Source organism: Onthophagus taurus, chromosome 7 (assembly GCF_036711975.1).
Source record: "Onthophagus taurus isolate NC chromosome 7, IU_Otau_3.0, whole genome shotgun sequence".
NCBI lineage: Eukaryota > Metazoa > Arthropoda > Insecta > Coleoptera > Scarabaeidae > Onthophagus > Onthophagus taurus.
The window spans coordinates 39748656-39892834 of record NC_091972.1 but is presented as its reverse complement, the minus strand read 5'-3'; the positions used below and the strand labels follow the sequence as shown (position 1 = coordinate 39892834).

At 33.4% G+C, this 144179-nt stretch overlaps 9 protein-coding genes and 1 pseudogene across 12 annotated transcripts in view; 4 read left to right on the top strand and 6 right to left on the bottom strand.

The window, feature by feature from the left end:
- The window catches only part of LOC111418534 (uncharacterized), a 46376-nt gene extending 45376 nt beyond the window's left edge, over nt 1–1000 (bottom strand). Inside the window, exon 1 of the mRNA XM_023051078.2 lies at nt 450–1000. Coding sequence (XP_022906846.1) covers nt 450–468 — 19 coding nt within the window. The 5' untranslated portion in view covers nt 469–1000. The remainder of the gene's footprint in view (nt 1–449) is intronic.
- Nucleotides 1001–17756: 16756 nt separating this feature from the next.
- On the bottom strand, nt 17757–19212 carry LOC139430504 (general transcription factor II-I repeat domain-containing protein 2A-like). Its single transcript, XM_071197573.1, has 2 exons — nt 18637–19212; nt 17757–18578 (listed from the first exon to the last, which is right to left on the bottom strand). The coding sequence occupies exons 1-2, from the start codon at nt 19210–19212 to the stop codon at nt 17757–17759; spliced, it is 1398 nt and encodes a 465-aa protein (XP_071053674.1).
- A 21355-nt stretch (nt 19213–40567) lies between these two features.
- Nucleotides 40568–64575, bottom strand: LOC111419718 (adenylosuccinate synthetase). Of its 2 annotated transcripts, XM_023052579.2 has the most exons (9): nt 64487–64572; nt 63968–64371; nt 55526–55628; nt 50207–50492; nt 49809–50014; nt 49601–49755; nt 49297–49548; nt 41714–41834; nt 40568–41651 (listed from the first exon to the last, which is right to left on the bottom strand). In XM_023052579.2, exons 2-9 carry the CDS (start codon nt 64148–64150, stop codon nt 41599–41601), a joined length of 1359 nt encoding a protein of 452 aa, XP_022908347.1. In that variant the 5' UTR covers nt 64151–64371; nt 64487–64572; the 3' UTR covers nt 40568–41598. The 2 variants fall into 2 exon arrangements, with proteins under 2 accessions (XP_022908347.1, XP_071053364.1); XM_071197263.1 differs by lacking the exons at nt 40568–41651; nt 41714–41834 and adding an exon at nt 48742–49159 and having other exon boundaries at nt 64487–64575.
- Nucleotides 64576–65108: 533 nt separating this feature from the next.
- On the top strand, nt 65109–65929 carry LOC139430837 (BLOC-1 related complex subunit 7). Its single transcript, XM_071198221.1, has 2 exons — nt 65109–65325; nt 65393–65929. The coding sequence occupies exons 1-2, from the start codon at nt 65188–65190 to the stop codon at nt 65570–65572; spliced, it is 318 nt and encodes a 105-aa protein (XP_071054322.1). The 5' UTR covers nt 65109–65187; the 3' UTR covers nt 65573–65929.
- Nucleotides 65614–83214, top strand: LOC111419717 (Acyl-CoA synthetase family member 3). The gene is made up of 4 exons (XM_023052578.2): nt 65614–65801; nt 70674–71031; nt 71082–71366; nt 79186–83214. The coding sequence occupies exons 1-4, from the start codon at nt 65796–65798 to the stop codon at nt 80316–80318; spliced, it is 1782 nt and encodes a 593-aa protein (XP_022908346.2). The 5' UTR covers nt 65614–65795; the 3' UTR covers nt 80319–83214.
- On the bottom strand, nt 76996–78451 carry LOC139430866 (putative nuclease HARBI1; annotated as a pseudogene).
- A 254-nt stretch (nt 83215–83468) lies between the features above and the next one.
- Nucleotides 83469–122169, top strand: LOC111419716 (terminal nucleotidyltransferase 4B-like). 2 transcript variants are annotated; one of them, XR_011640991.1, is made up of 6 exons: nt 83469–84004; nt 95721–95914; nt 103668–104254; nt 114598–114876; nt 114934–118869; nt 118929–122169. XR_011640991.1 is itself a non-coding variant. In XM_071197773.1 (5 exons), exons 1-5 carry the CDS (start codon nt 83670–83672, stop codon nt 115093–115095), a joined length of 1557 nt encoding a protein of 518 aa, XP_071053874.1. In that variant the 5' UTR covers nt 83469–83669; the 3' UTR covers nt 115096–122169. The 2 variants fall into 2 exon arrangements, 1 of the variants encoding a protein (XP_071053874.1); XM_071197773.1 differs by having other exon boundaries at nt 114934–122169.
- Nucleotides 122170–131583: 9414 nt separating this feature from the next.
- On the bottom strand, nt 131584–132292 carry LOC139430791 (RNA-binding protein pno1-like). The gene is made up of 2 exons (XM_071198085.1): nt 131919–132292; nt 131584–131863 (listed from the first exon to the last, which is right to left on the bottom strand). The coding sequence occupies exons 1-2, from the start codon at nt 132225–132227 to the stop codon at nt 131687–131689; spliced, it is 486 nt and encodes a 161-aa protein (XP_071054186.1). The 5' UTR covers nt 132228–132292; the 3' UTR covers nt 131584–131686.
- A 7951-nt stretch (nt 132293–140243) lies between these two features.
- On the bottom strand, nt 140244–141130 carry LOC111421931 (lethal (1) G0004). Its single transcript, XM_023055126.2, has 2 exons — nt 140677–141130; nt 140244–140624 (listed from the first exon to the last, which is right to left on the bottom strand). The coding sequence occupies exons 1-2, from the start codon at nt 141049–141051 to the stop codon at nt 140280–140282; spliced, it is 720 nt and encodes a 239-aa protein (XP_022910894.2). The 5' UTR covers nt 141052–141130; the 3' UTR covers nt 140244–140279.
- A 191-nt stretch (nt 141131–141321) lies between these two features.
- LOC111421932 (minor histocompatibility antigen H13) lies at nt 141322–143129 on the top strand. Of its 2 annotated transcripts, none has more exons than XM_023055128.2 (5): nt 141322–141577; nt 141789–141958; nt 142021–142379; nt 142435–142744; nt 142806–143129. In XM_023055128.2, the coding sequence occupies exons 1-5, from the start codon at nt 141389–141391 to the stop codon at nt 142879–142881; spliced, it is 1104 nt and encodes a 367-aa protein (XP_022910896.1). In that variant the 5' UTR covers nt 141322–141388; the 3' UTR covers nt 142882–143129. The 2 variants fall into 2 exon arrangements, with proteins under 2 accessions (XP_022910896.1, XP_022910895.1); XM_023055127.2 differs by having other exon boundaries at nt 141333–141592.
- The last annotated feature ends 1050 nt before the right edge of the window (nt 143130–144179 follow it).

Genomic DNA, 144179 nt, shown 5'->3' with positions numbered 1-144179 from the left:
ATCAAGGTTATTGAGGAAAGATATCAAGCCATTGGGATCGCTATATGATGGCAGACTACTACTGGAAGTTGTAAGGAGACCAAAAAAAACCATAGAAAATCCCATACAAAACTTTTTTCTGAACTCTTATTGACATGTTTTTGTTTTTTATGATTAACTTTATTATTTTTAGTATCATTTATAACACTTTGTTCATTTGAAACTAAAATTGACTAAAATTAATAGTAATGTTTCTAGAATAAAACGAAATGTTTCTTAAAATAAATTAATTCTTAAAGAACCAAAATAGTTAAATGTAAAATCTTTACTCGAAATAATATTGAAAATATCATTGATGTCTTAAATTCGAAGAATTTTGAAAAGACCTATTTTCACCTGACGACCCAGTTACATCGTCCAAATTTAAAACTAAAAACAATGCCAGATAACATCTAAAATATACTACTCACTTATCCTCGGCTTGTCCATTTTTCTCGTAACGCGCGGATCCAAAATCAGCTCCCTACTTCCCCTTTTTACAGCGAAATCGCCCCTCTCCGTTTCCACCACTATTTCGAAAATTCGCTCACCCTCTTCTCTTCTTAGTTCGACGATCCTCCGCCTCTTCGTCGACGACCACGGTTACCTCCGTACGAAAAATAAACGCTTCTCCACATAACCCCGCGGCATCGGCCCAAACGCGTTTGACGTTTTCTCTATTTAAAACTGTTTTAAGTTTAAGTACAACTTTAACTTAATACCCTCTTCATCGTTACTATCTTTGTTTCTTCGATTTCCGTCGATGAACAATTTTTTAACACTACTAATATCATATTTTTGATTCGTATAGTTTCACCGGACGATTAGATTAATGTATACAGATGAAGGAATTTTTTTTGGTGGTAATTTGGAGGTTGTTGGGATCTCCAGGTTTTTGATCGATTTTCGCGTTTACGGGGTAAGCTTCTTCTTCGTGAACGGTAGTCGACGCGACGACGCCGGATAATGCACTGCGACGGTCGTCGACGAAACGTCGCGGAAAACCGACTGCGAGCACGCGGTCCTCTATGACGTCATTGTGGAAGCTTTTACGTCGACTCCGAGTAAACCTCTTTTCACCTATTCTTTCTCCGTCTTCTACTGGTCTTGGATAATCTAAACAATGGGATCTCAAGGAGTACTACAGTGTTCTACAAAGTCTAAAAAAAGAATCTTTACAAAAAAAAAATTCTACAAGAAAGCTAAAAAAAGTTACTATGTATTTTATAAGAAGGAAATGTTTCAGAGTTATATATTAGAAATCTTTTCGTGGTACATAAATTTTGTGATTTTATGCTTTTACTTTATGAAAATGTAAAGATATAAAAATAAACTTTGGCGTATTGCGGTCGGTGCCAAATTATCACTATCTTTAAATGACAATAAAATGGGATAACAACCGTATCAGTCTAACTAAGTAAATAATATCGGAGCAAAAAATAAACGAGAACTTTTTTAGTGACTCATTTATTGACTTGTACATATTTAAAACGGCTTATTTTATTATCTGTAATAATGTTTTGATGGCGTGTTATTGGAATATAGTCGATAAAGAGCTAAAAGTAACTTATTTTATGATAGCAAATTTACAAAATAAAAGAATTAAAAATAATTAATCTGGAATTACGTAACATTGATAAATGAAAATATTCCAAAACGTTTTAGTCCCAAATTTTTGTTGGAATGAATTATTTATGAAAAAAATGTAATATAATAGAGAGAATATAAGTACGAAGGCTTTCACGGCCGGTGTGAATTAAACTAAAATTACTCATTCCGGAGGGTTTACCAGAATACGTGCCAGATCTGGTGGAGTATTGTTTATCGTCGACGTATTTCAGCTGGAAAGGAGAATTTTACGAGCAGTTCGAAGGGGCAGCCATGGGATCTCCACTATCGCCAGTTATAGCTAATTTCTACATGGAATTATTCGAAGAAGACGCTTTGGAGAAGAACCAGTGGAAACCAAAACTATGGCTCCGATATGTGGATGACACATTTGTGATATGGCAACATGGTCACAAACGGCTCCAAGAGTTCTTGGATCACTTGAACTCTCAACATCTTATGATTAAGTTCACCATGGAAACAGAAACTGCCAAAAAACTACCTTTCCTAGATGTGTTGGTCACCAGAACGACAAATGGAGATATACAACTTGGTGTATATCGAAAGGAGACCCATACCAACAGGTATTTACAGGCATGTTCACATCATCATCCCCAACAAAAGAGGTCCGTGATCAGTACATTATTTCAGCGAGCAGGGAGACTATGTGAAAGAGAAAACTTGAAGAAGGAGCAGCACTTTCTACGAGGCGTGCTGCAGAAGAATGGATACACTTCGAGGGACATCAACCAGGCCATCAAGCAGCGAAAGCAGAAAGAGGACACGGCAAGTACAAAACCACTTGGATTTATCTGTCTCCCTATGTTTCAGGTGTAACGGAACGAATTGCTAGGCACCTCAAGAAGAACGACATCGTAGTGCGGTACGGCACGGTCAGCAAAATTCGGAACAAACTCCCGATAGCCAAGGACAAATTAACTCCATTAAAAGGAGCGGGGGTCTACCGACTATTGTGTAGCTGTGGGAAGGTTTATGTTGGCCAAACTGGACGCAACGTCGAGTGCCGCATCAAGGAGCATGAGAGGGATGTAAGGCTGAAAAAGATCCAACAGTCGGCGATTGCGGAACATTGCCATGCAGAGGGGCACCGAATAGACTTCGAACAAACAAAAGTGCTGGCTAGGGACAACAGATACTACCAAAGACTGACAAGAGAAACCATAGAGATCCACCGACATAAAAATAACGCCAACAGAGAGGATGGGTAGGAGCTTAGCAGAACATGGAAGATGGTGGTGAACACGAAGACCTCTTCCCGCCTCACGCCGGACACGACGCAATTAGTTACTAATTAGCTTGTAATTAGCACTAACTAATTATTAATTCGCTTTTTCCGACTTATATACAGTTACCGATTTTTGATCTCGTCATTTCGAACCAGTTTCTGAAGAAGGTTGCAACATGGTATCCGAAACGTCAAACCTTTTATTAAAAGACTCACGGCAAAACCGGAAAGTTTCTAGTGTTAGTTCTAATTTTAGTTTAATAATAGAGAGAAATTAGAAACACCTAATTTACTTCCAAATAACTAGAAATAATCGTAAAAATTTTGGATTTATTTTGGGATAAAGATTTATTGTTTTTCTAATGTTGTGAGAGAACGCCGAACTGAACAAATACACGATTAAACCATTCTTTAATCGTGCGTATATTACATAAGAATTAATTTAAACCATACAAACTTGAAAATAATTGTTTATCTCAAAAACGAAAAACATTTTGAAATCGATTTCTTCCCTTGGAAAGCTTATAATCTGTTGTATAATCACATAATGATTTAGTGAAATCTTTATTTATTATGATAAAAAAAGAATATCTCAAAAACGGACCGATTTTTTGAAAATCCGTTTCCTTCATTGGAAAACTAATAAGTTGTATTGCAAATGCTAATAATTTCATAAAAATTTATTAAAGCTGTGATTTATTAAGATTTTTTGAATATGATTGTTTATCTCGAATAATGAGAAATTAAATTACCTATGTTTAAAAATTAATATTTCAAAAACTAAAAGATATTTTGATTTTGCCACTCCTATTACTACAAGGGTTTTCACTAGTCATGGAACGGATAGTGATTTTACGAAAAGCCGGATCCGGATATTCGGCATCCCCTTCCGCCTTCCGCCGACATATCTATCCGGCCATTATGGTTATAATTTCTGGTGCATTTCTGAAGTGATACTCTATATTGCCACATTATTGCGATATTTTAATAAAATTGAAATTAATAAGAAAGCTGATAAGATATGTCAACTTATTTGGATCCAAGATACAAAATGACTTGTTTTGATACTGATTTAACTAACGAAGCAATTCTAAAAAGAGGATACTTTAATCAATAATTGGCGATATTTCCACAAGGATCCTTCAAGAAATTAATTTTATAGCGAATTTTGAAAGTTATCGATGAAAATTGCAACATAGAAAATGTTATCAAAACTACAAATATTGTTTTCTCAAAAACTAACAATTGTTTTTTAAAACGGGTTGGTTCGTTGAAAAGAGGACACTTTTATTAACACTTCGGGAAATGTTCATACTCATATTCCAAGAAATGGATTTTATACGAATTTTTAAAACTTAAACGGCGAAAATTACAATATTCGAAAAAAATTTCGATTATTTCAAAAATTTATTTCTCAAGAATTGAAAGTGATTTTTCAAAACGGCTTTTTGCATTAAAAAGAGGATATTTTAATTAATAATCGAAAGTGATAACGGCGACAGTTCTGTTAGTAATGAATGTGATGATGAATTACAAGCGAAGAGAAGAAAAGTAGACGAAACGATATAATGTTGTATTCAATGAAAAAAGTCCTACTTATTGGGGTTGAACTTGATTATTATCTGCAGTGTCCAACACCTAAAAGAGATACTAATTCCTGTGAATGGTGGAGTACTAAGTAATAGGTTTTTAATATCCGGCCAAAGCGTGATATTTGGTAACTATCCAGTATCCGACCGGATTTAAAAAAATTGGCGTATAGGCCGGATACCGGATAGTTGCCGGATATCCGTTCCACCACTAGTTGTCACTCTTTCTGTGTAATTCCTGTTGCGTAGGTACTGTACTGCAGCTCGTTGCTGTACTGTAGTAATGGCTCTTAAGCGAAAACGGGTAGTTTTAAAAGTGGGAAAAAGATTGGAAATTATTAAAAGACGTTAACATGGTGATAGTGTCACTTTGCTGCTTAACGGATTGGAGTTGGACAACAAACCGTATGCGATTTAGTGAAACAGCAGCCCAAATTGTAACATTCGTTTCTTCCCTTCACATAGGAAAACAATGAAGGAACAAACGAAGAGTAAACAGCAAAGAGCTCTAGGAGAGCCGATGTTCGGGCCGTATGTGTTAGCTAAAGCACAATACTTTGCAGCAAAGTTACAAATCACCGAAAGACTTACACTTTCAACAGATTGCTTGCGACGTTTTAAAGAAAGGCATAGAATTAGCTGACGAAGTTGAGATTAGATTTTTTTGTAACACGTTATAAAATGTTATTAAAGAGAGGGGTGTAGTATCTGCCCAAATATCCAATGCTGATGAGACCGATCTATATTGGCATGCAATGCCTACTCGTACATCAACATCTGCTAAAGAAAAACTGCTCCTGGCTATAAAATTAGTTAGACCGCATTACAGTGTTATGTTGCTCAAATGCTACTAGAGAAGCCCAGTAATTCAACCCATGGATCAGAAAGTAATAGAAATAATGAAGACGTTGTACAGAAAAAATTTGATGATGGATCTGGTCGCAACAGACAACAATGCTCCTTTACAGTTTTGGAAATCAATTACGCTTCGAGAGCCGAGTGTATACAACATAATATCGTATGCCTTGGAAAATGTGAAAGCTACCAGAATTAAAAAATGTTTTAACAATATTTTAGACATTTTAAGATATATACAATATTTTAGACTATATAGACATTTTAAAAGTTCATACTTTTATAACAAATATTAAACAAAATATAATTAAGCAAAAAAGAAAACAAGTAAAAATTACCGACCTTTTTTAAAAATAATTAATTGTTTTGTTATTAATTTTTATTATTATTTTATTGTTTGTTATAAACATTCGTATTTCAATAATTTTAAAAGCGTCAGATAGTATCCGTGGTTGTCGAATTTATTAAAGCTACGAGAGAGAAAGAATAAATTTTATTTTCGGACGTAACAAAAATACATAAATACAATAGAACAGTAATACGTCCAATAATAGGGCTATGGACCTTGGTCTTTCTGCCCGAGACTAATGATATTGTAGGATCTGTTTTCTCTATTTAAAAAACATTCTCTGGTAGAGTAGAATGGTTACTGTGGAAGTGATTGTGCGATTCAGAAATGATAAACAGATGTTTTAAGGAGTTTAATGGGAAATTTTTTGCGCCTTTAGTGGATAAAACTTGTAGACGGGAGCAAATAGAAGTAATTTTAATAAGGCTATAAAGGAGCTTGTCAGACAAAAATTCAAGATTTTTCTGATGTAATAGTGGATATCTAGACCTAGAGTCCTTAAGATTTTTCTTGAAAATTTTTGTATACGGATACTATATTCGTCTTTTTTTTATAAAAGTGTGCTTTGTAGTTTTGGACCTGCTCGAAAAAGCAGATTAATACCAATTGACTATTGTCCTCTGACTGATGGTGCAGAATGAACCATACTCACATCAGTGAAGGAATATTATATATTTTCAAGGTGGTTAGCATTCAAAAAATCCCGATTTGTTATGATTTGTATAATTTGAATAACAAATATTGAGAATTTTATAATGATTTAGTGATGTCTGGTTTTTTATGATAATTGAAAACAGTTATTTATATATCCTTATACAGAGTGTCTCACGTAACTGGTTCGTTAGAACTTTTTTAGGTTCCAGTATTCGTACAGTTTTGAAATTTTGGTAGTATGAGTTGTTCAGTCGGAACTTTCGATCTAAAATATTTTCAAGATGGCTGCCACTTCCGGTCTACCGGAAGTAGACCATAACTTCGTTATTTTAAATGGAATGCTATAGTTTTTATTGCACCTTTTAATTGTACGTAAAAAAATATGTTGACTTTCATAAAAGTTATTGGTATTTAGCGTTTTTCGTTTTCGAGTTATTTTGATTTTAAGGTTTTTTTGGCAAATTTCACCATGCCCTTTACCTTTAAACCTTATATCCCAGCCAACGTTCATTCAAAAAAGCTCTAAATTGGCTCGATTACTCTTCAGATGCTCTCAAATAGATTGTCATATATTGTATCAGAGTATCTTATACAGGCTGGTCAAAAATTGAATTACCGTTTCTCCATATTCAATGGGGAGAAAGTCGAAAATTTTAAATGGAACGCCCCATATTTTATTGGCCTACACGAAAGGGAATTTAATTCTCTACAATTTATCTATAAACATTCTTATATTTATTTATTGTAGTTTCTCTCATATTCGTAAATTTATCAAAACATGCAGAAAATGTAGGAAACCGTTAGTATTTTTATTAGAAGGCCATGACATTTTGACAGTTTTTTGTTTAATTTATTTCTATTATTATTTGTGCTATTAACTGCGATTGATAAGCTTTTAGTTTACTAGCTTTTACTTACCAAAAATAACAAACAGAAGATCAAATAAATGAAACTATTAGAACAAAAAGTTAATGACAAAAATTAGATTTGAATAAAAACATAAATTTATAATATAAATTTGTTATTAAATTGAATTTGGAAATGCAATAAAATACATTAAATTATTTATTTCGTTGTCTTCATCACTGGTGACCGGAAATATGCGATTTCTTTTGGTCTCGATATATCCAGAACTAAGAAATTCTTTATCAATTTTTTGAAATTTTTCCTTGTGATGGGCGTTAGGTTTGTTAGGCATCTCTCATTAAGTGATCGACACGTCTTGTGCGAAAGTTTATTACATTCGCCATCAATACAAAATAAATTTCAAATATCGGCGGTGGAATAATTTACCATGATGTTCAATAACTTACACCCGTCGTCAAATACAACTAATGGCAACAATATTACAAACATGGGCCAAAAACTGTCAAAATTCCATAGCTTTCTAATAAAAAAAACCTGTATTTCGTGCATGTTTTAATAAATTTCGCAATATAAGGCAAACTACAATAAATAGGTATGGGAATGTTTATAGATAATTTGTAGAGAATTAAGTTCTCTTTCTGATAGGCTAAAAAAATATGGGGCGTTCCATTTAAAATTTTCGACTTTCCCGCCATTGAATATGAAGAAACGGTAAATCAATTTTTGACCATCCTGTATAAGATACTCCGATACAACAAATGGCAATCTGTTTGACAACATCTGAAAAGTAATCGTGCCAAAGTAGATCTTTTTTGAATGAACTTTGGCTGAGATATGGAGTTTTAAAGAGCATGTTGAAATTTACCAAAATAAGTTTAAAACCAAAATAACTCGAAAACGAAAAACGCTAGATCCCAATAACATTTATCAAAGTCAACCTATTTTTTTACGTACAATTAAATTGTGTAATAAAAACTATAACATTCCATTTAAAATAGCGAAGTTATGGTCTACTTCCGGTAGACCGGAAGTGGCGGCCATCTTGAAAATATTTTAGATCGAAAGTTCCGAATGAACAACCCATGCTACCAAAATTTCAAATCTCTACGAATAGTGGAACCTGAAAAAGTTTTAACGAACCAGTTACGTGAGACACCCTGTATAATATAATATTCTATATATTCTCTATATTAATTCCCGTTATTTCTGTAACCTTTATTAGGTCCTTAAAAACCTACAAGCTGTATTGCCATCGTTTATGTAAACTTAATTCGCGTTTAAAAAATTTTTTTCTAAATAGATTTTTCCAAATTACGTTAATCGTTTACAGAACAGCAAATCTGTAAAGGGATTATAGAAATGCCGAATAGACATTATAAGTAGCAATCTAAGCCAAAAACATATTCTGGTTGCTTTCTTCAATTTGATACACACAGTCATTAAATAGTGTTATCTATGAGAAATTATAGAGATATTTCCGCAATTATTTGCAGAACATTAATATTTTGTTTGTAACATAATTTAGCTTATTCCTTGGTATTGCCAAATAGATAAATAGTTATCGACGATTACTGCATTTGCCTATTTAGGTGTTACTTCAGTAGTCTTTTGATGTGTTATTTGAGGATGCTTTGTAATAATCATTGCTGCATCTCTTCCATCGTCCTTCCTCAATTTAATTTCCGCACCCCTACTTAATGTCTCACTCATAGATTGTAGAAGATGTTGAGCTCTTAATATTTTTGCTTTAGGACTATATGAACTAAATGATTTCTTAAATCGACTTGTAATTTTAAACATGTTTTCAAGAAAGACAATGTTTTAATTAAGCTAAGCGAAATTGGCACGGAAAAAATGTTGTCGGTGTCTACCAACTTTTCTCCAGTTGGTATTAATTTGTTGAGATCATTTTTTTGACTTTTTTTAGGCAATTCAAAGCCTCATCTAAACTCAGGTTTCCTAATTGTTGTAGAGCACAAACCAGTTACGTTTTGACTTACGAAAATGATCAAAAATATCTCCGCAAAGTTTTGCTAAATGTTGAATGGTTATTTGGAGGTGTTATATAATAATAATAATAATAATGTTTATTAATCGGATAAGATATAATATATGTACAAATAGAAAAAATTATAAAAAGGCAGTTCCGATTAAAGAGGGTCATGTCAGGTCGACCAAGTGACCAAGGCCCCTTTGTCGCACTGTTTTTCAATGACCCTCAGCAAAATAATAAGACAAAAATTGAAAAATAAAATTTAAATGAAATCAAGTCGATTATAAGCGCAACAAAAAAATTAACAAACTTAAAATACACAATAAGAAGCATACTTACATATTACAAGCATACATATATAAATCTCAATCTCTGTCAGCCCCCAATCCTCCCCCCGGCTATGAAACCATTTCAAAATAAACAAAGAAGAAGAGTGCTCAGTCAACTTGCCGCTCACTTAAATAAGCCCTAACCCTTGCCTTAAAGGAAATCAGAGAAAGACTCTTGAAGGAATCAGGTAGCCAATTGTATGAGTTAGGCATACAATACGTAAAGCTGCGTTTGAAAATTTCTAAGCGGTGGTGAGGTATCGTTAGCGTATGTTTATGCCTAATATTAATATTATGGATATCTGTGCGAAATCTAATTTTATCATAAAGGTAAGGCGGATTTTTGTGTAAGATAATTTTGTGGTAGAGACATAAGCAGTGAAGAGTCCTTCGCCGTGTCATGCTCAACCAACCAGCCCATGCCAGCGTATGTGATATGCGCTCCCTTCTGCGGATACCATATATAAATCGCAGACAAGAGTAAACTTTTGAATTTTAGCAGTGTGAACACTGTCAAGGCAGGAGTGATATATTACGTCACCGTAATTCAAGATGGACAACACCAAGGCATCACACAGATGCGTTTTAAGGTTCTGGTTCAAAATGTATCTGTTGTTGTAAAGCAAGTTGTAGAAGTAAGCTCGCCGTAGAAGGGACCGAACATGTCCATCAAAGCGAAGGCGCTCATCGAAACATATACCCAATTTTTTTACATTTTCCCCAAAGCAAAGACGACTTCCACCCATCACCAATTGCAAGTTAGTTTTTACAAACTCGGATGAAGCTCTATCCCCAAAAACCATAACCGATGACTTCCTAGAATTAATCCGTAGACAAAGTTTGCCAGCAAGTTCTTCGACCTTAACTAAGTCATGATTAATTTTGCTTTCAGCGTCTTCGATATCACACAGTTTAAAGGAGTAGAGCAGTTGAGTATCATCAGCATAAAAGTATGGCATACAGTGATCCAAAACATTAGCGAACCCAATTGTAGATATCAGATATAACAGAGGACCCAAAATAGAGCCCTGTGGGACACCCGATATAACATCTGCGGTATTGGATGTACCACCATTAAGTTTAACCAACTGCTTTCGTCCAGACAAATAACTTTGTACTAAATGAATCGAACCTAAAGATAAACCTATATAATGCAGCGCAGCCACTAAAGTATCATGATGTATTCTATCAAAAGCCTTAGAAAAATCCAAAAGTGTTAAGATAGTAACCCGTTTGTCGTCAATTGCTTTGAAGATTTCATCCGTCACACCCAGTAGCGCAGTAGCGCTACTAAATCCTGGACGAAAGCCAGACTGGCAACTGGGCAACACATTATAATCATCAAGATGACAGCGAAGTCTGACCGCCATGACCCTCTCACAAACCTTGGATATAGGCAATATACTAATTGGCCTTAAGTCCCCCAATTCATGAGGATTTTGGGTTTTCGGAATTGGAGTTACCAGGGCGATCTTCCAAATATCAGGGAACACAGAACATTCAATGGAATAGTTAATTATATGGCACAAGAAGGGCAAAATTGTAGGACAACACATTAAAAGCATTTTAACGCTTATGCCATCCATACCAACAGAGTTTGATTTGATACCACATAGAATATTGAAAATTTCAGTTTCATTTGTAAGAGAAAATGTTAGTTTTTCTGTAACTTGTGGAAGTATGTTATTCCAATAAAAGTTAATCAACTCAGCACTTCCCGTTGAATTAGTTTGAGTGCTGAGAAGGAAATTATTAATAGTATCAGCATCAAAACCAGTATCAGTCAATACTTGAGTCTTATTTTTGACAACACCCAATTTCCTAAAACTCATCCAAAGATCACGAGATGATCGCTCCTGAAACAATGTGTTTAAAAACGCCCGTTTTTCTCTTAGAATGTCCGAGTTAGTGTAATTACGTAGTTGTTTATAATACTGGAAGTGATTGGGACACCTGCTCTGGCGGAATGAATGAATCAACAAAAAAGGCCACCTTATCATTAATGTCCTGAAATTGGAGTATCCGGCACCAGGGTACTGACAGCAAATCCGCAGAAAACATGTCAGAATTAAGGTGTTTGAAATCACGAAATGTAAGTTTCGGGTATACATTTTTTAATGTATCCCGAGATCAACGAACACCAAATTATGATCTGCAATATCATGAATAGGTTGAACACCACTATTTTCAACAACTGCATCCTCAAAAACTATAACATGATCTATTAATGTAGCGGAACTATGGGTTATTCTTGTCGGGTCGGTTATAATTTGACGAAGATTAAATTGCTCAATCAATGAAATAAATCGCGATGATTGGACACCATCCAGAGTTAGTAAATTAACATTAAAATCTCCAAGACAAACAAAAGAATCCGATTGAACAGCAAACGAAGAAAGGGCAGATTCAAACTGAAAGAAACGACGAAAAAGAGCAATCAGGCGGTCTATAGGCCACCCCCACGACCGCAGACAATCCATTCGCTCGCACCTCCACCCACAAACTCTCCAAATTAGGTGTAATTTCACTAAGCAAAAAATCGCAACTTAAATCATTTTTAACATACATATTGTTAGGTGAAGAGAAAGGTGTTTTGATGAACTCTACATTAAAATACGAGCATTCCAGAAATACGTTTAACTCAGTTATTAGAGAGATTGAGGTTGGGGTGTTATTCGGATACTATACAATGCTTGTCAGAAAGAAGATATTCAACACTTAATACACTTAATTATTGGAATTTGAGTCTTTTATACACCTAAATTGCACAACAATTCCATTATTACTCAAAATAAAATATATCTAAATGCTAGAATTAGTATAAATCATCATATATTAAGGTAAAGTTATAAAAGTGGTGAAAATGTAGATTCATAACCATCTAGAGAGGTGTACGGAACGAAATACACGGGGGCAATGAAAGTTTTGTGGGTAAAGTGTAGAGGAGGAGTTTCAATAGTTCGTGGTGGCAAAATGTGTGGCCCTGTGAAAGCTGTTGCGTGCAGAAATGGGTCACGGACCGGCCGTTTTGGGCCGCGGGATCGCGCCCCGGGTTAGGAGCTGCACTGCGGGTGGGTCAAGGACGTCCAGGTCAAGGTCAACCTCGTGCATGTATTTTAGAAAATATCAATAACTAAGAGGTCAATAATAGCTTCTATTTTTAAATCAAATCATACGGTTTATATTTCTTTAAAAATAATGGTGGATGCGCCGGTTAAAATTCTTCCCATTTTAAACTGTCACAATAAAATTATTACGTAATCGAGGAATATCATTAACATAAAACACATTAAAATTAAAAATAAAATGTATTCATTTAAAAAATTAAAAATAAACGTATCAATCATCGTGGTTAAAATCTTTTTTGAAGATATTTTCGATTCCATTGTATTAGGAAAGGTGTGTGTTAACGAGTATTGAGAATATAGGTCAAACAAACTAGTAACATGCCAAACTAGAATTCAGAACTGACGTTGACGCCTCTGGGATCAAACCGAAACGTTGTGATAATAATAGAAATACACGGTCTCCCTCGCTGAGAAAATAATTAATCGTCCCGGGAAACTAATGTTATTTTTCTGCACCGCCCTCTTTTTGTTCGCGAGCTCGAATTTGTTATTTTTATCGAGTTAATTACGCCAGTAGGTGAACGCGATTGTTAACGTATACACCAAGTAATTTATTCGTTATTTTATGAGCCCACATGGCGCTTTGTATAAAGGATCCGCTTCAATAAAGGCGCAACCGAACAAAAAAAAAACACTGTAATTTTTTTTTGTTTGGTGAAAAACTTTGAGCGGTTATTCTTGCGAAAAAATGTAAATTGTTTATTCTTTGTTTATATCTGGTTATATTTTAGTTAATGGTTAAGGTTAAATTTAAAATATAAAAGATTTAGAATTTTAAAATAGACAACCTATTTGTTTTCGTCGGTATTTTTTCAAATATTATTAATAGCGGGGTGTGGTTGATTTATTTCAATTATTTTCACACCTAATTTAACAAAACTAAAACCAAAAAGTGTTGACAAAAAAAGGATTACAACCTTAATTCCTCTAAAAGATTACGTAATAAAGACACGAGCCCTCATTCAATTTTATTATAACAAGAGGAGGACAAATTTCACAAAAACCCGCCCAAACCAAAAAGGAAAGCAAAAGGCGCCGCCTTAAAAAGGGGGTTTCGAATTACCTGTTTTTAATAGAACCCCTGTGTGTATCGTTTGCAAACATTAACCACGGTTGGAGTGGTCTTCTAATAACTCCGTGGGGTGGCTCGGATTAGATTCGTCTTTTAACCGAACGGAAGGAGGGGCTTCATTGGCACGGTGGTTTATAATATGCGTTTAATAGTTGGTTTTTGTGGGGCGTTATGGCTTTTGAATACAGAAGGGAGATGGATAAATGGCGATTCACGCAATTCGATACTTGCATCCCTAAATATATTTCGTGAATGCGATGTATCATGTATTGTAACAGTTTGTGGTCGGATTTGCGTTAATAATTCTTCTATGGGGAAATCTGTTAACAATAAAATCGTATTTGTAATAGATATCTTGTCTGTGTATAAATTATTATAATGGGATGAGATTTTGATTAATTTTTATGAATGGAAATAAATATGTTTTTAATAACTTAAAATTAGAAGAAAATAAAAAAATTAATATGAATATGAGCAAAAATTTGAATATAGTAGAAACCACGAGAGCTGGCAGTGACTTGACGTTTAAAAATGGTATGAATCCTTTGATTATATATAATATGGATTGAGCCAACGAGAAAGATAGCTTGCGCAAGGTGATCGAACCGAGATTGACATAGAAGCGTACTGCCATATAATGGGTGTACTGATAGAAGTGAGATAGATATAGAAGCGTACTGACATATAATATATCTATCTTTGTTACACTTTCACATTATCGCTTTCCATCTGCGTCTATTCACCTTGAGCAACATTTTTGTTAGTAGATATATTCAGTTAGCTCAATCCATATTATATATAATCAAAGTATGAATCAAGATATGGACGTACGACTTAGATTATTTCACCACATACATTTAAATGTATGTTAGGTTAGTAATGGAGGTTATACATATGTCAAACATTGTCAAATTTAGGAGAGGTTAAGCAAGGAAAAATCTTTAATATTAATTTATAATAAAATTTATGTAATTATTAATTTATTTAACAAATAGTTTAAAAGGTTATTTACAGGTCGCAAGGGATTAAGTAAATTTTATTTAAACAGTGATTCATAATTTATTTCATTTTCGGCTTGTGAAAACACAGATTCGTGACAACGCTCACATGACGTTTCGATTTGAGGTTATAATTATAGAGTTAGATACCTTAGAAGAACAGACGTACTCTTTCGACGTGGCTATTTGAATTGTACAGGGTGTCCAAATTTCGATGGGTTTGCAGGGTATCTCAGTTATTATGAAAGATAGAAAGTTGCGGTTTTCGCAAACCTGAGCTACTTTTTTGTGAAACTTACAATGCCGCAAACCAAATTTTCATAGACCTCTTCGTTTTTGATATACAGGGAGTTTTTCAAAATTTACGATTTTCAGATACCCCCCGTATCTCGGCTATCCGGAAACTTAGTAAAAAAGTAAAAACGGGTTCTAATAATCATATCCCGGTTGGATGGATGATAGATACCAATTATTATGGTGCTAAGTTTTGGTAGTTCTACAGAACAGACCTCAAAACATTTTTCTTTGTTGTAAGTAGAAATATTAATATTTTGAAAAGTAATCATATTGTGTTGTCGATACCGTGTTGATATCCACTTCCCGTTTGACCTCCTTGAGTGCCATGTTCAAGAGTATGCATGATAGTCATCACCCTGGCTCAAGGTCAACCCTGTATTTATTCTGAATCTTGGTGTCATAGGTCTCTCTCAACGTCTTCGTTTCTTAGAATGTGTCTCAGTTTGTTAAAAGCTATCCACACCAGTCGTATGCGCCTTATGATTTCTACGTGTGGTAGTATGGCAGTATGGCCGAAGTATGTATATTCGTTTGTAACTCAGTATTTTTGTTTTGTTGTAGTTCATGTTCTATTCTTCCAAATACCAGATTTAATTCATTTAGTATTTCGTCTAGTTCTGTAACTTTGTTACCTATTAAGAGTTTATCATCAGCAAATCTGAGATGGTTTAATTCTACACCTTCTATGTTAATACCTTTAGTGTTCCATTCCAATCTCTTAAATACTTGCTCTAGAGCTAGTGTGAACAGATTTGGTGAAATGAAGTCTTCCTGTCTTACACCTTTCTTCAATGCTATTCTATTGGTCGTTGTTGCTTCAGCTATTTTGATATGCATTGTTGCTTCCTTGTAAATATTTTCAATGATTTGAGTATACCTTGAGCCTATTCTTGGGTTTTATAGAGCCATTAGGATTGAGAATGTTTCAGCGGTATCAAAAGCCTTTTGGAAGTCAACGAAGGCTAAATGTATAGGTACATCTCTCATAGCGGTATTATCTCGAAATTGCATAATTTAGTTGGAATTTTAAAAGCATAGAGGCACTAAGTCAGCAATATTCTTATTACGTGGAGTTGCACTGCCCAGTTTTAACATTTCTTTAGTATCTTGGGCTTCTCCTAGGCATCTGTTATTTCATCTTCATTTGTTCTAATGTTACGTTTATTTCTTCCTCTATGTCTATTGTATCCCGTGATTTGGACGAGTACAAACTGGTGTAGAAAGCTTCAATAACTTTAATGACGTCATTTCTGTTTTGTACTATAATATTTTTTCCTTCTCGTATTTTCGTTATCTGTGTTGTGCCCTTCGAGAGTTTTCTGTTTAACACTTACGACATATTTTTATTTATTATTTTTGACCTCTGCCTACAGAACCATTCCTTCTTTTATTAGGTTCTGGAATGCGCCCAGGCTGTATGGAGTGGCACCCAGAATCCTTAAAATTCAAATCGCAATCAATAAAGCATACATATTTCGTACGAAATCATCGTCTTCTGAGCACTCTTGCTGTCTGCCTTTGAACTTTGGTAGTTTTTTGGTATTTGTGGTATTTATGGTATTTTTTTCTGGGGTGAGTAGTTGGATTTGTGCACCGAATCACCTATTCGTCGAGGGAATATTGCTTTCATCAGCGGAAGCAAATATTGTAGGAACACGAGTTAGAAAACTGGTAACCAAGTAGCAATTAAGTAATTATGAAGTAACAATAATTAATGCTATAAAAAATTGTGACCAAATGTTACCCTTAAAAGATATACAGGGTGCCCGGAAATTGCGTTCATATATTTAAAGGTGTGATTCTACATAAAAAATCATGAAGAAAAGTTCATATAAAGGTGTGTCCTAAAATGCTTCCTAAGGGAGGTAGAGTGCTTTGAAGAAGACGTCCACTATGTGGTTATTTCTCATTATTTCAAAAACTACTAGGGTTAGAAACACGAAATTTTGCATATTTAGCTATTTTTACGGGGCGAATACGATAATCGAATGAAAAATTAGAAGGAATGTGCAGTTGCGGAAATAAGAAATAGGGGGCGCAATTTATTTCCCATATTTCTTTTTGCTTTGATCTTTTCACTATTTTAACCTCAAAATTAGAATCTACGGAAAAAAATACATAAAAAATGTTCTGCTTCTTTCATTGGTTTGATTTCAGCTGTCAAATGGGTGATAAAAAATTACTTCGTACATTGTCTACAAAAATTTCTGCGAATCATGATTAATTTTATCAAAATGATTCAAAAGATGATCATTACTAATTTTTCATAATAACTTAAAATTTTACCAAAACCTTAATAAAAACAATCTAAACAAAACGTATTAACAATTTAACAAAAATAAAAAGTTTAACTTAAAACATTAACAAAAAGCACTTAAAATTTTAATATAACACCAAAAAAAGTTATAAGAATTGTTCAAAAATTCTACCATCCAACATCTCACTCGTTTAATTAATGAACGTCTTACTTTCCAAAAAATACCTTGTTTGTTTCGAATAGTGTTACAACCATCCCTTACACGTTGTTCTAGGTCAGCCATGTCCAACCCAAATTACTCTTCGGGCCAAAATTTAGGAATGTACAAGGCACTGGGCCGCCACCCACCTGAACAAGAAAATTTCAATTCTAGCGCACACTCGCGCTCAAATGAGATACGTATACACAAACTAGCATGTACACAGATATACACAATAATATATAGGTATTTCAGTAAATTACAACAGATATTTAATGTGAAACTTGTTTATTTATTTTATTTGAAATTTTTTTTAATATCCACTTCTAATTTTGTTGTGGCACAACGTAACTGATTCGTCAAATTTGCGTCGGTGAGCCTGTTACGGTCTTTGGTTTTGACTAATTTTAATCTAGAAAAAAATGACTCACAGAGATATGTTGTGCCGTTTGCTGCCACAATACACATAGCTAATTTTTTCAAATTAGGAAATTTATCTTCCTGGATATATTTTCCATAAAAGTCGACTATATTGATGTCCTCAAACCTTAATTTCATTTCTGAGTTGGACTGCAGATCGATAAATTCCAGTTGTAAATAACCTGGAGCTGAATTCACATCAATATTAAATGGACAATTAAAAATATTGAACATTTGTTCAAATCTTTCTAGGTAGGCAAATCTTTTTTCAAATTCCTCAAGCAAATCTTTAATATTATGCGAATATTCGGAAATGGGTTTATTTTCCATTTCGAAATCATTTAAGTGAGGGAAATATGTGGCATTATTCGATTTCAGTTGATTTTGAAAATATTTTAATTTAGCAATGAATATCTTTATGTCTTGATAGCAATTCGTAATTAATTTATTTTCTCCTTGAAGATTCTGATTTAGTTCATTTAATTTAGTTGTGATATCTATTAAGAAACACAAATCCAACAACCATTTTTCATCGTATAATTGTGGAACGTCTTCGCCGTTCTCATTCATGAAAATTCTAATTTCTTCCCTGAGGTTCCAAAATCTTAATAAACATTTTCCACGACTCAACCATCGTATTTTGGCGTAATATATTAGGTCACAGTACTCGGACTCCAGTTCGCGAAGGTATTCTTGAAACTGGCGGTGTTTTAATGAATTATTTTTTATTTTGTTAATAATATTAATGACAACTGACATCACGTGAGACATATTTAATGACTGAGCACATAGATTTTCTATACATATGTAAAAAACAATGACAAATAAATAAATCGAAAAATGATGTATTTTGTCCCAAGCTTTCAATATGTTTGCAAATTAAAGTAACTGCTCCTATGTTTTTTCCTATCATTGATGGTGCTCCATCGGTTGTAATACCAATAAGTTTTTTTAAATCTAATTGTCGATCTTCCGCGCATTTTAGAACAGCATCTTTAATATCTTTGCCCGTTGTTGTATCCTTCAGACTCACAAGATCAAGGAGTTCTTCTGTTACTTTCAGCTTATTATCAACTCCGCGAATAAATATAGCAAGTTGTGGTGTATCCTTGATATCGGTTGTTTCATCCAAAGCTAACGAGTAGTACACAAATTGTTTGGTATGTTCATTGAGGTTTAGGGAAATTTCATTGGAAATATCATCAACTCTACGTGCAACAGTTTGATGAGACAGACTTATTTGTTTATAAATATGAACTTTTTCCGGGCTAATATCTTCAGCTGCAGCAATTAAACATTCTTTGATGTATTCTCCATCCGAGAAAGGTTTCATTTTTTTAGCAATAATTTGAGAAATTTTTAAACTTGTACTGACAATGTCGTTTGATTGTTGATTTTGTTTTTGAAACACATTTTGTTGAGACTTTAAGTTAGCTTTAAGTAAGTGTAATTTGGCCTTGCATTCACCACCAGAAAGTACAGAAAATTCCGTATGTTTTTCATAATGTCTTCGTATGTTATAAGTTTTAGCAGTAATCGTTTCACGACAAACTAAGCACACAGCATTATTTTTTACTTGCAAGAAAAAGTAGTCATCTTCCCAATTATTTTTAAATTGTCTGTTTTCATCTTCTAGTTTTCTTTTCTTCCTACCCGACATCGCACGTCAATATTATGGACAATTTTATTTATTCTGGTATAATTAAAGAAACGAATAAATTTTTGTAGGACTGCAAATTAAAATAAAATATTACATACTTTTATTTTCACAACCTTTTTAAAACAATAAGTTTATCAACTCTGTGATTAATCAACTCTCTACGAAGAACTCGCATAAACTGAAGGGACTAGAAAATTTTATGATTCAATCCACTTTTGAGCGAAACAGGGGAATACCCGACAAAACGGACAAATTCGCAGTTACGTATCTCCGAATCTACGTAAGTCGGGTTTACGTAGGTCGGGGTATTTACTGTATTCGTAAACGCCATACATCGGGATTCGCTATTGTGCAAATTATTTTTTTAACATCGTCATTGCCGACACCTCGGCGGCGGTGTCAAAAAAATTAAGATGAAAGGTTCTTCCCAATATATTAAGCTATGTGTTTACCAAATTTGGTGAAATTCGGCCAAGGAATAACTGAGTAAAATCGGTATATAGGTACCCACATACATACAAGATTCCATTTTTATATATTAAGATATAGGAGTTTTATAAAACGTCATTCGACCAAGTAATAAAAATTATTTGTATTATCGATTATTAAAATTTAAATATTAATTTGTGCGATTTCCTTTTTTTGTTATCGGGCCGCACAAAAATCGCAATCGGGCCGCAGGCGGCCCGTGCGCCGCCAGTTGGACATGGCTGTTCTAGCTCTTCGACATTGTTAGCTGGTGTTGCATACACTAAATATTTAAGGTAACCCCAGAAAAAGAAGTCTATGGGATTCAAGTCCGGCGAACGTGCGGGCCATGCTACGGGCGCTCCTCGACCTATCCATCTTTCACGGTAGGTTTCATTTAAATATTACCGTACTTGAACGCTGAAATGAGGAGAAGCCCCATCATCCATAAACCACATTTCCCTTCGTGTTTGATACGGCACTTCTGCCATCAGTTCAAACAAGGTATTTTGCAAAAAGTTAAGATAAGTTGTACCGTTGAGGCGGTTATCAAGTACATGCGGACCAATTAAATGATCCCCAGTAATACCAACCCATACATGAATAGAAAATCTTTCTTGATGTTTCGTGGCTAAAACATTGTATGGGTTTTCATCGGCCCAAACATGGATATTATGGAAGTTAACGACGCCATCTCGGGTAAATCCAGCTTCATCGGTAAACAACACTTTTTCCGGAAAATTTCTGTCATGGCGCCATTGTTCCATAATCCAACGACTGAACTGTAGTCTTGGGATGCTATCGGTGGGTTTTAAGGCCTGCACCTTTTGGAAATGATATGGATGCTGTAGCTGATCTTTAAATACCTCCCAAACGGTGGTTTTCGGCACATTTTCTTGTACCGATAATCTCCTACCGTTTTCTTACCGTAGGATTGATAGCTACTGCATCGAGCACCCTTTCTTCCACTTCTACAGTCCTCGTAGTGCATGATCTTCCACAGTCGTAACGATTTTCCTTAAAGCGCCCAGTTTCACACAATCTTCTATGAATAGAAGCGAACGTTTGTTCACAGGGAAGTTGTAGATATCGTTCTGCGTACAATCTTCGTGCTTCTCTGGCATTTCCATCAGCTCTACCGTACGTAAAGTGAATGTTTGCCATCTCTTCGTTTGAGTATTGAACCATTTTGATTTAATTAAACGTAAATTATAATGGTTGTTGCACTAAAATAATTTTTTATCGACCGCTTGACAGCAAAGATCAACAAATGAAAGGAGCCTACTAAGATTTTTAGTGATAGCTTAATACACATGTTTGTGTGCAGTATTTTACTTACAAGGGAAGTGTCACAACTGTGTCTCACCGATTTCGATGCAATTTGGTACAGTCATAGAATGGGCCAAAATAAGGTTCGCACATTTTTTTATACGTGCGGTAAAAGCCCCTGGGGCGAGTTATAGGGGTTGAAAGTTTGGAGAAAAAGTACGTTTTCACTTATATTTTGAAAACGAAAAGTGCTATCAAAATTTGGTAAATTGTAACTGATATTCATTTTAAAAGAGCTTTCTTTTGATGTGTCACACATATAGCAGAGGGTTAAAAAGGGCGAACTACCCCTATTTTTTTGGAATTATTTAAAAACCACCCTATCGATTTTGGCGGCATTAAGTATACTTCTAGTGCGTTCAAAAATATTAGTTAAGGGTTTTTTCCCATTCGCCCTAGATCAACCCCAGCGAAGTTACGGGGGTTAACATGTAAGCACTTTTCGTAAGAATGATGTGATAAAATTGTCAGGTATTTTGAAAATACTTTAAACAAAACCGTAAATTAGTCGCACAATAAAATGTTTAGTGTAAAATAAGGCATAATACACCATATAGGGGTTGTTGGGGTTATCCACCCCCTTAAAAATTAATTCTATCCCGGGCGTTATTTGTCGATTACGGCGAAATTTGGTACTGTGTTTGTTTTATATTTGAAGTAAAAATTTTTGAAAATGGTTATAAGGGTTACAAATTAGGGGTAGTTTTTTGTTTATACCTCGAAGATGAAAACTGCCATCGTAACTGTGGTATTGTTTTTTAAAAATCTATCTATCGATGTTCCACGAGGTAAACTACCCTCATTTTCTTTAAATAATAAATATAAAACTACTAGATAAATAAGATATTTTATTTATTTATGAGTTAAAAAGCAACTGACAAAAAAAATAGTTCAATATACCAAAGAAGTTTATTCTACATTACTAATTGACGTTTTTTATGTATTATATTAATTTTCAATATTAAATTTATTTTTATTCTACGTAGTGTTGGCAAAAATGAAAGTCGTGGAAAAAATGTTTTAAACATAAGGATTTTTTACACCATGCACATGTTATGACCGCTATATCCCCACAGATATCACACGTTGGCTTCTCACTCGAAAAGCAAACTTCCACGGGATTTTCAAAATGGTCTGGTCTCTCCTCTATATAGCCACTTGCAAACCATGCGTATTTAAAAACATTTATAAACCGAGGGGAAGCCAACTGGTTATGCGTCAACGATTGCAATTTTAATATGTTATCCCTCTGATGTAAATTGACATCATACTGGTAAAGAATAATCTGATCAGAGAATCTTCTAATAAAATTTTTCCATATTCTGAAACCAAATACATCTAGGGGCTGTATTTGACCTGTTGTCCCTGCAGGTATAGATAAATGTTTAAAATTAGTACCTGATGGAGTTATTTCACTAATAACTTCAGGACAATGGCCACTCCAAGAATCTAATAATAATAATGATTTAGAACCAGTATTTGGAAAATATACATTTTGGAGCCAATTTTTCATGTGTTCTGAAGTTAACTTTCCAGATTTTGATGCCAAAACGTATATATTGTCTGCTTTAAACATTGTATTTGCTACCCTCGGTCCAAAGCTGCCAGAGGGTTCTTTTAAAACAATAAAAAGTGGAGAAAGAAGTTTCCCATCAGCAGATATTACGGGTTGAATTGTGTAACTGTGCGTTGTAGATGACACCGACTGGACCACACTTTCTACGGTTTTAACTCCTAAATCGCTTAATGTTCTTCCCGAATGGAATTCCAAGTTAAAACCGCTCTGATCCGAATTGTAGGTGTTTTCAGGTCCATATATTTGGATTTGTAGCTTTGCCTCTTTAACGAAATCTTTTGCTAAAGTTTTTACTCGATCAACATTTCCAATTTGTTTTTGGGATAGAAATTTTGTTATTTTTCGGCTTACTAACCGATTTGCTTTCTTAAAACGTTGCACCCAGCTATGAGATGCTTTGAACAGTTGAGGAGATAAATTCTTTTCATTTCTAGCTTGTATAGCCCATCTGCGTATATCAATATCATGTAGTGGCAATTTATTATCTACGGCGGCTCTCGCTTGATTAATTACAAATTCGGTAATTTCTGCTAATTTTTCTTTGTATGTCCCTCTTTCTTCAATATATTTAGACCATCTGTGCAATTGGGTCTTTGACGTTACTTTTCGGTATTTGTTTTTTACGGTTTCTAGTTTCAAATAACCTTTCTTCCCACTTGTCCAGTAATTTACCGCCTCTAATTTGTACTCGTAGTCGATGTCATCCTTCAATGGACAATGAGCATCAGTATCTTCTACAAACCTGTCAGTTGTATCCTGGTCTTCAATAATTTGCTGACCGTCATTGATGCCATTGGATGAATCGAAAATTAATACAGTTTCGTCTTCAATTTGCATATTGTAGTCTTCCATACTTTCCATTAAAATACGCTGTATATTTTCTTTTAAACTAACTTCTGCTTCATTTACAGGAGTCTGGGGAATATTCATAACAGTAAAAACTGTCATTAGCAAATTTAAAACGTTTATTGGGTTTATTGTAACCATTGCTTCTGTCAGTTGCTCTGAAACTAAAATCTACCCACTGGGCACACGTTCTTTTATACTAGAAAAAACTATTTTGAGAAATGACCTTTAGCAAGCGGCACTAAAAAAACAAATATTGTGCCAAAATTTTTTTGGTAGGTGTATTTTTGGCAACATTATGTAGAATAAAAATAAACTAATAAACTATATAAAACAAACACAGTACCAAATTTCGCCGTAATCAACAAGTAATGCCCGGGATAGAATTAATTTTTAAGGGGGTGGTTAACCCCAACCACCCCTAAATGGTGTATTATGCCTTATTTTACATTAAACATTTTATTGTGCGACTAATTTACGGTTTTGTTAAAGTATTTTCAAAATACCTGACAATTTTATCACATCATTCTTACGAAAAGTGGTTACATGTTAACCCCCGTAACTTCGCTGGGGATGATCTAGAGCGAATGGGAAAAAACCCTTAACTAATATTTTTGAACGTGCTGGAAGTATACTTAATGCCGCCAAAATCGATAGGGTGGTTTTTAAATAATTCCAAAAAAATAGGGGTAGTTCGCCCTTCTTAACCCTCTGGTATATGTGTGATACATCAAAAGAAAGCTCTTTTAAAATGAATATCAGTTACAATTTACCAAATTTTGATAGCACTTTTCATTTTTAAAATATAAGTGAAAACGTACTTTTTCTCCAAACTTTCAACCCCTATAACTCGCCCCAGGGGCTTTTACCGCACGTATAAAAAAATGTACGAACCTTATTTTGGCCCATTCTATGACTGTACCAAATTGCATCGAAATCGGTGAGACACAGTTGTGACACTTCCCTTGTTAGTATTATTTATCTTGAAAACGAATGGTCGTAGACCATTTTATAAGCAGAACATATTTTATGTATTTTTTTCCGTAGATTCTAATTTTGAGGTTAAAATAGTGAAAATAGCAAAATTTCGTGTTTCTAACCCTAGTAGTTTTTGAAATAATGAGAAATAACCACATATTGAACGTCTTCTTCAAAGCGCTCTACCTCCCTTAGGAAGCATTTTAGGACACACCGTTATATGAAGTTTTCTTCATGATTTTTTATGTAGAATCACACCTTTAACTATATGAACGCAATTTCCGGGCACCCTGTATACTTATAGATACAATTACAATTAGGTGGGGAAGATCTAACAATTGTAATGTGAGAGATATTACAAAACTGGTGGTTGATAAAGAATTTAGTGATGATGGTTTAATTAACAATTTTTATGCACAAAGTTTCATAATTTTCAAGTATGATGAAAATAGAACTGAAACTGCTTATGGATTAAGATTCTTCAAATGCTATAATTTGAGTTATAATTCATTTTAGCAGATTATCACTGTTAAACATGGACTGATCGAACATTACGCATTTTTCGTTCATTATGAACAATTTTAATGCACAAAGTTTCATTCCATCGATGTCAGTTTTTAAGTTGTAATCAATTTTAATAATAAACAGTGAAAATCTTTATGGATTAATGTTTTGCAAATCACAATTAACAAATTTTTGTTCCTATGTATAATCTTCATATATATATATATAAATATATATATTTGTTATATATTATATATATTTGTTTATATATTATATATATATAATTTTAGAGGTATAATCCATTTCAAAAGTATAACGAATAAAGATAAAGCAATGAGAGCGAATAAAAATGTAAATTAATTATTTGATTTACCTTAAATTCTAAGTTATTGAAGCTAAAATAATTAGAAAACTTGAAAAATTTATTGAACCACTTAAAAATCACTTTAAAAGTTTTAAAACATAACACAATAACCTATTGTTAATATTATTCGGTTGAATAGAAAACAAGCAAAAAGTCAAAACTATTATCCCATCCCATTTTTGAACCATAATAACCCTTTTCAACTCGCATTAGAAGTGGCAACTTGGTCTAGAATAAAAGACCTAACAACCGCTTTACCGACGAACAAGATTCTGAAGATATTATCTCGAAAACCTAACGATGTACCAAAAATTTTAGGATCCCTACGAATCGAGAGGGACCTTATTAAGTTCTCGGTTTGCACCGTTCGTTGGGTTTTTAAACTCGTCGGGATTGGCGCATCCGAAAACTTACGCATAATTTACCACTTTGAAAAGGGATTCAAAAACCAAACCAATGGGAGGGGATGTATAAAGATATAGGGATGATCTGTTTGTTGTTACAGTTTACGAAAAGATTTTGTTGTGGTTATAGTATAAGAGTGACTTCTAAAATGACATCTTCGTCGCCGATAAATAACGAAGGAATTAAACGGCCACTTAATTTTAGTATAGATCATATTTTAAATAACGCGGGACAATCTAAACAAAGTTCCGAAAATAATTTATCGACTAATATCTCTATGTTATCTTTACCTTGGTTACAATGTACGAGATATTGTCCACCGAAAGTTCCAAGTAAGTTCTTATTCATTTCATATTTTGATCCCTAAAGGTTTATCGTTCAATTTCGTGCCTCGAAAACGGTAAAGCTGAAATTGAAAATCGATTTTATAACATATTTCGTAACTATTTTTAAATTAGATTTTTCCTTACGTTTTTAGGACGTAAAGATCCTCCACAAAGAAGACAATTGGGTCGCCACCCGAGGATACCTTTTACAACACATCAATTGGCCGTTCTTGAGGAACATTTTAAACGGAGCCCTTATCTAAGCAGTCAAGAAGTAAAGGAATTGTCTCGAGACCTGGACCTAGCGGACATTCGGGTACGAAACTTTCCGATCGATTTTATTAAAACTTTCAAGATGAGTTTCTGAACTTTTATAAATAAGGCCCACTTTTACCACCTCTTGATAAATTTATCGGATAGATAAATTGGCGCTCTTAGCCAATGAGAGCACTTAAAACCGTGGTAATTAACTATCGGTTAAATTTATCATGAGGTGGTAAAAGTTAAGTGAATCAAAGAAGAAGTTACTGAAATTAAATTTAATTCTTTGTTATTTTTGATAGGTTAAAATATGGTTTCAAAATAGAAGGGCGAGAGAACGCCGGGAAGGATCGACCAAACAAGATGAAATTGAAAAGGGTTTTTTAGAAAATCAAAAATTAAATTTTCCCTCTAGAACAATAGCGGCAACTCCATCTATTGGTGATATAAATAATCAATTAGAGATTCCATCAAATTATAATTTTTCTATGAAAGTGCATCAAAGGAACATGAATCAGAATAATTTAAATTTTGTACCAAATAAATTTCAAAGTCAATTATAACAAAATCTTAATATTTATATATTTTTTTCTATAATTTGTAAAATAATGTAAATAATGATTTTTATTTTTTTAATAAAATTATTTAATCCTTACGCTTTTTCATAAATAGTTCCTTCTTAATAGTTAAATTTGACACCAACCACTCTTCATGACGATAAAGTGTTAAACTTTATTCCTACAATGAATGCCAAACATTAAATATGCAAAATATCTTAACATTTCCTTGAAAAAATAGCGCAGTATTTTATATTGCAGTACACGAGAAAAATGAACCCAAAACGACATCGTCCGTCGAAATCTAATCGTACAGAAAAGACTTGTACCCTTCTTGTACAATTAAATAGAAATGTAGTAGATGGCAAAAAGATTCCTGTTTGCAAAGATAGAGTGCAAAGTATGTTAAAACGTTCTTTCGAATCAGGAGGTAGCAGTCCAAAAGAGAGGAGAACAGGTGATGATAGAAGTGAAAAGATTACTCCAAAAGATATGGAACCTCATTATTGTCGGTCGAAAACAAAGTAGATTATATTTATCGGAAGAACTAAGCATACGCTCCTTGTGGAAAATGTATAACAAAGCTGTAAGCTCAGTAGAATCTCACTAAAAAAGAGAATTTTAAATATTGCCAATGACAAATACTAAAGACTATTCATCAAAAGGGTTCACACGCTAAATTTAAACGCGAGATGAAACGCGACCGTCGAGTTTTGAATGCCAAAAAAATATGACACTTCCAAAAGTTCCAATCAAAAAAGCTGATGGTAGTTCTAGACCAAGAGATAATTAAATTTCTATAATTTTATCATCATGCAGAGTAGTTCACATGAAATAAAAGGTTCCAATAAGATTGTTTGCCAGTGGCTGCGGTGGCCAAAATATTAATACCACTCTGGGAATGTTATCAAAATGGCTTTTACACGATAATGTAAAATTTGTAGAAGTCATATTTCTCATAGTACATCACATAAAGAAAAAAGTAAGGAAGTTAGAAACTATAATAACACCCGCAGATTATGCAAATATTTTAAAAGAGAAGAAAACTGTATACCATCTGGGAACTGAGTGTAATAGCAATAATTGGAGGAGTTCTGGCAAAGATGTCCTAAAGCTACTAGGACATGGCATTTTAAATTCAATCCGGCTATAAGATCTATAAGGCAACCTATAAGATCTGTTGTAATTTTAGCCCTCCAAAAGTTTAGGGCAAATGTAGGCCCTTAACAAACCTTAGTATTGCTCCAAAATCTTATTCCTTTATGTCGGTAGATGTCAAAAGAGTATTACCGAAAATTGTGTGTCTTAGGCGACCTCAGGCGACGCAATTACACTGTATATGTTCAGCAGTTCGTCGTTGCATAGTCGACAAGTTTGATCCTTAGCTTGTCCAATGTGGAGGAGGTGGTATTTTAGGGGCGCATGGCCGATCAGGAAACCTGAGAGCGTCCTTAGATCCCCTTTGCCGAGGCATAAAACCTTATTGGTTTTGTTTTGCGACAGAGTTAAGGAGTTAAGGGTGTTTTCGCTGCCTCTTTGGTCAGCTTGTAAGCCTCTTCATTGCCCTAAATGTCTCTGTGGCCTGGAACCCACCATAGAGTAACATCATTGCCCCTAGTGAGTTCTCTCAGATTGTTGGTACACTCTCTGATCAGTACGGAGTCACACGTGTAGGCCTGAATTGCTTTTAGGGCGGCCCGACTGTCTGTAAAAATGTTTATGGAAGGCACCTTTCTGTAGCTTTTGTAAGTTCAAAGCGGTGCAGAAGTTTATAGCAAGTAATTTAATGCAGCTATTTGGTCCACTAATGCCCATACCTACTCCAGATCCAACTGTCTTTGAAGCATCGGTGTACCAGCCAAGGTCTCCTCTTTTCAGTAGAGGCCCACCCTTCGTCCAATCATCCCTGCTTCTAAATATGACTTTATACGGCTGGTCGAAATTGAATTCTGTCTGTATAAGGTCCGTATTAATTCAATCAAGTGATTTAGATATGGGTGCCTGAGGATTTCGAGCTGTCCTCTGACGTTACCCTGCATCAGTTTGAGTGAAGAGCCTGTTTTCAGTGATAAGGCACTTAAAGCTACCTCCTGTTGTATATATTTATAAATGAAGTGATGTAAGACAAGATCTCATTGCACCCGTTAATTAAGGCATGCTAACCACTGGATTTGTACCAGCTATTGTTGTGCTGTCTTATGATTTGTTTTAAGCCACCAAACCAGTGAGGCATAAGCGACCATGGGTCTGATTATTACGTAGGCCCAATGAGTTATTCGTGGTTTAAGACCCCAGTTCCGAGGAACCTAGGGCAGATCTGGTTAGCCACAATGGCCTTTCTCTTCACTTTGTCTATGTGGGAGTTCCAGTTTAATTTGCCGTCTAGTATTACCCCTAGGTATTTAACTTCTGTTTTGAGGTTAATAGTTCTATTTTCAAAAGAGGGTGCTCTCAATTCCTGAAGATTCAGCTTCCTTCTCCGAGTGAAAGGGACTACTACGATTTTGTTTGAATTGATGCTAAGTACATTACTTCTGCACCAAGTGCTTTTAAGTACTAGGGCATTACTTTCTGCATTAGTTGAGTTATGATTGTGTCATAATTAATAATCATTTGATTGTGATTAATGTAGCTTACGTATGTTCTTAATATGTTCGCTACCAAGCGTCACACATATGTGATGCATGAATTTCCTTACAGGACCGGCGCACAGTGATCCGAGCGGTAAGAAAACCCGATCGAAAATATTATTTTTGTGTTAGCAATTAGCTAGCTTTATGAAACTTGGCATATGATTATAAGACCAAAAGGGTAATGTTGTGTCAAAATTTGAATTAAATTCGTCAACCGGAAGTAGTACTACGCAAGCAGTACTTTATTTAAATTCATACTCATTTTCTTTTCATATAAATTAGGACTTTAAAGAAGAATATTACTATAAAATTTTGTGCAAAACATTAGACGTATATTACTTCACATTTTTTTGTGTAATTACGTGATCCCAAATTCCTATCGAAACTGTTTTATAGAGGACCTATACCGGATGTCTCACGCAACTGGTTCGTTAGAACTTTTTTAGGTACCACTATTCGTAGCGGTTTGAAATTTTGACAACATAGATTGTTCATTCGAAGCTTTCGATCTAAAATACTTTCAAGATGGCTGCCACTTCCGGTCTACCGGATGTAGACCACAACTTCGTTATTTTAAATGGAATGCTATAGTTTTTAATGCACCTTTTAATTATATTCGACAAAATAAGTTGACTTTGATAAAAGTTATTGGTACCTACCATTTTTCGTTTTCGAGTTATTTTGTTTTTAAGTTTTTCTTTGGCAAATTACTTTATGCTCTTTAAAACCTTATATCTCAGCCAACGTTCATTCAAAAAAGCTCTAAATTGGCACGATTACTCTTGAGATGTTGTCAAATAGATTGTCATTTGTTGTATTAAAGTATCTTATACAGGGAAGTCACAAATTGAATTATCGTTTCTCCATATTCAATGGTAAGATAAGAAAGTCGAAAATTTTAAATGGAACGCCCCATATTTGTTTACCCTATCAGAAATGGAATTTGATAAAAATGTGGCAAAATTAATTGGCAGAATTAGTTGGTTAGATAGCTCAATTTTACTTAGCTTTTACTAAAAATGTTTTAAGAACTATTCGAGAATAAACTCATCGCTCTTAATTTGAAGTGATATTGGAGACCATAATACGTAAGTTTGCAGCCTACTTATAGTAGAATTTTCCCATGATACTGAGATAGTCCACATACATTTCAAATTATTCGAGATAATATAAAATATTTTGTTATATTCACCAACATAACAAAATTTATCTCAATTTGTGTGAGTCTTCTTCATTTTCTAGATCTTGTTCCTCTATATTTACTTTTCATCATTATTGTCTTCTTCTTCACTTTCTTCATCATCATCATCTTCTTCTTTACCTTCCTTTTCTTCTAGAGATTTGTCCAGTATAAGTAAATTTTTCATGTCTTCATTCATATTTTTATATCTTTCTGAACATTCTTTATAAAAGTTACTAATAAATGGATCGGAGCTCAGTAATAGTCTTTTAAATAAATCTTCATTTGTTTGAAGTCTACCACATTTTCTTGTGTGACACTCTCTAAATCTGCGTACTTGTTTGTTTTTTGCTTCTTGATAAATAAGATCCACAATTATGTGTTAAGTAATCTTTGACTGCCAATTTTTGGTTAAGGCGCACGTTGGCGCAAGATTTCTTTCTTATGCTATGTACACCATACCTTCAGCAATAAAAAAATGTTAGCTACAATTGTTCGATTTTGTTCGCTCGCAAGATATTTAATTTAAAAGATTGAATGGTGAAAAAATATAAGTATTTATTGACGTCAATAGAAATGGTTGTAATTTTTTTCAACAAACATCTTTTGAAATTTGGAAAGGCGTAAAATGAAGACCTTTCTGTACTTTATAAGAAACCAACGACATAATATTTTCAAGTAGTGATATACCATCTTTTTTGTTTTCTAAAAAATTTCCTTATACAAAATAAGGTAATTGTAATAGCAATTTATTTCGCGCAGTAGCTATTATAAAACATCAAAGACTTCATAAACTTCACTAAGAGTCTATTAATAGTTAAAATATATGTAACATTTAAAAAAACAACACTATAAAATTTTTTTTTAATTGATTTTCGATCGGGTTTTGAGTGTTTTCGGACCACTGTGCGTCGCCGTTTGAATGCCAAAAAAATATGACACTTCCAAAAGTTCCAGTCAAAAAAGCTGATGGTAGTTCTAGACCAAGAGATAATTAAATTTCTATAATTTTATCATCATGCAGAGTAGTTCACATGAAATAAAAGGTTCCAATAAGATTGTTTGCCAGTGGCTGCGGTGGCCAAAATATTAATACTACTCTGGGAATGTTATCAAAATGGCTTTTACACAGTGTTGTTAAATACCCGGGTATTTATTTTCAAGGGTAAATTTCCTGGATATATACCTGGGAGTATTTACCCAAGATGGGTATTTAGAGGTATTTATAAAATTTAATTTAAATTGAGTTGATGGCAGTTTGGCAAGCACTTCAACAATGCAGAGTCGATTATCGATATACCAAACTTATTTATAACATCTACAAGAATACTACAATGACGGTAAACTGAAGAGAGTAAAAGTAGTAAAATATTGATTGTGAGTAAAACAAGGCGAGACACTGTTGAACCCAAATTGTTCATCACAGTCGTCAGAGTGCATTTAAACAACTGGATTGTACTCAAAAAGACATAAACATTGATTGCAAATGCTTAAGTAATTTGCGCTACGGAGACGATATAGTTCTTATATCGGATATCCTTGGAGAGATTAAACTAATTCTGAACGACTTAAAGGAGGTGTGCGCAAGAGTCGGGTTAAATATCAACGAGGAGAAATCAAAATTTATGATAAATCTTGTTTCCAACTCTAACATCAGCAAATAATGAGATTGAGAGGGTTGACAGTTATGTATATTTTGGCTATGAGGTTCGTTTATCGAGAGAAAATCAAACAAGCGAACTAAACAGAAGGATCACACTCGTATGGACAGCCTACAGGAAACTTAGAAATATCTTCAAGAGAAAAGGCTTTCAATCAATGCTTCCGGTTATGACATAAGGCTCCGAAACTTTAACATTAACGGTAGCCACTGCCAGGAGGGTCCAAGGTAGCGCAAAGATAAATGGAGAGGTCGATCCTGGGTCTAACTCTGAGGGACTACATACGAAATGAAGACCTATGAAGAAGAAGTGGCGTAAATGATGTGGTCAACATTATGACAAAGCTTAAGTGGAACTGGGCGGGTCATGTCGCGCGAATGAAGAATGAGCAGTTGACAAAAAGGTTGCTTGAGTGGAGACCGCACATAGAGAAAAATGTAAGGAAGTTAGAAACTATAATAACACCCGAAGAATATGCAAATATTTTAAAAGAGAAGAAAACTGTATGCCATCTGGGAATTGACCGTAATGGCAATGATTGGAGGAGTTCTGGCAAAGATGTCCTAAAGCTACTAGGACATGGCATTTTAAATTTAATCCAGCTATAAGATCTATAAGGCGACCTATAAGATCTATTGTAACTTTAACCCTCCAAAAGTTTAGGGTAAATGTAGGTCCTTAACAAACCTTAGTATTGCTCCAAGATCTTATTCTTTTATGTCGGTAGATGTCAAAACAGTATTACCGAAAATGTTTTGTCTTAGGCGATCTCAGGCGACGCAATTACACAGTATATGTTCAGCAGTTTCTGACTCGTCGTTGCAAAGTCGACATGTTTGATCCTCAGCTTGTCCAATGTGGAAGAGGTGGTATTTTAGGGGCGTATCCCCTTTGCCGAAGCATAAAACCTCTTTTATTAAACTTCTACATAATGATGAAATATTTTTTATTTATTAAATCAGTGCTACATAATGTTTCAACCAACCGGGTCAACCAACCAAATTTGTGGAACTTTGGAGTTATTTGGCTCGTTTTATACTAAGTTCACACAGAAGAATTTTACTATTCGTCCCACGCCTTTCCTCCCTTCCAATTTTATAATGGTGAGTTTCCTAATCGCTACAAATCACGAACTATTTTTTGTATTTTTTAATTTATTTTGTTGTTTACAGATTTTCTGATTCAGTTCACATATTTATTGATTTTTTGTGAGTGTTACTTAAATGTAATTTTTTTTAGAAAAATTTGACATTTTCAAAACTTGTTTAGAGAGACCTCCTTTTTCATACTTTTGTATGTTTATAATAGAGAATACATCCGATACTCTCCTCATTTTTCTCCTCTCCTCTCTGACGGTAATTATATAGAATAGATAATTTTTATACAATAGTTTTTGATATAACTGTATCTCACAATGACCGTTTTTTTCTCATTTTTAATCGTGCTTGATAAAGACCACCCGGTTGGTTGAGACATTAATGTAGCACTGATTTAATAAATAAAAAATATTTCATCGTTATTTGGAATTTTAATAATATTATAAATGATGAATCTGGAAGTTCTTTTCAGTGTAAGGCTACCTTTGAGGCCTACCAACTGTCAATTACTTGCTTTAGGTGGCTTTTTGTAGTCCACAACCGGGTTGGGGTCCAATGAAGGGTGTTTTCGCTGTCTTCTTGGCCAGCTTGTAACCCTCTTCATTGCCCTCGATGTCGCTGTGGCCTGGAACCCATCATAGAGTAACATCATTGCTCCTAGTGAGTTCTCTCAAGTTGTTGGTACGCTCTCTGATCAGTATGAAGTCACACGTGTAGGCCTGAATTAGGGCGGCCCGACTGTCTGTGAAAATGTTTATGAATGCACCTTTCTGTCCCTTTTGTAACTTCAAAGCGGTGCAGAAGTTTATAGCAAGTAAATTAATGCAGCTATTTGGTCCACTATTGCCCATACCTACTCCGGATCCAACTGTCTTTGAAGCATCGGTGTACCAGCCAAGGTCTCCTCTTTTCAGTAGAGGCCCACCCTTCGTCCAATCATCCCTGCTTCTAAATATGACTTTATACGGCTGGTCGAAATTGAATTCTGTCTATATAAGGTCCGTATTACATTCAATCAAGTGATTTAGATATGGGTGCCTGAGGATTTCGAGGTGTCCTCTAACGTTACCCTGAATCAGTTTGAGTGAAGAGCCTGTTTTCAGTGATAAGGCACTTAAAGCTCCTTTTGTATACAGGGTGTCTCAGCGAGACCGATCATTAGACGTTTCTGGGGTTGTGGCCAAACAAAAAATTTCAGAATGCAGACTTAAATATTATCAATTACGTTCTCTTCATCTAAAATATTTTCAGATTTCTAGCACTTCCGGTTATACCGGAAGTCGCCACCTACTTTTTTTTAAAATGGAACACCCTGTATATTTTTACATATTTGGATTTGTCTGTTTTGAAGGTTTATAAATAACTTTACTTTTTGCAATTTGAACCAGCAATTCTCGAGTTATTCGGATTTTTCTAGAAAAATTTACTCCAGCGGATATTTGTAAAAAAAAATCATAGAACACTCAATTTTTGAGATATCAATTTAGGATTCAGAACATGCTTAAACAACATGATGGAGTATGTTTTGGTGCCGAGAACGGCTGTCTAGATCGTTTGGTCACTTTACTATGATACGTTAACTTTTCGAAATTTGCAAGCACCATAACTTCATTTTTTTAAATGGCACCCCCCATATTTTATTACTTAGTCGTCTTCGGCGTCTCATTTTACATCTTTTATATTCCATATGTCCTATGCCTAACATTAATAGTTTGAGAAATAATTAGGGTTTTTTGAAAAATGCTCACATATCATATGGATATTAACCTAGTGTGCCATGGAAAACAAATGTTTAATGACTTATTGATAAACGTCAAAGTCTAATTTAGGTTGTTTGATGCTTGTGAGTCTAAAACCAGTTAAAATGGATATTAATAACGTAAATAATGTTTATACAAATGAAGAAATCCATAATTTATTTTTTGTGCACGAAAAGTCCGACAAAGTTCTTAGTAGAACTTGCAGAATGTTTAATGAAAATTCATTAAAACAACTCATTGAGAAGGCTTGTTTTTCATGGCACACTAGGCTAAATATCCATATGATATGTGTGCATTTTTCAAAAAACCCTAAGTTTGTTCGAAGGGATCGCGGCGCCAGGGTTGGGGGTGTGGCGTTCTATATTCGTGATAATATCAAACACAAAGTTTTGCCTACGCAATGTTTCACTTTTTTGGAGCAATTGCGGTTGCAGATTCGTATTGATTCTGGTACTTTTATGGTAGGTATATGCTATCGACCTCCAAACAGTGACACCCGGATGTTCCTATCGACTTTGAATGAAACTCTAGCGGATATGTTTTTATTGGGTGATGGTTTAATATTGGTGGGTGATTGTAATTTGAACTTACTAATAAATGACAGTAATGTTCTCGCGTTCAATGCAATTTTACATAGTTATGATATGATTCAAATAGTTGATAAACCGACAAGAATAGGTCATAATTCCACGCTCCTTGATATCATTGCTGTTTCTGAGTGCGTTTCGATCATGGATTCACAGGTGATTGATGTTCACGAACTTTCGGATCACTGCCTGACGTTTTGTGAATTAAAATTGAAGGCTGAGGTGCAACTTGGGAAGCCAGTGTAGTTTCGTTCGTATAGACTCTTCGACTATGAATTATTTTCTCGGGATTTAGCCAACATTGATTGGCATTTAATATTTCACATGGATAGTGTGGATGATATGGTCGATTTCCTAAGCTGTAATATCTCCAATCTTCAGCTGTAATAGCTCACTGGGACTATTATAAGCAATTGCGGAATTATACGACTAATGCAATTAAGTGTGAAAAAAGAGCTTACTTAACTGAGCAAATGAGAACTGAGAGCACTCAAAATTTGTGGAAGGAGCTGCGCAAGTTGAATATTTACAATAAAAAAAAACCCTGCCTACCGACGAGTCTGAGAGATGTTGAAGCTTTGAATGGGTACTTTTCTTCGATTTCGGGACGATCTGCGGAGGTCGACCCGGACGTGCACAACTTTTATGCTAATAATGTCAGACCTGGTGTGAAAAATTATATATGTATAAGCCTTAGGATGTTGGGTTTCTGTTGTCCATACATAACTCCCTACCTCCTGCATGTAATTAACTTTTGTTTAGAGTTTGGTGTCTTTCCTGAGAAATGGAAATCTGCCAAAGTTGTTCCTATACCTAAGTCATCGACTGCTTCTTCCTTCTCGGATGTGAGGCCAATTAGTATCTTAAGTATTTTGTCAGGAATTTTGGAAAGGGTCGTGGCGGAACAAATACGTGAGCACTTGGAACGGTTTCATATTCTGCCCTCCATCCAATCAGGATTTAGGCCTGGGTATAGTTGTGCAACCGCACTTTCGACAATTATTGATGATGTTATGTCTGCAACGGACAATGGCGCGGCTACTGTTTTGGTTTTACTTGACTTCTCTAAAGCGTTTGACACTATTAATCATCAACTTCTCTTAGCAATTCTTCATTATATTGGGTTCAATAATACAGCCTTAAATTTTTTTAATAATTATCTGTGAGGGAGAAGTCAGTATGTGGTTATTGATAATGATGTGTCGGATCCTGCCGTATTGAGGTCTGGTGTGCCGCAGGGCTCTACATTGGGTCCCCTTTTGTTCACTATCTATACGTCTCAAATGTTGATCTTTGACCGCTTTTGCTCAAAATTTCATATCTATGCGGATGACACACAACTTTACCACAGCTTTAGCTCAAATAATGTGCTAGAGTCTGTTGCAGATGTAAACAATGATCTAGATAAATTTTTAAATATTACTAAGAAACATGGTCTTTTGTTAAATGGGAATAAATCGGTCTATATGGTATTCGGGGGTAGGGAATCCAAAGCGCTTGTCAGCAATATGGCCCATATCTTTATAGATGGAATTGAATTGGAGAGGAAGGTCTGTGTCAAGGATCTTGGTCTTTACATTGACGACAGCTTAAGGTTTACACGTAACACAAGTGAACTGATCAGGCGTGCTTACGCAAAATTGAAAATGCTGTTTGCTCATAGGCAAGTCTTGAATGCCGATATTAAAAAGAATCTTTGCGAGTCTGTAATTTCATCCATCTTTACATACTGTTACACAATTTACGGTCACTGCCTGTTGACTGATGATGCGCGGCGTATTCAGGTAGTTCAGAATTCTTGTATTCGTTTTATATTTGGTATACGCCGACGTCAGAGAGTATCGTATAAGCTGGGGGAGTTGAGGTGGCTGAGTATGTCGAGTCGTCGTCGGTTACATTTTGGTTGTTTTCTTTATAAAGTTGTGTCAAGTAAGCTACCACCTTACCTCACCAACAAAATTACTTACAGAACGGACATTCATAATATTAATGTACGGCGTAAGGACCTCATTAACATTCCTCGTCACCGTACCCAATTGTTCAAGAGGTCTTTTAGTTATAACGCGGCATGTATTTTGAATAAGTACAGTCTGCTTTTTGCTCAACCATCGTTTCGCACTTTTAAAGAGTCTTTGCGTCTTAAATTGCTTAATGACTAGCGCGTCGTTCTACCTTCAACTCGAATTAGTGTATATATATATTTTTCTTTTTAGTTTGTTGGGGACATTTATTAATTTTTATTTGTTTAGGCTCTTCATTTTTTATATTTTTTTCGTTTTTTACTTATCGGCCACGATAATTGTTTCAGGTTGAATTTAATTTTGATTTGTTATTACTTTATTTTGTTTTTTTTATATATTTCTTTTTTTTTGTGTATGGGATTTCCAGGAAGACCAGGACGCCATAATTTGGCTTACTGATGGAAATACCCTTTGGCAAACTCTATACTTAGTTATTTTAATGTATTACCTATATTGTATTGTTATGCCAATAAACTATTATTATTATTATCTCCTAAACTATTAATGTTAGGTATGGGCCATATGGGATATAAAAGATGTAGAATGAGACACCGAAGACGACTAAAAAATAAAATATGGGGGGTGCCATTTAAAAAAATGATGTTATGGTACTTCCTAATTTTGAAAAGTTAACGTGCCATAGTAAAGTGATCAAACGTTCTAGACTGCAGTTCTCGGCACCAAAACATACTCCATCATGTTGCTTAAGCATGTTCTCAATCCTAAATTAGTATCCCAAAAATTAAGTGTTTTCTGATTTTTTGAACAAATGTCTGCTGGAGCAGATTTTTCTAGAAAAATTCGAATAACTCGAGAAATACGAATCAAATTGCAAAAAGTAAAGTTATTTATAAACCTTGAAAACAGACAAATCCAAATATGTAAAAATATACAGGGTGTTCCATTTAAAAAAATAAAGTTGGTGGCGACTTCCGGTATAACCGGAAGTGCAAGAAATCGGAAAATATTTTAGACAAAGAGATCGTAATTGATAATACTTAAGTCTGAATTCTCAAATTTTTATTTTCGCCAGAACCCCAGAAACGTCTAATGACCGGTTTCGCTGAGACACCCTGTATATTTATAAATGAAGTGATGCGAGACAAGATCTCATTGCACCCGTTAATTGGTATGCTAACCACTGGATTTGTACCAGCTATTGTTGTACTGTCTTATGATTTGTTTTTAGCCACTAAACCAGTGAGGCATAGGCGACCATGGGCCTGATTATTGCTACGTAGGCCCAATGAGTTATTCGTGGTTTAAGTCCCCAGTTCCGAGAAGTCCCTTCCGAGGAACCTGGGGCAGATCTGGTTAGCCACAATGGCCTTTCTCTTCACTTTGTCTATGTGGGAGTTCCAGTTTAATTTGCCGTCTAGTATTACCCCTAGGTATTTAACTTCTGTTTTGAGGTTAATAGTTCTGAAAGGGACTACAACGATTTTGTTTGAATTGATGCTAAGTACATTACTTCTGCACCAAGTGCTGGTCTAGTACTTACCAGCACTTGGTGCAGAAGTAATGTACTAGGCTTTCTGCATTAGTTGAGTTATGATTGTGTCATAATTGATAATCATTTGATTGTGATTAATGTAGCTTACGTATGTTCTTAAATTTATTTCATCCATTATAACCGTTCGAGTTTTGACATAGTTACAAAGCCATTGTATTTTTGAAACTGGTTTTATTAAAATTGAAGAACGTTCTTCAATTTTAACGTGTTAACTTGTTAACTTCGTCTTAAACTTAAAAGAATTTTATTTGAACAATTACATTTATGAACTTAATACTTTGCGATATGACCTTTTTATGAACTTTTGTAAAATTAGTCTCTGAGGATGGCCATGGGCCGAAACTAGTAAGACTTAATTAATTAATAAAACCAGTTTCAAAAGTACAATACTGAGAAAATTAAATTTAATTACCTTTTCAAAACTTAAACAACTGGTAAAATGGCGTCTAATTATAATTATCTAATATTCATTACCTAGATTTTTGTTTATTTTGAATAAGTTTAAATTTGTTCCAATATATTATAATTGTTTGCATTTTGACGTGTTTATTTCTGCAAATTCAAGTATTCAAGTCTAAGCAGTTATAGCACAACAACTGGAATTCATTTCAAAACTGTCCAAATCCCACCAACTTTCAAAATCGACCGGTCAGTTTGAAATGTGACCATTTCCATTTTAATTGTTTATTTTTAAGTAATTAATGTAGAAAAATATTGTTTATCAGCCACAATTCTTCATACATAATAAATATGAAGAAATAAATAAACATAATAAAATGTATAAAAAGTCAAAAGAAACTGAGAGACCTTGTAGCTATGAAAAACCTTTCAATGAATTCAGTTCGTCATCTCTTTGAAAATATAATTATCAATACGAACGATATTAATAAGTTTTGCTTATAAAACCCTCTGTAAATAAAATTTGATTATAATTACTAATTAGGTAATAAAATCGCAATAAATAAGAGTACAATTGTTTAATTTTCGCTTTAAACGCATAGAAATACAGTTTGATTGCATCTTAAAACACATACCATTAGACATAAACAAGATTATTGCGTTGGGATAAGCACGAAATACTCTTTTTAAGGAAAAAATATTTTGTGCAAATATTTTGTGTATAGCAGCTATTACAATTCATAAATTTGTGTTTGTGTGTACTTTTGAAATCCCAATGCAGGCACTGTACATAAAACGAAGCTTCCAAACATGAGAAATAACGTTCAAATTCAAAAAAACATCCAAAAACAAACACACAATAATAAATTGTGTGTATCTACTTGGAATATTTACATTAATTCTTTATTATGATTTACAATCAATGCAAATCGTTTTTCTTTTCTTTATTAATTTATTCACACTTTTCATTACCATCGCATCGTCTTGACTAGTAACTATTGTAACAAAAATCTAATAAAATTAAAGATAGCGCTTTAAATTTAAATACTTTTGACATTTATTATTTTTTTTACATTTAAATCATCTGTATAGGCGGTTAAGTACGTAACAAATACAAAAATAAAATCGAATTGTTAATTTATACATTTTTTTTTGGACCCGTGAGGAAAAGAAACAAAAAAGAACAAGAAGTCTTTTAAACTTACAGCTAAAACATATCTTGAATACAAAGAAAAAGAATTAAACACAAATACCATCTTACTATTTTTCATTTTTTTCTTAAATATGTTGTGATCTGTTTTGTATTTATTTTGTAGGAACATTTTAACTTATTATTAGTAATTAGATAAATGAAATAGTCCTAACTTTCGTATGAGAAATAGAAACGAAAAAGAAATAGAAAAGAAAACCGAAGGCGTTACTACACATTTCGCTGTTAAAAATAATTACAATTTCTTCTAATCTTTTTTTAGTTAATTTTGCGCAGAGTAACGTCCAACATTTTCTTTTTAAATATGTTTTATATTATTATACTTATAATCGACAAATCTACAATCAAATCTATATTTAACAAATTACTTATTGTTAATAACAATCATTGTACTGTAATGATGGATTCTCTTCCCTTACCAACTCCTATCCATTTCACTAAAAATAAATAAATAAATAATGAAATTTATTAAAATGGTGAAGTTATTATATAAAGTTACCTGGAACATCAAGATGATGTTCAATCGTTTCAACATAACGCTTAGCGTTTTCAGGAAGATCTTCGTAATCTCGAATTTTTTCCGTACATGTTTCCCATCCAGGTAATCTCAAATACTCAACCTATTTTAATTAAATTTAAAAATGTTATTCAGAATAATAAAAAAATCGGAAAACAGAATAAATAAGTTAAATAAATATAATCCGTTATAAAACTTAATAAAGTTCTCAATTTTTAGAAGATTCCAAGCATTTTTAAGAAACAAAATCAGAAACTTCCAAGTATTTCTGAGGCTTATTTAGATGCGAAAAGATATCCCAACATAAGTACGAAATAGTAGTACTAGAAAGTGTTAGTTCTAGTTTTAGTTCTAATCTTAGTTTAATTCACACCGGCCGTGAAAGCCTTCATACTTATATTATTAACCTTTATGGGGAGGATATCAACAAACAAATCAAGGATTTGGATAACTCATGAATTAGACAACGCAAGCTGTTGAGCAGTTTGGCCTTTCTACGAAGATGCAGAGAGAAGAAAGTAACGCCAACCTTCTTGAAGGTGAAGCACCACATCGACTCCGCTGCAGCACGTAGAATTTTGATTAGGACAGAACAAGCACTGCTACGAGAAAGAATCCACAAGACCTTCAATGATCTACAAAAAATAAGTGAGAAGTTACTACGACTCCACCTCTCACTTTCCAATTGTATATTCGGAGAAGACTGGGACAAAGTGGACAGACTAACAATGGAGAAGGCTAATCGCGAATTTCAGAAGACCAGTGACACACACATCAAGAAGTTTGAATCTCTGGAACGCCGGTCGCAAAAGAAGAAAGGTAATAGTTTACCAGTAGAAACAATCGTCATTAACAGATCGAATATCCCACTAACGAAAGACGAAACCTCTGTGCTCGCCAAAGGATTGAACTACGCAATCGCCCCGAAGAAGGTCCCAAAGGAGGAAATCATCTGCGAAGTGGAAGCAGCTGTTCGAGGGATGCCTGCACTGAAAGCCGAAGATATCCGACAAGAAGTTGCGAGAGTATTGAAGTCAGCAAAACCACCAAAATTCAACTTGACGGTTGGTGAAAAGAAGGCACTCCGATCTATAAAAGAAAAATCAGAAATCGTCGTGTTACCAGCAGACAAGGGGAATGCCACCGTTGTTATCGACAGGAAAGAATACGACGACAAAATGATAAACTTACTGGACCCAGCCACCTACAGGAAGATCAAGAAGGACCCCACAGACAAAATCGTTAGAAAAATGAAGGAACTGATAAAATCCACAGGAATTCCAGCAGAACAGCAGAAAGGTTTGTTTGTGCAGGCGCCGGTACCACCAAGAATCTACGGACTACCGAAGATTCACAAACCAGACGTCCCCCTCCGCCCTATCGTCAGCGCCATCAACTCCCCAACATACCAGCTGGCTAAACATCTTGCGTATGTCAGGGATTCTACACATTTTGTGGAATCGGTAAAAGGTGTAAAGCTGGATGCTGGGGATATGTTGGTAAGTTTCGATGTGGAATCCCTTTTTACTAGGGTACCAGTTAAGGATGCTGTAGAGGGTCTTCGCCGAAAACTCATTTCGGAGGGTTTACCAGGATACGTGCCAGATCTGGTGGAGTATTGCTTATCGTCGACGTATTTCAGCTGGAAAGGAGAATTTTACGAGCAGTTCGAATTTAGTTCTAATTTCTACATGGAATTATTCGAAGAGGACGCTTTGAAGAAGAGCCAGTGGAAACCAAAACTATGGCTCCGATATGTGGATGACACGTTTGTGATATGGCAACATGGTCAAAAACGGCTCTAAGAGTTCTTAGATCACTTGAACTCTCAACATCCTATGATTAAGTTCACCATGGAAACAGAAACTGCCAAAAAACTACCTTTCCTGGATGTGTTGGTCACCAGGACGACAAATGGAGATATAGAACATGGTGTATACCGAAAGAAGACCCATACCAACAGGTATTTACAGGCATGTTCACATCATCATCCCCAACAGAAGAGGTCCGTGATCCGTACATTATTTCAGCGAGACTATGTGAAGGAGAGAACTTGAAGAAGGAGCAACACTTTCTACGAGGCGTGCTGCAGAAGAATGGATACACTTCGAGGGACATCAACCAGGCCATCAAGCAGCGAAAGCAGAAAGAGGACACGGTAAGTACAAAACCACTTGGATTTATCTGTCTTCCCTATGTTTCAGATGTAACGGAACGAATTGCTAGGCACCTCAAGAAGAACGACATCGTAGTGTGGTACGGCACGGTCAGCAAAATTTGGAACACACTCCCGATAGCCAAGGACAAACTAACTCCATTAAAAGGAGCGGGAGTCTATCGACTATCGTGTAGTTGTGGGAAGGTTTATGTTGGCCAAACTGGACGCAACGTCGAGTGCCGCATCAAGGAGCATGAGAGGGATGTAAGGCTGAAGAAGATCCAGCAGTCGGCGGTTGCGGAACATTGCCATGCAGAGGGGCACCGAATAAACTTCGAACAAACAAAGGTGCTGGCTAGGGACAACAGATACTACCAAAGACTGACAAGAGAAGCCATAGAGATTCACCGACATAAAAATAACGTCAACAGAGAAGATGGCTGGGAGCTTAACAGAACATGGAAGATGGTGGTGAACACGAAGACCTCTTCCCGCCTCACACCGGACGCGACACAATTAGTTATTAATTAGTTTGTAATTAGCGTTAACTGATTATTAATTATATATAGTTACCGATTTTTTGATCTCGTCACTTCGAACCAGTTTCTGAAGAAGGTTGCAACATGGCATCCGAAACGTTAAACCTTTTATTAAAAGACGCACGGCAAAACCCGAAAGTTTCTAGTGTTAGTTCTAATCTTAGTTTAATAGATATCCCAACGTTTGGGATTTATTTGTATCCCATCCGGATTTTCAAGAATTTACATATTAACAACTTTGCGTCAAGTACCTATATTTACACTAACTTACAGTTTGTTTTTCTTCTATAATACCTGGCAAAATTAATTTCTTAAGGTTTCTGTTGATAAAAAATTCTAATTTCTAATAACTTTTTGAATCATTAATTAGTTGAGATTAAGATAACCTTCTTATTTTATTTGAATTATTTCAGTTATTATTAAATATAAAATTGAAAAATGATTACTTTTTTTAATATCGAAAGTTTAAGCGTCAATGTGACATATCTTGTTTTGAAAATGATATAACAAAATTTCCTGTTAATCTTGCCAACTGTTACCAAATTTACAAAACTTTGACAGATATAGCAAAAAAAGTAAAATGTATTATTTTTTCTGGCTCTAAACCTATAAACTCTACAATTTTCGATGAACGAACCTCGTCACATTCAAATCACATTTGAAGGAAAAGTTAAAGTGTTCACTTAGTTTCTGTATTAAGCCTTTCTTGTAGATACAACATTTGCTGATGAACTTTACTGACGCTTAGGATAAATGTTTGCCCCTTTCTTCTCGTATATTAAACATCAAACATGATACATTATCAACCAGTGTTCCCCACATTCTGTTCAAATGCCCATACCATTCTGTCTAGTAATGTCTATTTGTAATGTGTTGCACTCTAGATATTCTGCAGCTTCATTGGAGAGCGTCCATTTCTAAGGAACCATATTGCCATATCACTTTATTCCCTTAGACCACTAGGTTTATTCCATGAGCCCTCTCTCACAATTTTGAGTCTTACTGAATGTAAGTATGTAAACTTTTTGCACTCCCTTATTTGGCAGCCTTCAACATTCAAATGTTCCGTGTCCACTCCCACCCCTAAATATTTCTATCTTTGTTATGTTTATTTCAAGCGTTTATTTTATCCTATTATAGCGACGATACTAGCAAAACAAGGAAATTGTTGTCATATGCAGGTATTTATATTGGAGCAAGAGCTGCGCAAAATTTGTTTCTATGATATGTTGTTTAAAGTGGAGCGTTGATAATAACGACAATTTCTGCTTTGTAAGTGACGTTTCATTTAATATTATAATATAATAAATACCAAACGGTATACGTTTGGAGAACTTCGTCACCTTTATAAACACTTAAGGCAACACCTTGCAAAATTCATGGAATATACATCACTGTACCCCATGTTATCATAGGTGACGAAGCCATTCCACTTCTCCCTAATTTATTGAAACCTTATCGAAGACAACAAATTGATACAGATAAAGACTACTTTAATCAGATATAGATTAAATAGATTATCAAGAGCGCGAAGAACTGTGCAAGAATGTGCTTTTGAAATATTGTATATCAAGTGCAGAATTTTAGGAACAGCGATACAAACATCTACAGATGTTGCTGATGATATTGTTAAGTGCATCTGTTTGCTACATAATATTGTTATTGATAGAGAAAGCATTAACCATCACGTTCAAGAAACAAGCGCAACAAAGCAAGAAATATCACCCCAAGTAATACTGGAAGACCAAAAGAATATGCTGAAAATATTTAAAATGTATCTTTGTCGTAATCCAATTTAAATACTATTACTATTGAAGATATAAAATTATAAATTTTTCTGTATAAATTTCCTATTATTGTTCACAAAACTATGACAACAATTCCTAAGGAACCATATCACTTAGACCACCATGTACTGCTTCACGCCCTAGGTTTATTCCATGTGCTCTCTCACAATTTTGAGTCTTACTGAATGTAAGTATGTAAACTTTTTGCGGTCCCTTATTTGGCAGCCTTCAATGTTCAAATATTCCGTTATATTTTGTTATGTTTATTTCAAGCCTCTCTCAGCCTCTCCACGTCTCCCTACGTCTCCTTGCTGCCACCACCTCCTCCATCAATCTCCTTCCCTCCGCCCTCTCCCCCAGCACCTGCCTCCAATCCATCACCTCCTCCCTCAACTCACTCCACTTCACCAGCAGATAGTGTAGATTGCTAGCCCTCCCCACACAGCCTGCAACCCCTCCTCATCTTCCATCCAATATCTGTTGGTCCAGATACTACCCTTCTGTAGTATTCCTACGCTGCCCATAATGCCCCTTACTTTCCTCAATCTGTCTGTAGCACCTCCCAAGATTTTACAATACCCTCTACCTTCCACCCTTTCCTCAAAACACACCGCTTGTTTACCCGCCTCCACACTCACCTTATTTACCTTCATTTCTTCCCTTACTATATATCCCAGAGTCTCCCTAGCCAACCCCAACACCCACCTCCAGTACCTGGTCTGCACATCCTCCAAGAGCCCTTGCTCCTTAATGTTCTCTTAATGTTGCTCCTTAATCTCTTTCACCCTGTCTATCATTTTTCTCGATATTTCCTTCTTCTCTCTATTTAGGCCCACTTTTACCATCCTCCTGATAAACTATCTAGAGGATAGTTGCCATGGTTACGGCGGTTTTAAGCGCTCTCATTGGCTAAAAACTGGATTTATCTATCGGATAAATTTATCAGGAGGTTTTTAAAAGTGGGCCTTAGGTCCATTACTACCATCTTTTAGTTAAATTTATCTTATAGATAAATCCATCTACTAGCCAATCAGAGCGCGTAAAATAGCCGTAACCGTGGTAATAATCCCTTAGATAGCTTAACCAAAAGATGGTAGTAACGAGCCTAAGGCTCTGGCTAGTAGAAGGGTTTATTTATCTATAAGATAAATTTAACTAAAAGATGGTAGTAATGGACCTTAGTCTGCCAAACGCCGCCTTTAAATTTATACATAGAGCATAAAGCTTCCTTCCCTTTCGATCCAGTTCTCTATCCACCAGGTATTTCAATATATAAACTAGTGATGTAACGGATATTCGCATCCGCTGCGGATAATCCGCATTGTTTTGAGCATCCGCATATATTTTAACGGAGCTCCGTTACAATAAATAATTAGTAATTACCAATTCATAATTTACTAATTACTATTAATTACAATAGAAATATTATTTTCATGAACATTTTAGCACGTAACTTTTTTCAATAACTCTGCATCCGTTAAAACCGCATTCAAACATCCGCTTACGCATCCGCAAAATTAGAATTAAAAAATCCGATTCCGCATCCGCTAAACTCACATCCGTAACATCACTAATATAAATATTGTCTATCGCTCCCCTTCCCTTTCTAAACCCTACCTGACCATCTGGCAGGAACTCCCTGTCCTCTACCTCTTTTTCCAACCTCGCAAGCAATACCTTCACGTATATCTTGTACGTCGTATTCAGTAAGCTGATACCTCTATAACACTCCACTGTATCTTTCCTTCTCTTTTTGTACAAGGCACTTATTATAGCCGCCCTCCACCCCTTCGGAAATCCTTCTTCCTTCCATACCTTTCTCAACGCCATCCACAACCTCTCCCTCACCTCTACCGTTGCCTCCACTCATGCCTCGTTTTGGACCCCATCTTCTCCAGATGCCCTTCCCCTCTTCAATCCCCCCAATACTGTCTCCACCTCCTCCTCTATTATATCATCTTCCCCTTGTTCCCACCTTTCCTTACACCCCCCAGTAACCCCATAAAGTACTCCTTCCACTTCGTAATGGGTAACTCACTGGTAACTTCCTCTCTCCCCTTTCTTATCTTATTTATGCATCTCCAGACACCCCCTCCCGTCTCACCAGTTTAATTTCGTCCGCCTTCCTCTCCCTCAGCTACTTCTTCCTCCTGCATGTTTCTTTATACCCCTTTCTTGCTTCTCTATATTGATCCGCCCCTGTCTCAATTTTCTTCTCTTCGCCTCCCTGCATTCCCCAACTCACCACTCGTTTCTGCCAAGTTTAGCTCCACCCCTCGCACGCATTTCTTTAATATTGCATAGGATATATATACTTGAACATAGAAGCATCTTAAATATATAGGTACTTTACTGCACTATACAGTTGTTTTATAGTCCTCGCATAATCTTAATTTATGCTTGTGTTGCCTAACACTTTAAAGTTTAAGAAGAAAGGGGAAAAGTAGTTCCAACATTTCTCAGCGACAAGTAGTGCGTCAAGGTAGAGCTTCTAATATTATAGAATAACAAGATACTGTTGTTTGAATTTTTATAATGTTAGATCATGTTGATGTAATATTAATCATGATGTTGACGCCACTTTTAATGTTTAATTGTACATTTTGCACCTCTACTCACGAGATTATCCCCTCATGTCGTTTTATCATGGAAAAACGTCTTTAAGTGCCCATAATTAATTTTACTATTAGAGAATGCGATATATTGTGAATATAATTACGATAAGAATGACGAGATCGTCATCGACCTCCTAAGATCAGTTGTCCCCCCAAAATTTGGAATTAAGAATATAATAAAATGGTGAAGGGGGTTACAATCTTCCTTGTCTTCAAACGAGTTTCTGTCACAAATAAGCTGCTCATCATCAAATAAGCAAGCATTTCAATGATAGGGACAGCTTGTTCTTCCGCCAGGAGTACTCCATTTAATAAATTATGTATACATCCTAAAATAATGTAAATTTGCGATAATATATAATTTTAATTCACTTTTATTGTTTTTCCTAAATAATTAATTCTGTTTTCCGATTAAAGTATTTATTTTTATACCGTTATAAAAAATATCGTATTGGTTAATATTTACCTCAACTTTCGACAATTGCGATAAACTTGACGGAAACGATTCGATTTTCTTCCCATTTAGTGTGTATGCAACGGCAACCTTAATTTCTTTGAGTGTATCTAAAATATCCAACTTGGTAACGCACAGTGACGTGTACCCATTGACCATGTTTGTGTAGTTCAAGAGGACAAGATCTAACCACCCGCAACGTCGTTTTCTGCGTGTAGTTACACCAATCTCACCACCCTTAGTTTGTAATAACTCATAAACATCCTATAAATATTATTATTAAATATAAATGACACTTATATAATACTTTATTTACATCAAAGAGTTCCGTTGGAAAAGGACCATCACCAACACGTGTTGTATAAGCTTTAACAACACCAATAACATCTCCAATACTACTTGGTCGTAAACCTAAACCGGTTAAAACACCCCCAATACTGCAATTAGATGAGGTTACGTACGGATATGTGCCTAAAAAGATATTTATTTAATAAGAATTAGTTAATGATTAAAATGATTATTACCAAAATCTATGTCCAGCATAGCCGCGTTGGCGCCTTCAACCAGGATTTTTTTACCTTCTTTAAGAGATTTGTCAAGTAGGAAGACTGTTTCTACAGCAAGGGGTCTCACTTGTTCCGCGTAATCTTTGTACTTTTTTAATTCAAACTCAACGTCGACGTTTAATGATGGAAACATTCTTTGGTACATACTTACCAAAGATTTATATCTAAATAATTACCAAAAATAATTAATTATATAACATAAACAATCTTGGTATCTTATTATTAAAGTAATAATATAAAATGTATATGATTATAGTTTGGCAAGATACTTTTATGGTTATTATTAAAATGCTTTTTTGGCAAGAAAAGAATTAAATACGCCAATACAGTTAAAAGGACATAAAAGAAAAACGAACCTCTTAGAAAACTGTTCAAAGTCGCCTAATAGGTCGCCTATTCTTAGACCGTTTCTCGTTGCTTTTGATGAATAAGTAGGCCCAATTCCGCGTTTCGTGGTTCCCAAACTTTGACCACTCTCGCTATTTTCCTGCTCTTGTAACCCATCGACTTGCTGGTGAAAATCGAAAACTAAATGGGCGCGATCTGAAATCATTAAGCGACCTTTCCAATCCTTAATGCCCTTAGCTTCGATTTTTGCTATCTCTTCAAATAAACCGGGCAAATGAATAACCACACCATTTCCTATAAAATAAAATAAAATAAATATATTTATATTCGTTACTAAAACGAATAAACTAAAATCAATATGGAAATAATAATGATGGTTTCTATTTATTGATATAATTTATTATCCGCATTGAATAAGTTGTACCACCCAATACAATGACACTAAACCAATTAAAATAAACTTCTAGTTTAGCCACAAAACTATTTCTAGTATAAATATTTCTTAAAATCAATTTCGAATTGGAATTGCTTGTTAAACGTTCAGAAATGCAAATAAGACCCTGAAAATCTCGAAGTTAAATCGAAATTAGATTCAAGGAACAACTGTATAAAAGTTTAAATAAAGTTGGATATGTAGTTTACTAGTTCAAAGTCTTAGAAGCATTAATGCAACTTCTCCAAACTGAAATGAATGTCTTCAAATATACATTAAATTTTTTTTTTTAATAAAAACGATCTAAATGTTATTGTTCGCGGAAGAAATAAAAACGCTGCAGTTATCATGCAACGTAAAAGTCATTTTCAGGATCAATAAACGGTTCAATAAGTGATGACTAAATGTTAATGACTTATCCATTAAAATTTTGTAGCGAAAGAAAGTATCAATTTTGATAACCCATTTGTATAAAGAGTTAATTTTCCGGATTACATTTTACCTTTTGAACTTCATACAGATTTTTAGGAGTTGGTTATTGTTTAATTACAGCGTGATGACAAAACAGATCAAGTTATTTTCTATATTAGTAAAACTTTGTCTGCAATTGAGCGAATTATTAAACCACTCAACGTGAGCGTTTGATTCTTAAAACTTAAAAAAATCGCTAAAAGGATTATTCAAGGGTTGCTAGGTGGTTAAGTCAATATTGTTTGATCTTGAAATTAAGCATTGTAAAGAAAATGAAAATATATATAGTTCCAGATATGTTGAATCGATCGATCAACACTGTAAATGTTAATGAAATGGAATTCTGCTGATTATCGTTTTTTTTTGGTCTTTTAAAGATTATGTCGTTTACAAGGTGTAAGATTCTAAATCTGTGAGTTGCTATGTATCTCAATTTTCAATATGGCAGATGATTACGAACGATTTGGTTGAGTAACAATTGATCATCAGCATACCTTCACGATTTTCCCATTTCCGTTGAAATCAGCAATGGCAAAAAGCAGCATACAACTCATCAAACGCTAAATACATATATCAACAACATGCATTACAGAATCAAGAGACCTATAAGTAATAATTAAAATCAATGAGTGTTTCAGAATAAATGTGTGAACAAAATAGATTGACTCTGAAGAGAAAAGGACATTGTGAGTGTTTCTATTTATTTAGTAATAACAAGATTAATAGTAAAAGGTAAGGATAATAACTCTAAAGAGTATAACGTTAGGCGTGCATTCCAGAATGCAAAGAAAGCCTGACTTGTGTATAGTGTTACTAGAATAAGAAGCAACCTCGTAGTCACCTTTTAGTTTTTGGTGTATTAGGCAATTTTATCCGTAGAGAAAGACCCTTGCTTCGTCGAGTTTTGAATAACTCGCTTAAATGATGAATTCGTACGCAGGTGATGTATTTATAATTGAGGAGGATTAATTGAGAAAACTGAGGTTGATTAACATCAAAGAAGAACAAAAAAGGAAGGAAGACCAGAAGAATCAGAATGCCGAAATCAAATGAGAACTGTGTTATGCTAGTAAGGAACATCTACTAAGAAGGACGTTGCATCGAAGGACCCTGCCGCACCCAAAGCTGAAGATCAAAAGCTGGCTCAGATGGTGTTCAATATTCTTCATGAATTGGTCCCTATGATACTAGCACAAATCAGGAATGGTAACTAAACCTAACGATATTTTACTTCAGGAAAACAAGGTGGTGATACGGAATTAGTAAAAAGACTTTTGTAGTTTGCAAACAAAGAACAGATCCCGTATAATACCAGGATATGATTCAGAAAGAACAGAAAGATACGGCCATGGCAGGCGTTGCAGTTTATGTACGTTCGAAATATCCATAAAGATAAACACGTGATATTATGGAAATACATAACTATGGAAAAGTAATTTATGGCGCCAATTTAAATGCAAAAAATCCTGCTTGGAAAAGCCTCATAACGTACCAAGAGCCGCCCAACCAAGAATCGTGGTTGAACCCAGAACCTTGGTTGGACCCAGAAGGTCCAACCAAGAGCCGTAGACATGTAATCGATAGATATAGACGAAGTGCGAACTATGTTCAAATCACTTTGCAGTGATCGCCAAAATGTCAGGAGATTCGAATTATACTAGGACTCTAAAGGCAAAGATCACTGGCCATAATTTTCTTACAGGTTAGAAGAATACACCTTAAAGATTTGAAAAATGTGAAACAAAACCCTCCTTGAGGATGGGAAGACTTAAATCAATTCCTATGAAACCTCTTGAGGAAGATAAGAAAAAAGTCAGAACCCTAAAACGCCATTCAAAAGTACCAGATTGAGACGAAGATAGTTTAGGATAATAAAATGGAACTCATTTCCAGAATTATGGAAAATAGTGGTGTTAATCCCAAAAATATTAGTCTCTTGGCCCAAGGTTTATATATTAAAGGTTGTCTAAGTTCCTATGCTGCAATACTTTGATTTTAGTTTGTGGGCGAGGGGCAAGAGCAGAAGTGTTTCGTGACGTAAGCGATCACGGATTGCGCACGCAACCTCATGGCCATGTGGTGCTCCATGCCTTTGTTTAATTTGAATTGCTTGGCGGTATTATTTTCCACATGTGACGTAATGCGCAGTATGATTGCGTACGAACCTAGACAACCTCTTATATATAAACCTTGCTCTTGGCCAGGATGTCAAATATTACTGAAAAAATTCTGCTGGAGCGACTGCAAGAAGTAGAGGCAAAATGACTATTCTCGAAGAATCAATTTGCACTCACTGGAACTTGCCCAGAAGAAAAGATATTAGTCGATTACGGTACTATTAAATGTCGAGGTTTACGACTCCGTCTGACAAGATGACGTGTTGGCAAAGATGATCGAGGATAACCTGAAAAGGAATCTAGTCAAAGTCGATTTACTTAGACTTGACACTCTATTTCCAGTTATTCAGGTTAACAAGTCCTCCCTTCCTTTCCAACGAATTGCTGGACTGGTGACATAATATCATGATGACATAATATCATAAAAATGACAGAACCTTACATTTTGACAAAGCGCACTAAATAACTTTAGGAATAAGTTACATCTCGATTTAATTTTCAACAATGACCTTCTCTTACAAAATCAACGACCAGATCGAACATTTATCAATCAGTTATTAACGTTCCTTTAGTGTCGATGAATATCTCATATTATCCACAATTAAAATGTAACCGTAGACTAGCGTCATTGCTCGCTGAAACCCCAAATGTGCTCCTGGATTTGACACGATTGTAATCTAACCTATTCTCCCTCAGTCTTAGTATCTATTGAAACTACAAGCAGGAAAAAGATCACTTCTGGACTGGCCATGGACTGCCATTTAACGTTTGAGGAATCGGTAAGACATAACTGTGTTCCACTCTGATCGTTAAAGGGGAATCAAACGGGAATGCTGTCGACTAAGAGTTTGAAAATTTGGATATAAGTTTATATCTACCATTTACAAATTGTTTGAATGCCATTCAGCAATAGTTTAAGTGCATGATAACTGATATTGAGAATGTATTTGAAAAACAAAAATACTGTCCTGCAATTTTTTTGGACATCTCATAGACTTATCTATAAATTGGACAAAAATCTGCCGCGGAACTACTGTCAACTACTAGAATCACATCTTTCTAGTCAACATTCAAACCGATCTTGGCTAGAGTTATACAAGACAGTGTCTTAAGATTACTCCTTTATCTACTGTATACTCTTAAAGTTACCTTGATGGCAGACTGAACTGGAAGCATCATGTTAGAGAGAACGTTGAGCAGATTAGACCCCACAATAAATAAATCTACAAAGTAGACAAATATATGCAATCAAAGAATAATAATTAAGTCTATCTTAGGGATCCAATTCATTACTCATGCAACGTACTTAAAACAAATTTCTTAAACAGATTACCAATGCTTATCGTTATATAACCAAGCAAGAAAAGCATGATCACCTCGAATTAAATGGGTCTACGAAGTAATCCAAGATTTCGCTGCGACATTTCAACGTTGAAGTTATTTAGTTTCTAAACAATACCAGGAACTCCGAAAATTGAAATACTACATGTATTTTTAAACGTAGTTATGATTGCGTTAATAAAGACGTGCATGGAAGTAGTGCTTAGGAAAGTCAGCGGAGCAAGTAAAATAACACGAGATGCAGTACGTTAATCAATCTCAATGAATCTCCGGGATATGAATCAGCACATATTAAAAATCAACCAGCAATATGATCAATAGTTAAAACACAACACATTTCTAAAATCATTGGTGAATATTAGAAGTGAAGCTTCAAAGCGTAATGATTACTACATCCACATCATTAGAGCAGTTAGGTTGAATGATAACTGAGGAAAATACAAAACATGACATAATTTATCAAGCGATTATTATAATTTATATATTCATTATAATTCTAAAAATTGATTCTAATGAAATCAAACCACGAAATTTTTCAATTTCGAATAATTTTTATTTGAAAGCAATTTTTCACGATTAAAACCGGTTAATTTAAGTTTTACGAGTTTTCATATTTCATTCGAAATTTGACGGGGAAAATATTCTTGATGATTATTTACTGACGCAAATTTATCACGTGAGCGAACCACGTGCGCGTCTTTGGACAAAAACACTGAACGAACGCGCGTTTAACACGTGGCATTGTACCAAATGTCAAATAATGAAATGAAAAGGAAACGTGCGTGGACGCGGGCCAACTGATTCGGTTATATAATAAGTCTAGAACGATTGTTGTTGGGTCGTGTGCGTATTTAAACGTCACGAGGTCCGGGAAATTTGGTTAAGTTTTTGGAAGATATCCAAATTGCAGACAATGTTAAAATCTTAGATTATCAGCTGGTCGAAGAACATAAATTTATACTCACCAATTATTGATATACATTGGGGATTAATAATTCCGCTGGGTAATAAGTGAAAATCGTATTCAGCTCCGTTAACAACAACTGTGTGTCCTGCGTTATTTCCACCCTAAGAGAAAAGATACAAAAATTACATATAAAAAAAAGTTATATAATTATGAAAACTGAAACATCCTATACACATAAATATTTTTTTTAAACATTATCAACAACAGTGTCTGCCAAAAACTCTAGACACACACAGATTAGTTTATTTTAAAACTATCTTGTTCTTGACCTCTTCGGTTTAAAGGACGTACTCCTCCGAGAAGGATATTTTTGTACAATAGTCGTCATTGATAAGATTAAAAAAAATGCGGTTCTGACACGGATTAGAAAAATTATTCTATCTTAAATGACTTTTTTGTATTTAAAACCGTTAAAACCTTTTTTTTTAAGCGAGAAGTTTTAGAGGTTTTAAAAAGGTAAGGTGAAACGTAACGTTAAGTGATTTACACGGTCGGCAGTAACGTTTACAATTTTATTTTTAACCAAATTATTTTCAGTGATCTCGTGATTCGGTAAAACAACACTTGTTGCCACCAACTGACGTACACATTTCAAACAAAATATGTATATAAATTGAGGAAATATTTAAAATAATGTATATTTAAAAAAATTACATAAGTTATAAAAATGTAAGTAACATACTTATTACAATTAACAACATATTAGATAAATGTTTGTATATTAAGTATATGAACAACACTTTGAAGATTCGTTATATCACCATGTTTTGTTCAATAAAGAGATATTGAATTTATGTGTGATCAGATCATTATGGTACACCTCTAAATAATATTCTAAAAATAATTCTAAATCAATAATCTTCTTATATATGCATTATTTTTTATGTCAGAGAAGGGAATAAGGAGTAAATATTGGATAGGGAAAGATATTGTTGAGAGGGTTATGGTAGCGGTACAAATGCAATGAGACCAAAGACAGACAATAAAAATTATACATATAGTGTCTTGAGTTGGGTTAAATTATTTCGCCGCGCCTCATGGAGACGAATCCTGAAAGGAAACCTAAGAGTGAAGGGAGTGGGATAGGTACATTGAATAAAACATTAAACAAACTGAGAACACAGCAGTAGTAACTGGATGAAATAAAAAGCAGTATGTAATACACGAAACTCGAAAGCTGGGTGATAGAATCAGAGATACAGTAGAGCCCCGATTATCCGCGAGTGCCGTGAAATATTCTTTCGTGAAAAAGCAGATGTGTTTACAATACAGTGGGGAGAGAGATTATTTGGAAGGGATATAGGAAAAAGGAAGATGATATTCGAGTGCTTGATTAGAAGTGTTATGATGTACGGGGCGGAGCTTTGGGGGTGGAAAGAGCAAGGGCTGTTGGAAGGCGTACAGGCTAGGTATTGGAGATGGGTTTTGGGGTTGGCAAAAGAGACGCCGGAGTACATAGTCAGAGAAGAGGTGAAGGTTGATAAGTTAAGAGTGGAGGCGGGTAAAAGGGCGGTACGTTTTGAGGAGAGGGTTGAAGGGAGGTCTCAATGTAAAATTTTGGGGGAGTGCTGGAAAGAGATTAAGGCAGGGAAAGGGGGTTACGGGCAACGAGGAAGGGAGGAATATTTCAGAAGGGTGGGGTACTCAGTGAAAGCGGTAGATGATAGAAGGAGGGAAGGGATTGAGATGTGGAAAGAGCTGGAGAGCAGGGATAGAGATGTACAGAGGCAAGAAAGAAGGGGGCAGATAAGAGAGAGCAGGTACAACCCTAAGTACGAGGAAATAATAACGGAGGGATTGCCGAAGTACCTGTCGGTGGAGGGGGGTAAGGAGGGGAAGAGGATGGTGGCAAGATTCAGATGCGGCAATGAGGAGAGAGCGAATAGGTATTGGATGAGAGATGATGAGAGGGGTTGTAGGCTATGTGGGGGGGAGTGGGAGTCGTTGGAGCACCTACTGAGGGAGTGTGACGAGCTAAGAGAGGAGGTGATCGGCTGGAAGCAGGTGCTGGGGGAGAGGGCAGAGGGAAGAGAATGGATGAGGGAGGTGGTGGCGACAAGGCAGCGTAGAGAGATGCGGGGAGGAGATGGGGAGGTGTGGGATAGGAAATAAAATGTATTGTATTGTAATGTGATATATGTAATTGTAGTATTGTTAAAATTTAATTGTTTGTGGAATGTAATGCTGATTTTGTAGCAATAAACTTCATTATTAGTATTTACAATACGGGATTGGGGAAACAACAGTGCGAGATGTTTTAAAGCAAAAAGAAAAGTTATTGGCTTTTGCTACAGTTTCAAACAGTGTTTCTGGAATGAAAAAACGAAAAACAATGAAGAAATCCACGTACAGTGAACTTGACTCGGCATTAGCGGAGTGGCTAGCTCAAGAGCGAAGTGAAGGCACTCCTGTATCCGGTCCTAACATTGCAGCTAAAGCAAAAGTCTTCTTTGATTTGTTAGGACTGGAAGGAAATGTTGATGCGTCGTCCGGTTGGTTACATCGTTTTAAGAAACGTTATGGAATTAGGGAGATAGGTCTTCATGGGGAAAAGCTGAGCGATGATCAACAAGCAGCTGACGATTTTCAACGTGATTTTGAAAAGTTTGTAATGTCGGAAGATTTGTTACCAGAACAAATTTATAATGCTGATGAATCAGGGCTTTTTTGGAAGTGTCTTCCCACTCGCACTTTAGCATTTGAAAGTGAACATAAAGCGGCAGGACACAAAAGCAGCAAGGAAAGAATCACAATCTTGCCGTGCAGCAATGCTGCTGGTACCCACAAACTGAAACTTCTTGTAATCGGTAAATCTAAGAAACCAAGGTCTTTTAAGGGGACAAGAGCAGACAATTTACCAGTCGATTATTTCAATCAAAAAAAAGGTTGGATGAACCAGCAGATTTGTCAAGAATGGTTTGAAAAGATTTTTGTGCCTCAAGTACGTAAACACCTTGATTCAAAGAATTTACCAAGAAAGGCCGTTTTATTAATTGACAACGCGCCTTCACACCCTGCCGCAAGTGTGCTTAAATCTTCTGATGAACAAATTTTTGCAAAGTTTTTGCCCCCAAATGTTACTGCGCTCATACAGCCTATGGACCAGGGGGTCATTGGAACTGTGAAGAGGATATACAGAACAAAGTTGGTAAAAACAAAAATTGAAGAAGGTTACGATTTTAAGCAGCTTTGGAAGATATATACAATTTTGGATAGCATTTACGATATTGCGTTTGCATGGGACTGTATTAAACCTTCAACCCTCGTCAAATCGTGGAGAAAACTCTTTCCAAATATTGAAGTAAATGTCAACCAAAACATTGGTGAAGAACATTTATAGAACACTTATTGACTTAGTGACATCCGTTCCGGGAGGTGAGAATGTAAATCAAGAAAACATAGAAGAGTGGCTGGAATGTGACAAAAGTGAGCCAGGGTTTGAACGACTATCTGACGTAGAAATAACAAACAAAGCAATGGGAGTGAACGAAGAAAACGAAGAAATCGAAAGTGAAGAAGGCGAGGTGCTTGCGCGGATGATACATGAAACTGCTTTGCAGCATGTAGACGGATTGCTTCAATATTTAGAGGAGCAAGACGACGCACATCTGGCAGAAAAACTTATGCTAAGGAACGTACAATCCAGAATAAAGAAAAGGTGCTTCCAAAGCAAGAAGCAAAAGCTAGTGACCGATTTTTTTAAAAAGATGTAACTGACAGTTTTTGTCTACAGTACAGTTTTGTTTACAGTACAGTGATACAATACATATGTACATATTATTTTTTGTTTATTAGTAGTCTTTACTTTAGTCTTTAGTGATTTACATGTAGAAGAAAGGTTTAAGTAAAATAGTCTTTATGGTGAATTCTGTTTTGTGTTTCCACCTTATTTTTAGTCTTTTTCGGGTTATCCGCGATTTTTATTATCCGCGGCGCCCTTGCCACCCAATTCCGCGGATAATCGGGGCTCTACTGTATTTATACAATGGTAAGCAGACAATCCCGGAGTAACTAGGATTGAGTAAACTGTCCGACGGAGGAAGAGGAGTTTGAAATAAAAGAAACCTTCTGTCAATAACTAGAAAACATGTAAGACTCATCCCCAAAAAATGACATGATAATAATCTGAGATATGAACGCGAAGATCAGAGAACAGCAGAAATTTATGGGAACAATAATTGGCAAGCATCGTATGAACGAGGAGATTCTGATTAATTTGGCAGCGGGTAAGAATATGAGAATAAATTCAACATATTCCCCTTACCGGGATATACACAAAGCCATATGGTGATACCAGATGGAAATACAGTACACTCGCGATAGTGTGAACACAAAAATACAGTGGGTCGGTCATACTAACGAGGGTCTTCATAGAAACGAGGATGTAATTAAATAAATTAAATTTATTACTTAAACCTAAGTCAGTTATCCATAAACATTCCTAAGACTTAAAAAAATCTGTAATTTTTTTCTGAATATTTTTTTGAACAATTTTGGCCATAACTGCTTTTCTTTGAATTGCTTTCAAGGTGATGATTTCACTTATATTTATGGAATTTTGATTTGACCATTCCACAGCAACATTAAATGCTTTAGTTGCATCGGAATAGCAATTTTTTTTGAGTGCACTCATTTTCACCTTCATCTGAAGAAGACATTTCCACAACATCTGCTGCCTCATCCTTGTCCAAATGTTCCACACCTGCAGCAGTGTAGTCACCCTAAAATGTGCAGTTTATGATTTTACTATCGACTTCTAAACACTTAAGTATCAACTTACTGGAGCTACTTCCTGTAGTAAATTTATTGCATCCCTAATAACATCAAGGAACAAAGTTTTTCCTCATCTTAATTTTTACCTTAATGTACTTAACGGAATGTTATCTTCGTCTGCATCCTCATTATGTTGATTAACATCTGAAAGGATGTTTCTCCAAGTCTTCTCGATTATTATTGAGCTAATTGTAAGTTTTTCCGACGCCGCAGACAAATGTATGATTGCATCTTTTAGGGAAATCTTACTGAGTGCTGCAACTATTCCTTCTTCCGTTGATACAACAGAACTGAGCAAACTGTTTCTATAGTACAGTTTAGTGAGCCTTAAAATATTTTGGTCCATGAGTTGTATTACAAAGATCATCCCATCTTTAGTCCTTAGTTCTGTTACTGGTGGATGGAACGGCGCGTTATCCACTGGGAGAATTGCTTTCTGAGATAACTCCTGAGCACGCAGAAAACATCTCACCTACCTCTACGCCTTCTTAGACCTTTTGTACAGCAATGGGTTGTTAAAATTCTTAATACACCTAGGATTTTTTGATTTCCCTATCACTAGGGGTTTGAGCTTATGGAAGCCTGAAGCATTTACACAACCCATAAACGTTAGTCGTTGCTTCAAAATTTTTAATCCAGGAGCAGTTAATGCTAATGAAACATAAGTTTTGTCAGGCAATAAGCGCCAATACAATCCTGTCTCATCAGCATTATAAATCTGATGCCGCTTTAAGTCATACTCTAGAATCATACGTTTTAGATCCTCTTTAAAAGTGTCTACTGCATCCTTGAAAAACCTTACGCCACAACGGTGTTTAAATCTTTGTAGCCAACCATCGCTGGCCGTGAAAGTATCAACATTCATTTGTTTTGCATATTTCCCGAAATTCGTTAATTCTTTTCTTTTTCTTTAAACTAATTGTTCTCTTCTAAAAGTGGAAATGCTGATTTTTTTTCAAGGTGCACTTTTTTGATGGTTTTTGCGTGTGGACGGTTTGATGGTTTAACAACTTGTGGTTTTTTATACCACAAGTTGTTAATTTTGAAACTCCGTATTTTTTAGATAACGTCATGACTGACATTACTCTTTTACCTTCTTTGATTATAATGACTTTTTCTCTTAAATTCAAAAATTTCTTTAATTTTGACGCTTTTTGTTGCGTCACTCTGACATCGTCTTCTTTACTCTTTTTCTTCTCCAAAAATCAATTTCCATGGCTTCATCTCCTTAGGTAAGTATGGTTTTAAAGATGGTGTTATATTATGTATAGCTTGTTCCTTGTTGATACATTTCTGTAATTTTATAGTTGTCTTTCCCTTATCTATTCGTATGCCCAGGTTCAATCATAAGTTTCACAAGCTTGTACAACATTCTCAGCATATACTTTGTTTTCTGTATATATATTTCTAGTTCCAACTTTATTTTCATCTTTTCGCACTTCCTTTTCCAGTATTTAAGTCCCCCATTTAAGTAGATTCTGAACATCTTTATATCAATAAGTATTAGACCTGTTAGTCTGTATCTTTTTTTATTAATTGAGTCAAACAGAAGTAAATATAGAAAATACTGAAATAAATCAGCAACGACAACAACAACAAGAAGGGTCTTACAATGAACCTTTAAACACATCGTCAAGTATTGGTGAAATAAGAACCACCATTAAGGCGCAGAGAGGCGCCGGGTATTGATACTTCGGAAGTTATAAAAAACGAAGGAAATCTTTTGATCAATAGGCTATTCCAACTAAATATCTTTTGAGTAATGGATATAAAATATTTACATACATACTGAAACAGTGTCTACAGGAGTATGCAGAAAAAATAATAGAAGAAGGACAAAGGAAGGATAGTGAAGCAACTTTTTAATAGGAAAATGCAAGGAGCGAGATGAGAGGACTAGACGGACCGGGACACCAGAGATATGTTTGGGTCCAGATCAGGAGGAGGAAGGTCATGGATAGAGAAGCTCGGAGGCAAAAATTGAGAAAGGTCTGGGACCGATAACGGTCTATTGTTCAACCGCAACAAAGTCCTAACTGTGAATAGGTCGTAACAATAGAGAAGTTTAAAGAGAAGCCGTAGGGAAGCTTCCTTTGGGGGGAAGATGATCGCCCGAGCGTTATTCTTCCCACTTTCCTTATGGAAGTTCCACAATTCAATACAAAAGTTATCGTAGAGTTTCTAAATAATGAATGTTATATATAAATATTGAAGACCAAAAAGAAGTTCTTTTGCAAGGAGAAAAAACTTATTTAGACAATAGCTTCTTAAAGTTAACCGTTAAGCAATTATAATACATATAACCATAATAATATAAATGATACCGAGACACAACAAATGAAATAGATGTTATAAAGGTTAAAATTTAGTTTTAAATTATCGAATCGCTTTCGATAATGATTTCATGTCATATCAAAATAATTTCACGAGATATTAATTAATAAAAATTATCATACCGTAATCACAATATCTGTTATCGTATTCAGCGGTTATAAAATAAAGGAAAAGATTACAACACCAAGATAATTTCGTTTTTTATTTATAATCAAATGAGAAATCGTTTACTTTTTCTCGAAACTGTACAGCATAAAACGATGACATAATCAAAAGTATGCCCCACTACTCAACTTGACTTAGAGTCCATTGTTTCAAACGAGTTAAAGTTTATTTTATAAAACGTGATTAAAACGCGCGCGATTATTTCGCACTAAGGCCTCTCGAAAAAAAATTTTACGTCACGCGGCTATGACTCATCATCAAGGAAAAGTAAACATTTAAAATTCGATTAAAACCATCGTTTTAACATCCGAAAGTTTCCGCAAATTAACACATTAAAAGGAATGTATAATTTTTAGTTTACATCATTCGCGTTATATAAACGAATGACTTATATTAGAATAGATTTTAATCCATATTGAAGAACAAATTTATTATCTCTATGAATTAAAGTTTATAATATCGATTAGATGTTACAAAAAAAAAATGAATTTAAGTAATACGTAATTTGTCCTTGTCAGCGATTTTATTTCAATTAATATGAACTTTGTATGAAACGCAATTTTTTTAATATGCAAGGTATTTCAACATTTTTAAAAAGTTTTTATTAAAAAAATTGTTTAAGAATTCGATCGGGTTATTAATTAAATTGGGAAAAGGGCTTTAACCTATTCCGTTTACTCCAACACGTTCAGACAAGTTTAAACATGTTTCAGCGCGAAAACTCGAATAACAGTGAATCATTTTCAAGGACAATCTCCAGAACATAAAAATAAAAAATAATATTGTGTAACATAAAGAATATTATTAATTTATAAATAATTAATTCCTCTATTTTTATATGTATTAATTTTAACACATCCTGTATAATTTCAATCTAGTGAAAACTCATGTTTTATTGATATAAAAAAGGCGGTAAATTAAATTCTAACCTATACGTTTAAATCGAAAATTTCAACGTGTTTCGGTTGATAAGAAATATATATAATTCTTAATATCTTAAAGAAATCAAAATTATCTTTAATTCAATTTAATATTTCTTTTCGTTTTATTTTAAAATGCTAAAATAATAAATGAATTTTATTATTGAATTTTATATCAATCCTATATACACAGCAAATTTAGATTTTGCAAAATATATATAAATTAAAAAAATAGGGTTTTGCCTCACCTGACACCGGCAAACGACGTCTGCTTGGGTGGATAACATATCCACGACCTTCCCTTTGCCTTCATCGCCCCATTGAGCCCCTAAGACTACGGTTACCTTCGAGCGGGGTTCTTGGACACGGGGTCGTTTTCGCAACGAACCGTTCACGTTATTCAGCCCGTTCAGTTGAACCTCGGACGCCATTTTCAGAACCGTTGACTCGCGCAGGCAGAACGCTACTAAACAAAATTTCCTTTGCGAACACGGGGCCTCTTCTATCTCTATCTGTTCCGTTTGGCTCGTAAACTACACCGTTTGGACACGTTCGATTCCACTCTGATCGTGGGAGTTGATTTTTCCACTATTTTTATACATTTTCAAGAATCTTTTTTTGATAATAGTGGGATATTATTAAGGGTGGTGATCTGAAAAAGAATTGTTTTGATTTAAAAAGATTTCAAAATAATTATGTAATTCAGCGAGATATTACATGTTTTTATAATAATATGGTTTCATCGTATATAATGGTAATTTACTTACTTATCTAAAAATTGTCCTTATCTTGTTCGATTTTTGTGTAAATTCATAAATTTGTCAATAAAAGTCATCCTGCCAAAGAAATTAAAATATTTCAAAATTAACTTTTAAATTGACAACCAATTTGACAGCACGCTTAAAACAACATAACCTATTTCAGAGAAGATTTCTACTTTATCAATAACAAAACAAATATTTAAACAAAATATTTAATAACTATAATTAAAAAAATTATATTGTAAATTATCGTGTGTCTCTTAAGACTGCTAATTCCTAATTTTTCGTATTTTCTAGTTCTAGATCTAATATTAGTTCTAATGATAGTGCAAGTGTTAGTTCTACTTTTAATCGTTATTCAGCGTTGGAGTGTTGTTTATTTTTATTAAACTAAAACGAACACTACCTAGAACTAGAAATATTCGGATTATGGTGTAAATAGGTTTAATGTAATGGGTTATATGGATAAATAATAAATTTCAAATTTAATTTTAGCTAGCGCTCAATGTCGTTTTGTTAATTTACTTTAATTTTATCAATTAACAGAACAAAAAGTTTTTCTTTCACACCAAAGATGTCACTATAACCCCATCACAAACATGTCATTGAAAAAGTACTACCAACAAAACAACAAGAAACAATAAAAAATAAACAACCCAAATCGATAGAATTTCGAAATCGTTTCTAAAAAAACATCTAATATAACGATGACTTCTGCGAGCAGTACGAGCGCAAGGTCTCTATTTGCGGATTCAAAAATGCGTTTGGCCGACCGAGTCCAAGTGAATGTAAACAACGTGGCGTCGCTGGCGCGTCAGATATCACGAGATTCTAAAAGTAGTGAGGTATTCTTAACGCGATACAACCCGTTCTATTTTCGTAACACCTGTTTACGTGTATATTGTGTTTCAGTTGCTAATGCAATCCGCCCGAAACTTCGTCATACAAGAACACGCCATTAGGGACAGTGAGGCTAACCTAAAAAAATTACAAAGCGTTTGCGTTCATTTGGGTTATCAACACGAATCGATATTAAAGTCGTGTCAGAAAATCGAAGAAGTTAAAGAGCAAGTTAGGGCTATGCAAAGATAGTGTTTAGACGAATTGTGATTATATTTATTTATATTGAGAAAATTGAGAAAGCGAAAGTTAAAACGCGGTTGGTAGTATTGGGTGTAAAACAAAATTTTTAACCTCTCGCTGTCAATTTTAGTCCTTCTCTAGTCGTGCTAATTTTTGTTAAACTCGTTATCGTTTTTAAGTGATCGCTTCTGATTGGTGTCGTTAAATTGCCGTGTGGTTTTGTGAAATAACTATGCTGGTAAGGTATTTTGTTAATTATATGTGATTTCTTTTTAAATCGGATTGATATATGTAGGTAATTTCTAATTGTTTAAACGTCATATTATGGTTAGGTGGAGAATAAATTATTTAATATCATGATGAAAATGCAGTTTCATTTTATTTTATTTGATTTAAACACTTTTTTATTTACCTTTTATTATAATGGAGAGTATTAATTTTTTATTTTAGGTTAAAAATTCTAACCTAAAAATTTTTGGTAAAATTCTAGAATTATGTGGCTTAAAAATCGACGATTTTTTTTAATCAATGTGAAATGACTCAAAAAACACGTTACAAATAAAAAGAATGTGTAAAACGGAAAAGTGTAAAACATTCCGAAAAATCACATTAAAGTTTCGATGTGACGTCACAAGCAATGTTAACACCATGCATTTTCCTATTAAACCCGTCAATAACAACCTACAAATTGTTTATTTTATAGCCACGCATAACATTAATCTCATAAACATAAAAGTAAAGTTATTTTGACTAAACTTGGTGAGATTACAACGTATATTTCGGATGAAACACCCTGGATTGTTTTTCTTAGGCTTTTGATGTATAATGACTGTCGCTAGATAGACTGTGTGTCAATAGACAGAGTCTAATACTAGAACTAACACTAGACCTAGAACTAAAAACATTCGAATTTAGCCGCACGTCTTTCAAGACGGCTAAACCCGAATGATTCTAGTTCTAGGTCTTGTGTTAGTTCTAGTGATAATGCTGGTGTAAAACTAGAACTAACACTAGACCTAGAACTAGAAACATTCTAGTTTAGTCTTCAGGCGCACGGCTAAATACGACACTTTCTAGTTCTAAGTCTAATGTCAGTTCTAGTTTTAGTGCAATAAAAACATGCAACATAGTGATATCATTGAATAAGTGATAACATTGGACCTAAAACTATAATCATTCAGGTTTAGCCGTCTTAAGAGACCCACAGCTAAACCAGGTTCTGGTTCTAGGTCTAGTGTTACTTCTGTGTATCACCAACCCATGATGTCAACGTGTAAACACAAAACAGCTGTACGGTGCTATGTTTAACATTGGCCCTTCGCATTAGTGCGCATGCTCAAATTTTGTCCTAAACGTAAGAAGTTAAAAGTTGGCCAACTTTTGGGATTACGCTTTATGCTTAAGCGGCTGTAAGCGATTGCCTAAACGAATATCATTTAACTTTCTTTACTGCTACAACTACTGCAATGCACAAGACCTAGAACTAGAAACATTCAGGTTTAGCCGTGTTAACATTTTTCTGACCGATGACGAGTTAAGTCTTTTCATGCCCATACGTTGTTGACTCATCATTACACTTACATTATCTATTCCAATTTATAACGTCTAGGGAGATATAGAATATTGCAAAAACTTGGCGTATCGTGTCCGTTTTATAAAAAAAAAATACTTTTTTTGGTATTTAGGTTTTTAGCACAATCATGACGGAACGTATCGGCAAAGAACTTTTCAATGAATTATACGCGGATAGTTTATCTGATTGTCCGAGTAATTTCGACATAAATTATAGTGATTCTGAAACATACTGACATTATATCACCAAAACGGCAAAAAAGAAATGTTATAGAATCCGATAGTGAAAGTGATTTTGAAGATTGGAATGAAGATGACATTACACCTTCTTTGGAGGATTATTCGAACATTTCGGATGTAACTGTAGAATTAAATGACACACCGAGCATCAGTGAAGTAACGGATTTATTTTTTGATAACGACTTTTTTCATTTTCTCGTTTCTCAAACCAATTTATACCACTTTCAAATGAAACAATTGCATAAGAATGCAGCTAAAACTTTATTATGGACGAAAGTTACAACAAGCGATATGAAGAAGTTTCTTGGGTTATTGATATTGATGGGACAAACTAAAAAAGCTTGTTGGTTATGAGCAGGATGAGGTTCGAGCAAATCCTTACATTTTTCCATCTCAATGATAATGAGCAAAATGTACCTAGTAGAGACAGACGTTGTAAGATTAGACCTCTATTGGATTACCTTATTCCAAAAATTTAATCTATGTGTGTACCGAAACAGCAATTATCACTTGATGAAGCAAGAAGCAAGCAGAGAGTCAGCTTCAAAGCATATAATCGGACAAAGATTACAAAATACGGTATTTTACTGAGAATGGTTTGTGAAAGTGAGTCTGGGTACAGACTTTCATACAACTTTCTGGTTGATTCGGGTGGAGGACAAAAACTACAAGAAATTATATTATCAGTTGCGTATTTTGGTTCTTGGCATCATGTATATCAAGATAATTATTACAACAACGTTTCCACGGCTGGTATATTATCGGAAAAGAAAATACTTGTATGTGGTACTATACGAGAGAACCGTGGTTTGCCAAAGGTACTAATAGAAAAGTCCAAGAATCTTCAGAGAAACTTCTCACATGGAAAGATTAAAGGTTGGTGCGCATGATATCAACTATTCATGATGCGTCTATGATATTAACTGAAAAGCGGAATAAAAATTATACAAATGATAAAGTGAACCCTTCGTACATAATACAATACAATAAACACACGAAAGGACTCGACCGTGCAGATCAGTATTTGGCGAACAGCAGTATTTATCGCAAAAGTATAAAGTGTTATAAAAAACAGCATTCTTTTTAATCAATTGTATTTTGTTTAATGTATTCAAAATTCACCCTAAAAAGTCACAAAATAAACTAAGATACAAAAAATTTCTACTAGAAGTAGCTAGGAAATGGATTTCTGTAGATTCAAATTCCTGACACCACCTGGCAGTTCTTCTCGTACTTTTAAAATGGCTCCCTACAAAGATCATCTTTCCAGGCTTTCAGGAAAATTAAGTTTTACCACGTTTTAGAACAAATAGTCACTTTCGTAAAAATACCCTGTATAAGATAGTTTGATATAACAAATGACAATCTATTTGATATTATCGGAAGAATAATCGTGTCAAGTTAGAGCTTTCTTGATTGAATATTGGCTGAGATATGGGGTTTTTTAAATAGCATGGTGAAATATGCCAAAAAAGAAAACTTAAAATAAGAGAGTCTGCAAAATTTAGGTTTTAGCTTATGATTGTTATGAGTTCTGTAGCTGTGTATATCTCTGTGGGCAGTATATTTATCCACATTGTTGTGCAAGTACAGCAGACACTCCAATATAAATAGCGAGGGAAATGTTAGTATTTTCTGATCTATAAAGAATTCACGGCACTCGTCTCGATACTTCAGACCACATATGACGGGAATGGCATGTCGCTGCAGTCGAAAAACCCTAGACCAACCCGAGCAGCCTCCCCAGGTAAACAGAGAATATGATAATAGCGATTGGCACAGTGTAAAGTAAGCAGTTCTCAACATTTCTTAGTGTTGCTCAGCTGCTCAGTTTTCCGCAAAGTATACTTTGAACATCCAAAAAATCTATGAATTGCTCACCCATCAGATCCGGCTGAACACCTCTCAGTGTAAAGACAGCTTTGTTGGAATTCAAATTTAGGCAGTTGCACGCAAACCACTCCTCATCCTCAGACCGCGACGCCCAATTCACTGCAACAGCATCAATGAGGATTGTATGCCTATTGATTAAAGTAGTGTCGTCAGCGTAGAATATGATTGAAGACTTAGATATTGAAGCAGGAAAGTCATTTATGTACATGAAGAAAAGCAGTAAAATAACTCAAAAACGAAAAATGGTACTAGAATTTGTATCAAAGTCAACATATTTTTTCGCGTATAATTAAAAGGTGCAATAAAAACTATAGCATTCTATTTAAAATAACGAAGTTGTCATCTACTTCTGGTGGACCGGAAGTGAGCACCATCTTGAAACTACTTTAGATCGAAAGATCGGTATGAACCTCGCATATAAACTAAATTTCAGAAACGTAGATGCAATGGAACAGGAAAAAACGGATGTTGCCAACTGTATAAAAAATATGTACAAATTTTTTTAATTTCATGTCATTCAGTATAAATAAAATTTATTGGAGTTTATTTAAAACGTTTTACTTTCATATTCAATTGCCGGTGACACATGACATATCACAAACTGTTAAGAGACCCGAATGAGGCTTTCGAGGCTAAACCCGAATGTTACTGGTTCTAGGGTCTGGTGTTAGTTCTACTTTTCTTTTAATAAAAATATAGCACAATCTAACGCTAAATACATTTAAAACTAGAACTAACACTAGACCTAGAATAGAAACATTCAGGTTTAGCCGCACATCTCTCAAGACGGCTAAACCCGAATGATTCTAATTCTAGGTCTTATGTTAGTTCTAGTGCAAAACTAGAACTAGCACTAGACCGAAAACTAGAAACATTCGGATTTAGCCCCACGTCTCTCAAGACGGCTAAAACCGAATGATTCTAGTTGTAGGTCTTATGTTAGTTCTAATGATAGTGTTAGTGTAAAACTAGAACTAACACTAGAACTAGAAATATTCGGGTTAGCCTCAAGTGTTTCAAGACGGCTAAACCCGAAAGATTCTAGTTCTAGGTCTTGTGTTAGTTCTAGTGACAGTGTTAGTGTAAACTAGAAGTAACATTAGAACTAGAAAGTATCCGGTTTAACCGTGCGTCTTCAGACGCCTAACGGGCCAAAAAATTGTCGATTTTTAAGCGACATGATGATTCTTGAATTATACCAAATTATTATTATTACCTAATCGATATTTAGATGGCGTTGATTTTGATGTGTCAAAAAATATAATGACAGGTGACCTAACCTTCCTTAAAATCCCCAAAAATCCTTCCTTATTATTGTAAAGGATTTTTCGACTAAAAAATTGATATACTACATTTTTATATTTATTATTAATATTAACCATATTCTTTTATTCATAAAATATAGACATCATATCAAGTAAGAGCGAAGATGTTCCAGCATGGGTATAAAGTGTTGATAACAAATTTTAATGTAATCAAACGACATCATCAAGTAAGCACAAAAACTAAAACCATTCTTCAACCGCGACCGGATGTAGTTCCAGTTTTTAGGAGGGCAAACAATTTTACGGATAAAGTTGCCCTTCGAGATACTTTTGGTCATTACACGTATGGTAATCTTTTTATGGGGGCCAAAGAATTGTCTAATGAAATTTCAGTAAATATTGGGACCGGAAAAAATAGTCAAAATGTCTTGTTTTTATGCGGAAACGATGCGAATTATGTTGTTTCGCAATGGGCTATATGGATGTCGGGACAAATAGGTATTTTTTTGAGTGAATAATAAGGATGTTTTTAAATAAAAATGTTTTAGCCATTCCATTAAGTCCGTTACACCCACAAAACTTATTAGAATATTACGCTAGCGATAGTGGGGCAAAACTTATTGTAACAACGTTGGAATATGCCGATCTCATGCAAAGAGTGGCAAAAAATACGAATACAAAACTTCACGTACTTGATGATAAACTAGCAAAAAATATCATGCAGATGAATCCGACGAGAAAAGGTGATATGGAAGCGGGGCTATCATCGGATTTTTATAATAAAAGTAACGCTATGATATTATATACGAGTGGGACAACTGGAAAACCAAAAGGTTAGTAAAAAAAATTCGTTTATTTTATGAATTTCACAATATTGCATTCATATTTTCTGTTTACTCGATCTAATTTTAACTGATAAAAGTTGAAATAACAACATCGATGTTCATTGCACCGGTTTCGACGATTATAAATAAAGATAAAACATTTTCTCCAAATATATCTCATTATCGGACATATTACCGACGGGACTGTTAAAATGAAATAATAATAAAACTCGTTATCAATGTGAATGTGGCATTCATTTATTTTGTGTGGCAAAAAAATGCGTTTTGGCCTTGCTCTATAAATATTCTTTTCTCAATGTTAAAACCGGGCTATTTATTTCAAGGCTACTTGTTGAACTCTAGAACACTAGATATTCGTTTTAAGATTAAAAAATATCAATGATTTTTTTTAAATACACAAACAGATTTTTTAAATCTTATTTTGGTGTTCTTCATATCTTACTGATAGGTGAGTTGTAAAAATTTTTTTTACTGACGTCAAAATTGTAAAAATTTATCTGGATCAGCTTTGAGTGTGAATAAATAAAAATTTATAGTTCTAAAACGATTTTTTAATAAGATTGTTTATTAATTGTTATTTACTATACTATATATATTTTGATCCTTATTGTTAGAAAGAACTTCAAGAGTGAGTTCAATACAAGGATTATGATAATGTGGATGCAACCTGTAAAGAGGAAGTTCTGTGTTTGGTTAGTTTGCTGATTTTTTCTAAAAACAATGTATGAGTTGAAAATTATAATATTGTGCCCTTGTCCTGTGATACTAAAACTCAAGGTTGGTTTTGGCCTGTGACGTTGGCCTCACATCTCTTATCCCCATTTTCTTCATGTCGTGCCCTACATCATTTTTTCATTGCTTCCAGATCTTCCTGTAGCTCTCGCTATCTTAACTACTGCACCAAAGATCCTTCCTTGGGCTCTTCTTCCATCCATTGTCATCACTTTTCCATCATCTTGCTAACACTTAGCTCTAGCCAGGCGATTGTTTCTAAAATATACCATAATTTGGATGACATGTTCTTTAATTTTAGTTTCTTCAAGGTCTTGGAAATCATGATTTTTTCCCACCTTCGCAGTAAGTATTAGTACCATAGTTTCAATAACGGGTTCATTAGAAAAAAATTGCCTTATAATCAATTGTTTTGATTTCAAATTTTATATAGTGCATTTGGTGCAGGAACTTTACGATAATCGAATTATCGGAATTATTCCTATTTTCTTGGAACACGATGAACGGTATTTCGAATTTCCTTGTTGCTAAGTCTCTGGCTAGCACTTTGGTGTAATTGAAATCTATGATGTGTCCTTTTTTATGACAAAGCTCTTCGACTGTCCACTGCTGGGTCCACTTAATGTTACGTCCAGTATGGCCAACGTAATACTTCCCACAACTGCATGATAACCAATAGACTCCCGCTCCCTATAGTGGGGTACTTTATTTTTAGCTATCGGAAGAGTGTTCCGATTTTTGTTGTACAATCCGTTCCGTCACACCTGAAACATAAGGGAGGCAGAAAAACCGGCTGGTACAATACTGATTGTGTTTTCTCTCTGCTTGCATCGTTTGGTAGCTCCCTAGATATCCTTCAGAGTGTAGCCGTTCTTCTGAAGTACATCTTCTAGAATTTCTTCATCTTTAAATTCTCTTCGCCAATAATAAATTTGATTATGGGGTGTTGTGAGCTCAGTACATAAAGCTTCAATACATTCTGAATAAAAATCTAAACTGCATTATGAAATGAAAAAATAAATAATAAAATGTAATTATTGTTATCTCAGGTCGTAAGCAATTTACTATTTCACTATTACACTGAAAATACGTAACAACAACATTGTGATTTAGGAAAATCCGTTGCTAGCATCAAAAGTAGTGAAAACGTAGGTTAAAGTACAAAGTAACGCTTTTATAAATGTATTCTCCATTTTCTCCTCATTTTGTTTCTGAAAGGTCTTCTGAAAGTTGCAAACAATTTATCCAATTCGTCATTCCAAAATTATCACATTCATGGAGCATACAAAAATATCTAGTTTATATCTTTAGATAAAGCGTTTCGATTAAACCTTTATGTAGCTTAAAGAATAGACATAAAAAGTTGATCGAAAATGTTGACAAAATGGAAAATTAAACTAAAGAGTTACTTCTGATTTTTTGAAGATCAAAGTAGTAATTGGTCAACACTGGATTAAATGATTTTCTTCTTTGACCATTTTAGCGGTATATTCCATTACCAAATGACGATAACAGCTCCGAACAATGATAACAGTCACGTAAAGATGTATATTTATTGAAAATAAAATATTTCTTTAAGGGCCGGTTTATCAATGTCAAGTTAAATCTGTTAGATACGCAACTCATGGATAAACTTGCCTAACAGATAACCTCAGTGAACCGTTTATCCAGCAACTTTCTACCCGACAGGCAGCAACCTACAAGATAGAACATAGATGGTACCCCTGAGTGTTAACATTAGAAACGAAAATGAAACGTAATTGGTGAAATTTGAATAATTGACTTTAGTTTGTGAAGTTGATATAAACAGCTGATCGTGTTTTGGATGTTATCATTCCCGTGTGCTTTTGGTATTGTGCTTTGTTTTCGAAAACCTCTTTTATAATGGAATTCCTACATGAATATTTATTAGACAGCGATAAAGATGAGGATATTGTCCAACTCTTAAATTATAAACGACGACCATATATTATAAAAGAAAGACAAAAGTCAAAACCACTTTCAGGAGTTGGACGAACACTTTTTTTTGTTAGATTTCGGTTGAAAAAGGACACAGTTTTGTCAATCTTGGTTAAAATTAAGACGGGATTATACTATATTAGATTATAGATTATATATTTTTTTTTTTTAATTACTAGATTATTATTTATTTTCTATAACATTTTTATATTCGTTTGCCAAATCCTACTGCTGTACTAAAATTTGATGATCTTTTCTTTTTCTTGCTTATCCATCAACACAATTATATTTATTTTTGACGTTATATTTTAATTTCATTGTCATTTCCTTTCACCAAGCAACCAAACTTATGCTCACATGTTTTTGACAATATCTAATAGGTAAACCCTTAACCCTTAAGGCCCATTATTACCATCTTTTAGTTAAATTTATCTTATAGATAAACACATCTACTAGCCAATCAGAGCGCGTGAAATAGCCGTAACCATGGTAATAATCCCTTAGATAGCTTAACCAGAAGATGGTAGTAACGAGCCTAAGTACTTCAATCTGGTGGGTATCCAAATGTCATATTTATCTATAAGATTACCCTAAACTACGGGTGGATAAACGATTCGTCAACGTTATCTATCAGCTACAATTTTAATTGACAGATAAGTCGTCTTAACTAGATATTGATAAACCGGCCCTAAGGCCCACTTTTACCATCCTCCTGATAAACTATCTAGAGGATAGTTGCCATGGTTACGGCGGTTTTAAGCGCTCTCATTGGCTAAGAGCTGGAAGAGCTATTGAGCTGGATTTATCTATCGGATAAATTTATCAGGAGGTAGTAAAAGTGGGCCTAAGTAAATAATACATGCTCATTATAAACGTATTATCTTATTATGTATTCTGTTATTTACGGTTTAGAGCAAGATATATTGGTTACCCCAACTGAGTTCTACAGATTCTCAATCGATGTATATGAATAGAATAAATCCGTTATACAGGGTGTATCTGAATAACTGCAACAAACTTCAAGGGGTGATTCTTTAGTGAATTTTAAGGGTACTTTGATATATGAACCATGGGCGACTTCGGCTCCCCTAAGGAGCTACACCACTCCAAAAATGGCGGAAAATTTTGGTTTAATTCTTTTTTCTCAAAAACCATAAACGCTAGGAAAATGAAATTTGGGAAATATGTTTGACTCATAATAGGGCAGGTTTTGACCCTATTTGTACTTTCAACCTACCCTTCTAAACTACTAAATGTAACCATCCCCGTTCCATTTATGCCTATATTTTTTTTATGAAAATGATAAATACATTGGAAAAATTTCAGTTAGATAGATAAAACTATTCTAAAACGTTTTTGTCTCTCTGATGTTCTTCTAAAATTTAATAATTTCTGAGAAAAAACACACTAACTGTTAAGCTGTAGGGTTGTTAATCGAAAGTTGGAATGAATTTTTAATGGAAAAATCTTAGTAGGCTTTGCAATCTTTGTCAGAAATATTTTTGACGTTTAAATGTCAGTGGTTTTCGTACTATTATTATTGTTTTATTTAAAATTTTGAAACGTCGAGTGAACGAGCGTAAATGCGATAGAACTTTATTTAAAAATTAATTTGAAAAAAATAATAATAGTAAGAAAACCACTGACATTTAAACGTCAAAAATATTTCTGACAAAGATGGCAAAGCCTACTAAGATTTTTTCATTAAAAATTCATTTCAACTTTTGATCGACAATCCCGTTGTTTAACGTGCAGTGTTTGCTTTATTATTTTTTTTTCTCAAAAATTAGTCGTTTTTGGAAAAATTTTAGAGAGACAAAAAAGTTTTAGGATACTTTCATCTACCTAGATAAATTTTTTTTAATGTATTTATCATCTGCATAAAAAAAATATTAGCAAAAATGTGAAGGGGGTGGTTACGTTTAGTACTTTAGAAGGGTAGGTTGAAAGTACAAGTAGGGTCAAAACATGCCCTATTATGAGTTAAACATATTCCCCAAATTTCATTTTCCTAGCGTTTATGGTTTTTGAGAAAAAGAAATTAAACCAAAATTTTCCGCCATTTTTGGAGGAGTGTAGCTCCTTAGGGGAGCCGAAGTCGCCCATGGTTCATATATGAAAGTAGCCTTAAAATTCACTAAAGAATCACCCCTTGAAGTTTGTTGCAGTCATTCAGATACACCCCTGTATGATATTATTTGTGGAAACATCATAGTTTGAATCGGCAACGACAAATACGAATCTATTGGTTATTTCCTGTAGTTAGGTTGGCGGATGAGGATGTAATGAGACAATTTGTTACATAGGTTCCCTAATAACCAAACACATAAAGGACACATGATTCCTCTAGGTTGCTTTGTTGCGAAAGAAAGTCTAGAAGTTACTAGAACATATTCTATGTTGAACTTGAATTTTAGAAGAAACACCGCTAATGGCGTTAATTGACTATTCTGGTTTTTTACTCTGCCTATCTATAGAGAAACCCTATATTATCTTTCTTCTCGAATCTTAATAAGCAATGTTCGTTTATAAAAGGAAGGGTTAGTTAAAGGCTGGCTATTATGATAGAATCGGACGTTTCAACATCTGCTTACTCGATAAATGGCAAAAAATAAAAGTATTCTGGAGGTTTTCGATGGAGTTCAGATGTGGTCTCTGATGCCCGGTTGCACCGTTTACATAGTTGAGCATAACTTAGTTAAGCAGTTCTTATAGTTAAGAAGAACTTAAATTTTATGTCTATTACACCGACACAACATATACAATGCTCAACTAAGTAACGTTTAAGTATCGGTTACGCCATAAAATTTAGTTATTTTTATAAATTTTAGTAATTTTTTAGGGTTTTTCGTGTTGTCAAGTTAATGTCAGTTGAAAACTAGAGAGGTTAAGTAATGAAAAATAGTTATTTTTATAATAAATTGTTTTATAAATCATTAAAGTAGTTATTTATTAAATTATCTCTTAAATAATGTATCCCATTATTGCCGATAATATTCATCTCCACACGGCCAGCCTCAATTTGAACATTTAAATCTGCTTCATTAATGTCATCTTTCAAAACAGCAACATTTTCTTCGGCCATAACTGTTCTGGTAATATTGTGTAGAACTGCCGTTGCTACAATAACCTCCATCACAGTGGAAATTTTCAAACGTAGGCCATATGCAAGGACAGGAAATCGACGTTTCCAATTTCCAAAGAACCGTTCCACTGTATTTCGGGTTCTTATATGAGCTTCATTATACAGTTCTTCTGGTCTTGTTCTACACTCTGCCAATGGAGTTAGAAAATACTCTCGCAGAGGATATCCGCTGGCGCCTAAAAGAACCTTATCATTAATCATTTATAATCAAATAGTAATATGTACTATTTTACGTTAAGTATCAGTAATATCATACCTAATAATATGCCATTTTGGAAATCTTCGTTTTCTAACCGTGCTCTAATCCGACTATATTTAATAATATATAGTTGAATCGTGAACAGATCCTGGCCACCTTGCCACAATATCCATGGCTTCCAAATTTGCATTTACAATAACTTGTACATTAAAAGAAAAGTAGCCTTTTCGGTTCCTGTACACTTCTGCATCTTCGCCACCAGGAGACTGAATTTTTATGTGCGTGCAATCAATGGCACCTATAATCCTGGGAAATGCAGCTATTCCAAAAAACTGGTTTTGTACTGCTAGAATTTCTTCGGTATTACTTGGCATTTTTATGTATTGCGGTCTCAGCATAGCAATTGCACGCGATACCCGCGATATAATTCTACTAGCTGTTGAAGTATGCATCCCGGTAAAATCAGCTACAATAGTTAAATGGCTAGCAGAAGCGTAAAATCTAAGGGTTGTTAGCAACTGGTTCATTGGAGACACACAGTTGTTTCTGTACAAAACAAGTAGTATTAAAATAATCTAAATTCAGCCTATAAAAGTATAATTTAAAATAATGTATACTACTTACTTATTAGACGGAAATTCTATAATTTCTTGTATTTGTCGTAGAACATACAAACAACTTTGTTTTGTTAGACGAAATCTTTTAAAAAAATTATATTCGTCCATTTCGTGGAAATAATTGGATCTTGTGTATATTAATTTTGGAAAACCAAAATCAATTATTTCCAAAACATCTAAATCGTCGTCGAAAATTTGCAGATCCATTATTTTATTTTATTACTTTTTTAACGTATAGGTTATGTACGGTTATGTCTATTTGACGTATGCGCTTGAGAACAACTTAAGCACTGGATGTCAAATACTTATATTTGAGAACGTCTTATTGATTTTGAGAACGGGTTACTTGACGGTGCAACGCAAATTCACTACTTAAGCATTACTTAGCCTTTAAGCAATGCTTATGTATTACGGTGCAAACGGGCATTGAGTCAGCCAGTCCATTCAGGTATCAGTCTATTCCGTATATCTGCTATAACGTAGGAAGCTTATTATCTGCCGTAAGCATCGACGTTGAGCTTACCATGAATTGAAACCAAGGATTTTATTCCATCTCAGGAGTGACCAATGCAGACCCTATCCAGACGGTAAAGGGCGAACCCTAATTCATCCCTCTAGACTATTTGTTTCCACTGATTTACAATCAACTGTCGACGTGTTTTACAAGACATTAACCGTGCAGCTCGGTTAGATTTAGCGATCAAAGGCTAGTGGGCAGCCACACGATTATTAAAACCAAGTAGTGGTGCTTCCTCACAGATGCATCTTGAAACTCCTGGCAACATACACCATTGATTGGATGTGGTGGTTTTGAATTACTTTCCGCAGCACTGAAATGTCTGAAAAATGTTTACAACATTTTTGATGTTTTAGGAAATTCTTAGAAACGTGTGAATGCTTTGGAAAATTTTTGCAAATACTTTAGAAAATCCACGGAAATTCTTGTTGTTTTTAGAAACATTTTTTAATTTTTTGTTACAATTGTTACAAAGTTTTTAAGAATCTATGGACAATTTATTTTATTAACATAAACATATGATAATAAAAAACATTGTGATAACGATTTTTTTTTAACACTCTTATTAAGAAATCATTTTGGAATTAATATTTATTATGTTATCACTTTTTAATTTAATTTTTTTTATTCCCAAACAGGTGTTGTGTTATCCCACAAGAATCTCAATTCCCAAATAACCGGATTAATAGACTCTTGGCGTTGGACCGAAAAAGATAGTATCCTCCACACACTTCCCTTACATCACATTCATGGTATCGTTAACGCGCTTCTCTGCCCACACTATATCGGAGCGAAATGCATAATGCTACCGAAATTCGACGCAAACACGTGCTGGGCATATCTTTTGGGGATAAATACAAATTCGGATGATCGCAGGATATCCGTTTTTATGGCTGTACCAACGATTTATTCGAAACTAATTAATGAGTATCAAAAAGTATTTAGCGGTGATCCGAAAATGGTTGAATATATTCATGGGTATTTAAAAAATCGAGTTCGTTTAATGGTGAGTGGATCTGCACCGCTTCCGGCAACCGTGCATAAAAAATGGTTTGAAATTAGTGGGCATAAATTATTGGAGAGATATGGTATGACTGAAATTGGGATGTGTTTATCGAATTTGTATGATTCCGATCGCGAACCTGGTTATGTTGGAGTTCCTTTACCTGGAGTTTCAGTCAGATTAGCTTCAAAAATTGATGATGACGAAGACAATTACATCACACATTTAGAAGTAAAAAATGTTAACGGTAATATTTCAACAAATTTGTTAGATTGGACGCAACATGGAGATCCGATTGGTGAGCTTCAAGTAAAAGGGGACACCGTTTTTAGAGAGTATCATAATAAAATAATTGCCACACAACAAGAATTTACAATTGAGGGTTGGTTCAAAACTGGAGATATTGCTCAGTACTCCCTAAAAGAAAAGAAATTTAAAATGCTTGGTAGACAATCCGTTGATATCATTAAATCGGGAGGATTCAAAATAAGCGCCTTGGAAGTCGAAACTTATTTGTTAGAACATCCCCAAATAGCGGAATGCGTTGTTTTAGGGGTTAAAGATGAAGATTTCGGGGAACGTTTATTAGCGGTGATCGTGTTAAAACCGAATATGAAAAAATTAAATTTAGATGAATTTAAAACTTGGGCGGAAGAAAGAATGCCAAAATATTGCATTCCAAGGCAAGTTATGTATTTACCCGAATTACCAAGAAATTCAATGGGAAAAATAAATAAAAAAGATTTAAAGGAAACTTTAGCTTTATAAAAATCAAATCAAAAAAAAAAAAAAAGAAAAAACGATAATCATGGAGAAATATAAGAAGACTGATTTTTACGTACGTAGTATGTAAATATGTCCATAACCAACGACTTAAATTATATGTACATTCGATTTTTGTTAGTATCACATTTTAAGTTTTAAGTCCCGATATTAAAATAATAAAAATGTATGTTTGAATACCCAATAATCATTTTCATTTTTTATACTCTATTTTTTAATTCGGAAGAGTGTAGAGAGATTTAAATTGAAGCGCCAAAAAAAAGGGTTGCAATTGGTTTTAAACAACCAATTGCTTTAGTTGGTTGTTTAAAGCCTAAACAGTTATAAACAAAAATTACACTAGGATAATTTGAGATGTTGCTGGCCGCCTAGAAACATTCCAGTTTAGCTGCACATCTCTCAGTATGGCAAAACCCAAATGATTCTAGTTCTAGGTCTTGTGTTAGTTCTAGTGATAGTGCTAGTGTAAAACTAGAACTAACACTAGACCAAGAACTAGAAACGTTTGGGTTTAGCCTCACGTCTTTCAAAACGGCTAAACCTGAATGATTCTAGTTCTAGGTTAGTTCTAGTGTAAAACTAGAACTAACACAAGACACTATTGTTAGTTCTAATGTAAAACTAGAACTAACACAAGACCTGGAACTAGAATCATTAGGGTTTAGCCGTCTTTAGACACGTGAGGCTAAACCCAAATGATTCTAGTTCTAGGTCTTGTATTAGTTCTAGTGATAGTGCTAGTGTAAAACTAGAACTAACACTAGACCGAGAATTAGAAACGTCTGGGTTTAGTCTCACGTCTTTCAAAACGGCTAAACCTGAATGATGCTAGTGACACTAGTGTTAGTTCTAATGTAAAACTAGAACTAACACAAGACCTGGAACTAGAATCATTAGGGTTTAGCCGTCTTTAGACACGTGAGGCTAAACCCAAATGATTCTAGTTCTAGGTCTTGTGTTAGTTCTAGTGATAGTGCTAGTGTAAAACTAGAACTAACACTAGACCGAGAACTAGAAACGTTTGGGTTTAGCCTCACGTCTTTCAAAACGGCTAAACCTGAATGATGCTAGTGACACTAGTGTTAGTTCTAATGTAAAACTAGAACTAACACAAGACCTGGAACTAGAATCATTAGGGTTTAGCCGTCTTTAGACACGTGAGGCTAAACCCAAATGATTCTAGTTCTAGGTCTTGTGTTAGTTCTAGTGATAGTGCTAGTGTAAAACTAGAACTAACACTAGACCGAGAACTAGAAACGTTTGGGTTTAGCCTCACGTCTTTTAAAACGGCTAAACCTGAATGATTCTAGTTCTAGGTCTTGTGTTAGTTTTGGTGTAAAACTAGAACTAACACAAGACACTAGTGTTAGTTCTAATGTAAAACTAGAACTAACACAAGACCTGGAACTAGAATCATTAGGGTTTAGCCGTCTTTAGACACGTGAGGTTTAGGTTAGTTTGGGTTTAGCCTCACGTCTTTCAAAACGGCTAAACCTGAATGATTCTAGTGACACTAGTGTTAGTGCTAATGTAAAACTAGAACTAACACAAGACCTGGAACTAGAATCATTAAGGTTTAGCCATCTTTAGACACGTGAGGCTAAACCCAAATGATTCTAGTTCTAGGTCTTGTGTTAGTTCTAGTGATAGTGCTAGTGTAAAACTAGAACTAACACTAGACCGAGAACTAGAAACGTTTGGGTTTAGCCTCACGTCTTTCAAACCGGCTAAACCTGAATGATTCCAGTTCTAGGTCTTGGGTTAATTCTGGTGTAAAACTAGAACTAACACAAGACACTAGTGTTAGTTCTAACGTAAAACTAGAACTAACACAAGACCTGGAACTAGAATCATTAGGGTTTAGCCGTCTTTAGACACGTGAGGCTAAACCCAAATGATTCTACTTCTAGGTATAGTGTTAGTTCTAGTTTTAGTTCAATAAAAATATACAACATAGTAATATCTTGTGCCAACTAGCACTACCTATCATTGCCACTAGAACTAACACTAGACCAAGAACTAGAATCAATCGGGTTTAGCCTCACGTCTTTCAAGATGGCTAAATCGAATGATTCTAGTTGTAGGTCTTGTGTTAGTTCTTGTGTTAGTTCTAGTGATAGTGCTAGTGTAAAACTAGAACTAACACTAGAACTAGAATCATTCGGGTTTAGCCGTCTTTAGAGACGTGAGGCTAAACCCAAATGATTCTAGTTCTTGTGTTAGTTCTAGTGACAGTGCCGTGTAAAACTAGAACTAACACTAGACCTAGAATCATTCGGGTTTAGCCGTCTTTAGAGACGTGCGGCTAAACCCAAATCATTCCAGTTCTAGGTACAGTGTTAGTTCTACATAATAACAGTATTAGTGTAAAACTAGAACTAACACTATACCTAGCACTAGCAACATTCAGGTTTAGCCGTGCGTCTTCAGACGTCCTAGTTTTTATTATGTTTAAACCAATAAGTAATTAAATTCGTAACTACAGTTTACTTAAAACCATCTCTGGTTTAAAAACTCCCGCCAAAAAATAGCTTTATTGTGTAAACGTAACTTTTCATTTTATTCTCCTCCGAATTAAAAAAAAACAGTATATTATATCCAAACAGTTTAATATAAACGGTGAAGAGTTAAAGTTGAATTAAATAGTATACTCGTTTAAAATTAGCATTTAATTGTTATTACAGGAAAATATCTTAATTTAAAGCTTAAAATAACATTTTCTTTTGGATTTATATGGATGTTTTTGTTGATTTTACAACTTATTTTCAAGTTATTTTCGTTTCCGAGTTATTTATTATTACTTTCAATTACTTAGTGAGTAAATTTAATGAAGAAATTTGTAAACATATACGGTTTTAATAAATATATTGATTAATTAAAATGTTGATTTTAATTTTAAATGACATTACTATGACAGGTGATGTTTTATTTTGGCAAATAATACCAACCTAATAATTTTTTGAATGATGTTTTTCAAAAATGAAGTTGTTAAAAAGTGAAGTATTAATTTAAAGCGGACTGTTGTCTTTTTTTCTTTTAATTTGTTTTAAATTATGTAATATAAGGATTGGAATAATGTTTTGATTAAGAGATACGTATGTGAAGTGAGTAGCAAATGGAATCGATTTTTCCGCGAAGTAACATGACAGAAAATCTAGAAAATCGTCGAATCTGTCGCTCTCTGGCGGGCAGAGGTGAAGCTGTCAGTCGTGTGATAGTGGTCGCGAGGTGTGACATCGGCGTGAGCCCGCGGTTACGGCAGAATCTCACGTGTGCGTCAATTAAAATCGCGACCAAATGGTGGTTAAAGAGTAGTCGCGAACGCGATAACGTTGAATGGATCCGACGTTGTCCTGGTTCCAGCCAGAACAGGAGGGACCCGCAAAGCAATTGTGGCTGCGGTTGTGGCAGACTCAACAAGAACTCGATACGGTCAACCTGAAGGAGGGCGACGCCGACCAAGTCGACTCCGTCAACAATCAGAACCAGAAGAATCTGGGCACCATGAACGGGAAGAACGATAAAAATATAATGTTCGCATCGCGTAACCGTAAGGTCGAGAATCGCGCGAGCACCCGAGGGTTTTACGGCAATCCAGACCATTATACGTCGCAATACGGCGGCACCGTTTGGCGGAGGAGGGATTTTATCTATTCTAAAGGTGTCGTGGGGTATGTTCATTAACATTAAAATTTTATCGTTTCTTTTATATTTTAATCATCTTTTTAAAATTATCTTAGTCCTCCATCAATTCTTACACTTCGGTATTACTCGCTAGATGGAACCACTTACTTTTGACATTTCAAACAGCGTGGTATTTTAAAGAGCCACATGTACCACTTTTTATTACTAATAATACGTGCCCTTCCCTTTTTTATAGCCATCATTTTAATATCCACGTCATTTAATTACTTATAGAACCCATATTTAACAATAATTAAAAAAGTGTATGATTGGAAAGTAACTTGTTATACAGGATGTTTCAAAGTTACTCATCATTCACTTATTCTGTGTTTTATTGCTTATAATATTAAATGTAAATGGCGTTAATGGCCACAAGTATTAGATTATAAAGAAAACAGATATTTTCGATTTTCGATATGAAATTGAAAAGAAAAAAGTATTCGAAAAATACAATAATCATGTTTTGTCAGTTTTTTTACTCAAGACGATTAATTGGTGAGTATTATTGGTGCCCTACCCTAAATAACAGGATGACAATTTGTAAGTAAGAGATAAATATAACTCATCCATCTTCATTGTTTACTTTTTTAACTTTATTAACAGTAAATTTCGACGTTGAAAATGGAATTAAAATCTTTGGAAATCGAAATTTTTATCAATATTTTATCTTATTCTCTTCTTCTGCAGAGCTAAATTCAGATGGAGCACCAATATTAAGGCCTAATTTTACCATCTGTATCTTTAAGTTAATGTAAATAATTGTTTTTCCCTGAGAGCGAGATGAACTTTTTCTGAACGCTGCGAATCTCTAAACAGTAAAGTAGTGATTACGCTTGGCTTATAGTTCATTGCCTTATATCTGACTATCTATGGACGTTTTCTTTTTGATGGGGAGATAATTACTGAAAATGAGGTTAGACAAGTTCATGATTCATCATACTTTGGTCTGATACCCTTTCAACTGTTGTGAGTTGATACTAGAATTGTGTGTTTATAATGGGTCTATTTCTACCAAGGAATAGACGCTGGTATTGTTTTCAAATTTATTGAAGTCACAAGATGAGTCTTCTTCTTTTGGACTAGCACATACTGAAGATTGTGTTTCAGCTATTGTGTGGGACTCAGCTGAAGGAACAAAAACTTCATCAGGAATAACGTGATGGTTGAACGTATAGATTCCAGTAATGTATGATATTTCCTGTCAAAGTTCTTATTGAAAACTTCTCCGAAATACCTCTTCCTCAAGTTTGCTGGTTTTGTTTCTATCAAAGTATAGAAAACACAATATGTTCATTTCGAAAGATGTCGAATGGTTCGAAATCTGTTTTATCCATGGGTTGGATTACTTGAAATATAACGTGGTGCCATGTTTATCAGCAGTGCTTGCGATGTTTGCATCCAGATGAGATGACGCTTCATCTAATATTAGCCTCTCCGGCTATCTTATATCGGGGCCAAAGTGTCTCTGTTTCAGGTGGTATATGTTACACCTATTCTGACTTCAAACGCTGTTTTTGAAGATCACCCTAGATGGGAAAGCTGCACCAATGTCATTGCCGAATACAATAATTTTTACATTTTCTGAATGCTCAGGTGCAACTGGATACACCCTTTTTACAACAGTTTGCTGATGTTGAACTGATTATCAGCAGTTCTGATCTTATTTGCTTATATAAACACTAAAACTGGTCATCATATTATGGCGCTTCAGCTCTATCAAACGCAATTGTAGATATTTTGTCTAATTAAGCTGAGCCTCAGTGATTAACATTGTATCAACTCGAGATTGGCCATCATATTGTGGCGCATCGTGCGCAAGCAGCCTTGGCTTTATCAGGTGAAGTTGTATATCTTGTGACTAACTAAGCCGATGTCGCTTGCGGCCGAGGCTCGGTGATTAATTAAGTGCTTTATTATTATTATTATTGCTGCCGGGCTGAGGAGGGCGGCCCCTCTCGTTACCGCGACCTATAAGATCTATTGTAACTTTAGCCCTCCAAAGGTTTAGGGCAAATGTAGGTCCTTAATGAACCTTAGTATTGTCCTGAGGTCTTGAACCTTTATGTCGGTAGGTAACAGGGGAGTTTTACCGAAGTTTATGATGTAATTCGTGTTTCAATGCCGAGTCTATATTCTTGTCTGTTCGTCCATGCGCCGCCTCCACAGCTTCTTTCAACCATAAACTTGTTTATCTCCTCTTGCCAATTTCTTCTCAGTCTACCAGGTTCCTCCTTCCTGTAGGGTTCTAGTTAATAACTTGTTTTTTAGATTCTAATTTCAGGTGTTTTTTTGGATATGTCCGTACCAAATGACTTACCTATTTTCTATATTTTCCTTAGATGTTCGTATAATTCTTTCCGGACCGCTGTATTTCTCGGTGCGGCTTCTTTTCGATTTTTTAGTGAGTTAGTATCGGCTTCACATGTCATGCACCTTAGACAGAGATAGGAAAGGGGCTTTACCTGCTTCGGGTCACCGTAAAGCCCCTTTCGCATCTCTGTCTCTGGTGCATGACATGTGAAGATGATAGTACTATTGTGCGACCAGTTGGATTTGGCCGGCGGAAAATATGCGAACTATTATCGGAAATACCTTACCCCTCACCTCCTTGACCTATATATTCGGCTGTAGTACAGTCAAGTTACCAAATAAAACAATATGTATTTCTGACATTTCATTTCTTTGACAGCGTTGCTTGAGTTAGGTTATAGTTTTGTGAGTTTATCGAGTTTATTTTCTATTATCGTTCTATTTCGTTTATCTATAACTGTTCTTATCAGATAGCCAATGATGAACTTGGTGAAAATAAGAGACCTGTTGTATATTTGGATGAAAGCTACGTACATAAAAATTATACTGTTTCGAAATGTTGGCAAGGTCCTGATGACATGGAGTTTTGAAAAAAGATGGAGCTGGTCAACGATGGATAATTGCTCATTGTGGAGGCAGTATGGGTTTTATTAAGAACGGTTTCCTTTTATTTAAATCAAAAACAAAAAGTGGTGATTATCATGATGAAATGAATTTTGAGAACTTTTCAAAATGGTTTAAAACACAAGTGCTACCAAATTTACCGGACAATTCAATAATTGTTATGGACAATGCGTCTTACCATTCAGTACAAATAAATAGGCCTCCTACTTCTTCATCAAAGAAAAATGATATAATCTGTTGGCTACAATCGATGAACATACCATACCATCCACATATGTTAAAATGCGAGCTACTAGAAATCGTTAGGAGGTATAAACCATCACCACAGTATGTAATTGATGAGTATGCAAAATCGAAGGGTCATACTGTATTACGCCTTCCTCCGTATCACTGTGACCTGAATCCAATAGAGCTAATTTGGAGTATGGTGAAGAGAAAAATAGCCTCTGGTAATATTGGATTAATAAATATGGAAAATCTAATTCACGAGGCAGTAAATCAAATAACTCCCCTAACCACGTTGAGAAAATTAGACATGAATATATGACAAAAGATCAGCTATTCGACAATGAAGAGAGATTTATTATTAATTTAGGTGAATCAGACAGTGATATTTCATATAGAGATTCAGATTAGAATAGTTTTTAAAAAATGTATGTCTCTGATATATAAATTGTTACTTCTCAACAAACCTGAAATAGCACAAATATATTTTATGTTATAATGTTTTGTATTTGTCGACATAAAATCAAATATTAATAATTAAACAAAAAGCCTTTATTTTATAATCTAAAATGCAACACTCATAACCTCACATTCACAAATGTCAAACTTTTCAATTAAGCGGTACAAAATTTTTGTTCTGAGGGTACCTTTCAAAACGATCGCGATGCTTGACCGGCCATATTGGGTTGGTCGTACTCTAGCTTTAATTACTTTATATTTTGTTATTCTAATTATTCTAATTCTTATGTTTGTACTCATGTTAGGGCTGTCCAACAAATTGCATGCGTTAATTTATTAAAACGCTTGAATCTACTAAAACTATATTGGATTTAAGCGTTTATGAATAAAAAATCAACCCAGATTGATTATTATTAATACATTCAATAAACATTTCAATTTATTTCGTAACCTGATCTTATCTGTTATAAACAAACTTACATAGAACACATGAATAAAATAAAATGATACAACAAAATTTTGTTTGAACACTTATAATAATTAATCGATTTAATATAAATATCAATAAGTAATAAGTATTTTCGCATTAAAACCCGTTGACGTTTTAAGATGTAAATTTTTAATTTATAGAGATAAAATTGAATGATAATAAAGTAAAAAAAAATATCCACGCCCTAAAAGAATGACGATTTTTTTTATTGACGACAACAATTAATATTATAAACTTGATTTAATCATCCGTAATATAAATTCATCTAATCAGTAAACATACAATGTTATATCGGTTTGTTATATAGTTAGAGTTTATGTTTGTTATAAACTCGAGATTACGATAGAAAAATGTGACCTTAAAATGGAATAAACTGTACGATGACTAATTTGGCGTTATTTAATGCGTATTTGTACGTTTCTTATTCCCCCACATCTGCGATTCTGATTAAGTGTTGAAACAATTCGAACAAACATTTTATTAGTTTACTTCTAACCGATATACTCAGGGAAAGTCCCGCGTTATTTCATTAATACACTACGTGTTATTTTATATCAGCTTTCATTGACCTTTGGAATTTTTACACCTTTTTTTTGTGATACATATTTTTTTTTTGTATAGTGTTCGTTTCTTTTATAAAAGTGCACTATTTTTGAATCATTCTATATACTTTGGTGTTATATATGGAAATAAATGGTTACCATGCGGAAAGTCTACTCGTAGAATTATTTTTTTACAAGCGACGGCAACCAAGTGTATAGTTTTATACACGGCTATATTGTTGCCATACAATTAGTTACAGTTCTAATACTATTAAGTTTAATATGTGCGCACAAATTTATAATTTAATTTTTTTTCCTTTAAAATTTTTTCACAAATTAACCCATTTGCATCGTAGGCTCAGAAATACACCGATTTTTTCTTGCCATTATCATTGACACGCTTTCCATAGGGAGCGAAATATATATAGTATTATGTACACAATTCTTACTACTTTTAAGTTTCGGAAACTTTTTAGTTCTAGTATTAGTTTTAGTTTAATAAAAGTGTACAAGAATTTAGCCCTAAATAACAACTAAAACTAGAACTAACACACAACCATAGTTTTGGCTTTCACGGATTCTTAACGCTTCGTCTTCAAACATCTCCATGTAAAATTTGGCGTTTACCAGTGACGAAGGTGATCCCATGGCTGCCCTTGACGTTACACCCAGCATCGTTATTTGCGTTACTTTGAGCTTCATGGCAGTGGCAGCCATCAATGATATACACTGATTGAAAGCCTTTCTGTCCAAGTGAGAGTAAATCATCTATTCAGTTCGGTTTATTATTTCTCGATACGCGAATTTCATAACCAAGATATAATATGTATATGGCATTAGAATATACTCGGGTAAATGAAGGTTCTACATCAAAACTTACAGGATATCCTGGGGATCTAACTTCATACTTTTGATTGTTTCCACAAAATGCATAGAATCTGTGACAAATGATTTTGTTTTACTTGTAAAATGAGAAAGAATCTTGACTAGGAGCTTCGCCAACTGGTATGTTGGTGAATTTATGGCACTGACAATATCTGGTTTATGGATTTTAGGTAATTCATAAAATCTTAGTGTTATTGGGTCCTGCTAAACTTCTCTGTTATTCGGCTAGAATTTCTGGCCAGATCCAAAAAGCTCGATATTTTTTCATCGTATTCTTTCCTGTCATGACCACGTTGTCATTTCCTCTATCTGCTGATAGCACGATGATGTCTGTTTTATCTCTGACTATCCGCGAATGTATTATAATTTATTCACTTATGTGCTTATACTGGTAATTTCATATAACTCGTAATATGTATATGAATGCTGTAACCATAGCTACGAACCTACTATGCACTTGCACTATCCTACATAAAATGCAACATAGCTTAATAGTACAGGCATTGGGTAGTTTTGCAAAGGAAAAGGTGACGTCCTTATGATAACTCTGAGTTTCCGTCTTAAGAGACGCACGGCTAAACCCGAATGTTTCTGGTACTAGGTCTAGTTTAGTTCTACTTTTCGTTCAATAAAAATAGACAACAATTTAGCTCTAATAACAATTAAAACTAGAACTAACACTAGACCTAGAATTAGATTGTATCGAAACTTTCTAGTTCTAGTGTTAGTTCTAGTTTTACACTAGCGCTATCACTAAAACTAATACTAGATATAATAATAATAATAATAATAATAAATAAATTTATTGCCATAATAAGAAACAAAAAATACAAATTAAAGAAAATGTATACATTTAACTTAATACATAAATACGGGCAAAAACCCAATCAATCAGCAGTATACTAAGTTATATAGAAAAACAATAAATGAACGGCAAGCTGCTATGCTAAACTTATGGTCACCAAAAACGGTGCATAATGATAGTTGCTGGAATAAAAGAAGAAGAGAAGAGAAGAAAAGTAGAAGAAGAGAAGAAAAAGTTTTCAGGAAGATACTTGAAGAGCCAATAAATGACGTTTTAGGTGGTTTTTAAATGTTACAAGGTGAGGAATATTACGGATCTCAGTAGGCAGACTATTCCAAAGGGTTACTGCCTGCACAGCAAACGATTTATGGTAAATCTCGGCACTATGGGTCGGGAACATAAGCACAGAATCTAACTGAGATCTAGTAGGTAAACCATGCGACGACAAGCGTTGAAATATACAATACAAATACCTTGGGGTTTGATTGTGAAGAACAGTATATAACATAGTTAATATACGAAACGATCTACGGTTCTGACAGCTTAATATCTGCAAATAATTACGGTATGGGGTTATGTGTTGAGATCTCTCGAGATCAAAGATATACCGTATGCAGTTGTTTTGAAGTCTTTGCAGTTTGTTTCGTAGTGTTACCGAAAGATCAGGATATACCGTGTCAGCATAATCAATATGGGGGAAAATCAGGGAAAAACAAAGATTACGACCGATCATGGGAGGAAGGAAGCAACGGAGACTTTTCAGTGAGTGGAAACAATGATAGACCTTTCTGCAGACGGATTGAATTTGAGGTTTCCAGGATATTGTAGAATCCATAACCACCCCAAGGTTTCTAACCGTGTCTGACAGCTGAATAATGTCTCCGTCAAGCATTAAGTGAATGGATGAAAAATTATTCAGTAAAGGTCGACTACCAAACGCAATTGCTTGAGTTTTAGCAGTATTTAATTTAAGGCCATAACGTTTGGACCAATCCAAAATATTGGAAAGGTCATGATTAAGACGTGCAATTGCTTCCGGAAAATCATCAATAGTTGTCGTAGTGTAAATTTGGAGGTCATCAGCATACACATGATAATTACAAGAAATACAGTGGGTGACGGCATTAATAAAAATCGAAAAGAGCAACGGACCCAACACACTACCCTGGGGTACACCACATTTAATATCACAAGCAGACGAGAGCGCAAAATCAGCACGCACACACAAGGAACGACAGGAAAAGTAAGATTGAAACCAAGATAAACATGAAGAGGTAAATCCAAGGGCAGCTAGTGACGCTAACAAAAGATCGTGATCAACCGAATCGAACGCCTTGCTGAAATCAAGTAATACAAGGATGGTAACACAACGTTTGTCGCAAGCATACCTAATATCATCCGTAATCTTAATAAGCGCTGTTGTCGTGCTATGACCCTTACGAAAACCCGATTGAAAGTCGTTGTGCAAGTTAAATTCTTGTAAATACTCTTGAACTTGTAGATAAACAAGGCGCTCGAGAGCTTTAGATAGAACAGATAAAATGGAGATAGGGCGAAAATCATTTAAACTTGAGGGACTCTTGGATTTAGGTATAGGGACAACATGAGCAACCTTCCAGATTGAAGGGAGTGAGGATCGTTCAATGGAGAAGTTAAAAATGTGGGTAATAGGAGTAAGAACAATATCCAATATCGGAAGAAGAACTTTGAGACCAACTCCATCAGCTCCCACACTCGTAGATCTCGAGTGATTCAAGGCATCGCGGACTTCTGACGCTGTGACCAGGACAAAGGAGAAAGAGAAGGATTTAGATGAGGCAAGAATTTCAGAAATAGTTGTCATCCTAGTCCCACCACTAATGAGCAGAGGTGGGTCAGCAAAAAACCTCGCCAATGAATCCACATCACAAGCAGCCCGAACAGAGGGAGACTCAACCGCCCCTAAGGAACGCATCAACCTCCAATACGTCCTCGGATTAGCATTGGATAGTCTCCGGTAGAAATACAATTTTTCCGATCCTATAGTTTTCACGATTAATAGTATTTGGAATACGTTTAAATAATAGCTTTGCACGATTACGCTCCCTCATCAGTGATCTTATCTCATCACTTAACCAGGGTGCGGGCGGATGTCTCACCCTACGTCGTCTGAGTGGGGCATGCTTGTCATAGAGATTGATAAGTTTAGAGTTGAAGTAGTCAACCTTGCCATCAATATCGGCCATTCGATAAAGCGGGAGCCAATCGATCCTCTGCTCATCAGTAGGGCACGGAACTTTTGTAACGGAACGATACGATTTACCCCCACCACTTGTTCTCCTAGAAAACAAGTCGGTGGCGTCAAGTCAACTCACCTCATCGGTTGTTGTTGACGACCGACAATCGGTTTATTACACGTCAGTGTCAACTGTCAGTACGATTTGAAAATATTAAAAAAAAATATATTTTATAACTTTAATTCAAAAAACCATGATCCGATTTGTAATATCAATCACAAATCGGATACGGATATAAAAAAATTGCTGTTAACGCATATTGAAACAACCATCCCTAAATTTTCTTCTGTAAATGACGTTCTAGTTGGCGTTAAAATGAGTTTGTACCTAGAAAATAATCTTTCAACATCACAACTTGTAAATGGAGCATAAATAAAATACTGAGCTATTGAACCATATTTTTCCTTAAGAGTTAAAGGTATATTGTTTTCGGCAATTTGTTGAACAATTCTCAAATCCGAACAACAATTTTACCACAAAGGGAAACTAAAAACAATTCTTAAAAAAACAATAATACGAACTCAACCAGAACTCCAACTTCCAATTAAAGGTAACTAAAGAAAGATAAATAGCAAATTTGACGTAATTATGCGGATGAAAAGCGTCGAATACTGCACATTTGGACAACAGTGAAATCGTACTGACAGTTGACAATGTTGACATTGATGCGCAATAAAAAACCGATCGTCGGTCGTCAATAACAACCGATCATTTTCTAGGAGAACAAGTGGAGGGGGTAAATCGTTTCGTACCGTTACAAAAGTTCCGGGCCCTACTCATCAGACAACAGCAAATCGTTATCAATACGACCCAGATCACGAACGGAAATAATGCGTTGCTAGAAAATATGTTGTCGTATCTGCACTGCACAGTAAATTAGATCGTGATTGGAAAATTGAGGAGCAGGGAGCTGACCATGCATAAGTATGCTGCTCGGACGAGTCGTAATAGTAAGATCCAGAAGCGAATGCGAAGTTGGAAGATGATGAGTTGGTTGTGAGGGCAGGATGGTCAAATTTAATGAGGAAGTAATGAAGCGAAGTTTGTCACTCCGTAAGTCATTTTTTAGCAAACAAGTATTGAAATCTCCCATCAGAAGAATAGTGTTATAATTAAAAGCGTGCCTCTCAAGGGTTTCTTCCAATTGATCAAAGTAGTTAACACGAGGAGGACAGTAAAAAACGCCAAGTAATAACTTGTTGTAGGAACTTTTCAGTTCCACAAGCATAAATTCAGCCCCCTGAACTGACCCATCGGAGGATTCGACAATCGTAGCACTCAGGCTATATATAGGAGAGAGGGTTTAAGCCATGTTTCACTGACCATAATAATATCAAAAATATTAGATTCGAATGTGGTCAAGAAATCATCGAAGTGGGCAGAAATACTTTGCACATTAATATGACACACGAAGATAAAGTTTGTTAATCCGTTAAACAAATCAGCTGAAGGTATCCCATCATAAGTACTAAAGTCGTTTACATCAGCCTCACACGTACGATCGAGAACAGAATCAAAAGTGGAGAGAAGAGAAGAATCAAGAGAAGAGTTACAAGAATAGAAAGAATGAGAAGTAGAATCAGATGAGCAACCAGCATCAGCATCCATTTTTACTTGAATTGACCTTCAAACGCAAAAAAAAGAAAATAAAAATAATTAACACCAATGACTAAATTTAATCAACCGAATAACATTACAGTGCCAGCCGTGCAACGAAAAACCGGGCGATTACTATAAAATAATGGAGCAAAAACGAAAAGAAAATAACAATAACAATTTTCTTGTAGTTGAATCACAAAAAAAAGAAAAGGAAAAATATATATGTATGTACTTCTAATTTACTATTAAGCTAACAGACCCGAGACGACATCGCCACGTATCACTCAACCGCTGCACGACTCCTAGTAGTCACACCGCGACGAGGCTGAGGACGAGGACATTCTTCCAGATCAGAAAAGCAGCGTATTACCTTCTTCTTATCCTTCGCCAACGCAACATATATTCGGCCATCTGAGGTCCAAGTATTTTCAGGTCCCATTAAGGCTTTAGCTTTGAGGTAGAGCTGAAGACGACGGAGACGATTGAGTTCTATACCTAGAACTAGCCGTCTTTAGAGACGTGCGGCTAAACCCGAATGATTCTAGTTCTAGGTATAGTGTTAGTTCTAGTTTTACACTTACACTGTAACTACAATTAAGATTAGACCTAGAACTAGAAACATTCGGGTTTAGCCGTGCATCTCATAAGACGGCTAAAGCCGCATGTCTGTAAAGACGGCTAAACTCGAATGATTCTAGTTCTAGGTATGGTGTTGGTTCTAGTTTTCCACTTGCACTTTCACTAGAACTAACATTAGACCTAGAACTAGAAACATTCGGGTGTAGCCATGGGTCTCATAAGATGGTTAACGCCAAATGATTCTAGTTCTTGGTCTAATGTTAGTTCTACTTTTAGTTCAATAAAAATATACAACAATAAGTAATATAAAAAAAGCACTTTGGCATTTTTTTAAATGATACAATTGAGTTAAAATAAGAAGTTTTACAAACGTGCTATATTTTAAAAACAAAATCCTAAAATGGTTTTGTTTGGTTTCTTTTATATGGTTTCTTATTTCCTTTGTTAATAATAATAAAATGGAAAAAAAAGTTGTGAAACATAAAATTGTTTCTTTTAAAAACACGCAACAGTTATTTCGTTTAATATGTATACGTCGAAAGTATGTAAGAAAAAAAAAGCGATTAGCGTATGTTGTCGTTTGTATAACTATCGATCTTGACGATGCAATTTATTTTTACAGTTCATTTGTTGCGTTCCATAAATTCACACAACAAACCGTAAACTATATAAAACTGGTTCAACTTATAAACGAAGCGGTTCAGCCAAATTACAAGGCTACCATAATATCAATACTTTCACTCGCATTTAATAAACTAACATGCAACATTTTAGATAACCTTCCATTAAAAGGATTTTAGCATACTCGAAAATATTCAAAACCTTGATCCTTATTTATTTTTTTTTATTATTAAGACATTCCTAAATCTCTTTTTTTTATAATTAATTTATAATTAATTCGTTTTTTAGATTACACGAAGAAATCCAACATTTTTGTGAATATATGTCTCCATCTGAAGTCGAACATCGAATTAGAGGCGATGTTATACATCGGATAGAAAAAATCATCCAGTCTTTATGGCCGGAAGCTAAAGTCCAGGTTTTTGGATCCTACAGAACCAACCTTTACTTACCCACTAGTGATATAGATTTAGTAGTTATTGGTAAGTTATTAGTATTTCTTTAAATTTAAATTTAATCAGTTATTACTAAACTAATTTGTGAATTTTAAGATATTACCGTTTTTTGTAATTTATTGGATTGTTTTAGGTAATTTTATAAATCATAATAAAAACAGGTTGTTTCAAAAGTGATGTGCCAAATGAAAACCATAATCAACAATTCACCAATTACATTACTTTTTGCAATATTTGGTAGGGATAATCTTCTGGTTTCTGAAGAGTTTAGTTATATTAAGTATTAATTTTGTTTAGCTCAATTCCATGCGACTTCTTTCACAATACTTTTTAAAGCTTTTATTTACATATGATACGACAGGAATCTAAAAGAAAATAAAATTGTCTTTACACTATAAAACAAATTTAAGTAATATCTATAATAATAGTTCTCTTAGGGCCGGTTGTACAATATACCGATAAATCTGTCTGATAACTATCCGGTCGATAAACTTATCGGGCGAATAAAGATATTCGCTGTTGTACAAACTGTTTTTGTCGGGAGGATTGCTATCGCCTAAATAAGACTCGGTTGGTAGTACTTTTTTCCCATATTTAGTCATTTGTGTCGTAGATTGGTAACGCTAACGACTTTCTTTGAAATTTGAACTGATTTTGACAATAATAACAATTGTATAAATTGTGCAATTAGCATTTTAATAAATTTAATATCGATAAATGTTTAATTTGTACGATACTAGTAGCAGCAACGAGTACTAAAACGAATTTTTAGTTAATGTTTTTAGGTAAAAGAAAAAGAAATTAAAGAACGTAATAACCACATGGCGCAGTGAGATGAAACGGATTTTTTTAGACGGCTGCGGTTAACCAAAAAAAGTTAAGAAAGAAAGAATTAAAAAGAATTAATAGTTAAGATTAAACATGCATTTCTCATAAACAGAGTTAAACACATATATTATAAAATTGGTAAAATAATTAACCTAAACAATCACTGTCAAATTGTGATGGTGTTCCATCGCAGCTTAGTTTTATCCAATTTCTAGTTCTTTCATGTAACGGGTTTAACTTTTCTTCACATGGATCTCCACCAGTACCTATCACATCAGTGCGGTATTTGGCAATGGCTTGACATCTTTTTTTAATGTTTCGTATTTACTGCGAAGCTGTTCCCATGTATGGTTTGTCGTGCCGGTTGAATTAAAAGTTTGACAATTCTTTTGCTATGCCGCTTTCTAAAATACAAGATATGCTCTCTTGTGCATATCTTGATGCTCTTTCCAAGTGCATCTATTTTTTTATTTTCTATAATATTAGCTAGAATTTCTACAATTTCAATTAGTCGCCAACACTCATCTTGTGTATAATTAGCAGCATGTTTATTTTTTTCCTTCCAGAACAACAAACTAACCAAACTGTTTCACGACAGACAACGTTTGTCAATGTTGTTATATAAAAACCTTGGTAACCATACATATCTGGCGGATAACCGCCTTATAGGCACCTCTGAATACCCGATAAGTGATCTTGTCAATAATCTCCCCGACAAAAATAACCGTACATTGTAATACAGTACAAGCTAACTTATCGGCCAGACAACACTGTTGGGAAGTTTATCGGTATATTGTACAACCGGCCCTTAATGTACTAAAGAAGGCAAAACAATACTAAATATCTAACTGCAAAACATAAAATTGGTGAGGTACAGAAGAATAGAGTTTATTGTTTGAAGTATTCCACTTGTAGTGCTAGATATGTGGAAGAGTTTGTTGTAGCCATAGACATCAGAATCAAACAACACTCCGCTTCTCCCATCCACCTGATAAACTATCTAGGCCATAATTATTATAGTTACAGCGGTTTTTAACGCCCGCTATCAAGAGGTGGTAAAAATGGGCCTTAACAAAGTATAATTTGAAATTTTGGCGACTAAATTCAATAACCATGAATTTCATATTAACAAAGCTGCTAAATTCATGATTGGTCACCCATTTCAGCATACTTTCAAATATATATGTTAATAATTATGAGTCTAACATATTCAGTCATAAATATATATTTTTTTAACACAGACATACTCTACATCAGTGTCCATTAATAGTTCAAAACGCCAAAGCTGGAAACGATGTATAATATTGTAATAATAGAGAATTTTTAAATATCTGTTAAACAATTGAAAAACCCAATCACTAGAAAGATACTTGAAAAGACTGTTGGAACGAAACGCAATGAATTTTTTCTTCCATTAAAAAATTAGATGATGTAGCGAACTAGAAATAACAATTCTTATATACTAGAGCTTCTTATTATATTTTAACTAGATTTACTGAACACAAATGGTGACATTTTAATCGGTTTTTATTATGGGAGTATTAGTTTTAATATTATATGGAGTAATAATGGATCAACAGTTTGGTATATAGAAGCAACCATATTTAATACAGGAAATATATATATATATATATATATATATATATATATATACAGGTGTCTCACGTAACTGGTTCGTTAGAACTTTTTTAGGTTCCAGTATTCATACAGTTTTGAAATTTTGGTAGTATGGGTTGTTCAGTCGGAACTTTCGATCTAAAATATTTTCAGGATGGCTGCCACTTCCGGTTTACCGGAAGTAGACCATAGCTTCGTTATTTTAAATGGAATGCTATGGTTTTTATTGCACCTTTTAATTGTACGTAGAAAAATATGTTGACTTTCATAAAAGTTATTGGTACCTAGCGTTTTTCGTTTTCGAGTTATTTTGATTTTAAGGTTTTTTTGGCAAATGTCACCATGCACTTTAAAACCCTATATCCCAGCGAACGTTCATTCAAAAAAGCTCTACATTGGCAGGATTACTCGTCAGATGCTCTCAAATAGATTGTCATATATTGTATCAGAGTATCTTATACAGGTGGTCAAAAATTGAATTACCGTTTTTCCATATTCAATGGGGAGAAAGTCGAAAATTTTAAATGGAACGTCCTATATTTTATTAGCCTACACGAAAGGGAATTTAATTTTCTACAATTTATCTATAAGCATTCCTATACTTATTTATTGTAGTTTCTCTCATATTCGTAAATTTATCAAAACATGCAGAAAATGCAGGAAACCGTTTGTATTTTTATTAGAAGGCCATAACATTTTGACAGTTTTTTGCTTAATTTATTTCTATTATTATTTGTACTATTAACTACGATTGATAATCTTTTAGTTTTCTAGCTTTTACTTACCAAAAATAACAAACATAAGTTCCAAATAAATGAAACTATTAAAACAAAAAGTTAATGACAAAAATTAGATTTGAATAAAATTATAAATTTATAATATAAATTTGTTATTAAATTGAATTTGGAAATGCAATAAAATACGTTAAATTATTTATTTCGTTGTCTTCATCACTGGTGACCGGAAATATGCGATTTCTTTTGGTCTCGATATATCCAGAACTAATAAATTCATTATCAATATTTTGAAATTTTTCCTCGTGATGGTCGTTAGGTTTGTTAGGCATCTCTCATTAAGTGTTCGACACGTCTTGTCCGAAAGTTTATTACATTCGTCATCAATACAAAATAAATTTCAAATATCGGCGTTGGAATAATTTACCATGATGTTCAATAACTTACACCCGTCGTCAAATGTAACTAATGGCAACAATAATACAAACATGGACCAAAAACTGTCAACATTCCATAGCTTTCTAATAAAGAAATCTGCATTTCATGCATGTTTTAATAAATATCGCAATATGAGGCAAACTACAATAAATAGGTATGGGAATGTGTATAGGTAATTTATAGAGAATTAAATTCTCTTCCTGATAGCCTAAAAAATATGGGGCGTTCCATTTAAAATTTTCGACTTTCTCGCCATTGAATATGGAGAAACAGTAATTCAATTTTTGACCAACCTGTATAAGATACTCCGATACAACAAATGGCAATCTATTTGACAACATCTGAAGAGTAATCATGCCAAAGTAGATCTTTTTTGAATGAACTTTGGCTGAGATATGGAGTTTTAAAGAGCATGTTGAAATTTACCAAAAAAAGTTTAAAACCAAAATAACTCGAAAACAAAAAACGTTAGGTACCAATAACTTTTATGAAAGTCAACCTATTTTTTTACGTACAATTAAACTGTGTAATAAAAACTATAGCATTCCATTTAAAATAGCGAAGTTATGGTCTACTTCCGGTAGACCGGAAGTGGCGGCCATCTTGAAAGTATTTTAGATCGAAAGTTCCGAATAAACAACCCATGCTACCAAACTTTCAAATCTCTACGAATAGTGGAAGATGAAAAAGTTCTAACGAACCAGTTACGTGAGACGCCCTGTATATTTATAATAAAAAATGTATAACTCAAACAATCAGAAGTAATGAATTGTGTCTAAATCTAACGTAATCCTCTATTCTTACGGTTTGATGGTTAGAAATAATAATATTATTATAATTGTATAATAAAATTAAAAATATGTTAACCAAGCAGTTCTTTTGTAACATAGAATAAAATTCTTATTCCTAAATCTGACTACAACCTGATAATTTGATCTTATGATTCTGGCTTATTTGACATAACATTTATCACTTCACATAACAGTTAGGTATTCCACCCACAAAGTTTTTTTTACATATTTACAACAGTATTCAGTTTTTTTATTTTTCTTTGAATCGCAAGGCGTACACTGACCCATTCGACCGATTCTTCTATGTTCCTCAAGTTGTTTTTTCACTGGTTCTATATTATAACACCTCTGGCTTGCCAGTTTATGAATTAACTTTATCTTCAAATTGACAGGTTGTAATTAGAAGGACATTTTTATGTAATTTTGTTTAAAATATATGATACCACGATGCAATTTTTTTCGCATCGCAGAATGCAATAATTTTAATATCATAGCTTTGTTCATTGGGACTGCACTACTTGCACTTACTTGCACTAAGCAGTTTAGTGCAGATGTTGTGCGGTCGTTGGGGATAGTGCAGTTTAGTGCAGTTGCACTCATACTGTTCGTTGGGCCATGTGCAGTGCAATTTAGTGCAGCCGGTGCAAGTTAGTGCAGATTTTGTTGCACCTGCTTTCGATTAAGTTCAATAAGTGCAGTTTAATGCAGTGTAACTAAAATGGCGGAATATTTGAAAGCGTGTTTTGTAATAATTAATATTAATTATTAAGAAATAAAACCTTATAATCATTAATATTTTTTGTATTATAGAACACAGTATATTTAATCCCAGTAGAGGCAGTAGAAAACTACCCCTACTTTTTTGGAATAATTTAAAAACTACCCTGTCGATTTTGGCTTCATTAAATACACTTGTAGTACATTTAAAAATATAAATTATGTGTTTTTTCTCATTTAGGGGTGGCTGGGGTTAACTACCCTCACCACCCCAAATTTTTTTTTTGCAAGTGCTGCTTATCGATTTTGGTGCAATTTAGCATGTGGTTTCTTTAAACGTTAAGGCCCACTTTTACCACCTCCTGATAAATTTATCCGATAGATAAATCCAGTTCTTAGCCAATGAGAGCGCTTAAAACCGCCGTAACCATGGCAACTATCCTCTAGATAGTTTATCAGGAGGATGGTAAAAGTGGGCCTAAGTAGTACTTTTGAAAGAACTAATAAGGGTTAGTAGTTTGGCGTAGAAAATATTTTTCGCTAATAATTGATAAAAATAAAAAATAATAATAATAAAATAATAATAATTGATGAATTATTCATTTTCCACGAGTATTTCGCTGACAATCTCCTGTTCTTCTATTTCAAATATTATACACTTTTTTTATAAAAATCTGTTCGTTGCGACCACGGTTTATACACTTTTCTGACCTGCACTAAGTTGACATGACATTGCACTGAGTTACACTTCATTGCACTATGACGTCATACGAGTGCCATGTTGTGCAGAGTAGTGCAGTCTCAACGAACAAAGTTCATTATTATTCGGTTTTAGTGGCATATACTGACGGAAGCCACAGTGACCACGAAATGTTTCTAGTTTCTCATCAACTGTCACGTATTGTAACAAATTATAATTTTTTTTTTCCGTTACGAATTTATCAAACAACTCACTAGTTGGTGGTAATTTGTCTAATTCGCGTTTATCCGATATCGTCGAATCGAAAAAGAATACCAAATAAGGAACCATAGCGACATTGTTGCTCGAAAGATTTCTAATGCTGCATCATTGGTTTTGAAAAGATCTTCTGTGTTCAAATGGATACATTTTTTGACATCAGCTAAAAGTAATTCTAAATATTTATTTGTATCCATCAAATCTATCAATATCATGCAATTTAGGATTTCTGCATTAAAGAAATGCCTTCAAATTTCTCGTGTGAATCAGGAGGAACTTTCATGTCACTTCGTCCGTTTTTTTCATTGAACATCTCATCCATAGGTTTTTGCAATTTTGCTTCTTCTTTTTCATAATCCCCCATTTTCTAGAAATAAAATATAAATTGCTGAATTACCACCTGAAACAAACTGATTAAATAGTATTTAACCTTTGATGAATTATATTTTATTACGTCAGAGGTAATGTTGGTGTCACGCAGTGTAAAGTACACTGCACTGGGAAAACTGGTCAACTGTGACGACTGTGATAGCTAAGGCAATGGTCTACTTCTTTCAATTCATCGACTACCAAATATTTCGTCCAGATAATCTTGAACCGTTAAGAAATACGGTACATCTTGCTGAAAATAAACAGATGCTATGATATGTATCAATAATATACAACATGTCTAGATAAGAATTTTCCGCTACAGTCTAATAATTAAAAGTATATGGACTAAACATTCCAAACTTTCAAATGCCACGTTATTAGTTTTTAGAGATTTTTTGTACTCCAAATGACGTAATTGGACTTATTGACATTAGGATCCATGTTCATTTCTAATAACACTTCTGTAGCTCGTACACAAATAATTTTATTAGCATCAGTGTATTATTGTTGGTTTTCTCAACATAACCTGTTATGTACTTATCTCACCTTGTAATCATGTTCTAGTTTGGAAGCATCGTGTGTACGAGTTTGGTTATTAATCATTCAAAAGTTTTTCTCTTTATGGATTCGTAGCCCAATGACCTTGACAGTGTCCTTTTATCATTATGAGATTTTTTTATCACAGCTTGTTCGTCTTTCATATTCACATTTTTATCAAGCTTTCAATAACCCAATAGCATTCCAGTAACGTGAACGTCACAGTTAAAAGATTTTCTGTTACCAAAGACATTATTTTGCTTTATCATTGAACTTCCAGCATTTAGTGTCCGTCATAAACATTTATTAAGTTATCTTCCGTCTTAAATTTGGTCACTTTTCCATTTTTTTTAGGTTAATGGTACGTTTCTTGAAAAAATTTAGTTGTATGTAGTTAATTGAATTAAGTGTGACTTCATTAAACTTCCATTTTGGACGTTAAGTTTTCTTTACCAGATACTAAACAATTTACTTGATACTACATTTTTTGTTAGTTTTTCAAGTTCTTAGTCTCATTCATAGAAGCATTTGATGAAAAATGTTTTTATTATTTGTTGAATCTCTAGTTACATTTGACTATAAAGTTACATATACAAGTTTATATATATTTTTGTTTGGCACACAAATTTTAAAACACCTTGTTAAAAAATTCTTAGTTTAGTTAAGTTATTCAAAATCTATGTCTATAATTAATAATTGTTGAAATAATAGGTTATTTAAAATATTTCTTTTTTTACTTTTAACTATTAATAAATAATATATTAATTGAAATTAATCAAAAAAAATAGGGAAGTGGACAAACTTACCATTAAGAACGTTAGAAAAGGAGTTCCTAAATCAAGATATAGCGGACGCGAACAGTATAAAAGTGTTGGACAAGGCGTCAGTGCCAATAGTAAAACTAACGGACAAAAAGACGGAAGTGAAGGTGGACATCTCTTTCAATATGTGCAACGGCGTGAAATCGGCCGAACTGATCAACCAGTACCTCCAGGAGTATCCGGCGCTCCGCAAACTTGTCTACGTGCTGAAACAGTTTCTGTTACAGCGCGATCTCAACGAAGTGTTCACCGGCGGAATCTCTAGTTATAGTTTAATACTGATGTGCATCAGTTTCATTCAATTGCATCCGCGGACAGACGCCCGTCTTAGAACTGCCAATCTCGGCGTGTTACTCATAGAGTTCTTCGAATTGTACGGTCGCAAGTTTAACTACATGCAGACCGGGATTCGGATACGCGACGGCGGTCGGTATATCAACAAGGACGAGATGCAGAAGGATATGATTGATGGCCACAGACCTAGTTTACTTTGTATAGAAGATCCTTTGTTACCGTCTAATGATATTGGTAGAAGTAGTTATGGAGTATTACAAGTAAGTTTATTTTTTGTTTTATTCATTTATTTCATGCAAGCGCCATTAATACTTATGGCACAGAAACTCAAATAACGAAGTTAATCTTACATTGAATTTTTCTATTTTTTTATTATTAATTTCATTTGTAATAATAACCTTGCGATACTTTATCAATAATTGATTGTTTACTTTACCATGCAACCCTTTCGTATTCGCTTGAAATCGGGTCGCTGATAAACTATTTTTCTTTAATTTTCTTTCACAAATATCTTTAAATTGACTTTAAGCATCTATTCAAACACATCTAGGTTTCCTATAATAAACTTTTCCAATGCCATAGCGTTTCCAACATTCGCCTTTAGTTCAGTTAATATCATATTTATATGACATTAACTAAACTAAAGAAGAAAGTTCAAAATGTATAATAAATATAAAATTCAATTAGTATGCTAATTAATCAAACTTATGTATACTTTCCAAAATGATAAAAGAGGATTGCGGCATCAAAGTTGTACCTGAAACAATCAAAAATGTGTTTCGAAAACAAGGTTAGCCAAAGACCAACAAAACCTTACGTTTTGAATTTCTTAAAAACTATTTGAATAAATCTATATCAATTTGGGAGTCCATAATTTTTGAGAAATCTAGATTTAATGTGTTTGGATTTGATACTATAGTTTGGCGGAAGTATGATGTACATTTGAAAACAAAGATTTGCATGCTACTGTCAAACTTGAAGACTTGAAGCGTTCTCGTGTGGGAATGTTTGCAGGGGTTGTTACCAAAATTTTTCGAGAAGTTAGCAAGATGGCTATGTAAAAAATATAATTCGATGCTCATGTTGCAACCAAACATTTTGAAGCTTACCAAGAGTTGTTGTACAATTTATATGTATATTGTGCTCGTAACATTTCTTAATTACTGTTCTAATTGTAAATATTTGGCTGATTGTTGACCTCACTTTACTGAATCCATACTGATAATCATGGTCGCCAACCCAACCCAATCCACTAGGAGAGATTTCCGCTAATATTTGATCTTCTCTCATTTGATCCTTTCTCATTTCAAAGTTGTTGCCGACTTAATTCGGTTCGTTCAAGTATTATATCGAGGCCCAGCGGTCCAATACCTTCGAAGGAGTCCTCTTCAATATACTTGCTGTCTTCCCTCGCAATCGTCTCTTTCCTGACTTGAAATCCTCACTTTTCCTCCTTTATCTTGCTATACATCTGTTTTATCTCTCTCACCTCGGCCATCTCTTCTAGTTTCTCTATCTTTCCGCGCTCCCACTCTCACCTCTTTCTCTGCACTATGTGGAATGCTTGTGTTCTCGCTCGTACAAACTCCTGCATCGACACTTTGGTTTCTCTTTGCATTATCCTTTTCCTTGCTTCATTTCTTATATCGATGGCTTCACTACATTCTTGGTCAAACCACTCTCGTCTCTGTAGTTTCTTCTCACATCCAATTGTTGTAGTTATTGCCTCAGAGCCGCCTACTATCCTTCTATTCCTGTTTCTCTTGCTGTCTTCCTTCCTATCTCCTTTGCAGTTCTCTCTCAAAGTCTTTCCTCACCCTTTCATCCTTTTTTAATTTAGCAAACATTGATTTATTGTTGGTTTTTTTTTCGTTTTGAGCTGACATATTCTCTGTCGATATTTCATCTTTAGCAGGAAGTGGTGTGAACCTACATTATATCTATAATATCTTGCAATTTTCTTCTTTTTGTATCTTTTTTCCGTTATTGTGTCCTCTTCGATATATCATCAAAGTTCTTCTTGTTTATTTAGGTTACTATTCATCAATTATACTATGTGACATTTCTTCATTGATGCTTATTTGTTTTACGAACAGGATTGAAGGAATTTTAATGCATAAATTTCAATAAATGATGATAATAATAAAAGAACATACCAAAGCGGTAAAGTCTGAAGGTTATAATACTGAAGGTATACTCTGACAACCTAACTAAGACCTTCTAAGACGAAATACCTACATATATTTATACAGGGTGTCACACACATATTCCGATTTTCATGACCGAGGTATCAAATGAAATGGTTTGATGAATACTATGGTTCATGCTACAAATAAATTTTTTTCAAGGCCATCTTCAATTATTAACTTTTGTTTTTCAAATTGCTCCATAATTTTTCTTTACGTCATTAGATAGAGATTGTTTTTCTGAATCCACTGATGTGCAATACATCCGCTTTGAATGTAATTTTAGCAGAAAAAAGACACCTGTATATACTATATACAGGTTGTCGCACAAGAACGCTGTAAGCTGTAAATCTGTCATTTACCTTCCGATTTTTATGAACGAGGTATCAAATGAAATGGTTTGATGAATGCTATGATTCATGCTACAAATAAACTTTTTCCAACGCCATCTTCGATTTCAAGCGATTATCAACTTTTGATTTTCAAATTGCTCGGTATGTTTTTCTTCACGTTATGTGATAGAGATTTTTTTCTGAGCCCATCGATGTACAATACATTAACATTAACTGTAATTTTAGCAGAAAAAAACAATTAAAACATTTTCCGAACGTTGTCTTAGTCACTTCTGTAATACTGCAGTGTGCCATGGAAAAAAATAACACGCAAAACTGATAACAGTCATTAAATGCTATTTCAATGCCCGAAGCAGTTGTAAATGATACTTATAAGTTGTTTTTTCATTTATCCCATGGCACACTACAGTATAATACAAGTGACTTTTAGAGAATGTTCAGAAACTATTTTAATGTTTTTCTATGCTATAATTATAATTAATGTTGATGTAATTTACATTAATGGATTCAGAAAAAAAAACTCTATCCAATAGGGCGAAGAAAAACATACCGAGCAATTTGAAAATCAAAAGTTGTTGTTAATCGCTTGAAATTGAAGATAGCGTTGGAAAAAGTTTATTTGTAGCATAAATCATAGTATTCATCAAGCTATTTCATTTGATAGCTGGGTCATGAAAATTGGAAGGTAAATGACAGAGTTACAGCTTGCGGCGTTCTTGTGTGGCAACCTCTATATAAGGTGTCTTTTCTCTGCTAAAATTATATTCAAAATGGATGTATTGTACATCAGTGGATTTAGAAAAACAATCTCTATCCAATGACGTAAAGAAAAATATATAGAGCAATTTGTAAAGCATAAGTTAATAATCTACTAAATACAGTTTATAGCTTGTCTGATAGGATCCTTATGGTTGCCTTCCAGGTTATATTTCTAAATTATGAACGTACCAAACTTTGGCACCCATTCTAACGAAACTTTTTATTCCGTATTTATTTGGTTTGGTATTTTAGAGAGAGATACCGGCGACTAACATCTTTTCAATTGCAACACGTGATCCTGATTAATACCTCTTTTACAGTCTTCAATAAATACAGTAAAGATGTCATGAATAGCACCTTGTTTGTCAATACGTCATCTTTCCTCTGAAGTTGTTCTGTCAGAATTTGAATCATCTTTTCATAACTCCCTTACATTTTACCTGTTACTGTGAACTGTACTTGCGTGATAAAATAATCCTTTCATACTGCCAATCTCTCTCACTAGAGCATTTTGAACTAATAGTTTCAACATTCCGGGAATTTCATAAAATTCGTAATATACGAATTTAGTAACCATAGTTACAAAACTACTATGCATATGCACTGTCCCACATAAAATACAACATAGCTTAATAATACATGCATTGTATGTTGATTCTAGTTCTAGGTCTAGTGTTAGTTCTAGTTTTACACTAGCACTGTTACTATGTAGAACTAACACTATACATAGAACTAAAATCATTTGGGTTTAACCGAACGTCTCTCAAAACGGCTAAACTCAAATGATTCTACTTCTAGGTATAGTGTCAGTTCTAGTTTTACACTTGCACTGTCACTAGAACTAACGTTAGACCTAGAACTAGAACCATTCGGGTTTAGTCGTCCGTCTTCAGACGCTCAGTAGACGTACTCAGTAGTCATTTTCATTATTAACTTCATTTGCTCCCTTTTCCTCGTCCCACTCCATCATTGATTGTTTCATAAAAGTGTTGCAATTGATTCAAAGTATAGAAGATATTGTTATAGTTCATTCATAGAATTTGGGACTTTAAATAAACATAACTTTTTAAGTAATAACCAACAATTTGCTTGGATGCGATCTATGTAACAATCAGTTTTCTTAGAAAATCGTTGGAAATGGAACGTGCAAAAATGTGAAACATTCTAACGCAAAATTTTTAGGTGTAGAAATAGGTCAAAACGTTAAAATTAGGGCCCTAAAGGTTGTTCGAGCCAAAGCAAACAGTCAATATAAAACCAATATAATAACTATTATTATTGCTGTTGATAAAATAACTATCTATAAAGAAAACTTCATTTCGTAGTATGAGAAACTGATAGTTTCTGACAGTATAACTGACATGTTTACAGCGGTTTTAAGCGCTCTCATAGGTTAAGAGCTCAATTTATCAATGGGATAAATTTATCAAGCAGTGGTAAAAGTGGGTCTTGGAGAGAGAGTGTGCTTTTAAGGACTCAAATTTTAATGGTCTAGGTTTTCAGCGTTGTTAAATGTATTTAAATCTAATATAGGGTGTGATAGCTTGTCCAAAAATTTAAAAAAAAATTTCAACTTACCCTCTAAAATGCATCATTTTCAAGATACAGGGTGTTGAAATTTAAAAAAAAATCGTTTTTTGCGAATATCTCCGGAACCGTTTATCGTACAGAAAACAGTGTTTGTAAGCATTTTCTACTCATAATAAGCTAAGTTTTGTGCGAGAAAAAATTTGTTTAAAGTCATAATTGGTGAAGATTTTGAAGGGGTAGTGGTTGTTTTTTTCCCCAACTTCTACGCCACTGGAAAAAGTACGGTTTTGAGACGTCCATTTGAACTGTGAATGTTTTCTACATAAAAAAGGTACTGTAGGTCATGAGCTCTGAAGTTGACCGTTTTCTAGCGTTTGTGTAAAAAATTGTATAATTTATTTTTAACAAGTAGGCTTTAAATTTTATAACAAAAGCTGTCAAAATAACAATTAGTTTGTACCTGCAAAAAGTAAACTTGTATTACAAAATTAAAAATGAATTACACAAACGCTGAAATGTGCGAAATGCATTACCTTTACGGAATGGCGTGCGGTAATTCGGCAGAAGTAAGGATCGCCCAGTGCCACACTATAACTTGTTTTTACGCATTCACCAACTACTATGGGAAAATGGAAGTTTTAAAAGGAGTTCTGCTGATAATGGGCGGCCTATGGAAGTTGCAAATCCCAAAGTAGAAGAGGCTGTCCTCAACGAAATTGATGAAAATCAGACCACAAGTACCAGAAAAATTGCTCACAAGTTAAACCTATCTCACTCGACGGTTTGGAGAATTTTGAAAAGGCAACTTTTACATCCCTACCATATCCAAAGAGTACTAGCCTTATTGCCAAGAGATTTTCCGCCAAGATTTCTTTTTGTTCATGGATGCAAGACAAAATAGTTCAAAATACTGAGTTTGGAACCGAAGTTCTGTTTACCGATGAGCATCTTTCTCGAAGGATGGTATTTTCAATTTTCACAATAACCACATATGGACAAAAGAAAATCCACATGAAATTGCAGAAGGCCGTCATTAGCAACAATTTTCCGTAAATGTTTGGGCTGCCATCGTCGGTGATCATTTGATACATGATTGATCGTCGATGGGCACATTTTTTACCGAACAGTTTAAACGGTGCAGATTATCGAGAATTTCTAGAAGAAGTACTTCCGGAACTGCTGGAAGATGTACCGCTTCAAGTAAAACAAAACATGTACAGGTGTCCCAATTTCGATGTCCGCATAGGCTATCTCCGAAACTAAAAGAGATACAAAAAAAGTAGCTTACATGTCATGATCTCGTTTTTCGAGAAAATGCTAATGCCGAAAACTGCGAACAGCTATCGTCTTTTGTTTTCGTCCTATCGGCAAAAATTGAAAATTTTGCGAAAACGACAATCGCGAATATCTCACTTATTATCAAAGATGGAGTATTATAATTAAAACATTATATGGGCAACATCTTATATTTTCGAGATTTTAGACGTAACTTTATTTTTTTAAATGGAAACCATAGTTGGCTATGACCTAAAATAATTTGTTATTTTCTTCTGATAACAAATATATATAGTTTGTCGGGTATATTTCTTATAGTTATTGAATAATTAACAAAAATTCATTTTGTTCTATCTAAAAGTAATGTATGTATTTAAAAGTTATGTTGCTATGGTGATAACCATACATACATACTATGATGGAACATAATGTATCAATTTTTTTTGTTCTTTCTAAAACTATTGTATGTATTTAAAACTTAATGTTGTTATGGTGATAACCATACCATTGAAAAAATGGAAAACATTGATGGAAAACATTGGGTACGTTCAGCAGGTGTCAACAGTTGAATTAAATCAGTCAGCTAGTTGTATGAGCTTTAATACAGCGGAACGAAATCGGCTGAACAAGCAATTGAGAATTAGCAGTTCAGCATAACCTAAAACTATGGCCAACAATAATATTTTTGAAAATTTTGTGTTATTACAAGAGATAATGGATGATGATGTTGATTTTAAGGCTCATTTCATTTATTTACAGTTCTGCCAGTTTTCAAAATTAAAGGGGAGAAACAAAAAATATTAATCCTAACCTAGAATTTCACAACCGCTGACAAACTAAGCGCAGATTACTTACGTTGAGATATTTACCAAACTGCTGCGTAACAGCGCTGACTTAGCATATCATTCAGCCGCGCCTGCTAATAAAGCAACTCAACAGTTGACACCGGCTGAACGTGCCCGTTGTTTCCAATTATTGCCAAAGGTTGTACCTAGTAGTATTTAAAAATTCACTAACAACTCTGGCATTATGTGCTGGTGCTCCGTCATATTGAAAATATATCATTTGAGACTTATTTAATGGCAAATTGTTGACCAAAGGCACGATGTGCTGCCTTGACATATTGGGGTATTACCTGAGTTTAAGTTTTTATGGTAGATACTATATGCCAACATTCTATTATCTAAAAGGGCACACCATACATTGAACCCCAACCTTCTTTGAACAGTCAGAGACTTCATTGGTCCAGATGACATTTTGAACAAACAGCAGATTATTTAATTTTTCTAAATATCATCTACAAAATTCTAATCTTAGATCGACATCTCCGGCACGTAAATAATGAATTAGCCCCGCTTTGTATGGTTTATACATATTTTTCTTTCATATTCGGGAGCAGCGGCTTTTGGGTCAGATGTCTTGTTCAATTTCTCTGCAAGATGTTGATGGATTTATCGCAAGTGAAGCCAACACATTGACTTCATCCTCTTGCAGGCCATTTTGGTGTGTTTTAGCACGTGGTTTGGGGAAGGACCAAAAATCTATTAAATTTTCTGCTAACCGGCTGAAGGTTCTTACGTGCGGTTGCCTTTCTTCCGGATACCTTGTGAAATATAATTCCGTGGCTAACGTCTCATTCTTATCTGATAATATATAGCATTCCACATTCCATCATGTTACATTTTCATAATTTTCGAAATTCATTGTACTGTTTTATTCAGTTTTGTTATACTTTGACACCTAACATGCTGGTGCATCGTACCAGCTCATAATGATAGAGTTGTTATTGAATTTTTAAATAAAAACTTTGGCAATTATTTGATACATTATGTTCCATCATAGTATGGTTATCACCATAGCAACATTAACTTTTAAATACATACATTAGTTTTAGATAGAACAAAATGAATTTTTATTAATTATTCAATAACTATAAGAAATATACCCTACAAACTATATATATTTGTTATCAGAAGAAAATAACAAATTATTTTAGGTCATAGCCAACTATGGTTTCTATTTAAAAAAATAAAGTTACGTCTAAAATCTCGAAAATAAAAGATGGGAAAAAAATTCTTCCTACGCCACTCAATTCTTCGTAAAAAGTTGCCCATATAATGTTTTATTTATAATACTCCATCGTTGATAATAAGTGAGATATTCGCAATTGTCGTTTTTGCAAAATTTTCAGTTTTTGCCGATAGGGCGAAAACAAAAGACGATAGCTGTTCGGAGTTTTCGGCATTAGCATTTTTTCGAAAAACGAGATCAGGACATGTAAGCTACTTTTTTTGTATCTCTTTTAGTTTCGGAGATAGCCTATGCGGACATCGAAATTGGGACACCCTGTACACCTCCCAAAATAAGAGAAATTGCTCAGAGTCAATGTCCTCATCATTGTGGACTTTGTATTCGATGCTAAGAACGTGTTTAAACATCCATAGACAAAAATTGTCACATTTACAACTAGAAAAATTAATGACCCAATGTCACCAACTTGAACTGGTTCCATAAAATGTTACTAAAATCTCATTACAGCATCGGATGCTATAAAGAGTCTCATTACAGCACCCGTTTGAGTACTGTTATAGCTTCCATTACCGTAGCGAATTACAAAATAGTATATTAAAAAACAAGTTTCGTAAGACACGCTTGAAATGCACGAATTCAAGTTGAAAAACGAGTGGCGAAGCCACGAGTTTTTTAATGAATGAGTGCTTTAAGTCTTATGAAACGTGTTTTTTATGCTATTATTTGTAATTCGCGTTTTTATACTTTTTTTTAACAAAAATAAAGTAAATTTTGGCAATGTAGGGAAATAGGTATGTAGCAGTTGGTAACACCGGAACTCTTGAAAATAGAAACTTTGAATTGACAATTAGAAACTGTCAAAACACAAAATATATTCACCTGAAAAAATGTTTGATGTACACCTCCCAAAATAAGAGAAATTGCTCAGAGTCAATGTCCCCATCATTGTGGACTTTGTATTCGATGCGAAACGTGTTTAAACATCCATAGACAAAAATTGTCACATTGACAACTAGAAAAATTAATGAGCCAATGTCACCAACTTGAACTGGTTCCATAAAATGTTACTAAAATCTCATTACAGCATCGGATGCTGTAAAGAGTCTCATTACAGCACCCATTTGAGTACTGTTATAGCTTCCATTACCGTAGCGAATTACAAAAAAGACTTACTACTATAAAAATGTAGACCCAGGTTTTAGTACCCTCACAATCCACTGGATGACGTTGTAGACTGAATTTGTAGCAATCTGCATTATCTACACAAACAAAGCGCTTGTAATCATAGAAAAATTTATATGTAACGTCAAACTTAAAGGTGAAAGCAAACGTCACATTTTTGTTTTATCGTTTGGTGTGATAACTGGTGATAACCCCGTTGTTTAAGCAAATATTCCTCCTTACTTTCCTTTGGCTTAAGGCCGGTTGTACAATATACCGATAAACTTCCCGACAGCGTTATCTGGCAGATAAGTTAGTTTGTACTGTATTACAATGTACGGATATTTTTGTCGGTGAGATTATCGGCAGGATAACTTATCGGTGCCGATAAGACACTTATCCGCCAGATATTTATGGTTACCAAGGTTTTTATATAAAAACTTTGTATGATTACTGCATGGGTTAACCTATAACATTAAACGTTAACCTTATATGTGAACGATGTGTCAGTTGTCTGTCGTGAAAATTTTTTTAAACAATTTATATTGTCAAAATCATAATTCAAACTTCAAAGAAAGACGTTGGCGTTACCATTCTACGGCATAAATCACTAGATAAGGGGAAAAACTACTACCAACCGACTCTTATTCCGCCGATAGCAATCCTACCGACAAAAACAGTTTGTACAACAGCGAATATCTTTATCCTCCTGATAAGTTTATCGGGCGGACAGATATCAGGTAGATTTATCGGTATATTGTAGAACCGGCCCTTAGTGTTTTATATCCTTTAGTTAACTGTTTAAATAAACTTTTACCACCTCTTCCTAACTTTATCCGATAGATAAATTGGCGCTCATAGCCAATGAGAGCAATATATATTATATTTAAAATTATGAATTTTGTCTTGGAAAAACTTTAAATTCATATTTTTTTGCATTTATTTGTAAAATGTACTTAACCTCTTCAAAATAAATTGTTGGTATAAACCGGTATAGAAATACCTATATTTATGGGAACGCTAAATGTACCAAAAAATAGTGGGGAGATGACCTTCTATATACACAATATATATAAATTTTTCTATGAAAAAACTATCGTTTTGACGGTCGCTAAGTACTACGCAAAAGTCAACTTTTAATAGCAGTTTTCGAAAAACGATTTTTTTTTTTAAATTTCAACACCCTGTATCTCGAAATTGGTGCATTTTAGAGGATAAGTTGACAGAAACATTTTTTAAAATTTTTTGAGTAGCTATCACATCCTGAACACGCTTTATAATAGATAATAAATTTGTTATGTTTAATAGGTAAAGAGGGCTTTCGATCATGCCTACGCAATACTACAAAACGCAGTGAACCCGTTATATCCAAATAGACACCATTACTCCAGCCTCGGTAGGATAATTTGCGTTACCGACGACGTCGTCCAATATCGACAATGGGTCCAACAAGAATTCGGCCCCTTCCCGGGTAATTCTCCGGCAATTTCACCTCACCAATATCCACAAATCACCGCTCCCGTACGTGGGCCTCGTTCGTTATCAAGCAGCGGATCTACAGCAAGTGAAAGTGCTGGAAGTTCAGATGTAAGTTATAATTAATAAATAAATAATAATTGAGACTAATTTAATAAATGTTTGTAGGGTTCTGAGTCTCCTCTACACGACATCTCATCAAACAACAACGTTCACATGCCTCATCCAAAAAAAGTATGGTGTAATCAAGCGTACGCGAAAAAGACTCGGCAACAGCCGACGCAATTAATTAAACGTAAAAAGGTGCCGAAGAATAATCGGATAGATTAAGGAGTAAAACAAATTGGTCGATGGTTATAGTTGAATTTATTAGTCAAAAAAAGAGCCACGTCCACTTAAAAAAAAATTAATAATCGAAGAAAAGTCAAAGCTCAAGTCCCCCCAGTGTACATATTGTGTAGGTGTAATCGATTTATTTTCTATATCTTTTAAGCGTTCATTTTCGTCAGCGCGTGAATGAAAATTACTTTTTCTTCCCTTTTTAAACTTAGCGCGCAACCAAAAAAAAAAAAACGTTCTGACAAAAGATCATACACATCTACTAATATTTAATTTGTGAAGGTGTGTGGAGAGTTTTTTAAAAAGTATACGAATTCGATTTTCGATTTTTCGATTTCGGTGTAAAAGGAAATCCTTGATTTTCTTTCATTTTTATTGGTTGTATATTGTGCAATAACCAATTAATAACGGCGATATATTGGAAGTATTAAAAAAAACATACAAAAAAGATTTAAAAAAAATTTAAAAAAAAATTCAATCTGATTCTAATTCTGAAATTAAAATTGAAAAGAATATTATTTTTGTTTTTAACAATTTCGGTAAGTTTGGAGAATTTTAGTTTTCGGTTTATTTCTTTGTACATAATTATATATAGCTTATTTCTTTTTTAAAGGAAATCGATTAAAACTTATCCTTGATATTATTTACGCGTAACAAGGAATAATGAGAATACTTTTTTTTATTTCATCAATTTTAATAATTTTTTTAACCAACAAAAATTATTGCTGCATTTAAAGTTAGAAATTTATTAATAATTTCGATGATTAATTAATGCATCATCTAATTTAACTTAAATTAATCATCTTTTAATTTCTTTTGAATTCTTTTTTAACACTATGAAAATTTGTTTTAATTTTTTGCATATCTACGATGATAAAAAAAAATTATCTTTCTAAACAGGAAATGTCTAAAATCGTTTTTGATACAGTTTCTAAAAAAAAATGCCTTATAATAGTAAAATGCACCAATTTGATATTAAATAAATCTATAAATGATAGAGAAAAATAAAAAACAAATCATCTGAAAATAAATAATAATAAATAAAAAGTTTTAAAAAAGAACAAAAAAAAAACGAAATAAAAAGATCTAAAAGCAATATCTTGTCTCTGTGTGTAATAAGGTGTGTTTAAAGGAAAGAAATTTAGAGAGCAATGATTTTATTATTAGTTGTGAGGAATAGTTGATGGTAACCTAAAAACTACTAACAATATTATTTAAGATATTTCTTTTGTGATTTATGATATGTTCCTAACAAAGGCAATTTTGCGTTTTCTAAAAGTTTGGTGGATGTAAAATAACGACCAAAGCACCACACTACATTAGAGTTTGTATTTAAATCAATTTATGAACAATATCTTGCCAAATGTTCCTTTAATCTAACTTTATGCTTGTAGATATATTAGCTTCAGAGATAATTCATCTAAAGGCTATAATTTTCATACAGTTTATCACTTTTTTAAATATGTATGTATCAAAAATCTATAATTCCTATCTGTTGCTTTCTTAATATTATCAGGAGTAATAATGTTTGCCATAACATCCTAATTTTTATAATTGTTTTAGTTAATTATCATGGATGATGAGTAATCCTATGAAGGATAAGACACTGTCTTTTTGATTGAATACCCAAGAATATAAACTCTGTTTGGTTTTATTAACAAAAAATCTGCAAGGATTGCAATAACAGATTTATATATTTATATATATTATAAATTTGAAACAAATTTTTGGTATATAATATACACATATTATTATTATTAGAATCCATGTTGCGAGGTTAATAAATATAAGATATAATAAAACAATAATGTGTTTTAACTTCAGTTTCTCGCGTTTATTTTTAAATTTCCTCGGTACCGGTTTCGACGCTATATTAGGTCATCATCAGCCGAATCTACAAAACAATTGAATTACAAAAAATCCTGTATGAATGTGAATAATTAAAACTGTATATAAAATAATATAAAATATAATTTTTTACAAACTTACGGTCAAAAATAAAAACTAAATTAAAATTGGAAACATCTGTTTGGTCATTAGAGATAAAATTTCACACGTAACTAACAATTTAAAATTATTTTTACAGGATTTTTTGTAATTCAATTGTTTTGTAGATTCGGCTGATGATGACCTAATATAGCGTCGAAACCGGTACCGAGGAAATTTCAAAATAAACGCGAGAAACTGAAGTTAAAACACATTATTGTTTTATTATATCTTATACACATATTACTTACAAATGTAACACTTTTTTTTTGTTACACTTTTTTTTCTGTATACAGTGTGTCCCAGGATAGATGTTACAAGAGGTATAATGACTTAAAAATTTTTGAAATTTATTTTAATGCTAAGGAATTAAGCCCTGCTTAGTGTGAAGAGAATTTTAAGAATATTTTCATATTTTAAAAACAAAGACGGCCTTGACAATGAATCGAAAACTATTTTTAGTTTAGGTAAAGTAATCTTTTTGTTCATGATACGGAAAAATTTTATTAAGAAAAGTTGTTCAAAATGAGAAATTATGTTCCTATACAAAATTTCAGAAGGATCTATCTACTTTGGTTGAACCATCACGTTTTAGTTTAAATAACATAAATATTCTATAGCAATTGAAATGTGAACTAAAACTGAGGGATAATATAATTTATTTGTCAATATTTGCGACTACTTAAGTCATTTTTTTTTCCATGGCATTTTTCATTGGTTTTTTTTTTCTTCACTCTGACCTAATCTAAAATATGGTGGTTTAATCAATGTAGGTAGATCTTTCTGAAATTTTGCATAGTGTCACAATTTCTCATTCTGAACAACTTTTCTTAATGATATTTTGCCGTATCATGAACAAAAAGCTTACTTTACCTGAACTCAAAATAGTTTTCGCTTCACTATCAAGACTGAGTTGATTTTCAAAATATGAAAATATACTTAAAATTCTCTCCACACCAAGCAGGGCTTAATTACTAAGCCTTAAAATAAAATTCAAAAATTTTTCAGTCATTATACCTCTTGTAACATCTATCCTGGGACACACTGTATATTCTTTGGTGACACAAGAAAATTTTATAACACATCTACTTTTGAGATATTTTGCTGTTTCTAAGTCTCTTTATAGTACCAATTTTTTCAGCATAGGTTTTTTACCCCAACTCATTTACAGGATGGCTTGAATTACATTTCCATTTTTTATCTTTCATTAACAGCTTACAATTACATTTAATCTTCATTTCTTCTCCTTCCACAAATTGAAATCTCTTATTTATTGTAATTTATTAATGATCATAAACCAATTCAAAGCTAGGATCGCGATTTTAATTTCTTTGTTACTACTTGATTAAATAGTATTTGAATTATTATCACTTGATCAGTTTGTTTCTTCTTTATTGAGTACATATTCATTCGTCTGAAATCAAGTAATACAAACAGATTTTGTATAAATAGTTTCTTTATTACCTATATTAAATATGTTTTTTTGAACAAATTGTTGTATTATGTTTCCAGGTTTTTCTGCAACTAGCAATTTTTCAATTATAAATGCAATCAAATTTTGTTAGGTGTTATTTTAAGGGTGTGTCCAAACATAGCGCAAAATTCGGTGATTGAACATCTTCATCCAAACTTACGCGCGGCAGAATTATGTCCAATGAACGCCTCACACTTGTTGTGTTATGTTTGGACACACTTTCAAACTCTTTTGGAGAAACGAGGAATTTGTAAAGAAATTTTACTTCACACGCCATTGAGAAAGGAGAAATTTGAAATTTTCTTGTGTCATCAAGGTATTTTTGAAAGAAAAATTCAAATACTTCTTGATTGTTGTGTCTAAGCTTATTCGGTTATTCATATCATTATTTTATCTTTCTGTCAATTGCATAGCATTTATCATAGTTTTAAAAATTAATAATTAATGGTTTTTATTGGTCCATCTATTTTCGCCTATTTAACGTGATTATTTTGTTCTGGATTGTGATAATTTCTCAAACATTATTTTGGCCTTTTATCAATTAATTCCATGCATACTAAACATTTTTTTTGTCATTTTCTGGTCACTCCATTTTTCACAATTTTCTCAGTCTTCAAATTCGTTGATAAATATTTATTTTCTTGTGAATATTTGAAAATCATAAACAAAACGCATATTTCTTTGCGCGAACCCAACACTTATATTCTCTTTTGATAGGCTTACCAATCACATATTGTTTTAATGTTGTCATTTTTCCTTTATATTTTATCATACTTTCATTAAAAATCGAGCATAGCACGAACTACAAAGTTAAAACAAAAGAAATCTATCTCTGGATATAAGAATACTTTAATTTCTTCAATCGTTGCTTTGAATCTCTTTGTTCCTTTGCGTATAGATTTTTGGATGGCTTAAAAATTAGATTCAACCCCAACATATCATGGGACCACAATTCCACAAAAGTGTGTACTGGACTTTCAAAATCATCATTATATTATAACCATATGTTTCTGATAAAATAACTTCCATAATGGTAAAGATGTTCATAATAATTCCATAAGATTAAATTAAGACAAAATTGAAAGGGATATATATTTCCATGACTAATTATGTAATTATTCTCCTCTATTTCCTTCTCTATCTACGTTTTTGGATAATGATGAATAGGCTCTTTTTCTAGACGCATCATTTCTTAAATTAAATCTCACTTTGAACTTTACTATTTTATTAAATCTAATATATTTAATTTTGTTTGTTACGAAAGTCTTTTTGTGATATCTATTAAATACCTCATTATCATTTCTTGGTTTTTTTAAACAACTAGCTCAACAAAAATGGTTATATTTCACTTCTAACTTTCCCTCGTTGACAATGATAGGGCAAGGAGACCAAAACGTTAGGATATCTAAGACGAGCTAACCTTTATTACACACTTAACAAATATATTAGATTTGTGAACAGCATAGACAACGAAAGAATATTTAAAAAGTGAAGGTGCCTTAACTGGTGATAAAGGAAAAATTTGGCATTAATAACTCTGTAAACATCTTAAAACATTTTAAACATCTTCTTTAGACAATCCAAAAGCTTCTTCTCTGCGCTTTGACTATCATCTACAGTAACACTGCCCATAACTTCTAAATTTCTTACATTCTTGTTTTTCTACCATATTGTATGAAATTGAATAAGTAATTATTGAAGAACCTACATACAGTGTGTTAATTAATTATCGTACCCGACGTCATACTTGCAAGTATGCAACCAATATCACAGTATTGGCATTGCAATGCGCAAATCGCGTATTATTCGGCAATACTGTGATATTGGTTGCATATTTGCAATGATGACGTCGGGTACGATAATTAATTAACACACTGTAGATGGTTTAGTTTGAAATTGCGCTAGATTAACTTACATACTTTAATAATTACACAAGTAAACATTTATGTAGAATTATTTTGGCTTTTTCGAACTTGATTATTTATTTTTGTTATAATTTACATAATTCATCTTCAAGAATAAGTTTGAACTGTAAATGTTGGGAGCCCCATATTTTTGCTATATTTTTAATGAAGATTGTTTCCCAATAACACAAATACCTCTGAAACTCTCAAAAATGACTGAAATTCGAAAACTATAAATCGAGTTATTTATTTCCAAACATTACACACTTATTTCAAATAGTTTCTGAGATATAATAAAAATAAGAAAAGGTTGGTTTCAAAAAAATTATTAAATTTTATTAAAATTATTTTTTGCTCGATTCAGAATTAAATTCCGACCAATTTGAGTCCAAACACGATGTATTTATCTTAAATGGTTTCCTAAATATAACAAAAATAAAAAAAAAACAATTGCAAACCAAAATGGCGGATATCAATTGATGTTTTTGAGTTATTTTTAATGGAAAATATGGGTTGTTGGGTATCAAATTGAAGGATTTTTAATTTTTTAAACGATTTTTTGGGTTATATTTAAATTTAAAAAAATAAATTAAAGATTTTAGGTTATCATCTTAAAAATGTTTCCAAAAAATAAAATCAATGCGCTCTAATTTTTTTTTCTGTATTAAACATACATTTTCAATTCAATTTTTATGTAATTTTGTTTTATATCTTACATAATATCTAGTAAAAATAAAAAAATAGTAATAATAAATATGTAGATATAAACGTAATTGTAAGAAGAACGTTTTTGTTATTATTTTCTTTATTATTTCTTTAATATCAAATAAAAAGAAATCTTGTATATAAACACGAATATATCCTATAGTAGTAAAAAAATAAACAATGTGATATTAAAAGAAAAAAATGGGATTACCATTTTTGTAAAAAAAAATGTTTAAAAAAAAGCGGGGATAATTTTTACATTTCGCAAAAAAGCTTTTTTTCTACTTAAGATAAAAAAATGATAATAAAAAAATAATTTTTAACACAATTATTTCAGTTTAGGTTTTTTTTTGTACATAATATACTCATCACGTACGATTTACTCCGAAAAAAATTAAATAAATGACCTTTTCTGATCGTTTTAGGTCAGCAAAAAGAAAGAGAATGTCGAGCAATCTCAAAAAGTTAAGAAAAAAAACTTTAAAAAAAAAAAATTCAAAGGAGCCGAACGGATGTTCCTGTTTTTTTTTGAGTTTGCTTTTTCAACGAAAACAAAAAAAAAAAATAAAACTAAAACTTGTAAATTTATTGGAAGAGAAAATGGTTGCGTTATTTAAATAGTGTTTATTGTGTATAAAACTTGATGATAAAAAAATGCAAAGTGTTTATATTATTATATTATATATATATATCGACATTTTTACACGCGAAATTGTTGTAGGTTTAAGTATTTATAATAATTTAATAGTTGGTAAGCAGTTTGTTTGTCTCTATTTATACTACCGCGTCAAAGCTGTGTAATCCTGTTAAAAAAATCGTTTGAGATTTTTTTTAATGGGAATAAACATTAAGTCATATTTCAGTACAAAGAAAAAAAGGTAAAAAATAAGCAAAAAATTCAATACAAAAAAATAAACCAATTGAAGAAAAAATGCGTCAAGACTATGTAAAACAATCGAAAGAGGATTTGAAATATATTTTGCATCTTGTGCGCTACATCAATTTGTTTTATTTATTTTCGCTCCTTTCGCTCACTTATACGAAATAATTACATGTATAGTATTTTGATTAGTTTTAATATTTCAAAATTTGTTTAAATCGATTCTGCAATATTTTAACTTATAACATTCATAGTCGCAATCGCTAAATACTTCATTTTATGGATAAAAAATTCTTCGAAAAACCTTGAAGCAAAGTTCAGTGTAACAACACCTAATTTTATTTAGCTACATTATTATTAACAATAATAAACAGATAATAAAATATGATAAGTAACTACCATTATGAAAAGGAAAGAAATAAGCTTTGAAAGTACTTATTATTATTATTGCTGCCGGGGTGAGGGGAGCGGCCCCTCTCGTCACCGCGACCTATAAGATCTATTGTAACTTTAGACCTCCAAAAGTGTAGGGCAAATGGTGGTCCTTAATGAACTTTAGTATTGCTCCAAGGTCTTGTTCCTTTATGTTGGTAGGTGTCAAAAGGCCTTTCCCAAAAATTTTGTGTCAGGCCATTTCTGACACGTCGTTGCAAAATCCAGAAGTTTAATCCTTAGCTTGTCCAATGTGGAAGAGGTGTTATTTTAAGGGGGTATAGCCAGTCTGGAAACCTGAGAGCGTCCTTAGATCACCTTTGCTGAGACATATAACTTCTTTTGTTTTGTTTTGCGACTTGAGTTCTTTCCACCGTAAGGCTACCTTTGAGGCCTCCCAACTGTTGATTACTTGTTTTAGGTGGCTTTTTGTAGTCCATAACCGGGTTAGGGTCCAATGAAGAGCGTTTTCGCAGCGTGTTTGGCTAGCTTATTCGCCTTCTCATTGCTCTCAATGTTTCTGTGTTGAAAGCACTTACATAGATATACAGAGTGTCTCAGCAAGACCGGTCATTAGACGGTTCTGGCCAAAATAAAAATTTGAGAATTCAGATTTAAGTATAATCAATTGCGTTCCCTTCGACTAAAATATTTTCAGATTCTAGCACTTCTACTTTATTTTTTTAAATGGAACACCCTATATATTTTTATATATTTGGATTCGTCTATTTTCAAGGTTTGTGAATAACTTTACTTTTTGCAATTTGATTTTTCCGTTCTCGAGTTATTCGATTTTTTCTAAAAACATCTGCTCTAGCAGACATTTGTTATCCTCCATTGCTAAACACGCCACAACAACGAGAAGACCGAGAAGATATCGAAAATTAAATAAATAATCGATAATCATCAATAATATCAAATAACGGAAATAGAACATGGTGAAGTTTTATTCATAAATTTGACGATTTCTTCCTGATGATGAGGGCTCAGTTTCCTCGAAACATGTAGAAAAGAAAACAAAAATAAATAACATCGAGATAGTACAAGGAAAATAATTTAACCTTCATATCCAATTTGTTCAAAAGATCAGAAAATACTCGATTTTTGGGATATCAATTTAGGATTCAGAACATGCTTAAGCAACATGATGGAGTGTGTTTTGGTGCCGCGAACGGCTGTCTAGATCGTTTGGTCACTGTACTATGGCACGTTAACTTTTCGAATCTTGGAAGTACCATAATTTCATTTTATTAAATGGCACTCCTCATATTTTATTAGTTGATCGCCTTCGGCGTCTCATTTTACATCTTCTATACCCCATATGTCCTATACCTAACATTAATAGTTTGTGAAATAATTAGGGTTTTTTGAAAAATGCACATATTTATATCGATATTAACCTAGTGTGCCATGGAAAACAAATGTTTAATGACTTATTGACAAACGTCAAAGTCTGATTTACGTTGTCTAATGCTTGTGAGTCTAATAGTGAGTTTACACATGCATGGATTTAGTGGCGCCAATAAAAACTGGCGCGCCAGTAAAATTAAATTGCATGTATAAACATCAACTGGCATGCAAGTTGAAACCATGCATGCATGGATCGGAAAAGTCTGCACCCTTCTGAAATTACTGGCGCCAGTGATGAGTCTAAAACATGTAACCATGGCAACATAGGTGAGTGTCCACAAAAATACAAAATTTTTTAATGTCAAATTTAGGTTATGTTTCATTGCATTCAAATTAAATCCCAATTACGTTAACACATTCAACGATAACGTATAATTATCCACCTTAAACCTAGAATATATCTATTTTCGTTTCGGTTGAGGTCCTAATTTGTGTATACAGTGTGTCCCCGGATAGGTGAAACGACTCTTATAAAATGTAAAATTTTTTTGATATTAATTGTCATCTTTTGGGGTTCAGCCCTGCTTGGTTAAAGACTAATTTTGAACATATTTTCAAATTTTTAAAAACAAGTGACTGTTGAAGTATCAGGTAAAGTACCTTTTTTGTTTACAGTATGGTAAAATGTTACTCAGAAATTTTATTCAGAATGAAAAGTTATGGCCATATGAAAATTTTCGGAATCATCGGCCTACTTTGATAAAACCCATTTTTTATTATTTTCGTCAATAGTACCTTATTACGATTTTTTGTTTTGAGATTCAGATTATTCGGAAAAAATAAACAAACCGTTCTTAAAATATTCACAAAAAATTAAATGTGTGTTCGCCCCCAAAGAAAACAGTTAATTATAACTAACAGTTAATCAGTTTCATCATAATTTTTTTTTTCTTAGAGTGAATACTTCCTGCTGTAATCCAACTTTTAATTCCAGTATTTGGAAATTTTTCACTAAATAAAGCAATAACCACATTTATCGGGTTTTCCCCGGTTCCATAACACTGAATCACGTAAACTTTTTCCTCTAATGTTAACATTGTATTTGAAAAATACTTTAAATTTACAAAATTACAGTTTGACAGATTAACAATGACAGGAAAGCAATTTTGTTTTTCCAAGCAGTCTTTGTTAAAAATAAAAATGTTTGATATGGATTTTTCAAAGTAGGCCGATCAATCCGAAAATTTGCATATGGCCATAGTTTTTCAATCTGAATAAAACTTCTTAGTAACACTTTCACGTACTGTAAACAGAAAAGGTACTTTACCTGCCACAAAAAAAGTTTTTCTTTCACTATCAAGGCTCACTTGTTTTTAAAAAATTGAAAATATGTTTAAAATTAGTCTTTAATCAAGCAGGGCTAAACCCCAAAAAATGACAATTAATATCGAAAAAAATTTACTTTTTATAAGAGTCGTTTCACCTATCCGGGGACACACTGTATAGTTGTAGTACACTTTAAAAATGAAACTGGCGTGTCACTTATTTTTTACATGTGCCACGCTAGTGGCACATGTAATGTAAACCTTTACTGGCGTGCAAGTAGAACTGGCGCAACTACTGGCGCCACTAAATCCATGCATGTCTAAACTAACCTTTAAACCATTTAAAATGGATATTAATAACGTAAATAATGTTTATACAAATAAAGAAATCTTTAATTTATTTTTTATGTACGAAAAGTGCGATATAATTCTTAGTATATTTACGTCCGATGACAAGAGGTAAATTTAGAAGAATAGAAGCAAATTTTGACTTGAATTTTGAAAACTGACCAAAAAATATAGTAGATTATGCAGCGGAAGAGGTAAATACCTTGGCTTATTTCGAGCCCAGTCCCAACACCTCAATTCGAGCTGCCAAAGAAGATCTGGGAATCATACTACGAACTTTGTCGCGTTTTCCATGTATAAAAAATAAATTAAGAATTTCTTGATTTGTATAAATACCATTTTCGTTGTTGTTATCGATTTTAACTGTTTTTAGTATTAATATTAAGGCACCTAACAAATAATTATTACCTCACATGCATGAAGTGACGTAAACAAGTGAGACTTTGACAAGAACTCATTGAGAAGGCTTGTTTTCCATGGCACACTAGGTTAAATATGGATGTGTGCATTTTTTCAAAAAACCCTAAGTATTTCCCAAACTATTAACGTTAGGAATAGGACATATCGGATATAAAAGATGTAAAATGAGGCGCCGAAGACGACTAAGTAATAGAATATGGGGGGTGCCATTAAAAAAAAATGAAGTTATGGTACTTCCAAATTTCGAAAAGTTAACGTGCCATAGTAAAGTGACCAAACGAGCTAGACAGTCATTCTCGGCACCGAAACACACTCCATCATGTTGCTTAAGCATATTCTGAATCCTAAATTGATATCCCAAAAATCTTTTCTGATCTTTTTAACAAATGTCTGCTAGAGCAGATTCTTTTAAGAAAAATTGAATTGCAAAAAGTAAAGTTATTCGTAAACTTTGAAAATAGACAAATCCAAATAAATAAAAATATACATTTTCCATTTGAAAAAATAATGTAGGTGGCGACTTCCGGTATAACCGGCAATGCTAGAAATCCGAAAATATTTTAGTCGAAGAGAACGCAATTGATTATACTTCAATTTGAATTCTCAAATTTTTATTTTGGCCAGAACTCCAGAAACGTCTAATGACCGTTCTCGCTGAATTTTTTAAACAGACACCCTGTATTTTTAATTAGAAAACATTGTATTGATTGAAAAGATAATTTGTTCTTTTTGTTTTTTGACAATCCAACGGTAGCAGTCGTGGGTTGGGTTGGTTTGGGATAACTAAGAACAAAGGTTTTGTCTCCTTTTGTGCTAACTATTTTTTTGAAAAATTTTATTCTTCTAAAATATGATGTAGGTAAAAGTAAAAACTTTTTGAGAAATACTAAAATGTTTAATTCAATTCAAGTAGAGATGTTTCGAAACTAATGTTTCATCTTCAGTACTTAGAATATTATACAATATAATGGAATAATATTATGTTAGTAGGTGGGGTTCAGGAATAGATCTAAATCTCTTATAACTTAATTTACAAATAAAAATTAAATTTAACTAAATCAAATATTAAAAAACTTCAATAATATAGATAAAATCTTGGAAGGTAACATATATACCGATTGGTAACTTTAATTTTAGGAGATACACCCAACACGGACGTACGTATAAGTATCTTGTGTGTGTGTATATGCGCGCGGAGTATGTTTGTGGGAGGGGAATCGTAAGAGTAGTGGATCGGAGAGCAGGAGAGCAGTCAGTCGTTTGACATCGTTCAATGATAAGAAATATTATAAAAATAATAACTAATATAATAAATGAAATTCAAATAAGACAAAGCAAATTCTTAATTCTAAAAATAAAAACAATTCGTAAGTAACTGAAATAAACTTTGTAAAATAACAAATAAAACAAAAAACTATAAAAATAAAATATTTTTTATATTAGGTGTTCAAATAAACCACCATTCTGTGCTAAACAATAGCCCAATCTATCGTAAAAAGTTCGCCTTACATTCGCTAGTATATCGGGACTACTATCCTGTATACAATTGCGAATTTTTGTTTGTAAGTCATCCAGATTGGTTGTCCTTTCTTCATCAAAACCATAAATTTTCGATTTTAAATATCCCCATAGAAAAAAATCATTGGGGGCTAAATCTGGTGATCTAGGCGGCCAAGTTAACGTAACGCAAATAGATATTACACGATTTGGAAATTGTGCGTTAAGATACTCTTTAACTTGCCGGCTGTTGTGAGCCGGGCAACCATCTTGTTGGAACCAGATACCTCCAATTACGTCATTTTGCAAAATGTTTAAATACTTATGACCATTTAAATTTCCTTCTATGAAAAAAGGACCGATAATATGGTCACCTACTAAGCCAGCCCAAACATTTAATTTTTGGGGATATTGTGTACGAGCCCCATAAACTTTGTGTTCATTGTAACGACTCCAATATCGAGCAACGCTGGGATTATGCCGACCATGCAAAGGAAATGTAGATTCATCGGTAAATAAAATGTTTTTTATAAAATCAACATTTCCGTTGGTCATTTCCATCATAGTAAAGCAAAATTCCGCCCTTGTAATATTATCGTCCTGACTTTTTTGTACCTTGTACGACCTGTACCCGTGTTTCTTTAATGTTTTTAGGACAGCAACTTGTCTGCTTGACTGATTTTTATTGCGTTCAATATCAGCACATATCATCGTATCACGTAACTCATCTCTTTTACCCCTTCGTAATTTGTGTTTCTGTGGAGACACACATCCATGTCGCTCAAAGTTTTTAATAATATTTGAAATTGTTCCGCGACTAGGAATTGATCTGTTTTCATAGGCCACAGGAAACAAATTAATTATTTGGGCTACAGAATTGTCACCATAAAACCATTTTATAATCTGTACCTTTTCCGCTACAGTAAACAACATCTTAGTTTTTTTTTTGCTAGGGTTAACTGCAAAGCGATGCGACCAACTTCGCCTCTCAACAATCTATGAACGATTCAATTTGTGCATTACCCCTACGCTTGTTTATCCCCCACTTAACGACACCGAATATACACACACACGTATACTTATACGTACGTCCGTGTTGGGTGTATCTCCTAAAATTAAAGTTACCAATCGGTATATTAGATATGTTACCTTCCAAGATTAGATAGTTTCGAAACATGTCTGCTTGAATTGAATTAAACATTTTAGTATTTCTCAAAAAGTTTTTACTTTTACCTACATCATATTTTATTATATTAGAGAAATATGGAGAATTTCATCCCACTTTTTATTCTTCTACCTTTGTTTAGTTTCATTATGGGAGCTGTTTTGGAGAATGGCCTAATTACGTCAGATGATATAAGGAAATATTCGTTGGTAATCGATTGATCACATAAGTTATATTCTGCTTCCTTAGGTCAGTCAGTCACGTAAAAATTCGTTTTCATCAAAGATAGTATGTTTTTAATTTTATTGTAAAAGCTTTCGAAAAAATAACGCCGATTATTTCGGGAAATATCGTAAATCCTGATAGGTTTGCCTGGATTATTTATCAACCACAGGTTAAAAGCTTGGTTGTTTTATGTTTTATAAGGGCCAAATACTGTGGCAAAAACCTGTGTGAGGTGTGTGGGGCCATTGTTAGTAATACAATTCCATTATACTTGGTCAAGTTTTATGCTGTTTATGATATATGTGACTCATGGTTGTCGTAAATTAACAGAACCTTATCATCAACAATGGGTTTCATATTAGGTATAAAATATTTGAATCAAAAACCTGAAGATAATTTTTTCTTAGAACGTCGTATAATGCTTCTGGAATGCACGTTTATGGAATTATGCGATCGAGAGCTTGAAGTGATATTGCAGTTGAATATTTGAGGCTGTTGAAAGAAATCTTAAGGTAGCTAATAAAAAAAAATTCTTTGCTATAGTAACCGGCAATGCCAGTGCTATGGTTAAAGCAAGAAATATACTTCATAAAAAGTACAACATATTTCTGTTTATGGATGCATTGCTCATACGCTAAATTTGTTCCACTATTATGGAAGATGTTAAGGCTGTCATCAAAAAAATTAACATTTCTCACATTTTATTGGCTATTTTCAAAAAAATGCAAAGCGAAAGAAATGACACCAAAGCAGTTCTTTCCTTAAAATTACCTGTGAAAACACGATGGGGATCAATTACTCACGGTTTAAAAAGTCTTCTTGATACACAATATGAATAAAAAAAAACATTAGCAGTTTGTGAAACAGTTGAAGATATACTCAGTAAAGGAGTTGTAAAGTTGATATTGGATGAAGATATATTTTTTGGGTAAACTTTAAATCACCTAATAAACCCTATTGTTAAATATATAACCTAATTGGAAGGAGATAAACCAAGGTTAACCCAACTAGCTGAATGCTTTTATGAGTTGAAAATCATTTTTAGTCTTTTCCTCAAGCCCTTTGCTTAACCAAGAGGAAAGGGAAGTGAAAAACTTTTTAGTTAAGAGAAAGCAACTCAATTCAATATGGAATTCATCTTAATAGAGAAGAACAAATACAAGGAAGATAGTTTATAGGCAATATGGCTATTGTAACAAGCCCAGATGAGTCTGCAGAGGTAATGACAGAATTGGCCCTTTATCGATCTAAAGAAGGGTTATTTGAGAAACCATATGTTTTAAAATCCGTGGAAAAACTACATCCCATTGTATTGTGGAAGGGGACTTGTTTTAGATCGACATTAATTAAAGTAGCAGTCAAGATACTAAATATGTCTGCGTTGAGTGCAGCAACAGAAAAAGGCTTCAGGGCTTACAGCTTTATTCACACTGCGAAAAGAAATCGGCTTACGTCTGAACGAGCTGGTAAAATAACTTTCATTGCTCATAATTTAAAATTATTAGATTCTGCCACCAATGTGACTCATGGTTGTCGTAAATTAACAGAACCTTATCATTAACAGTGGGTTTCATATTAGGTATAAAATGTTTGAATCAAAAACCTGAAGATAATCTTTTCTTAGAACGTTTCTGGAAGTATGCGACCGAGAGCTTGATGACCGCTCTATTGGAAGAAATCTTAAGGTAGCTGATAATCTTTCGTGCGGAGAAATTTGCAGTACTCATAACTGTATCGCGCTTTTGGATGTGAGGAGACACCAACGTAAGCAATTCTTGGTACAATGTTTTATTTATTCTCAAATAGTTGCGATACTCTGCTTCGTCTTTCAAATCTTGTAACAAATTGACATGATAACCGATCTTTACTCTATGTTTTACGGCATTTCAATTTACTCTTAACGCTAGTAGCTAACACTAAACCTACAACCGCGATCGCGTCGTCTACTCGTGTGGAAGCCATGAAACCTCTGCGTATGTGGGCTCCTCGCCTCTTGAGGTAAACCTCTGCTGTTTGACTTTGGGTATGCCTCTGCGATACACCTCTATGTGTATGGCCGGTCTAACTACAATCTAACTCCATCTGTCATTGTCAGGTATACTTTCCAGTATAGTAAATATTAACTTTGTAGATTCTTGTTTTATAAGTAAAACAAAGGTAAAACTTCTGCCGGTTCATGGTAAGTACATTTGGTCCTAGTTACAACACATTCTCCTATAACAAGAGAACCTCTCAATCAAAGCACAGAATTCGGTCCATTTTAGAATAAAAGTTTAGCAAACATTATCTTTAACAATATTGTTCTTTTACACTTTTGCATTCAGATGCACAAAATCGTGCTCAAAATTCTCACCGAGTCGTTTAAACAACCGTACGTAGTTAATTATAGCAATTTTTGAGATCAAACATTTCCACCTTCAAGTTCATTGTGGATCATATTTGCGAACGAGACCTTGATGGCTAAAATTGGTCAATCAATAAAGGAGATAATTGATGTGTTTGATGAGTTAGTTTTTTTGTGCTTTGATCAAAATCCTTAAATAATTCGAGTATTGGTACGGTTGGTTAATAAATAACCTTTCGAATGAAAAATTGTTCATCAAAATTGGTTGAGAGATTTTCTTGTTATAGTCAAAATACTATACATGTAAATAGGATTTTAAATTATTAAACACTAATTGGGGGGTTTAACTTCACATTTTTCATCATCACTTATATTTGAAAAATTTATTATAAATATAATCTATTAAGAATGTTTTAACAAAGAGTAATCATAAAAATATGACAATTTTCATTTTCTATTATACTAAAAAATATAATATATAATAATACATACAAACCTACATATTAAATAAACACAAAATAATTTAATTAAAAATTATTAACATTCCCATTAAATTGCTTCACCTGCCTTTGATTTTGTTGCGATATTTCCAACCAAAGAGCTATTTCAATATACGCAGGTTTTAAATCTAAAAATTCTGAAAAAATATCATCCGTTGTTAACAAAATTAACGCATCTTCTACGTTAAACCCAAAAATAACCGCCTAAATCAAAAATGTTATCTAATTAATTCACTTTTATCACAAAAAAATGACTTACATCTAAAAAATCTCCTGCTCTTGGAAAATACGGATTCCCAGAAACTTTCTCATAAATCTTGACGGATTGCGATTCGTAATTAACCGTTCCGTATAAATTTAATCGTTCTAACGTGCTCGTTATGATTTTCCAATAACGCAATAACGTTTGCATTTGTTGTTGAGGAAATTTCCTCGCGTAAAAACTACTGTAGGGTTGGTTAAGCGATTGAGATCGACGTAAAACTCTGCGGTTTGATCCGATGTTGTACATCATCGATGGTGGATTTATTATTTGACAAAAAAATCCATCGAAAACTGTTTGTGCCATTTTTAAATAAATTAAATAGTATAAATTATTGTGGGAACGTTTCGATGTGGTGAGAATTGAGGGATATCTGAATAACAAATCGAGTTGTTGGTTTAAAACTGGTTGATGTAAGTGATGTAAAAAATTTAAATTATTTCCAATTTTATTGTGTAGATATTTATGTTTTAAAAACTGTTTAGCGTTAGCTTGCATTAATTCTATTAGTAAATAAATAAATAATATTAATAACAAATCTCAATATTATACGATAACTTATTTTCTACTTTATTTTTCTTTCTATTTCTAAGATAGATGCACTTTCTCCTATTGTGAAGAGATAAACAAGGTATACAATACCTTAAAAGAATGTACCAACCCAACCTTCACATACCAATAGATAACTTCTATCACTTGATAAAATCGTCCATAAATCACTTGAAATACTTGAAATAGTTGAAAAATTCCCAAATTTATCATGTACCATAGTAAATACTCTGAATGTTAGCTATACGAAATACTTAGGTATCGGTTGTTGATTCCAGTACTAATCATTGATTTAGTATCTACAGGACTATTTTAGCATTCTGTAGAATGTAGTGGAAGATTACTGTGCGCAATGTATGACACATTTATCCAATAGGTAAACATGGTTAGTAGCAATGATCCGATTCAGTATCTAATTTCGATAATGATTAGAGGCAGAATGTAGTACATGATTCCAATATCTAGTTGATAATTTCAACTTTCTGTGGATGAATCCACAATTTCATGGTTAACTCCAGTGTCTAGTGGATGAAGTGCTTTGAGCAGCATGCATAGCGATTGGATTTGTTATTATGAAGTGAAACATATTTTCCGTAATGATTAGAACTTGAGTCTAGTAAATGATTTCCGCATTTTGTAGATGATTTCAGTATTCTATAATTAACTCTAGTATCTAGTTGCTAGAAGCAAAATCTATTGTGATTATTTTTGGTATTCAGAAGCTAGATACAGTTTCCATAATAATTAGAACTTTAGGTTGATTCCACTATTTAGAGGATGACTTAAATGTTTTGTGGATAATTTCAGCATTCTGGTTGAATTCAGTATCCAATTGCTTGAAACAGCACCTATAGTAATGGGTTCCAGTATGCAGGAGTTAAACACAGTTACCATAATGATTAAAACAAAATTTAGTGGTTAATTCCAATGACCAATGAGTGACTAAAACGTTTGTTGGATTATTCTAGTATTCAACAGTTAGTAGTAGTATCCCATTATAGTATTTTAATACCTAAAGAATAATTCCAGATTTTTTTTGTATTATTCCAGTGCTTTATGCTTTATTTATTTTAATGTCTCGTAGATGAACCCTAGGTTGCAACATCAATAACGATTGGTGAATATATTAATTTTTTGAATCTTATTATAATTTCCGTTGTTCAATGTGAAGTTAGTTTTCTATGCGGGGTGTGTCAAATGTCTGGAAAATAACCAATAACTTCGCCATTTGTGGTTTTAAAGAAAAATGTTTCAAATAAAAGTTTCTTTATTAATTGTGGCACATTTTTTGGCGATATTTCCCTGTTTATATTGTTTTTTGTTTTGTTGCTATGGTAACCAACATTGTTATTTTAAATGGGATGCATATGTTTCTTTGCATATTTTGATACAAGATAAAACCCTCTACGTGATGAACATATCAAATCATATGGTTATATAAGAAAAAAATCGAGAAAAAATGCGTTCTCTGAAAATATTAAATCAGCAAATTACAATCAAAGTAAGCGCCGAAATAGCGCCGTTGACAGCTTTAAATGTTAAAAAATTGACAGTCAAAAAATTAACATCTCTCATTTTATCCATTTTACAAACGACAGCGGTAAGTAGCGCTAGTTAGCATAAGATATCACTATGTTGCATATTTTTATTGCATTAAAACTAGAACTAACACTAGACCTAGAACTAGAAAGTTTCGGGTTTAATCGTCTTGAGAGACGTAGGACTAAATACGAATGTTTCTAGTTCTCGGTCTAGTGTTAATTCTAGTGGCAGTGGTAAGTAGCGCTAGTTAGCATAAGATATTACTAAGTTGTCTATCTTTATTGAACTAAAACTAGAAAGAGAACTAGAAACATTCGGGTTTAGTTGAAAAAAAACTTTCAGTTGTCAATGTCAACTTTAATTTTATTATTATATTCTTAATCTTCATAAAATAACCTTTAAGGTGAGTCCAAACTTGACGCATTTATCTCAAAAAACCAAAAAGTTCGAACTTTCAACTTTTAATTTTGACATATTTGTCAACTTCATAAAAAACTCTTTAAAAGGAGTCCAAACTCGACATATTTAACTTTAATATTAATGGAAATACAATCACTTCCGGTTTGAAACGTCAACGTCAATTTTGACATATTTGTCATTAAACAACCTTTAAAATGAGTCCAAAAATGACGGACTTATTTCAAAAAACAAAAAGTTAAAATAAAAAGCTTTAAACCGTAAGTTAGCAACAATGAAGATAGCAATTTAATCTTTAAATATTAATACAAACCTTAATTTTTTATTTTTTCTTTTATTATATTTTTGTTTTTGTGACAAATATTAAGACATTTTATAAAAATTAAGAATATGTCAAAATGACATTGACATTTCAAACCGGAAGTTGCTTATATCTCGAATAATATTGGAATTAAACGTATCTTGTTTGGACTCATTTTAAAGGATTTTTCACGACGATTACAAATATGTCAAAATTGAGGTTGACATTTTAAACCTGAAGTTAGTTATCATATAATAGAAGTTTTATAACTGAAGTTAATGTAGTGTTGGTCACTTTTCCGGACTTTCTTTTTATTTCTAACGTGTTTTTAGGGTCATTTAACATTGATTAAAAAAAATCATCGATTTTTAAGCCACGTGATGATTCTTGAATTTTTCCCAAGTTTTTTAATATATCTTTTGTTAAAAAAGAGCGTTCTTAAATTTTAACCTGTAAACTTGTAACACTTCGGGCCGGTTGTACCACCTCCCGATAAACTATCTAGCGGATAATTACCATGGTTACAGCGGTTTTAAGTGCTCTCATTGGCTCTCTTTATCTTATAGATAAACTCATCTAAAAGATGGTAGTAATGGACCTAAGGTCCATTACTACCATCTTTTAGATAAATTTATCTTATAGATAAACCCATCTACTAGCCAATCATAGCACGTAAAATAGCCGTAACCGTGGTAATAATCCCTTAGATAGCTTAACCAGAAGATGGTAGTAACCAGCCTAAGTGCGCCAATTTATCTATCGGATAAACTTATCGGGAGGTGGTACAACCGGCCCTTAGTCCTTAATTTCATTTTACAATTTTTTATACATTAATTTTGTAAATTAGTAATCTAAAAATACAACAAGTAAACTAATAATCTAATTTCGACTTTGATATGTGATCTTTTTTGAACAAAACAAAAAGAAATATTAAGAAACTTGTTTGTAAAATGGATAAGATGAGAGATGTTAATCTGATTGTAGAGTCTCTGAAGATGACCAAGGGCCGAAACTGGTTACACTTAAATTCTATATAAAATAAAAAACTGTTTAAAAGTACAAAATCAAACTCTAAATTATTTACTTCAAAAATTTAATTTTGACATATTTTTCAACTTCAAAAAAAATCCTTTAAAATGACTCCAAACTCGACATATTTAACATTAATATTAATGGAAATACAATCACTTCCGGTTTGAAACGTCAACGTCAATTTTGACATATTTGTCATCTTCATTAAAAAACCTTTAAAATGAATCGAAAGATGACGCACTTATCTCAAAAAACAAAAAAGTTAGAATAAAAAACATTAAACCCGAAGTTAGCAACAATGAAGATAGCAATTTAATCTTTAAATATTAATACCAACCTTAATTTTTTATTTTTTCTTTTATTATATTTTTGTTTTTGTGACAAATATTAAGACAGTTTATAGAAATTAAGAATATGTCAAGATTACATTGACATTTCAAACAGGAAGTTGCCTATATCTCGAATAATATTGGAATTAAACGTATCTTGTTTGGACTCATTTTAAAGGATTTTTCACGACGATTACAAATATGTCAAAATTGTCGTTGACATTCTTAATCGGAAGATGACCATAACTTCATTAATATTGAAGATAAATGTGTCGTGTTTGTACTCATTTTAAAGGATTTTTAATGAAGACTACAAATATGTCAAAATTGAGGTTGACATTTTAAACTTGAAGTTAGTTATCGTATAATAGAAATTTTATAACTGAAGTTAATCTAGTGTTAGTCACTTTTCCGCACTTTATTTTTATTTTTAACGTGTTTTTTGGGTCATTTCACATTGATTAAAAAAAATCGTGGATTTTTAAGCCACATGATGATTCTTGAATTTTTCCCAAGTTTCTTAACATTTCTTTTGTTAAAAAAGACCGTTCTTAAATTTTAACCTGTAAACTTGTAACATTTCGTCCTTAATTTCATTTAACAACTTTTTAAACTTTAATTTTGTAAATTAGTAATTAATAATCTGATTTCGACTTTGTTATGTGATCTTTTTTAATAAAACAAAAATAAATATTAAGAAACTTGTTTGTAAAATGGATAAGATGAGAGATGTTAATCTATTTGTAGAGTCTCTGAAGATGGCCAAGAGCCGAAACTGGTTCCATTTAAATTCTATATAAAATAAAAACCAGTTTAAAAATACAAAATCAAACTAAATTATTTTCTTTAAAAATTTTTAATTTTGACATATTTGTTAACTTCATAAAAATCCTTTAAAATGAGTCCAAACTCGACATATTTAACATTAATATTAATGGAAATCACTTCCGGTTTGAAACGTCAATTTTGACATATTTGTCATCTTCATTAAACAACCTTTAAAATGAGTCAAAAATGACGGACTTATTTCAAAAAACAAAAAAGTTAGAATAAGAAGTATTAAACCCGAAGTTAGCAACAATGAAGATAGCAATTTAATCTTTAAATATTATACCAACCTTAATTTTTTATTTTTTCTTTTATTATATTTTTGTGACAAATATTAAGACATTTTATAAAAATTAAGAATATGTCAATATGACATTGACATTTCAAACCGGAAGTTCTTATATCTCGAGTAATATTGGAATTAAACGTATCATGTTTGGACTCATTTTAAAGGATTTTTCACGACGATTACAAACATGTCAAAATTGACGTTGACATTCTTAACCGGAAGTTGACCATAACTTCATTAATATTGAAGATAAATATGTCGTGTTTGTACTCATTTTAAAGGATTTTTAATGAAGATTACAAATATGTCAAAATTGAGGTTGACATTTTAAACCTGAAGTTAGTTATCGTATAATAGAAATATTATAATTGAAGTTAATCTAGTGTTAGCCACTTTTCCGCACTTTCTTTTTATTTTTAACGTGTTTTTTGGGTCATTTCACATTGATTAAAAAAAATCGTCGAGTTTTATTTTGTAAATTAGTAACTAATAATGTGATTTCGACTTTGATATGTGATCCTTTTTAATAAAACAAAAAGAAATATTAAGAAACTTGTTTGTAAAATGGATAAGATGAGAGATGTTAATCTGTTTGTAGACTCTCTGAAGATGACCAACGGCCGAAACTGGTTAGACTTAAATTCTATATAAAATAAAAACCTGTTTAAAAGTACAAAATCAAACTCTAAATTATTTTCTTCAAAAATTTTTAATTTTGACATATTTTTCAACTTAAAAAAAAATCCTTTAAAATGACTCCAAACTCGACATATTTAACATTAATATTAATGGAAATACAATCACTTCCGGTTTGAAACGTCAACGTCAATTTTGACGTATTTGTCATCTTCATCAAAAAACCTTTAAAATGAGTCGAAAGATGACGCACTTTTCTCAAAAAACAAAAAAGTTAGAATAAAAAACATTAAACCCTAAGTTAGCAACAATGAAGATAGCAATTTAATTTTTAAATATTAATACCAATCTTAATTTTTTTATTTGGTTTTATTATATTTTTGTTTTTGTGACAAATATTAAAACATTTTATAAAAATTAAAAATATGTCAAAATGACATTGACATTTCAAACCGGAAGTTCTTTATATCTCGAGTAATATTGGAATTAAACGTATCTTGTTTGGACTCATTTTAAAGGATTTTTCACGACGATTACAAATATGTCAAAATTGACGTTGACACTCTTAACCGGAAGTTGACCATAACTACATTAATATTGAAGATAAATATGTCGTGTTTGTACTCATTTTAAAGGATTTTTAATGAAGATTACAAATATGTCAAAATTGAGGTTGACATTTTAAACCTGAAGTTAGTTATCATATAATAGAAGTTTTATAACTGAAGTTAATGTAGTGTTAGTCACTTTTCCGCACTTTCTTTTTATTTTTAACGTGTTTTTTGGGTCATTTGACATTGATTAAAAAAGGTCGTCGATTTTTAAGCCACGTGATGATTCTTGAATTTTTCCCAAGTTTCTTAATATTTCCTTTGTTAAAAAAGAGCATTCTTAAATTTTAACCTGTAAACTTGTAACACTTCGTCCTTAATTTCATTTTACAATTTTTTATACATTAACTTTGTAAATTAGTAACTAATAATCTGATTTCGACGTTGATTTTGACATATTTGTTAACTTCATAAAAATCCTTTAAAATGAGTCCAAACTCGACATATTTAACATTAATATATTAATTAATATATTAATGGAAATACAATCACTTCCGGTTTGACACGTCAACGTCAATTTTGACATATTTGTCATTAAACAACCTTTAAAATGAGTCCAAAAATGACGGACTTATTTCAAAAAACCAAAAAGTTAAAATAAAAAGCTTTAAACCGTAAGTTAGCAACAATGAAGATAGCAATTTAATTTTTAAATATTAATACCAACCTTAATTTTTTATTTGTTTTTAATTATATTTTTGTTTTGTGACATATTAAGACGTTTTATAAAAATTAAGAATACATATGTCAAAATGATATTGACATTTCAAACCGGAAGTTCTTTATATCTTTAGTAATATTGGAATTAAACGTATCTTGTTTGGACTCATTTTAAAGGATTTTTCACGACGATTACAAATATGTCAAAATTGACGTTGACATTCTTAACCGGAAGTTGACCATAACTTCATTAATATTGAAGATAAATATGTCGTGTTTGTACTCATTTTATAGGATTTTTAATGAAGATTACAATATAATAGAAGTTTTATAACTGAAGTTAATCTAGTGTTAGTCACTTTTCTGCACTTTCTTTTTATTTTTAACGTGTTTTTTGGGTCATTTCACATTGATTAAAAAAAATCGTGGATTTTTAAGCCACATGATGATTCTTGAATTTTTCCCAATTTTCTTAATATTTCTTTTGTTAAAAAAAAGCGTTCTTAAATTTTAACCTGTAAACTTGTAACATTTCGTTCTTAATTTCATTTTACAACTTTTTAAACTTTAATTTTGTAAATTAGTAACTAATAATCTGATTTTGACTTTCATATGTAATATCTTTTAACAAAACAAAAAGAAATATTAAGAAACTTGTTTGTAAAATGGATAAGATTACAGATGTTAAGCTATTTGAAGTGTCTCTCAAGATGGCCAAGGGCCGAAACTGGTTAGACTTAAATTCTATATAAAATAAAAACCTGTTTAAAAGTACAAAATCAAACTCTAAATTATTTTCTTCAAACATTTTTACACTAATTGTCATCATTTTGTCTCTAGTTTTAAATGATTAAATTTATGCCATGACTTACAGAAACATCCTGTATGCTCTTTGTGCTTGTGATAGCTGTCATCAGTGTTCTGTGTTAAAAATGGACAGGCACCAAATAATTTTCAATAGGTTGAGCCTGTCTATTCTGAGAAGTCTTAAGATTAGAGAGATGAAAACGAAAATCCCGTTTTTCTCCACATTATTCATTTGTCGCTTAGTCAAATGATCTAACTATGACTTGATAAAAGATTACACAATTATAATCAAGAAATTATTATTAAAAATAAAACAAGTAATAAATTAAAAAAACATTTTTTTATTAAATTCTAAATTTATATTCTCTCTGATAATTTACTACTAAGATTTCTTAAATGACCATAAACCTTGGAAGGTTGTGATCCCAAAACCAAATTACAAATTGATCTCCTAGCAACTTGAATATTTTGATAACTTCCCAAAATATGTATTCTAGAATCAGCTAAAACAATCCTAGTTTTGGTCGCATTTTCAATGGTAAATTTGGTTCGTCCACCTTTTCCAGCCAATCGGCCGATCGCTCTCGATTGATGATCACCTTGCAAAGTTTTAATATCTCTTATTTCAAAAGTTTCCACAAATAAATCATCCAATCGAATCAACGCTAAAGCATCTTCAACATCAAAACCATAAACAAACGCCTAAAAGAAAAAAAAATTAATAAAATTAATTAATAAACAAATTAATTAATACTTTAACAAAATCGGCCGCTTTTTGTATATTTCCTATATCTTCCGTAGCTTCACACGTCCTTATTTCAACGTGTCTCGTTTTTAAATTAAACTTAACCTCTAAATGTAAATGTTCCGTGATTGGTTTGAAAATTTTTAACCAATTTTCTTTTAAAGGTGTGTAGCGGTGAGCGGGGACGTGAATTTTCCGAAAAGTTTCCGATTTATCTCCGCTGGCTCGTTTTTTCTTTGAATCTGAGGGCCTATTTTTGGATTTACCTTCAATTCCATTGTGAATTTCAACTTCCATAGGAGTTTCACCGACCGCTTTCCTTTTATTATTAGTTAAATTAAAAGCTTTTACATCAATATTAATATTTGATTCGTTATTTTCCATTTTTAAAGTTTAATAACCAAAACAAAAGTGAGGTTATCTTTAAATAATTTTGACTTTAGCACGTGGCTATTTGACAATCGATTTAATTGTTGCCAACATGATTCATTTATTTTCTTTCTTCATACTAAAATAATTAATTTATTTTTTAATTTTAACTTAATTTCGTATTAAATTAAACGTGATTTAATTAAAAATTATTGATTTAATTGGTGTGTTTATTTAAAGATTTTTGTTTGATTTATTAAAAGAAATATGTGATTAAGTTGGTACTGTTTTGACGTTTGTGACGTGTCGAAATCGGTGCACGTCAGTTTCTTCATTCAAAGTGATTCAAAGTATGGCAGACGTGGTGTTTAGCTTTCTGGCTCAGGCTAGTGAAAATACAACTGAAAATGCAACGAATACATCAGGAAGGCCCCCGAGTACTCCGGAAGGGATGGCCGTTGCTTACGGGAGTTTGGTTATTATGGCCATTTTACCCATTTTCTTTGGCTCTTACCGGAGCGTGAATTACCATAAGGAGAAGGTAAGAGGGGCTCTTGTAAGTACCATTTATCATCAATCCCATCGTTTAATAGAGAATTTTATTTGTTTGGGGGGAAATTTTAGATATACTAAATTAAAAAGACTTATTTTTATTTGATTTATTTTCATTTTTCATTTCAACTTGTAATGTTAATTATTGGGCTAATTAACATTTGTAGTATGTTTTTAACTAATTATTTCGTAATTTGTAGAAACCTGAAAAAATGACTAAGAAGGATGCAGCGATGTTCCCAATAATGGCATCATGTGCTCTTGTTTCATTATACGTAGTTTTTAAATTATTCTCAAAGGAGTACATCAACTTGCTATTGACTGGTTACTTCTTTTTCTTAGGAGTTTTAGCATTGACTCACTTAATGAGGTAATAATCAAGGAATTTTTATTAAATACCTTATCATAATCCTGTTTTTTTTTTGATTTTAGCCCAGTTGTTACAAAATTGGTTCCAGCAGCCATTCCAAACATTCCCTTCCATATATTATTTAAGAGAGGCGAAGGAGAGTCTTCCCAAGATTTAATAAACTATCGATTCTCTTCTCACGACATTGTAGCTTTAGCATGTTGCTCATTAGTTGGAGCTTGGTATTTACTCCAAAAACATTGGGTAGCCAACAATCTATTTGGTTTGGCGTTTGCTGTAAACGCTGTTGAACTTTTGCATTTAAATAATGTTGTGACTGGATTGATTTTATTATCTGGATTATTCATTTATGATATATTTTGGGTATTTGGAACTGATGTTATGGTTACTGTTGCTAAAAGCTTTGAAGCCCCAATCAAATGTAATAAAATAATCATAATTCTCCAAGAATTTTTAATTAATTGATTTCTTTTTAGTGGTTTTCCCTCAAGATTTATTAACAAATGGATTAGCTGCGAATAATTTTGCCATGTTAGGTTTAGGAGATATCGTTATTCCAGGAATATTTATTGCATTACTTTTGCGTTTTGATCATAGTTTAAAAAGAAATACACACACTTACTTCCACGCCACTTGTTTCGCGTATTTCTTGGGGTTAATGACTACCATTTTTGTAATGCACATGTTTAAACATGCTCAACCAGCTCTGTTATATCTCGTCCCCGCCTGTTTGGGTACCCCACTTTTATTGGCTTTAGTCAAAGGAGATATAACTTTAATGTTGAAGTAAGATGATTTAAATTTTTATTAATAAAGAAATGATTAAAATGTGTTTATTTGTTTTTAGGTACGAAGATAGTTCTGAGGAGAAAGATAAGGATGAAGGAAAAGCTGTGAAGCAGGAGGCGAAAAAAGCCAAGTAAAGTGTGGAATGAAATGTCTGATTAGTTCAATTTATTGTAAAAAAAAATGTTGCACAATTTTTTACTTAAATTTCGATTTTTATAGAGTTCTTTTATGTTAATTATTGTAAAATGAAAAGTATTGTTTAGAAATGTTTTAAATCAAAAAGAAAGGAAAACTAAATCTCGATGATTCTGCCTGATATATCTATTACATAACGTTGTAATTATTTTTTAAAAAATATATACAAATGTCTATTCCATGTGAATGCTTGATGTTTTCTTTATTCGTTTTATTACCGTTTTAGCAATAAACTACTATCCATGCAAAAAGACAAGGCCCCTCACTTTAGAGATCGATATCTTCGCAACCGCTCAATAAAAAAAAATGTGACAAAGTTTGTTGTAATCACTGAACATTTCTGCGTAACATATGGTAATTTAAAAATTTTCGGATTCACGGTTTTCTTGTTATCGCGTGTTAAATGAAAAAACTTTGTGATATTTTTTTTCGAAAACTATCGTACTCAAAAATTTTAATTTTGAACAGATGGTAGCCTGATGTGTTCTTAATGAGTGATATATTTTATTTTTTCGATTTTCCATACATTTTCGCGGAAAATCGCGGTTTAGTAACACATACTCCCTCTGTCCCATAATAAGTGACCGATATGGTGAAAATTTAAAAATTATATCCGTCAAAATTCTTAAGAAATATATTTATAACTTTACAAAACTGTAAGAATAATAATAACACTACTTAATTACTAATTACTGCTACTAATCTTTGCCTGAGTAGCTTCGACGAGCTCTATACCGCATTTAAGATAAAGTGGTAAGTCTCCTCGTCTAAGCAACTTATTCTTGCCTAAGTGAGGCAACCTATAATTATTGCCGCCATTTGCTGTCATTGTCTCTATCATACACTGTTGATGTGTTAAGAAGACCTTGTTTAATGTTTCATGACTTAGATCGTTAAAAGCCTTGGTGACTGAATCGATGAATTGATCGATGTTTGAAGCAGCAGTTTGATACTGCAGCGTCTGTATTGCATTAAAAAAATCGAGGTCCAGAACATTGGTATCCGGACTATTCGGGGGTTGACACATTAGGGTTATTGAAGCATTACGGTAATTCTATAGAAACTATCATTTTTGCTGTTACCGGTAACAATTTCGACAAAAAATTACTTTCTACAAATATCGTATTGTTTCTAGAAAAGTATAGACCAGCTATATTGAGTTCTTAAAGAGTTAATGAAATCATACATATTATTATTAAATTATAGTAAAAAATCATGTCAAAATATCATTCCTCTG

Coding starts and splice junctions, on each gene's coding strand:
- LOC139430504 (XM_071197573.1), bottom strand. CDS start 19,212: ATGAAACCTTTCTCGGATGGAGAATACATCAAAGAATGTTTAATTGCT. Junction 18,579..18,636: donor TTAAATATGTCTCACGTGAT/GTCAGTTGTCAT, acceptor AAACACCGCCAG/TTTCAAGAATACCTTCGCGA.
- LOC111419718 (XM_023052579.2), bottom strand. CDS start 64,150: ATGGCGTCCGAGGTTCAACTGAACGGGCTGAATAACGTGAACGGTTCG. Junction 49,756..49,808: donor TATGCTGGACATAGATTTTG/GTAATAATCATT, acceptor ATATCTTTTTAG/GCACATATCCGTACGTAACC. Junction 41,652..41,713: donor ACATCATCTTGATGTTCCAG/GTAACTTTATAT, acceptor ATTTATTTTTAG/TGAAATGGATAGGAGTTGGT.
- LOC139430837 (XM_071198221.1), top strand. CDS start 65,188: ATGACTTCTGCGAGCAGTACGAGCGCAAGGTCTCTATTTGCGGATTCA. Junction 65,326..65,392: donor GAGATTCTAAAAGTAGTGAG/GTATTCTTAACG, acceptor ATTGTGTTTCAG/TTGCTAATGCAATCCGCCCG.
- LOC111419717 (XM_023052578.2), top strand. Junction 71,032..71,081: donor ATGGATGTCGGGACAAATAG/GTATTTTTTTGA, acceptor AAAATGTTTTAG/CCATTCCATTAAGTCCGTTA. Junction 71,367..79,185: donor GACAACTGGAAAACCAAAAG/GTTAGTAAAAAA, acceptor ATTCCCAAACAG/GTGTTGTGTTATCCCACAAG.
- LOC111419716 (XM_071197773.1), top strand. CDS start 83,670: ATGGATCCGACGTTGTCCTGGTTCCAGCCAGAACAGGAGGGACCCGCA. Junction 84,005..95,720: donor TATTCTAAAGGTGTCGTGGG/GTATGTTCATTA, acceptor TTCGTTTTTTAG/ATTACACGAAGAAATCCAAC. Junction 114,877..114,933: donor AAAGTGCTGGAAGTTCAGAT/GTAAGTTATAAT, acceptor AAATGTTTGTAG/GGTTCTGAGTCTCCTCTACA.
- LOC139430791 (XM_071198085.1), bottom strand. CDS start 132,227: ATGGCACAAACAGTTTTCGATGGATTTTTTTGTCAAATAATAAATCCA. Junction 131,864..131,918: donor GAGCAGGAGATTTTTTAGAT/GTAAGTCATTTT, acceptor TTTTTGATTTAG/GCGGTTATTTTTGGGTTTAA.
- LOC111421931 (XM_023055126.2), bottom strand. CDS start 141,051: ATGGAAAATAACGAATCAAATATTAATATTGATGTAAAAGCTTTTAAT. Junction 140,625..140,676: donor AAGCGGCCGATTTTGTTAAA/GTATTAATTAAT, acceptor TTTTTCTTTTAG/GCGTTTGTTTATGGTTTTGA.
- LOC111421932 (XM_023055127.2), top strand. CDS start 141,389: ATGGCAGACGTGGTGTTTAGCTTTCTGGCTCAGGCTAGTGAAAATACA. Junction 141,593..141,788: donor AGAAGGTAAGAGGGGCTCTT/GTAAGTACCATT, acceptor CGTAATTTGTAG/AAACCTGAAAAAATGACTAA. Junction 141,959..142,020: donor GCATTGACTCACTTAATGAG/GTAATAATCAAG, acceptor TTTTGATTTTAG/CCCAGTTGTTACAAAATTGG.